Raw genomic sequence first — 125,443 nt, forward strand, 5'->3', positions numbered from 1 at the left:
ATGACAGAACCAGATTCTGAGTTAACTGCTTATATATCAGACTCCCTGCCCTTTGTGTAAAAACATTATTAATATCTGCCTTTACCTTGAATGAATAAAGAACTCTTCTCCAGATAAAATTGCTTTCTGGAACTGCTCTGAATGGGAAAGTAATGTTTCTAGTTAACAGATTTTATTTAAGTATTCTTTATTCATCTAAGATGAATAAGAAATTGCCTTGCTTTTTATAAAACCTTGAATTGAATCCCAAAGAATCCTTGTATCCTTTATTCCCTTTTTGGACTGAAAAGATTCATTTGTAAGTAACAGCAAACAGTGAAATTAGCTCTTACTTAATAATGTAAACAATGATGCAGTAACAGCAGAATAATGGCCAGGCAGTTGGAAAAATGGAACTTAGAATTTTCAGTGACATTCTTCTGTTCTCAGTCCTTCCTTAATCCTTAAACCTTGTTAATATGTCAGTGATTAAGTTCCCACTATAACCCATACCACACACTTTCAGCAGAATAGAAACTGACTTAACTTTGACTGAGACGCTGAGAAGCGCTTTCTGAGCTTGACTGATACGTAGTATTGAGGTTATGTAGTCTTTATGTGAAGTGATCGAGCAGGTCAGCCATAAGCACCGTATTGATAACCAGTGAAAACAAACTATGATACACATTGCATCTTGAATAATCGTCTTTGTTTTTACTTAATGATGATTTATGAAGAATTCATGTTGTATTTTGTGGGAGGATACTCTGCAGTACTTTAGAGGCAATCGTCATGGTTTTCCTTTTCACTCTCTTTCTCCCTGACTCACTGTCCCAGGAGATGTTTGTTAGCATATGAGCATGTCCACTATTAGTTTGTTTTGTGTGTGTGTGTGTGTGTGTGTGTGTGTGTGTGTGTGTGTGTGTGTGTGTGTGTGTGTGTGTGTGTGTGTGTGTGGTTCTGGACCAGTACCACTGTATTAGCTCATTTAAGCCACTCAGTCTGCCAGTTTAGGTTGGGCCAGACATTTTTCTAAGTCACACCCTGTGTTTTTTAACTACAGTACCAAAAATTTCCATCTGCCCTTAGAACATTTACATTTTAACCAATTAGCAGCCACCCTAATGTGGATTGACACAGTTTAAGTGCAGCTACAACCAACAAGTCTTAACCTTAATCTAAACAACCATAGGTTGTTTGTCCCACAAATCTCACATCTGTTGTGATTGGGCCAGCACAAAACTGAGGCACACAAGGCTCAGACAGTTAGTCCATGTTTATTTCTCACTTCCACACTTTCTACAACTAGTGCAAATGTAGTTTAAGAATATGTCTATTAAAGAAAACAAATCACAATCTATATCTGCGATTTAGGAGCTGATAGCAAATTCTCCGAACTCTGCAGCAACAACACACAACACTCTCTCCAGCAGTTAACGTCGCCACGACAACGATGTCAAAGATAGGGAAATAAGCCACATTAAAACCACATGAATCTGGGGACATCATTGCTGTGAGGAATCTCCAGCTACACTGTATATTCAAAATCACTAACAATTTATTGATCAATAGAAAATGTATTCAAAAATCGAGAACAGTACACTTCATAATGTATTGTATTCACAACATAAGATGTGGGCTGGGTCTGGATAGACTTGCCGTTTGGTCGGGATGCGGACCGAGATCTGCGGACCGAGGTCTCCTGACTTCCTCCTTTGCTCCTGCCATAATTACTATGGCCACTAGAGGGCTTTGTCACTTGAACAAAAACTTTTTTGCGTTTGGCTGAAAAGATACTGTCTCACACGAACACTAGGTGTTGTTTAAGAATAAAACATGCTGTCACTACGGATTGTAACAAGCTGCTTGCGCAAACAACCTACGGGGAGGAGCCTTGAAGCGATAACATTAAATATAAAACATACCTGAGTTCTTTCTATCTTTTAGCAGCGGCTGCGTTAATTGGCTTGTTTACCATGTAATCCGTTGATATACAGTGTATGTCAGTAGTATTTTGTTCATGTGTAAGGTGAAGCGGAAGTGTAATGTGTTTTTAAGTGGACCCAAATACTAATCCTAAATGGGATCCCAAACGTTATTAGGCGTCATTCTCATAAAGCCATGGATGTTTATCTAGCAGATGTTGAGATCTTTCACAGGATAAGTGAAAACTTTGACCTGCTGGTGGCACTGGGGAAAAAGTCAGGGGATCACCAAAGTAAGTAAGGTTAATCATCTGGGCACCATGAATGTCTACAGAAAATTTCATGACAATCTATCTAAACACTAGTTTAGATATTGAAAGTGTGGACCGACCAACAGACACATTCCCGTCATCATTATTGCTATCAAGACAAGGGGATCGTATCTCAGAAGAATTAGTGTGTTTGTTTATGAGCAATGCAGTGACAAAGTAAGAAACAGCTATTTAACCAGTTTGTTTAAAATGAATAATAGTACCATCACACACAGTTACAAAGGCTGTGAGTGTCTTTTGTTTGAATGGCAGAGCACTGTATCTTTTTTTACACCTTACTGTGGCTGTTTCAAACTGATTCCACATTCGTGCCTAGGGGCAAAGTCCCCCCCCATCTCCTCTTTCTCCATACAGGCTTTTACTAGTGACCAAAAAGCTTTGGTTTTGGCAGCAGAGAGCTGAATGACAGGATATGAGTCTGGCACATCAAGGAAACATATCTCTGGATGAATCTTGTGATCAATCTCTCTCCCTTCCAGTTCATTCACCAAGGTCCAGGGGAGCTAAACTCAGGTCCATTCTACTCAATTCGTGCAACTGCATATATGGCAATATCATGTCCAAAACATGCAATTGTTAGACATGCTGCTAAAGAATACTGGTTATTTTAGTGTTTTGACAAAATTGTTAAACACTGTTAACATTTTACTGTTGTAACTGGTGGAAGTGGAGCCAATATTAACAATCTGCTCATAACTATAGCTGTCACATAAATATCCAATATTTCCCTCTAAAATGTTGTAGAGTAAAAGTGTAACTTACTCAAATACAGTTTCAAGTAAATTTACGTAGTTGTTGTACATGCCACCACTGCATTGATTAGTTACAAACTAAACTTTCGTATAGTTCAAAAAATATTCAAAGATATATATTCAAAATTTTCATTTTGTTATTGAACATTTGTGGTAAAATATTTAAAAGAATTTTTGCTCTTTCGGCGTTTTGTCTTTGTCAACTAACCTGAGCTGCTCAACGCAGATCAAACTTTGTCATGACAACCTCACATTATTCGGAATGTTTTTTTTTAAAAGTAGTTATTTTTGTGTAGAATATTTGCTTTTATGATTTTGACAGAAATACCTGAATATTTGATTATATAAAATATTCTATAATAACAATATGATAAAATAATGACATTTTTCATAACATACATTGTGAACTTTGCAACGTTACTACTTCTCATTCCCATGCGTAAGCGTTTCTTCCTTTTTGCAACTATATCTGTAAACCTAGGTACTAGATTTACATAATATCTAACTTCAAATGAATAATGTTTATCCTTGTAACCACGTTTTCATCTATCAATGTTGCCTAATTCTACGATAAGAACTGACAGTAGGTTAGAAGAGTAGGATAAATGTTTAGTGGTCCAGACCTGTTGAGGCTGATACAGCGCTGTGAAAGTAGGTCTGGCTATGCAGGACTAATTTAGCCATGACTCAGCAGATGTAACAAAGACCCTCAAAGGTTAGCTCGCAGCACGGTGCCTCTGTCCTCCTGCTGCTGAGACACTGTAAGCGGTCTCAGGTCCCGCCTTCTCCACTACACCCCCTCACCACCCTCCTCTATTTCTGACCACCAGCCTCCACCCAGCACGCTGCCAGTCAGCGCAGCAGAGCCACTGGCCACGTCTCAAGACTCCGCTTCGCATACAGCCGGAGTGTGGAAGTAGCCGAGCCGCTGCTGGCCGAAGACAGAGTGGAAGAGAGGAGAGGACCGCGGGTCGTTGGGACATAGTGTACTGCGCAGCGGCTCCGTCGCCAGGCAGAACGACCGAGAACAAAGCGAAAGGTAAGATATTTCTGCTAAATGTTGGGAAAATAAATAAACAGACTATCTCGTCTCCTCTTCGTCCAGGACTGTTTCTTTCTGTTCACCTTGGGGATTTCATGCCGCCAGTTACCGTGGGACCGGTGTGAAGAAGCTAGCGGACGCACTATTTTGGGACAAAGCATCAATAAATCGTCCATTTCGTCCTCCAAATCAGACACATTCGGAAACTAGCGTTTGGTTTTGTGGCTAAACGCATAGAAAAAGTTATGTTTATTTAAAGTTTTCATGTCAACCCCCCCACACCCGTATAGAAGAAGGGTACTCCATAACTTCCCATTAATCCAATTTTGTCCGTGTCTTGCGTATCTAACACCTGATCCAGGCGGTTCTTAATTTTACCTGGTGGCCCACACGGCAATAATATGTCCTTGAGGTGTATACGAATACAACTTACATAACTTCAGCCATAAGATTTAAATGCAACATTCGCCGGAGACTGTTCCGATTCACCCTCGAGTGCTCCTGGGGCGTCCCAGTTCGAGACTAAGCAATTTGTAATAGTCCCTGGAGAGCAGAACACGGTCACGGAGGTAACGTGAGTAACCTGCAGTCTGTATAGGAGGAGCAACGGCCTACATGGCAGGGAAACGTGGTTGAATGAATAAATTATCATAATATTTACGGGATTATTTTTCTTACATTTATTATATATTTCGACATCAGGTAAAACTTATATATAATTACAAACTTTAATTGTATACTTTTTAAAAAAGTTTTTAAATACGTTTTGCCCAGAATTACTCATCTTGACAACAGAAGTAACGTAAAACAACAAGGGATCAGGATTTGATGCTTTTCTTTGTCATTCGTGAAAGTTTGGGTTTGGGACTGCTAGTCGGACAATTCAAGGCATCTCAAGATTTCACTTAGGCTGTGGGAAATTATAAGAGCCAGTTTTCACTATTTTCTGACATTTTATGGACAGAGAAAATTAGTGTAAGATTAATCAATAATGAAAATAATTGTTAGTGGCAGCCCTAATCATGTCATGATGACTCCAATCCACGAAAGTCAACAGCCAGTTGACAGTATTGAATTTCGGTGTAGTTCAGCCCTATTGCCCTGTTTTTATATTCGATGACACATACATTTGACCTCTGTTTGCCAGCATCTTTATTCAAACTTTTGCAAACTGTTTTGAATTGATAGCAAACAGATTTATTTTAAATGGTCAAAAAGTATGTATGCTGTATTATGATCAGTAGCCGGATGTCATATAGTTAGTTCATCTTTTAATTACCAAATACATCATTGTGCAATGTTTGTATAGTTTTTAGCACAATTAATTGAAGGAAGCCTTTAACCAAAAGTTTGACAAAATGAGCAGCTGTTTGAGGTTGATGTTGAAGACTGCCTGGCTGAGTAGTTTATTTATCATGTGAACACAGTGCTCTTTCTGCTGATGGTCATGGCTGCTCTATGCAGCTGCACAACATCCTGAAACAACCCTGAGAAGCTTGTTGGGTTAATGTTCTTTCATGCAGACAGCTGAGCACAGCAAGCAGATTACACAGCATGTTGTTGATCAACTGCATTTTCAGAAATAAGCAGAAAAGCAGAAGCTTGAGTACAAAACCTTGAAACTTGCTGTGTATGCTTTCTTGCAGATCAATATTTGTACCCCTACAATTTTACCGTCAAAAATGTTTTACCCCAAGTGAGCAAAATATATTTTAATATGAATTTTACTTAATGATTCAGCAAATATCTCCTAAATAAATCTTTCTGCCTGCACAGTGCATTAAACATGAAGCCGAAATCATTGTTGCACTGCTTCAAGTTACAGAATCTGCTGGGTCGCAGAAGACAGAGTAATGGCGGCAGGCTGAGTCAGAGCACTTGTCCTTCTCAAGTTATCAAAAATGCCACAAACTTGTCCTTTAACATGATTGAAAGAAAAAGTAAGTGAACTGTCTAATTCACATACTTTAATGCTCAGTGAGGGAAAAAAGAACCCCAGAGTAACAGCTAAAGGATTAAAGGAATCATTTGAGCTGGTTAACATCTCTGTTCATTGGAATTACCTGCATTTATCTATACATTTATCTTAAAATATGGTCAGATCTTCATCTAAGTTACAATTATGAACAAACACAATCTGTTTTCAGAAATAACACAGAAATCATTGTATTGTTGTTATCCATATTGAATACATCATTTAAACATTCAGTGTATGGATGGAAAAAGCATGTGAACCCCTTGGCTAATGACATCAATATAACCTACTTGGAGTCAGGAGTTAGTAAAACTGGAGTCGAGTCAATGAAACCAGTTTGGAGGTGTGTCGTAGAGCTACTTTGACTTATAACAAGCACTCAAACATTTTGAGTTTGCTATTCACAAGAGGCATCTGCTGATGTGAACCATGCCTTACAAAAAAGAGATCTCAGACAACTTACAATTACAATTGTTGATTTGCATGAAGCTGGAAAGGGTAACAGGGTAATCTGAAAGAGTTTAGATATTCATCTGTCCACAGTTGGACAAACTGTCTATAAAAAGAGACAATTTAGTTCTGCGGCTAGTCTGCGTAGCAGTGGTGTCCAGTTAAGATGACTACAAAGGTACAATACACCTTTGCTCAGTGAGGGAAAAAAGAACCCCAGAATAACAGCTAAGGGATTTATTGAATCATTGAGCTGGTTAACATCTCTTTTATTAGTCTATCATGGTGCATGGTTGCGTGGAGCATGGTGTCTGTGGCAGAACATCATGGGGGAAGCCGCTGTTCTCCCAAAAAACATCACAGCTTGCCTTAAGTTTGCCAAATAGCACCTTGACACTCCACAATGCTACTGGGAAAATGTTTTGTGGACTGATGAAACTAAGGTTGAATTGTTTGGAAAGAACATGCAGCACTGCATATGGCGTGAAAAGGGCACTGCATAAAGACATGAAATCATCATCCCAATGTTAAATTCTGGTGAAGGGAGTGTCATGATATGGGGCTTCTCTGCTGCCTCTGGGATTGGACAGCTCGCCATCATCGAGGGGGAAATGAATTCCCACGTTTATCATTGTATGCAATGATACAGCAGGACAATGACCCTAAACATGGATGTAAATCTACCACAGAATGACTGCAGACTTAAGAAAATCCACCTTTTGGAGTGGACCAGACAGAACCTTACTTTTCCTGTCAGCACTGGGAATGTTTAATGGGTGTGATAAGTAAAGAAAGAAAAGATTATAATTGTTTGTGTGTTATTAGCTTAAGCGCAATTCCCTTTTTTCATATTTTGATTTACATGAAGATCAGATCTCATTTCATGAACAATTAATACAGAAAACTAGGTAATTCCAAAGGGTTCACATACTTTTTCTTCCCGCTGTAAATATGTAAGAAAGGGACTCGTTGTTCTCCCCTTTGTCAGTACTCTTTGTGAGTACTCTCCTCCAAATATTGCCTGTAGTAGTTGTTTTGTTGACTTTAGTGAAATATATCAATACTTTTGGAAAGTTTAAGTTAAGGCAATCTGCCACGCTCACTTAATCTATGTTGGCAATGGTGTTGCTGATTTAGCAGGTGTTTGTATACATCACCAGTCGTTTTTCTTTGTAGATGCCAGTGAAGAAAAAGAGGCTATCTAAGAGAGATCATGAATGAGAGAATTTAAGAAATCTGGGTATTTTACCAACTTGGAACTGGATCCAAAATGAAACCAGCTATCAGAAGCCATCCCTAATGCAGACCCTCGAATTAGCAGATGACAATCTTTAATGAATTTGCAAAAATTTCTAACAACATGTTTTCACTTTGACATAATGGGTTATTGAGTGTAAAAATGACATCTAGAGATGTTTGAGTTTCAGTTAAATTCAGGACACTGGCTGGGCCACTCAAGGACATTCTCAGAATTGCCCCTAAGCAACTCCTCCATTTTCTTGACTGTGTGCTTACGGTCATTGTCCTTTTTGAAGGTGAACCTTTGTCCGAGTCTGAGGTTCTCAGCACTCTGGCTTTCACTCACTGCCAGGTTTTCATTAAGGATATCCCTGTACATTGCTCCTTTCAAGCTTTCCCTCATCCCGGACAACTCCCCATGTCCCTTTAGCTGAAAAACACCCCACAGCATGATGCTGCCACCACCAGTCTTTACCATTGGGATGGTATTGGGCAGGTGATGACTGGAGCATGGGTTCCTCCAGACATGACGCTTAGAATTTAGGCAAAAAAGTTCAATCTTGTTTTCTTCAGACGAGAGAATCTTGTTTCTCACAGTCTGAGAATCCTTTATGTGCTTTTTTGCAAACTCCAAGTGGGCTTTCATGTGTCCTTCACTGAGGAGAGGATCTCATCTGGCCACTCTGACAAAGAGCCCAGATCAGTGGAGTGCTGCAATAACGTTTGTGCTTCTGGAAGTTTCTCCCATCTCCACACAGGATCTCTGGAGCTCACACAGGGTGACCATCGGGGTCCTGGTCTTACCAAGGCCCTTCTCCACCAATTGCTCAGTTTGGCCAGGTGGTCAGCTCTAGGAAGAGTCGTGGTTGTTCCAAACTTCTTCCATAATTATGGAGGCTACTATCCTCTTGGGAACCTTCAATGGAGCAGAAATTTTCTTGTAGCCTTCCCTTGGTCTGTGCTTTGACACAATCCTGTCTCTGAGCTCTGCAGGCAGTTCCTTTGACCTCACAGCTACATTTTTGCTCTGATATGCATTGTCAGCTTTGAGACCTTATATAGACCTGGTGTGCTTTTCCAACACATGTTCAATCAATTGGATTTACCACAGGTGGACTCCAGTCAAGGTGTAAAAACATCTCAAAGATGATCAAGAAAAATGGGAGGCACTTGAGCTAAATTTCAAGTGTCATAGCAAAGGGTCTAAATACTTAGGTCAATCTGATATGTCTGTGTCTCATTTTAATAAATTTGCAAAAATTTCTAAAATTCTGTCATTATGGGGTATTGATGAGGGGGAAAAATGATTTAAGCATTTTAGCATAACCCTGCAAAATAGCAAAATGTGAAAAAAGTGAAGGCGTCTGAATACGTTCTGAATGCACTGTATGTACAGATGTCTGTTAAACTTAACAACAATGGTTCACATGGTTCATAAGAGGAGAAACTGGAGGTATTGTAACAGCATCTCATTAGTGAGAGTGGGAAACTCTTGTTGGAGTCTCAGATTTTTTAGGAGCTGGTTCAAAAGTTTAGTTCAGCAGTACTGTGTCGTTCAACATTACTCATGGATTTTATTTGATTTCTTGTTAAATTTTTCCTGCTGGGCAAACAGTTGAATAATCCAAGGTTGTCTAAATTTCAAGGAAAATACAAAGTTATCTGGATCCAGTCCCTTTGAGTCACAGCCGCACCCACTTATAGGAATTATAGTATGTGGCAACCCATAAGGAAACTGGCCAGTCTTAGATGGCTCATTGGGTTGCATTAGGTTTATATGAGAATTTTCATTCTCAACAACAATGAATTGAAAGCAAATGTCATAATTAATAACTCAAGGTGTGTTTTGACTTATTTTGACCTTATTTTGAGGTTGTTATATTTTGAGGTTATATAATTTATGAAAATAGTAAAAATCCTTGTTATAATTTCCTAAAGTCCAAGGTGACAAAAAAGGTCCACAATGAACAGTCTAAAATCAAGAAATGTTTATAATGTTACCCTTTTGCTAGTAAAAATTAAACGATTATAAAAATAGTTATGACTAATCTATTAATTGTTTCAACTCTAGTTACATTTGTTTGTGTTAAAGTATTGTGATTTGATTAACTAGACCACTCTGTCAGGCAAGTCAAGGATTTTAGAAAACATATGATAAAAAATAGCTTAGTATTACATTAGTAGTATAACAGTAAATTATTTTAAGTACAGATGGAAAAGTACAAAGGAAAAATCTGAAACATGAGTGGAGAACCACGATGACACTTCCACCATCTATAGGACACGAGGGGTCAACGAATGATTTGATGAGCATGAAAATGATGTGAATCATATGCTATGGCCTTCACAGTCACCAGATCTCAACCCCCTATAGGAGAATTAGAAGTGACGTGTTAGACAGTGCTCTCCACCACCATCATCAAAACACCAGATGAAGTAATATCTTTTGGAAGAACGGTGTTTTATCCCGTTCTTGGTAGTATGCATAGTGTGAATGATAGCTGCTATAGATGGGATCTAAGGCTAAGTGATAGGGAGAGAAGGAAGTAAAGAGAGAGGAAGAAGGATCTGTCATGATGCCTGGTGTTTACCTTTGTATCCTGAGGGTCTGAAGGTTAGTAGTTCATGTCTAGATTTGTTCAGTGAGCACAGCAGATTATGGTACGCTTGCATGGAGCACCTCAGTCAGCAGTGATCTTGATCTCCCACTGGAAACTTTGAAGGACAGTATTTGGTGTCTTTATCTTCTTTTCACAATTTTTTTGATTAATTCATTGAGAGGCTGGGATAGGCCGCTAAGTAGGTGTGGTTGGTCTCCTTGGCTCTAATCCAACCATAAAAGAATTCTTATTAACTGCAGTGTTTTATCCTCCCATTATGGTCTACATATTTTCCTACAGCTTTTCCATTTAGAAACTCTATGGAGAATCACTTATGACCTGTGGGGTTTTTTTTCAAAATGTTTTGCCAGGAACTTTAATTCCTAACTAATAGTTAGATAGTAGTTAAGAAAGCACATATAATGTAAAGCAACAATAACTTATCACTGCACGCTGAATATGGACAAAATCAAGGCATGAGAACATCAAGGTTTGATTATTATTGTAAAATTCCATATTCCCTCCTTTTGCACATATACTCAGTTACATCTACGCATAAAATGAATTATACAGTATACAATAAAACTGAGTACACCCCTGTGCAATATCACTAAAATGTTGAATGATTCAAAACTGTGTCATCTTACAATAATTGTAATATTTTTTAGTTGAAGTGTAGGGTATTTGATCTTATGTAGGATTAAAAACAAACAGGTTAGATAGACTATATTTAAAATACAGGCCCCAAAATACGACTTCAATACAACCTTAGTACTTTAAAATAAAATGTGACCACTGCAACAAAAGTGATTGTACCTGTGATTTCAAATTAAGTCTCATAGCATGAATAAGGTTATAAAATAACCTGTAAACACCACAGCTTCCTCAATTTTGGCCTGGGTTGTGTCTAATGCAACATGATTCTACGTGGTAAGGAACTGCCTGAACAATAAGAACCTAGACTGTGAGAGTTCATAAAGATGGGAGAGGGTAGAAGATCATCAGTAGGCTACTGAACATAAGTTTAAACAGAGCTTCAGCAATGGTTAGGTACAGGAAGAGCCATACTACAAATAACAGAAGGCACAGTGACAGTCCCTGAAAAACAACGCTATGCGCAATTCTATATTTACGCAACCTCACATTGAAAAACAGACAGGTTAGTTCTTCTGACTTGGTACAAGGATTATCCGTGAAAACTGGTGTTTTGGTGCCAGATCAGACTGTGTAAAGGACATTGATGAAGTTAACCTCTAAGAACTGCATCCAAGAAAAAAAAACACTGTTCACCAAACAGTACATAATTGCAAGATTAAACTTTGACAAAGAACATGAAAAGAAGCCCGATGAAGCATGTGTCATGTAAAATACTGTAGATGATGATGATGATGATTGTTCTCGGAACAGGATATTTCAAGTATACAGTTTAAGTTTACAGTAGTTACAATATATTGGAATTAATTAAAAATGTTGTCATGTAGGCAATTTGTTTTGCAAATTTGAAGTCAGGCCTAGAGTACTAATTTAAACATTGACTGCACAATTACACTACATGGCAGAAGAGCGATAAAATATATATTGTAACCTAGCCCAGATCAGATGACAGGGAGAGTCGTCATATAGGTTGCTTAGTCACCTGCCCCCTTGTCCAGCTTCTTCCTTCCTTCTCTTATATCGCCAGTGCGTCCTGCAAATAGAGCCGTTACTGACATTTATGCTTGAATACTTATTCAAACAATGTGGGGTGTCAAGAATTCATGTGTAGAGATAAACCAGGCTTACTGTAGAAAAATGTAGTTCCTTTTCTATGATGATTTTGTGTGTGGCTTTGGAATGTGTTGGTGTCTGCATTCATGGCCTCTTTACTACAGTCCACACACTTCATGTCCATTAAGAATCAAACCCACTCAACTTTTTTTCAAATTCCTTTGACTCCATTGGCCTGTATCTAGTGTCCGTTTTAAAGAGCTTGTTTATTTCAGGCTGTGTTCCAACTTATTTGAAACAGGCTACAGTTTTAACTTCTTAAAGTAAACCATCCCTCCCCATGAACTACATAATGATATTTAAGTTAATTGTCATCTAAAAAAAGATTGAAACTAACCAAAAATAACTGTTAAATATCTTGGAGGCCCATTATATTTTTGATAAAGTCTAGTCTGTTTTTCACCAGAAGCCCATCACAGAAATAGAGGTTATCTGGCTGTAACTTCAGTTCTATGAGTATGTCCATAACCCTCTGATAGGCTTAACCATTTGAGGCTCTGCCTTGGCACCCTGTGTCACCATCCAAGCCCTAAAAAGCACGAATCTGCTGTTAAGCTCCCTTCTGAGCACAGCAGCTAGAGATGGGCCAGCTGGGCATGTAGTAACAGATCGGTTGTCTGCAGACTGAACTGTTGCCAAATTGGCATAATCCCAAAACAAGGGAACTTGGACCTCATTCCCCCTGCCATTTTAGAGAGGCCACCACTGTGATGTTGTCTGTCCTCAGTAAATGTGTTTGTCACACACTTGAGGAGAAAAGTGGAGATGATCATTCTGTAGTGCAGTGAGCTCCAGAAAGTTGATGTGTTAAAACATCCACTTTCTGACATCTACATCTGGATGTCAGGGAAACATCCAGATGTAGTGGGGAACATCTCTGACAAGGTGAGCTCCAAAAGGCAATATTGCTCCAGGTGGGAATGTGGATCTTGCATTGTTTGTTGTAGGTTGGGTACAATGTGCAAGCCACTGCTGATGATTCCTTTTGCAGCAGCAGCAGCCCTAGGCAAATCACTGGTTGAGTGGCTGACATCTGTCAGATCTATGCCATCTTGGTTGGATACATTACAGCCAGTGTTATTTGGAGGTTAAGAATGCGTAGATACAATATCAGTATAAAATATACCACATGCCACATGACCAGAAAATAGGGGAAATAAAAACCTGTGGCACCTCTATCTGTGGAACCTTGATTATTGGTCCTTTCCCCAAAAGGCAAGATATTCCTTCTCCATCCCCACTGTCTACAGGACATAAAACACCCATGAAGAGAGGAGGTTGGATTGGAGTGAGTATCTGCTCCTCAGTATCCTGTCCAACTAGGGGGACAATGGATCCATGCCGGATAGTGATCTGTGACGGTTGAAATGGGCTGTTGCTTTCCTCCTGCTATGGGGGAGGAGCACATGGCTCCGTTCAAAAAAGGCTGCTGATGCCGACTCCACTGGTGGAGCTGAGTAATAAACTACTCTGTTCTTCTGTTTCTGCTGTCATTAAAACAAGCTCATTTGAATCTCGCCTGGTTGTCTCTCGCATTCTGTCAGAGCTGCTGCATAAACTCGAACATTTCTTAACTTTCACTTGCAATGTCGCTGGGTGCCTTTGGAGTCTCTGTAGTTCAGCGGGTGGTGCTCAGGTGCTGCCAAGTCCCATTCACAATAAACAGCCTATTGCTGTCCCAGCTTTTGAGTCTGTATGTGTGAATGGGTAACAGATATTTTGATTTTGTGGTACCTGGGCTCTGGAACAGCCTTCCTGTAGACATAAGAATGGCCTTTCCATTGATGTTGCATCTACTGTCTTAGTTTGTCAGTGGATCTTGCGCACTGTTTTTATCAACTTGTTAAGCAATTTGTGAAGCTTGCTATCAACAGGTGCTGTATAAATAAACTTTACTTACTAAAAGGGATTCTGAAACTGTCAAGAGATGATGTTGCTTTTGGTTCAACAACCTTTAGTCTTTGCATACATCAAAGACCAGTTTCATCAGGGGCTCTAATTATTTTCATATATTATTATAATAGTATTTTCAATACTATTTTAGGATGAAAGTTGCCTCACTTTTCATTATCTACTGTATTATACTTTTCATTATATACTGTATTATACCAACTGTAAGATTTCCTAAGTGGTGATTTTTCATTTCTATTGTGGAAAAACGCATTTCCTGTTCAACCCCCCCCCCCCCTTTCTCTCTCTGGCTCTTTCTCCTTCATTTCAGCTCTTGCATTCATCCTCAACTGTCTTTTCTGCAGAAGAGGCAACACACTGTTTCACAGAAGACGAAAAAAAGAAGATCCACATCAAACACCACACACTGACAGTGATCCACAGCCATCATGCCCCGCTGCAGAGTGAACCTCAGCACCATGATTTTCCTGCTGATCCTGCAGGGGTCAGCAGTAGTGCTGTTCTGCAGCTGGTACGTCCAGCTCAGTCCCTGCAGCTCTGCATCCTCCAACGACAAAGTTCACGTTCTGCTACTGTCGTCGTGGCGATCAGGCTCATCCTTCCTTGGTCAGGTGTTCAGTCAGCACCCATCTGTCTTCTATCTTATGGAGCCTGCTTGGCATGTGTGGACCAAACTGCAGAAACCTGGGGCGAGGGCGCTCCGAATGGCCGTGAGGGATCTATTACGGAGTGTATTCCAGTGTGATTTCTCTGTAATGGAGGCCTACCTTCCAGAGCAGTATAATGTTTCCTCCTTGTTTATGTGGAGTCACAGTCGAGCACTGTGCTCACCACCAGCCTGTCCTCTCACACCACGCAACCGCTTCAGCAACCAGACTCAGTGTTTTCAGACATGTGATGCTATGGGCCTGCAGAGGGTGGAGGAGGCCTGTGGCACTTACAGTCACGTGGTGTTAAAAGAAGTGCGATTTTTTGAGCTGGAATCCCTCTATCCACTTCTGCAGGACCCAAGTCTAGATCTCCGCATAATCCACCTGGTCCGAGACCCGCGGGCTGTGGTGCGGTCTAGAGAGGAGTCAGCCAAAGCCTTTGTCAGTGATAACGCCATTGTCTTGGAGCAAAGAAGCATAGCAGCAGGTGAGGTGCAGTATCAAGTCATGCAGGAGATCTGTCGTAGCCATGTGCGCATAAATGAGAGGGCCATCCTTAAGCCCCCTCCATTTTTAAAAGGCCGCTACAAAATGGTCCGCTATGAGGATTTGGCACGCAACCCTCTTGGGGAAATAACTGCCATGTATGACTTTGTAGGTCTGGAGATGACCAGACAGTTGGAGGAATGGATCTACAAAGTGACCCATGGAAAAGGCAAAGGCTCCAAGAAAGAGGCCTTTAAAATCACTTCACGAAATGCTGCTGATGTCTCCCAGGCTTGGCGTAACATGCTGCCACACAGCAAGGTCAAACGTATCCAGGAAGTGTGTAAAGGGGCCATGTCATTGCTCGGGTACAGGACAGTTAACAGTGAAAAAGAACAGAAGAGACTTGACATAGACCTGCTTGTGCCAAGAGAACCGTATCAGTTCAGCTGGTTACCAGCTAAAACAGAGCATCCAAGTAATAGTTAAAACAATTACCAAGAGACTACATGGGACTGAATATGTGCATGTGTGTGTGTGTGTGTGTGTGTGTGTGTGTGTGTGTGTGTGTGTGTGTGTGTGTGTGTATGTGTGTGTGTGTGTGTATATATACATATATATATGCATTATTGGCTGCATAAGTCTTTAGTGAGTCCTGCCACAGACTGATCAACTGGGAGAACACTGGTATGATGTTCAAGGTTAAAGCATTGATTTGCGATGGATCCACAACTCACTCTATCAGTGGAGTGGGAGGATTCAAATGTGAAACGACAGCACAGCAGTATTGTAAGACATTACATTTTGTTGCATTTCATAATGCAATAAAAACAGAGGGGGTGATGCAAGGGCTAGAAAATACTGTATCCCATAAATTTGAAACTAAACTGGAAAACACGTGTAAAAAACAAGATCAAAACCACTCAGACTGGCACAACCCAGTCTGCAGCACTGATAAATAGCTTTCCAGTTTGTCTCCACAGTTTGTGAATCATGTATGCTCATTTTGGCCAGCACTCTACCCTGCACAAAGTGAATATGGACCTGGGTTTTGCACATTGCAAGCATTCTGGTGGTGACACATTGTCAGAACATATTCAGAAATGCTGTGTTCATGCAACACAAGAATCACTGCTAATTTGTCATTCTGTGAAATCTGCATATTGAAGAGTTCTGATATTTTGTGGAGCTGCTGCTAGAAGTCAGTGTTTACCAGAGAACTAAGGTGAATTCACTGAAAATCACATTGTTTTAAGATGGGCATCATGCCAGTTTCCCCTGAAGGCCTTATCTGTCCCAACAGGAGACTGTTGATCAGTGATGACGCTCTACCAGAGGAGGATAGGCCAGTCAGAGGCCAGTGATGGCATTTAGACAGGATGTCTGTTAATGTTATGGATTTACATCTGGGGAGGTAAGGAAGCAAATTTACATTGTTAGCCAGAAAGTTTGCTTTTAGCTCGGTGTACTGTATTTGAATCAGAAAAGCCACACTTGAATATTAAAGCTGCTACACGCAAAGATACACTCTAATTTCAGCCCAATTCACAAAATTGGTCTACAGCTGTAACTATGTAGAAACCTAAGGTCAAGCTTAATGGTTAAACTTCCATCTCAGTACAGTTCAGGGAAATCTAGTTCCTTTTAAGTGTCTGAAAGTCTGAACAAATTCAAACATTTACTTTTTGCTGCCACTTGAAACTCCTCAAGTATAAAGTTGCCTAATATAGCTTATAGTGCAATAGTTTACTTAGTGTAGCTTAGTTATGAAATTAGTAATACATGATTGCTGACCATGTTCGGTAGTTTAGGAGTTGCACCAAGATGTTTACTTAAGCTGGCTACCTGTAACTCTTCTTCCTGGATTAGCCCATTTCTTTATTTATGTTTGTTTACAGTAATTGTTCTTTTTTAGTGATTGATTGATTAATAACTAATTAAACAGATACACTGAATAACTAGTGTTTTGAGTAGAGTTCATTTTACAGTGATTAAAGATCAAATCATTTAGTCCCTCGTAGACTGTTAAATCATGTTGGTTTACATCTTCTGAGCCAACTCAAAGATACTACTGCTGTTAGTAGTTAGTATTTAGATTCTCTGAGTTCTCTCTGTTAAGATATTTATCAGATCTAAGAATCAAGGCATAGTAGTTTCCTTTAAACATGAGTTTTAATTTTTATTTTGAATGTGTAGCAGGAGTGTTCTGATTGAAACAATAACTACTTTCTCCTTGTACATGTTGGCAAACCTGAGAAGTGTCCCAGTTGCACACTACTGTATGTACAACGTACAACATAGTACAAAATATTCTTGGCAGTTATTGTTCAAGACATCAATGTGGATTGTAGGTGTGCACTTTACAAACTCTTTAAATTTAGAAACTTAAGGCGGCACAAATCAGAATTTTCATATTAACAATGGCTCACATGAGTATCAGTAATGTGAAAGGGATTGCTTTTAGAGACAAACCCACAGAGAATTATGCAGTTCCCCTCAGCTTCACTGAGTGTTTTAGCATCCTTCAGCATCTTTCATTGTTTTAGTTTCCCAGCTTGCAACTTTAGTGCTTTGGTTCAGTCTCAATGCTCTCACCAACCTCATTCCTAGCAACAGCAGGCAGCTCTTTTTAGAAAAAAACGCTCTGATTAATCCATTGTACACTATATGCCCAACATCAAATGACAGACACTAAAAGTAAGTTACTAGCTGGTCAACATGGTAGAGCATTTAGCAGCTAAGTAACTGGAAATTCTACTCAGGAGTAGGTGGAGAAAAAAATGGAACTAAATGGAGAGTTAATATTGGATTTAAATTACCAGCTGGGCAGAAACCCAACTCCAAATAAATGCTAATGTTGCTCCACATTTGTTGTATGTGTAGCAACACATACAACAAATGAGAGAAGGCATAATGTTTTTCCAAGGATTTAATGCTCAATTTTTTTTTGGCACTTTTGGAGCTTCTCCACATTGTCCTGTGTTTATTTATTTCAGTTTTGAGTAGGTACTCTGTTTCCTAAGTGCATAACATTGTTATTGTTACAATCAATAATAGAGATAGTATGTAGTATGGAACTGGGACACAGGGCTGGTTTAGCACACTATGCACCTGAATTAGTGGAGCAGGGAATTCAAAACAGGTCCTCTCACAGATGGAGCCACTGAGCAGCTAGCATAAAGAAAACAGGACCTGACAGAGGCAGCATGCATAATGTGACTAGGATGTTTTCTCAAGGAATGTAAATTCAAATTGAGCATTCAAAGGAAAATTCCACCATAAATAAGTTTAATACAGCTCTAAAATAGCAGGTTATCAGGAAATATTAGCATAAGTGAACGTTAGTGTAGGGTGGATTATTCCTTTAACAAGTAACATTGACATTTTTAAGTCCAGGCTGTTATTTGGTCTCATCAGACACATTGTAGTGAAATCATTTCCACACCAGCTTTTGAGTTAGCTCAGTGGGTGGCCGCTCAGTTTGTAGCTGCTGACACGAACTGTATTCAATAAGAAATGCTTACTGTGATAACAGCAATCTGCTAAAGTTCAATAATAGATTAACATTCAACTATAATACAATACATCTACTGTGTAGAAAGAGTCAGTTAGAGTTAATATTGCTGAAGATGAATGTCTGTGTTGCATTTCTGTGTGTCTGCCTGGGACATGCAGCATGTGGAACAGAGTGCTCGTTGAGTACATTGTGTTCTGTCAGTGTGTGTGAAGAGAGAGGGAGAGTGTGAGTGTGTGTGCAGGAGTGTGTATTGATTTCCCAGTGGAGTGTTATGTTGAATGCTGGCTTGAACTGAACACTGCACTCTTCTAACAGTGTTTAACAGCAGTGTTATAGGTACTCAAGATATAAATCATCATAGAGAGAGTTTTCCCTTTTGCTCCTGTTACTCCCCCTGTTTTCCATGTTTACATCATCATCTATCAATATGTATCAATATTCCAAATCTGCATTGGCACCAAAGGTTGTCCATTCTCATTTATAAATTACTGGCACTCTGCAGTTCTTATCAGTCTTTATTGCCCGTGGTGCTAATAATAAGATAAGACACACTTGAGCATTTTTTAGAGTTAAAAATAGATTTCACTTCACTCTTTTTAAGGGTCATACTGGTATTTTTGCATATTTTGTCTCATTTACCACAAATCTCATTTTCGATGAATTTGATTTTGAATGTGGTTCCCTAACTTTAAGGCAATAATATTTTCTCATTTATTTCAGCATCAGAGAACATCATGTTTGCTTTAATTATTCTATTATTTTAAGTTATATTATCGTTGAATGTAGTATAGTCATTTCAAATCAGTCCGCTATTTGCATAATAATTCCATATGATGTAGCTTAAGCAAGTCAAGTCTGCAAGTTCATTTTGATGCTCAAGTGAAATTGAATGCGAAGCAGTGCCCAGCAGGTGTAAAATCCAAATCATACATAATCATATAAAAAATAAAAAAAAAACAAAACATTGTATACTTCAAAAACTGATTAACAGTAATATAAAAACTGTGATTTTAAGTAAAGTGGTTTAACGCAGTTCCCAACCAAGGTTTTGGGTCCGCTTCAAGGGGTCACAAGATGATTCGTGGAATGGGAAAGAAGAAAAACAAGTTCTGCGACAGAAATGTGTATTTTTGGGTTTGCTTTTTAGTAAAAAGCTGTTGAATAGTCTTGCCTCTTCTGAAACAATCCATTTTGAATGGAAAATACCTCTCTGGTGGAACCTTTCACAACTCATAGATATTATTCATGAAGTTTCAAGAAAACACTGACTCATTTTAAGTAGTCACAAGCCAAGTACATATTAACACCAATATGATCATTTCAATCACTCACTCTGATATTGCTGAGTGATGAAATAACCCGTGAATCACAACGACAAGTTTCCCAGCGGTCCCAACTCGTGTAGATAAACTGACAATATTTTAATGTCCTAAGTCAAGAGAACTAAAGAAGATCAAGAGAATGTGTTTTTCGCTATACAATTATTCAAATGTTTTGGAAGATGTTGACACTGATTTCATAAAGTGCCTGAACAGTTAACATGTGTCCCTATACAATGTGAAAAATATGAAACACTTTACTTTTGTTTAGCCACGTCTTGCCTTTCTATTAAGTTTTAGTTTGCATGAAAAGCCAGTTGACAATGTCAGTGCCTTGCAGATGTTTTAGCTGACAGACTTGTCAGTTTGTTCTTGTATTTATCTGAAGGAGATTTATGTAGCAGAAACTATATGGTACTAATGACTGCAATAAATATTTACATGTAATCTTTGATCATTTTTATTATGTTACTGTTAACTGAAAGCTGGTAAGAAACCTTGCTGGCTTCACATTGTTTGTGAGAACATGACAAGCTTTTCTTTGCAGTACATTATTTACATTTGGGCGCCATCTGTTGGCTGAGTAAATTGTATGAAATAGAATTTGAACATCTCTACTGACTGACTGACTGATTTTTATGGTATGCTTATTCTGAATAGAAAGAGCTATCAAACCAATAGTCATTGAGAAAGAACCTCTTAAAAAGAAAAAAAAAAGATTTTATATAGTAACCACAAAATGATTCTTTAGCTTACCATTCTATAACAGTGTTGACATATGCTTTACTGCTTATAATTAGTAAATATATCTTCTTGCACGGACTTTTCTTTTTTTTTTCTATTTAACTATTTTTTGCTACTACATTTCATACATTTACATAGTCAACCTATGGTCATTTTATAAAATATTATGCATTGTTAATGATTAAACTATCCAACAGTATATAAAGTAGTTCATGTGATCTCCACCACGACCAGTCACAACATTAAAATGCTTACACATTAATGCAACATTAATAATAATCAGTATAACAGAATAACTGATATGGGTCAATCTACTTAATGATTATTTTTTGAAACTTTAGGTACATTTTCCATTTTACTAAAGCAAGATTTTGAATGACTTTTACTCGTAGTAATTGTGGTATCACTACTTTTACTTACGTTAAGGATCAGAATAGCCACTCTACATATATATGTATGTATATACAGTGTCATAGCTATATGGGGCACCCCTGTTACTCAGGGGTTAAGATGCTGACCAAGAACTGCAGGCTGTTTGTTTTCGAATCCAGCCGGGGACCTTTGTTGCATCTCTTTATCCCCTACATAAACAGAGGTTTTCATAGTGACAAAGGGGGCCCCAGATCCTGGTCCAGCAGGATCCGGCACAAATTAAGCCCTGTTTTTATGATAAGAATTAGTATGCATATCCTGAAGTTATCTTCTATATGATACCTTAGTATTATTACAAAGTGGAGGAGGACCACTGAACCTGCAGAAGGCGACATTTGAAATCATTACTGGATAATATGAATAGACAGTGTTATGAAACCATGACCCTATATATTCTACTGTATTTTTTGATTTTTTAAGATTCAAGATTTTCAAGATTCAAGACTTAAGGATTTATTTGTATTTTTCAGCATGTGCAGTGAAATGCAGGGATGCATGCTCTAGAGGATTTGCTAAAAGGTAGGCATGTAATACAATAAACTATACACCTTCCAGCCAATCAGAATCCAGCCAATTCGGTGGCCTTGGTATATTATTTTCTGATATAATAAAGAAGAAAAAAATGTGGGGGTATTCAAAATATTATACCATTATTTTTGAATACCCCACATTTTTGCTTCTAAATTGCTTTTTCAGCATTAAAATACTCATTTAACACATAAAAGATTAAAACAAATAAACTAACAAACTGAAAAGAGGAGAGAAAAGGTTATAAATAAAAAAAATACATGCACATTCCTCAGTGTGCGACACAGGCTATAATACAATATCACACATCATAGTCAACCATCGAGCACTACAACATTAACAGGATACATGAATATCAGTTGTCAAGCCGATCATCTATATTGCTCCCAGATATGTACCCCATATTCATACATGTGCACTGTAAAAATAATTTACATGGTTCAACTGAAATAGTTCTATTGTGCCTTAAAAATGTGAGTAAACTCAACTTGAAGATAACTTTTATTTCAACTCAAAAAGTTATACAAGTACAACTAATCATCATTTGTTGTTTAAACTTGATACTCTGAGTTAAAACATCTATGTTACGTTATCCATTCAAGAAAACTTGCTTTATCTTGTCAAACAAACATACAATTCCACACTATTTCAACTCAAGATTTCAAGTTAAATTCACTCACGTTTCTGAGGCATTACTTGAACTTAGGTTTACAAATTAAGTGGACTAATGTTTTTAATTGTTATTCCTTATCTTGACTAATAATGGCAAGGTTGCCACTTTCCTTATTAACTTTATGGATAAGCTGCTCAAAAGAAGCCATCGTAGCCAGCTCTTTTCTCCATTCATTAAACAGGAACACTCTTTTGTCTTCCAATGTCTCAACACTATTCTGCTTCTCGTTATCAGGGCTAGCTTCATGCAGGAACAGGCCTGTGAGGACAGGTTTGCAAAATACCCGAATATGCATAATGCTGGGTTCAAATTACGATCTGATTTCAGTACATTGTTGTCATGTTTAGTGATTTCTGGACCCAAAGTAGACACACAACTAGGAAAAAAACAGATAATCCAATGAAGGTAGTAATCCACAGAGAAGCCCCAACCTAAACATTTTAATGGGGTCCAATAATTCCAATTCAGTATTCCAGAAGAGACTAGGCATGTCTGCATGTCCCAGCTATGGAGTACCACAATTTTTTTGCTTTCCTCCAAGTTTCCCTGTGAATAGATTTCCCAAGATCTTTATCCCAAGTGAGTTTAACACCCTCATAGTTTGGTGATTGATGCTTTGTAAGCAAATTATAAAACCTAGACGTACCCCCTCCAAGCCTCCAACTTGATTGCCATTACTCCTGAATGGAAGTAACGGGGGCAAGATTTTTCTTTCTATCTCCTGATATAATACAATTTCTTATTTCAATATACTTCTGAATTTTTTTCCAGGATAGATTTTGACACAAGCTGTTCAAAGAAGAGCAAATATTTCCCATCAAACAGTTCTTCCAATAGCATTATTTCTGCTCTTATCCAGTTTTCCCACATGATAGATTATTTTATTCATTTTCAATGATATATTGTAACATATTGATGACTCTCTGTTATGATAGGGATTAATGTTACAAATCTGATGGGCCTTCCTCCAGTTATCTGTAGCAAATGCCAGCACAAGGTTTCTTTTTGGTATATCCCCTCCTGTCTGAGTAAGAAAAGTCTGTGTTGAGAGGGTTTCCACCAGCTTTTTCTTCATTGCTACCTAAGCAGAGGGTCAGGTATCTGGATGGTCTGATTTAGATAATTGACTGAGTGAGAAGGCACAATGGTACCAGTCTTTTCTTGGGCATCAAAGGCCACCCTCCTACACTGTGTCATATAATTTCTTTTTATTTTACTTTAACATGGCTTCCTACCAACCCATAGAAAGCTACTCATGGCTCTGTAAAATCTAGCAAGAAGGGGAGGAGGAAAATCCAGACGTTGCATGTATGTTATATAATTAATCTGAGGTACTACAATCGCCTTTAGAATCTTTATCCTTCCTAACAATGAGAGGCCCAATTTTGACAAGTTTAGCAGATTACTTTCTGTTTTTTGGATAAGGGGTAGTAGATTATACATTATTTAATCCGGGTGTCATCATGATAACCAAATAAATCAGTTACTGCGAATACTCGGGGGGGATAATTTAGATAATGGCATTGCTTCGGACTTTGACCAATTAATTTTGTATCCTGATTTTTGTGAAAAGAACCAATTGGACATCAAATCTGTGGTACTGAAGTTTGTGGGTTGCTAGACACGGGTAAAATATCATCTGCATAAAGAGGTAATTATGTTCATTTTGCTCTGAGGCTATGCCTCAAATATTGATATGACCCCTAATTGCTGATGCTAGAAGTTCCAGTGCCACAGCAAACATCACAGGAGGGAGGGGGCAGCCCTGTCTGGTCCCTCGTAAAAGTTTAAAAGTGACAGAAATATTCCCTTAATGAATACCACTTGATCTGGATGAATCAGTGTAGGCAGGTACCTCTCTAATCTTGTTTACAGGACCTTAGCCAAGATTGTTTGCATCAATCTTAATCAAGGACACTGGTATGTACCTGGCGTAGTTACCCTTCTTATGAATTAATATTATTATCGTATCCTGCATACTTTCCAGTAGGCTTCCCCTCTGGAATGCATCTTGAAAAACAGTGAGAAGCCTTGGGGCCAACAAATCTGAGAATGCCTTATAAAAATGGGTTTCCCATTTAGAGAGTTGATCAGATGCCTTAATAAAAAATAATAAAAGGAATGCAGTATTAATCTACCCCTTAGATACACCTTAAATGCATCCAAGGCCACTCCTGGATTATTTACTGTCCCTTCATTAATTTCCCAATATTCTAATCATTTTTGCCGAATAAAATCACCAAATGCTTATTTGCTGCCGTGATGTATAATAAATCTCCAGCAAGTAGAGCGTTTTCCGTTCTCCGTCTGAAAATGCAATATCATTTCCACAGGACCATGGTCTGTAATCACAATATTGAGGCCTATAGATCCAATAGAGGTCTGTTCCACTACTGATACTAGCTGTTTTAATATCAGAAACTAATCACTTCTAGTATATGATATGTGGGGGTTAGAGAAGAAAGTATATTCCCTCTCTGGAGGATGTAAAAGCCTAAACAAATCTACCAGACCATGTTCCTCTGACATGGTATCAGTAGGTATCTGGGATTTCTGAATGAGTCGAGGTCCAACAGCTTTACCTGATCTATCTAATACAGTGTATCTTACTTGGTTAAAATCGTCAGTATAACCCATTTTCTGTATAGTTTTGTTTAAGTCGTAAAAAAAAATTCAGGAGAGTCTGTGTTGGGGGCATATATACATATATGCATATACATAAGTATTTACCCATGAACACCTTCTCCCCATTATGTCTGTGTCAAGAGCTACCTATCCTCTCTCCAAATCTGTTTTCTGATCATAGCCTTGGTGATTACATTTTTTGCCTATCAGGATGATACTCCCTCGTGCTGGAAGAGAATGTGCTGTAAAAAATCTGACCAACCCAATCCCTTTGTAGCTTTTTGACTCATCTGCATCCAAATATGTCTCTTGCTGGAGAGCTATGTCTGTTTTTTTTCTTTTCAATGGCTAGGTTAGCCCCCCTTCACATTCCAGATTAATATTTTAAGTGTTCCTGCCATAAAAATGGTTCATTTGAATACCCCACATGTAATTAATGTGACTCTCACTTCAAAGGACCAACTGTATGTTATGTGGAATTGATTGGACCCCAAAAAATTGTGTATGTGAGGGTTTAGAATAATTATTGCAAAGTATCCTTTGGAAAATGATGCTGTTTATAGATGTTTCTGGAACTTGGTACCCTTTTTGTTTCAGGTCCTGGGTTCCTTATTTGATTTTAACTTTACCTGCATGGGCACATACTGTGATTGAAAGTAAAATTGTTGCAAATGCATTTACATGTGAAACTAAGGCTTTTGGGCCACTAAGTTAAATGCTTTATCTCTTAAGATTGAATCCCTAACAGCTTTCTCCCCTTGAAATTATTGTTTTGTCAGACTTAGTGGAGAAGGAAAAAAATCCTTTCAATACACACATTTCATTTACCTCAATCTTAATTCTGTTCTTGTTGTTGTAGTTAATTTTCTCTGATCCTACAAAACAGTCATTGATACCAAACATCATGCACATGATTGTAGCAAGGGCAGAGCTCCCATGTGTGTTCTAAAATTATTTCATGAAATCTGCATACTCCCAAAGGATACGTTCACCTTTTAAAAAATCTATCTTATTACAATACTCGCATGGTCATATGTACTGAGACAGAGTTACAGGTCGCTGTAATCATCCCTCCTCTACATACACACCTCACTTTGAAGTGATCACTCTGCGTAAATCTGTGTTCTGAAGTTCAGTCAAAACTATGAGCTTCCAGCAGTCAGAGTTAGCCTAATTAAATGGGTCTCTTCCCAAAATACAGCCCTCTTAGTAGGAAATTCCCTCTTTGTGGTATTGTGCCTCCACTGCATCTCAGCAAGGACTTGCTGTCTAGATAATTACGAATTTCAAACATTCTAGCAAAAAAGATTTTGGTATTACACTTGCATCGGTAAATACCAATACCATGTGAATGTTGGAAAGCATGAACTTCTGAACAATTCCTGCTTCCTCTTTTCTCATGAAGAAGTGTTTAAGTGGAACTGGTGTACCTGCTAATGAGACTGGGTATAACACCACTGTGGGTTCTGATATGAAAAACAAATGAGCTTTAAAAGAAAACAGAAGTTTTGATGGAGTGGTAATTGGTTTCCATTCCATTTGTCATAAAAGGCCATGCAGTCAGTTTACGCTCAATCTTCTGACTGAAGCTCCTGCAGCTGGAGCTGAAATGGAACTGCAGACAAAGGATGCTGCATCAAGATAACACAAGAAGCCAGAGTAAAAGAGGAAACTAGGTGATTTTTCCTTCAAAATAAAAGATAGCTTTGACAATTGGGCCGTGAAGGATTAAAGATTCTTACATGATGTTAAACATCCTCTAATTCCTCTCCTGGACCTTCATGGAATTTTTACAGATGCACAAAGCTCTTACTAATTTGAAGCGTATAACATATCCTAATCCTAATCCTAATTATACTCAATTTTGAATATTAGCATGTAAAAGCATGTAAAAACTACCACATCATATTCGTTTATATGTATTTATTTATTTTTTGCTACAGTATAAGCATTGTGGCAATAGCTATTTGCATTCTGTAGGAGCATATGCTGGTGCCACCATAGCTGACCCATTATGCAGTTTGAATGCATGTACGTAAAATAATTTTGTTGAATTCAGGGGAGGACATCTGTGACTACTGGCTAACAAGCCAATGGAACAGACAAGATGGTGCCTTCTACAGGATTATCATTTAAAGAAAAAACTGCTGCACTCCCACTTCTAACTGTACAACTGACTCTAGAAAACATTGATGTAGCATCTGTGATGACACCAACATTGAAGATTGGAAGATTGGATTTGGATTTATTGACCATCGCCATTTTGGCAGTTAGGGTTAGGGAAGTTAGGGAAAATTCAAATCTGGTTAGAGGGGAAGAAGCCTGGGTGGAGCTAGGCTGAAACCAGCAAGTGGCATCCACCATAGCTAATTGTGATTGTTTGAGACAGCCTTCTCAAAAATAAAGTTTAACAAACATATGCCTTACTATCTTCATAACTGAACAGTGATTCTTAAAATCACTAAAATGCACACGAGAAGAAGTTAAATTAACCATTGAGCCCCTGAATTCTCTACTGATTTTGTATTTCTAGACAGTATTATAATTTTTTTAAGACAGTTGTCTTGGAGCCAGCAGTGGCTTCACCTCTCAGCTGTGGTGGTTGCTGCTTGGTTGGTTTGTTTCATACAAGATCAATGTAATTTCTTTTATATATACCATAAGCTTCCAGGAACTGGTTGCAGTTAATTTAGGAACGCAGTAAAAATCAATTTGTGGAGACTTAAAACTGTCTTGAGATAGGTAATCCGTCACAATTTGTCCACAATTTGTCAGCTCACAATGCAGTTTGTTGTTGAGATAACTATTAAAACTTCCCTTGGTGGTGCATTCAAAGACACTCCAAGATCCTGGCCTGGACACTGCTGCTGAAAAGCACTGCATTCATTACCTCTGTAAAAATATATTCATAAGACAAACAAAATTTATTTCAATAAAATCTTTGCTGAAAACTAACTTTTAAATCTCAGTTGTCAAAATGTCATCAAATTAATCAACAATGCTGTAAAGGGAAGCCAAAGGTTGCCATTTAAGAAGTCAATTTAGAAACATTTGTTGTAGTCTGAAAAATGGTAAGCAATACTTTAAAATGAATGCAAATTGATGTTAATAAGCTAAAACATATAAAACCATGGATTTGGTATCTTAATGCTGGGTTTATTTTATATTTGGTAGCCTAAAATGTCCATAATGCTGCAATTTAGAGCAATTTAAAACACAGTCCAATGCCAGTCTTGTCATAATTCAATATACAGAAAATAAAAAGCAAGTCGAAAAACACCAAAAATTGATTTGAAAACATGATCTAAATGTGATAATTTAGTTTTATCGATGCATACATGTGGTACCTATATAACCCAAATTATAACTACACAAATCAAAAATATGTTGTTTTTTTTTTTGCACGTATTGTTTGGGAAACATAAAATTACATCAGGTGTTTGATCTGTATTTAAATACATTCAGTAAATGAAATGTTGCAGTATGGTGGTTCAGGAATGAATGCTTTATTTTGAAAGATATGCTCGGAAGTTCCACTTTACTCTTTATAATTGACACTAGTGGAGCGAACTGAGAGGAGGAGAAAAGTGGGATACCTGCAGTCAAATACTCCTCTCCCACCTCCCATATTCCCTTAAAACTGTGATAATATAATATCACAGGATATTGGATATTAAAAACTGATTCATGAAGCTGAACTTTTCCAACAACCTTCTCTTAGTTGCAGGCGGGTTAGCGGGTGGACAATGGGACAGCCAGGCCAGGGAGGACGATTAGTGCCTCACCAGCCGTTGACTGATGTTTTCCCGCAGATCCCGTCGTCCTTCTCATTTGCTGACATGGCAACAAGCTTTAGTCAAGTGGGTGAACTAATAAAACCATGATCGGAAGTCAATGGATTTACTTTCAAAATTAAAGCAACAAGAAACACACTGCTTGTCATGCTAAATAAAACAGTAATTTGGTTTAGGGGTGTATAGAACATGAAAAACGTAAGATTTAAATACACAGTTGTCATTTAACTCGATACCTCACTGTGCCCAAAAACACTGCAACGTGTCGGTTATCAGGGGGGGTTATTTTTTAAAACTCGGACCGGACATGTGTGTTAACAGGGGGTGTTATTTTTTTATTTTTTTAACTCTGACCGGAAATTGTGCTTTTACTGTGACTAACTTGACACTATTGTGGTAGCGAGGTGTAGCTGCAGTAGTTGAATAGCAGTGAACGTTAAGAGACAGGACTCAGGATAGCATAAATGGCCCCGGTGCCTACGGAGTAAAGAATGGGCTCCACGGCATCGCAGCCATGGCCAGATCCACCAACAGAAGCGCCAAGGACGGGGACTCACGGGTAACCGCCCCTACGGACCGCGGAGAGGCGCGGGACTTAGCCGATCCACGGGAACTGTCTCTGGAGGAGGTGCTGAAGTCCTACGAGCAGCCCATTAATGAGGAGCAGGCATGGGCGGTGTGCTACCAGTGCTGCAGCGGGCTGAGGTTGCCCCGCCCGCCGGCCGAGAGAGTCAGCCAGGTGAAGGACCCGTCATCCATCCTCCTGCACAGGGACGGAACCGTGTCGTTACAGCAGGAGCTCCGACGCAATGGTAGGATAGCTGTCCGCTCCTGCGCCCAACTTCCTTCTGTCCTTCTTGTTTGTAATAGCTGTAACGCAAAACTCAAATATGAAGAATTAAATTCTAAAAATGTGTCCAAGCTGTGCAAAGTAAGTTAGCGCTTACAATTTGACGTACAATATATTCAAAATATTAAGAGCCGCTTTTCAATTCGGCACAAACTAATATCAACGAATCAAAACTTTCTTTTAGTAAAATTTCGACTTTTTTTTAACTGGTCCGCCTGTTTCCCACTATTTTCTTTCAGCAAACTGCTCCGCGGTAGGCGGCAGCGAGCAGTGCGAACCAATGTTAATGTTAAGAATTTGACTAAATTGCATCGTGCTTGGTTGACCATATCAGCGCGGAATTTAAGGAAGTGTACCAGTGTTTCGTAAAAGATCTTGAATCATATTTTATCAAGCAGGCCCCTTTAATGAAAAACAACGCCACTTTAATTTATTCAGATGTCATACGGAGTTTGGTACAGGGAACATCCTGTTCGGACGAATCGGTGCTATCCTGTCCCGTCCCAAACAATGTTATATTCCTACCAAATCGACCTTCAACTAGATTTTTTGACAATTTCAGTTAACCTTGAACTGCCCTTACACAAACATCGTATTTTGATCCGGTAGCTATGTCGGTATTTTGTTGCACTCCCGATGCCAACAAGGATGACTTGTATTATGCCAGCAAATGGTTAATTATTCATTAAGCACAGCTTCACCCTAGCATCCCCTCTTTGCAAAGACTGTTTTGGAGACTTCAAAGGGTGGCTTGAAGCCCAAAGGACTTTACGCAGTCTTCTAGTTTTTTCTCTGAATTTAGCCTATACCTGCATAATAACCTGTATGTGAAGTATTTATGCCCATACTGAGGGCTGGGCCCACGAAACCGGTTCCAGGAGTCTGGCACAGAGACAACTTCAGACCAGACTTTATTTAAAAAAAAAAAAAGGGTTTTAATTAGGCCTTTTTTGTTTTTTTACCTATACCTGCTTTGAGACCCTTGAGAGACACTTTACAATTGAGCGTAAATTCACTATACCACATAGCACGTTTTTAAATAAAGACTCATCTTTTTTCACATCTTATTGCCAAATTCTTGGGCAATAACTGCCATTGTTTCCAGAAACATATGTTATATTCAAATACTCCTCGTAGCCTATTGCACCAAATGTGCTGAAAGTCACAGAAAGCCTCTCAGAGGTCATGGACTATACTACTTTTGTTGTACATTTGCACTAAAGCAACATACAGCCAGATTATTTGAATTCCCTTGTGCTTTGTACCTGCCAAGAGGCCAGAGAAGGACATTAGTGAAAAATGTAGAGAAGAGCAGGAATGTGAGTTATCATACAAAAGGATAGTCCCGGCTCTTGCTGACTATATAACAAGTTGTCACAACTAGATGAACAAACACTTCTGTGCCGTTCTTCCGCGTAGTTACAGCTGTGTAGCACCTGTTAAGAAATTTTGAACAGGAAAAATTCACAGTTTATCTCCAGGTGACACTTGATGCATGTTGCATGGCAACAGAATGGCTTCAATCTTACAAACACGATTGGTTTGTTATTAAGCAATCGTTAAATTAATGCTTTGTTAAACTTTAGGTTTAGACTTAAACTTTAAAATTGTTCTTCAGGACCCGTATCCTAGTTGATTTTAATACTTTGTCATATACTGTCTACATAGTAAGGAGGTATTAGTAATTAGATTCTAATTCCCTTTGTAATTCCCTTTGTATTCTAATCAGTTGAACAAAAATGACTTTAAATTGTTCTTCATTTTGTTCGGGATCCATTGGGTCACCATTGGGAAACTGGAACTTAATAAGATCCTGGTTAAACTATGCTGTTAACAGTTGCAAACACCTGAATTTGATCATCAATTCTCAGCTCTCACTAAGGGGATGTTCAGCTCTTATTAACAGAGTTGTTGATCCTTGTAGCCCATATTGATTTATGCTCTGCTGATCCATAAGTAAACACAGTCGATATCAAAGCAGTGGTTCAAATCCCTTAACCAGCATGAAGTGAGTCTATTGTAGTAAGTCTACCTACATTATTAATGCAGCTAGTCAGCTAAAGGGCCATTTTCTTTTCTTTATGTGCCCAAATTCATCCCAAAACATCATGCCAGTTTTACATGGCTGAGCTGTAGAGGAAACAACTGATATTGAACAAAAATCTGAGTTCCAAAGTTCTTTATTAATGCAGACTATTTTATATATCTGTTTATATTGGCATTTGTACTGCTCGCAGACGCAAATGTAGGGTCACCTAAACGTATCGATGGGCCTAATTTCACAAAGATAAAGGTGTAGTTTAAAACCACTATGCCGGTGTCAGCATGTGTCAACCAACATACACCAGACTTCAGAGAAAAAAATTCAGATTCATAGTAAATGATCCAGATCTGCCCCAAAATTTAATGGGTTCTTCCCTGGTCCATGCTCCATCCCTCCACCACGTTCGGTGCAAATCGCGTCTGTATTTTTTGCGTAATCCTGCTGACAAATAAGCCAACAAACAAACCAACAAACAGACATGGGTGAAAACATAACCTCCTTGGTGGAGGTGATAATAATGAAGGTCATAGGTGTAGTGCCTGCCGGAGCACACTAAAATGACGCTCCGCCACTTTTTTTTTCCAAGTGAGGAAATAGTATATTCGCAGTTTGCATAATCCAGTTGAAATTCATATGCATTTTTTAAGCGCTTGAAGAGCCAATCCTCACTAAAGCATATGTCACACAAGAACACCAATCAAAAATCAAATGGAATGGTCATATTGACATTTAAGGTATTGATTGATTCACAACATCAACTGAGTCAACTGAGTTACATGCAAGAAAACATTTCACCTTAAAAGTTTCCGGTAGCCGCCAGTAGCCTTTGAGAGGCACAGTGAATTAAATAATTTTTTCTACCGGGCTAACGTTAACTAGTAAGGATAAAAAGGCAGCAAAACATCCTTTCATACATCATTCACTCTTCTGACTGTTATTTATTTATGATGCATTTGTAAAGAAACATTACAGAGCCAGCCTATTCAATTTGGACAGCTTGTGCTGCATCCACAATGCCTTCAGGAAACGAAAGCTTGCTTGGCTCACTTTTCATAGCCTAGCCTATTATGCTAGCCTATATGAGCTTGACCTCTGCCTGCACTGCAACTTTTCCTCAGAATGATTGGTTCAAATGCGGCTTCATTTGCTCGGCATGAGTAAATGAAATTAGCCAAAACATAAACTACTTGTGTTCATTCGGCTATGCTATGGCATTAACTACTACTACTACTACATCCATGATATTATCTAATACAACTTAGCTAGATGTTTGGCTGACCGCCGCAGAATATTCTCAACATGAGAAAACTATTCATAAATTCAGTTTAACATTTGATTGTGTGGTCAGTTTCAGTTGACCAATGTGGAGGAACAGTGGTTACATACACTTCGAAACGAGCCACAACCTAACCGTGCACATGCACACATGCAGGTGCGCTGCAGTACTTAAACAAATAGCACTACACCTCTGGTTAAGGTTATTTTTAAAATATTAAAATTGTGTTTTTTTATCATAACCTTATAAAAGTAGAAGATGTTGAAAACATCCTTTGGGGTCACAGCATTGTTTTTGTGACTAAAGCTCCTGTAATGTTACTCATATTTTTCCAGGTGATTGCTTTTTAAAAAAAAACAAAACTTTTTAAACAACTATATACATAAACACAAATAGGACACAAAAATTTGGGTATCGTAATGGTTAAGATGCACACCAAACATTGTGACTGCAACAGCCCCGGTTTGATTCTTTGTTGCATATCATTCTCCTACTCTCTCCTCCCTCCTTTACTGTCACCTCTCTACTGCTCTCCTCCAAATAAAGGCATAAAATGCCCCAAAAAATAGCAACCCACATTATGCAACACCCAGCCCACTGCATTCAGACCTATAAAGAAGCTAAAAAATTGAATTAAACTCTGTCAGAATAACAATGAGAAAGTAATGCCCGTGTGTGCCGAGATATTGAGATGTAGCATCAGCATTGCTCATAACCTCCATTTTGACCTTCACATAATTGCTGTAGGGGCACAAATTGTCCATTCATAGGCCCGGTCCGGTGATGTCCAACAAATGTGCTCAATAGAAATAAACTGACACTCAGTGGGGCACTTAAGTCAACATGCAGTCAATGAAGGAACCCCAAATCTTTCCAAATTTACAATAAGTGAAGGAGGAGCAGTACCCTATCAGAAAAACACATTAATAAGCCGCTTTTTTAAACAAGTAGGGGAGGTTAATTTCCATTCTCTAATAATAACTCTTTCATCTATAACCAAACCGAACATTAAAGGCCACTGGGTCTCATAAGGTAGTTAAAAGTACATCTCAGAGTGGAAAGAGCACTGTTGGTGATTATTAGTTTTCCCAAATATTAAACTAATGACTTGCTAAAAATATGTTTCCCTTCAAACTTTCTGCACTTAAGGACATGAACAGAAAATATTAAATAAGATAATATTAGAAATATATATATTAGATTATATTGGGTTAATCTTGCAAAAAGGCACCTGTAGTTGATATATTTGATTTCTGTCAATCACAAGAGAAACAAGTGAGCTACGGGGACGTGACAATTCAAAATAAGAGGAATAATACTTCTTTACATCCAAGTAGATTTGTCATGTTACTGTGTATGTTGGCATCAGCTGTTGCAGTGACTATCTGGCCCGTTCCTCCTTCAGAGAGAGCACAAATCTTACTAGGAACAGCTGTAATAAAAACTGAATCATGGTGCTGGAATATGCGCATATAAGGCAGAAAATGTTATTTTCCCTCTACATAAGAAGTGGCAGGAGCCGACTATGGTTTGGCACACATTACTTCCTCAGTTAACACTGAGTGATGCTCATTGTTGGGTGTAGTTTCCAAATCTGCTGGCAAATCTGTGTGGGGTAAAACATATTTGTGGTGGCAAATATTTTAGTTACATCTTGTAAAGCCTTTTTTGTGCCGCAAACACAGCTGAAATTATGAAGCACAGAGACAACTTTAGGTCAAAATAATTAAAAAAAAGATTTTATTTAGGATGTATATTCCCTAGCCTGAGGGGAACCAATACACCTCATTAAAGACAAAACTTTGCTACTCTATAAATCATTATGCCTCTGCGCCGTTGATAGCCATGACCAGAGGCATTATGTTTCCAGGTTGTCCGTCCGTCCATCCGATTTTCGTGAACGTGATATCTCAGGAGGTCCTTGAGAGAATTTTTCGAATTTGGCACAAACAATCACTTGGACTCAAGGATGAACTGATTAAATTTTGGTGGTCAAAGGTCAAAGTCACTGTGACCTCACAAAATAGGGTTTTGGCCATAACTCAAAAATGTATATGCTAATTATGACAAAATTCAACACAAATGTCTAATAGGATAAAATGAGGAAGTGATGATATTTTATATCCAAAAGGTCAAAGGTCAACTTCATTGTGATATCATAATGTTCTGCAAAAACATTTTTCTGGCCTCTATTCAACACCATAACTGCAGAACAGATGTGGAGATTGTGACCATATTTCCTGCAACTCGACTGGTTGGCAGAGGCATACAACCAATAGTTGGTATTTCTAATTCACTCTACACTTGTGAATGATGTGCTCATGCTGATTATTCCAGACCTGTAAAGGAAAATGTGATTTTTGTGAAATGTGAAATTTTCATGACCTTTACAATTGTCACAAATGTGAGTTTGGCATACTCTTAAATTCTTTTTTTAAAGCTGAATTTTTTTTCCCTACGTTTAGATGGAGAGTTGAACAAGCTGTAAATGCAACATTGACATTTTGAGACTGTCCTGTAAAAAAAAAAAAAAAAAAAAAAAGTAGTAATAGCTACGTTTTATTGTTAGGCGACCTCTAGCACATTTGTTTACGTACTAGTGTTTCCATACTAGCCTCGACTTTGTCAATCCAACTTCGGCTTTTGAGAAAACAGTCTCGCCACCAGGTCCACTTAGTTGATGTTTCAGTACTTTCATTCATATCTAGTTGATTCACATGACCTTTGAGCCGATCAAAAGCTGGTAAAATCTTGCAAAAAGGCACCTGTAGTTGATATATTTAATTTATGTCAATCACAAGAGAAACAAGTGAGCTACGGGGATGTGACAATTCAAAAATAAGAGGAATAATACTTCTTTACATCCAAGTGGATCTGTCATGTTACTGTGTGCATTACTAGCATGCCTTAATAACTTTTTTGATATTTAAATCTCAATTTGTTTTATTAACAAAGATCAATGAATGGAACTTCTCATCTCTAAACTGCTCTAAAATTTGTACTGAGTATTGGCAGTTTTACATGCCACTCCATCCTGGGAATGTAAATATACAGTATATTGTAACATTAGTATGCACAGCAGGTAGCCTGGAAAGCTTGAAATGAATTTCTGTTTCCTGGAAAACTACACCTCATCAAGTTGTCCAAGAGTCTGCAGAGGAGGAGGAAATTAATGGAAATCCAAGTATGAGCTTGAACCGAAGCTGCACTACACAGCATTTTAACTGAAACATACACCTGATGTATAAGACTGAGTCCATTAAGTGAGACCACTACAGAGAAGCATCCTCACTAACATAATCTAGATTCAATCTGTTTACACATTTAAATTTGGGTGTTTGGTATGAGAAGGAAGTGAAGAATTAAAACCTACAGTAACAGCAGCACCATGTCCAGAGAAAGCTGGACTCATCAACATTTCTGCCTTCATTTCCTATTCTTTACTCTCCTTTGGTATGAAACATGACAGACGGTACCTGTTGGTAAACATGAGAGTATCTGTGCAGGTTACTGACACCACTGGCATCAGCTGTTGCGGTGACTATCTGGCCCATTCGCCCTTCAGAGAGAACATAAATGTGACTAGGAACAGCCGTAATACAAACTGAATCACGGTGATGGAATATGCTCATGTAAGGCAGAAAATGTTATTTTCCCTCTACATAAGAAGTGGCAGAAGCCGGCTGTGGTTTGGCACACATTACTTCCTCAGTTAACACTGAGTGATGCTCATTGCTGGGTTCAGTTTCCTAATTTGGTAGCAAATCTGTGTGGGGCAAAATACATTTTTGCTGGAAAATATTTTAGTTACAGCCTTTAAAGCCTTTTTTGTGCAGCAGACACAGTTGGATTTATGACGCACAGAGACAACTGTAGGCCAAACTTAATTTAAAAAAAAAGATTTTACTTTTAGGCTTTATATTCCTTAGCCTATGGTGACCTTACGCACCTCATTAAAGACAAAAATTTGCTCCTCTACACATCATCCACTCTACACTGGTGAATGATGTGCTCATGCTGATTATTCCAGACCTGTAAAGCATGGTTTTATTTTTCTGTATATAAACTTGTTTCCATATGGATAACTAGAACAAACATTTCTGGTCTTAAAACTAATTTTTCGGTTACAAAATTGTCATGACCTTTAAAATTGTCACAAATGTGAGTATGGCATACTTTTAAATTCTTTTTTAAAGCAAAATTTTTTTCTCACTTTGAACAAGCTCTAAATGCAACATTGACATATTACCATACGAGACTGTCCTCCTATTGAAAAAAAAAACAATGGGTCGTCGATGCAAGCAGATTATTACAACCCATAGTTACATTTTATTGTTAGGTGTCCTCTAGTGGCCAGGATGGGAGCAAAGGAGGAAGTCTGGTGATATAGTATAAAAAAGCAAAAAAGTCCACGCTAGGAGGAGGAGGGTTGGGGCAGATGGATGGGTCCACAGAAAACAGGGGTGTTACATGGGAGACTGCTGTTCGTTTCTCATTTGAAACCAATAGTCATCGTTGTTTCTTTTAACCATGACCATTCCACGCCGTCTTTATTATTGTAACCATGATGACTAAAGTCCTCTAACCTTAAGGAAGTACTTATTTTAACCCAAACCATGATCTTTTCCCAAATGTGACCAAACAATAACAGTTCCACAACATTAACCACGTGTATGCCACCACTATTATACTCCATGTGTTTATTATGGACAAAGGTTTATTATGGAGGAAGGTCCAGTACGCCTGCTGCCATAGGGGCGCTATTCAAGCGCTATTGGTTTGTATCAGAGGGTAGGGAGGAGCAACCTATATGGTCGTTCAGGTTGCAGGAGTTGTTGTACCTTTACAAAGTTCTTGTGGCGAATATTTAAGCAATCAAGTTTTCCTATTTACACATCCAGCTGACACAGAGCAACATTAGCACTGATATGGAAAATGAATTAAATCAAGTTCAGTATTCACTCTCCTTTGGCCCGGTTTTAGTTACTACAAACCCCTGAGAAAAAACTAGCTCTTTAGCTGCTAATTGCTCCATTATTCTAGGCACTAACTGTGTCTGTCTGCTGTTTGGTGCTGTGCAGGTAGTGTATGGAGGGTTTATTAGAACTTTTTCATGGAAAACAGCTGCCTGGTAAAAACAACACTGATGAGAGTGGTCAGATTGAACCATACAGTAAAAGTAGTCGACTTTAACACCAAAATGATGAGTTAAAAGAAGATAAAAAGCTCGGAGAACTGTAGAATCAGATGATAGTGATCAGTTTTCATGTTACCCATGCTAATTTTATCAATTGTTAATATAAGAATACTGATGAACACAGTATACTCAATGGTTAATATAAGAATACTGATGAGCACAGCTTGAAGCGTCAGAAAGAACCAACAAATTAATTAGATAGGTTGATAAAATATTTAAACCTGTCACCCTGAGAATTAGCCTGACAACCCATCTGTTTATCAAGCAACCACTGATGTTGGCAAACTGTAAAACTTTGTCTTCCTCCTGCTTTCATTGAGCCTTGATTCTTTTTGTCAATGTTGGTGACAAAATGATTCAATAACATGCTGGTAATGCTAACAAGGCCTGGGTGTTGTTCAAAAATTTTCTATTTTTCACAATACCCAAGTTTCAGTACTGATAACTAAATGATACGGTTTTCAATACTTTGCTTTGAGAAAGGTAAGCTTTTTTTTTTCATCTATAAAAGAAGCCAAATTTCTCATTGAATTCATGTCTAAGCTAAAATCATCTGTGAAAGGACTACTCCTGAATAAAATAGTTTAGTATTGTGGTCACTTTTAATGTCAAATCAACAGAGGCCTACCAACTGACCATCCTGGATTTACTTTATACTTCATGTATATAATGTCATTGTATCCAAATACTAGTGTGTAAAATTTTTGACTTGTATCTTCTTTGGTTTCTGAGATATGGAGGCTTTACAAAAGGGGTTGTGGCCCTAATAAACCATAAGTCATTACTTTTGAACTATTCATGGTACATGCTTGAAATTTTCAGGGATTGTTCTACAAGATTAGATGTCTTTAACTCTAAAATTTTTGGCCTACAGTTGCATATTCGCCAAGTTATGGCTTGCTGAAAATTATATTTAAAAAATTATTTCGTGCCCTTTGGAGACCACTATATCATCACACTGAATCACTTCAGATCTTTTAAATTTTTATATATAACACTCATGTTATAGTACTTTCTTATCAACTAGGTGCATGTCTGAAAAAATTAATGAAGCATGAAAAAAAGCAAAAGAAAAAGCTCCTGGATTCTGTGCTTGGCATGTGCAACGTACCTGAGAAGAGGGAAAATTGAAGAGGGCCATCTCTGGGGGTCAGTTTTTGACTGCCCACATTCCTTAAGGTAATCTCTTACAGTAGCATTATGATAACCTTAATTGGCTTATATGAAAATATGTCACGGTTGTGACTGTTAATTAGCCTGATAAGGTTCCGTTGTTTTGATTTTGCAAATGCTAGCCATCACAATATCGATGTAACGTTAGGTGTTAATGTTATGTCTGTGGAGTCAAACGTTCGCTAACGTACTTCATATTCCAAATTCCACTTGTATAACGTTACTGACCTTAGGGCTCTGGGACTACTGGTTTAATGTTACTAACGTTAGAATTTTGCCAACGATTACAACACAAGTTGAGCTCCTCAGCCAAAGTTCCAACTTAACGTCAACATTAGCCCCTGATCAGTCCATTTTCTTCATGCTAAGATAATATTAGCAAGGCTAATACTGTCATAACCACACACATAATTAAACATTTTGCTTTTGGATTTGTTTTGGAACATGAGACTAATTCATGAGACAGTGGTGTAGGCATTCAATTCAATTCCATTCAATTCAATTGTATTTATATAGCACCAAATCATAATAGAGGTTATCTCGGGGCACTTTTCATGTAGAGCAGGTCTAGACTGTACTCTTTAGAATTCACAAAACTGCAGGAGAGAGAAGAAGTCAAGTTAGTAACGAGCATTGATGTCATATGACTATAGGGGATGGTTCAAGACAAGCCTGAGCCAGCCATAACTCTAAGCTTTATCAAAAAGGAAGGTTTTAAGCCTACTCTTAAATGTGGAGAGGGTGTCTGCCTCCTGGACCCAAACTGTAAGATGGTTCCACAGTAGAGGAGCCTGATAACTGAAGGCTCTGCCTCCTATTCTACTTTTAGAGATTCTAGGAACCACAAGTAAGCCTGCATTCTGGGAGCGCAGTGTTCTACTGGCGTAATAGGGTACTATGAGCTCTTTCAGATATGATGGTGCCTGACCGTTAAGGGCTTTGTAGGTGAGGAGGAAGATTTAAAATTCTATTCTGAATATTACAGGGAGCCAAAGCAGAGAAGCTAACACAGGAGAAATGTGATCTCTTTTCCTAGTTCCTGTCAGTACTCACACTGCAGCATTCTGGATCAGCTGAAGAGTATTTAAAGATTTGTTGGGACAGCCTGCTAATAAGGAATTACAATAATCCAGCCTAGAGGTTACAAAAGCATTGACTATTTTTAATGCATCTTTTTGAGAAAGGATGTGCCTGATTTTTGCAATGTTACGTAGGTGAAAAAAGGCAGTCCTTGAAGTTTGTTTTATGCTAGAGTTAAAAGACATATCCTGATCAAAGAGAACTCAGAGATTCCTAACGGTGGTGCTGGAGGCCAGGGCAAAGCCATCCAGAGTAATTTTATCATTAGATAAGGTGTTTCTGAGGTGTTCGGAGCCAAGCAGAATAACTTCAGTTTTGTCTGAGTTTAACAGCAGAAAGCTGCTGGTCATCCAGATCTTTATGGCCTTAAGGCAAGCTTGAAGTTTAGCTAACTGATTGGTTTCACCAGGCTTCATTGACAAATACAATTGGTATCATCAGTATAGCAATGGAAGTTTATATAATATTGCCTAAAGGCAGCATATATAAGGTGAATAGAACTGGCCCAAGCACAGAATCTTGTTGGACTCCGTAACTAACTTTTGAGTATATGGAGGATTTATCATTAACTTGCACAAACTGAAATCGCTCCGATAAATAGGACCTAAACCAGCTTAGAGCAGTTGCTGGTGGCCATAATACATACCAGAGCCAGGATAAAAAGTTGTGACCTGTGGGGTGTGAAGGGAGGGTGAGTTGTCAAGACATATCATTAAGTCAGTCAGACAGTTCACAAAACATGATCACATATTTGCCTGCTTTTAGTTGGCTTGGAGACATCCATGACAATGTTAGTTTGTCCAGACTGAAATGACTGGTACTATTAAATAAATTGCCATGAAATTTGGTGCCTCAGTATGAATTATAATACCGTTGGTGATCCATTGCCATCATCAGGTCAGATTTTTTATTTTCATTTATTCATTTTAATTTAATAAACACAATATTATTCTCTATAGTGAACAGTAAATTGAAATGTTGGACACTTTTTGAATCCTCTTCATTTTGCTTTATCACTGAGAAGCAAAAGGTCAAAAAGCGACAGTGCATTGTGAAGCTGCTAGCATGGTTGAAAAACTCTTAGTCTTGTTTTCACTAACTGCTAGTGGTATCTAGCCATGCAGATTATTAGTAGTGAGCATGTTAGCATGACAACCACTATTATTTTTTTACATTTCACCACTAAATGCTAAAGATAAAGAGCAAACTTTGGACCTCAATTTAACAATGAGCATTACAGCTTCACAGAGCAGTTGGCGTAGATGTACATTCTTTGTCTTTTTGTCCCCTGTTGTTATGACGGACTAGCATTCCCAGAAGTGTCCAATTAACATTTCCATAAGCTCATAACCTAAACCATTAAAACTGTTTACAGCTCTGAAAATTAAAACGGTTTGTCTTTATTGTAAAGACTGTGGTTTAAAATGCTGCACACTGCAAACTCAATGGAGAAAAACTGTAATGTCAAACTGGATGGTTGTGTTTTCCGAGATCTAAGTTTAGGGTCTCTTGAAAGTGTTTCCCGTGCAGATTCCTGTCCTCTTCTGTGTTTACTGACCTGTAACTGTGGGAACTGGCAAAAGTATCATTGGTTACACTACATAACCCTGGCGCTGCATCATTTGAACCTGTCTGACGGGTTTGCAGGGGTTTGTGGTATCAGCTTAGTCCTGTGGGGACGTTATTATAATAGAGAGTTTCTTCACCCTCCTTCAGTGTCAGTTTTTTGTTTTTGTCAGTTTATTTGATTTTTATTTGTATATTATGTAATACATTGACTTTTTTTTACTTCTTTCTTTCTAGGATTTGGAGTAGTTCCCATTTAGGTTATTGGTAACTTTTTTCATTCAGTGTATTGTATATCATTTCATTTTATGCAGTCCTCAGGTATTGACTTTTCTCTGTATATGTGTATGCTTTGGCTTCATAATTTTTTGGGGGGGGGGGTTGTTTTTTTTTTGTGGTTTTTTTAATTAAAATGTCATGTCAAAAAGCGTCATTGGATTGAATTGTACTTAACGCATTAAGTTAAAGTTTATAAACTTAAACATTTTCAGAGTTGATTTCTGTGCTGTTCAGCAATGGATAAAGGTGAATTAATTCTAGAGTTTTATCAGAAATATCATTTAGAAACTGTCATAATAAACATCTGAATGGAAAAGTAAAAAAACTTCCAGAGTTGTCCTTTAAGTAAAATTCTGTAAGTCTAAGGTCCTAATTGGTTGTATGTCTCTCTTCAGATGACACTGATGGGCCTTCTCTTCCACCTACTGCAGAGCGTCAGGTGAGTAAAGAAGAAGAGAGAAACAAAGTGCTTAATTATTTAAATGGTGATAGCAAAAAAATGAATTTCATTGTAGAATTTACTTAAGGTGTCAGCTGTTATAAGACCTGTATTTGCCATTTGTGTTTTAGAACAATATACTTGACCTTTCTAAACTTTTCTCTGCCATCATCTTCTTTCTCTTGTCATATTGTAAATTTATCGTCATATTGTTAATGCTTATTCAAAAGCTTTTGTCTTAGCTATCTCTCATTTGATTCTTACTGTTGAGGGTGAGAGCTGATTGCTTAGAGAGCAAATTACTGAGAACTGCTGCCAGTACTCAGAAATTTGCCATACTGTATATGTATACACATCACTTTAATGCCTTTAACCCAATCCCACACGACCTGCTGACTTGGATCAATCAGATACACCACAAAGAGTATTATATGTGAGGCGCGTCTTAATGTTTTGTCTGAGAGGACTAGTTTGCATTTTGGTGTTTGGCCGGATTTTGACCAACTTAGTATGGGAAATGTTGGTAACAGGCAGTTGTGTACTACTGTCTTGTTTTATTTCTTCTCCTCCTTATCCATTCCTCCAGCTGGTCCAGTCATTGGGTGTGGCCATCTACCGAGCTCTGGACTGGGGGCTGGATGACACTGAGGAGCGGGAGCTGAGCCCACAGCTGGAGAGCCTCATCGACCGCATGGCTGGGGGGGACCAAAGCGGAGAGGGTGACAGCACTGCTGGTAATGGCACAACAGATGAGGGGTACAGCGGGCAGGAAGAGGAGGAGGAGGAAGAGGAGGAGCAGGTGGGAGTGATAAGGCTGGTGTGTACGTTCCGCCAGGTGATGGCAATGTGTGCATCTCGGCTGGCCAACCCAAGCTTGGCTCCAGAGCACTACCAGGCCGTTTGCAGGGCTCTGTTTTTAGAGACTCTGGAGCTGCGGACCTTCCTCATCAAGATTAGAGATGCTAAGGAGGTATGTTAGATTGTCATGTCAATGTTAACCTGACCCTTAAAAAAAAAAAAATTGCACACTTACTTTAAAAGCAATATAACTGGGAATAAATGTAGGAAAATATGCATATGGCCTGCTTTTTATTTACTTCAGTGGCCTTTCCCTGCTGCTGCCTCCAGTGGCCTGCACCTTGCTGTTTGTGCGCTCTCTAAATTTTAAATTCTCTCTGCTACGGAGCACAGACTGATAAATGACTGAAGAAAGCACCTCCACAGTTTCCTTCTAGTACTCAACCTCAAATCTTGACTGTTGTTGTGTCACTGCAGTGGCCTACCCGTGTTGAACTGTTCATGTACATGTAGCTCAGAAACTGTGCAGGAAGCTGTTCTTTTTACATGATAATACGCGGATGGTAGACATTTACCAGATGGATTTCCAGATTTGACACAAAAAGTTCATTAGAGAATCATATTTTTATTAAAATGTATGAATGCTCTACAGTTATTCTGTTTAGTAATCATTTGTATTATTCCCATGTATTACAACTTCGGTCTTATTTTTATAGTTTTTTAGCACTTTCATCAGTACTAATTATTCTGTATTCATCAAGTTAAAGGTACCCTGAGTTTTCTTCTACCCGGATCAATCAATTTTCCTCACCAAAACACTTTGTGTGTCTCCTTCACGCCTAACAAATGTGTTGAATAAATTCCCTTCCTCATAAAACATTTGCAAATCCAATTATATGACTTTTTTAAATTCTACATTATTTTACAACAGTCTTTGCTAGCTAGCAGTCTTCTTCTTCCGTGCCTTTACTGGTGCATTGCTACGTTTCTTCACACATTACATTACATTTCACACATCAACAACTGTAGTTGTGAAATAGTATGAAACTCTCAGCTGGAATCCGTATTGCGTTGCCCCAAACAATATGTGTCCATCCATGTGCATGTGACACAAACAAAAAAGTGAACCCACTAGTAAAAACAATGATCCATCGTACTTTAATAGCTCTATTTGCTGAACTCTAGAAACACAGCAACGTAGCTAAAAAGAAATCCAATGGGGATCAGAAAGGTCATCAACAAAACTCCTAGTTTAGTTTAATTCATTTGGAAATGAAAATAAAAGTATATGTAAAATTATGACACAACTATGTGCTGTAAATATCCATCACATTTTGCAACCCGATCTCTCAATTTTGACCTACAGTACTTGTCTAAGTTGTGTGCGCTCATTGTTTGTCTGTGCAATAAGGGATTATTAATGACGTTACATTTGTAAGGTTTTTTAGAGGTTTTACCTCTAAATTAAGTTTCAGCTAATCAATCTAAACCTGTTGGCTTGTTTAGAAACTGTCTGATCATCTGACTGCTTGCTGTTGCCCCGGGATTTTTAGTAATGTCACCACATCAAAAGATCTCAGCAATACTTGCAGATTCAGGGACACGGAGTGAAACCAACACATAGACAAGACATGAACAAATAGTTATGCCGTCAGAATAATTTGAAATAATCAAATAAAAATTCTACACATTGGGGCTTTAACATGATAATATTGCAGTCTATTTAAAGTTATTGAATATAACCCTGTCGGTTTTTGCACTATGTAGCAGGAGTGTTTGCATCGACTGTTGTCACTGTTTAAGCTTGTGATTTTAATAAAAATACAAAATGTGTTTCTTGCCATTTGTTGCACAGATGTTGAAGAAGATCACAACAGAGGAAGTTCTGGAAGACAAGTCTACAGCTGAACTGGATGCACTGAAACACAGAGACTGGGTGAGAAGAAACAACAAGGGCACAGCGTGACAGGGAGCACAATACATCAGTGTGTTTGACTGAAGAAGCCGATGTTGTTATGTTGACGCATGCAGATGTGTGTGTTGATGTTGTTTCCATGCCAGGCACGTCTTTGGGTGCAGCTGATGAAGGAGCTCAGACAGGGAGTGAAGCTGAAGAAGGTGCAGGAGCAGCCGTTCAACCCGCTGCCCACCGAGTTTAGCCTCACGCCCTTTGAGATGCTGATGCAGGACATACGAGCGCGCAAGTTCCAGCTACGTAAAATCATGGTGAGAGATAAGCCCTAGTTTTAAAAAATCAAGCCAATTATTAGATACGATATGAATAAGAAAGATATGAAAGCAGTTCAAATGTCAGTTGAGCAATAATTAAATGTTAAGAAACTTTCCAAATAACACACGGATTCTCCGAAGTCAAAGCAATTGGTTTATTTTTGGAGCAAAGAGACAAGTCATAGAGCAGCACATTACGGTACAGCAGCAATGAGTTGTCTGCCTACTAGTTCTTCTGCTATCCTTTTTATGAGCCAGATGGGTAGAGGCTTATCATACCGGAATAGACAAGTGAGATGGCCTTGAGGAGAGGAACAAGAGTGCCCTGTTCCTCTCTGGTATTCACCTCCTCCCCTGGGCGCAGCATCTGTCGTCATGAGAGAGTTGTACAGATTCTCACACAAGTAATAATAAGAAAGGTCAATAAGAGGTGATTACACAGTCATGAGCATAAAGGATAAAAAAATTTCAAACATTAAAGCAATTTAAATCTCAGTTGTAGATGAAGCAATGGAGATAGAGGAAATCTGAGCACTCTAAATTAGTCAGATCAAAAGTCATATGAAGTGTCAGTTTACCTGCAGATGCTGAGAACAGATGAAATGTCAGTTGCAGAGTAAGTGCTTCTTGAGGAAGAAATATCATGAAATCTTTCTTTCTCCTCAGAAATCTTAACCCTGCTATGTTATCATCAACAACTGACCTTGTTCAAATGGGGCATGTGGACTTTGAGGGCAGACACGAGTGAGACTGTGACTCCAAGACCTTTAAACCACCACCATCTTATTCAGGCAGTCCACTGCACCATGTACTCTGTAGGCTTTGTTACAGAAAGAAAGTGTTATATAGCAGGCATACATGTGGCATAGTCACCTTGAGGCGTTGTCCATGGGCAGATACATAATTCAGGCTGGGACACAAATATTAATGAGGGCTTCTCTCTGCCCTCTGTTGGTCTGGTAGCTGTTGCAGTTCTATTCCAGAAAGCACCAGTGGATCACAAAGATGGTATATATAGTGTGTAATTGGTTATTAATATTGCTATGCAGTGGTTATACAATAAAATAATTTCATACAGTCAGATGCAACATTTCTAATGCTCTGTAACAGGCACAATTACATATTATTGTGTATTGTATGAGAATGGTATACAATTTTGCAGTTGCCTTTATTAGTGTGGTTTTATTGCATGTTTTATGTTATTTAAAGTTGCACTAATCAATATTTTTATCTTGACAATGGAAGAAAATTACTATGCATAATGTGAAAGACATTGCTCATTGTGACGAAAATTATCACCCAACTCTGCAGTGCCCCCAAATTCTACAGAGTATTTCAGCTTTTTTCAGCCCTTTGTTTTTAGTTCATACTCACAGCTGACAGACCCACTGTCCACTATCTGCCCAGTGACAAACAGTAGACAGACAAAGTTAGCAACTAGCTGGTGAACATAGTGGAGCATTTCGCAGCTGAAGAGCCAGTTATTTTTCAAGGGCTGGTGGCGCCCAAAACTAAAGGAGCTAAAAGGAGAGTGAATATAGGACTGAAATTTTTGCGTTGGCCAGAAACACCACTCCAAGTGTATGCCAATTCTGCTGCTGGATGTAGAAACAGGTAAATAGGCATATTTGCCATATCAACTTTATCAGGTGATAAAATATCAGTGTTGGGCATTGTCCCCAAGTGGCCAAAAAAATCAGTTAATGCAGCTTTAATATTCTCACTATAGTAAACTTCTGATGTGCTTATTTTGCTCTAAAACCTTTCAAGAGCCAAGAGTGGCTACGTCTTACAGTACAACAGACCCAGAGTTACCTTAAGGCCCTCACTCAGGCCGTACTCAGGACAGAGTGTATGATTAAAAGACAAAGTGCGTACAGTTGGTGTTGTGTTTTATTGTTTTACACAGGTGGACGGTGACATTCCTACCAGGGTGAAAAGAAATGCCCATGAATTGATACTGGATTTCATCAGATCAAGACCTCCGCTTAAACCGGTGAGTGGGTTTAGCCTTAATAGAGTTCACTATAGCATTTGTCATTTATAGTATATCCTGAAAACCACTCGGTGTGTATCATACCATAGCAATAGAGAATGCTGTATGTAATAACGAGGCTTAGAAATAAATGCATAAACTAGACTGGCGCATACCTCCATCAAGGCGAAAAATGCCCTATTTTGCAATGCTAAGGAAAGTGATAAAAAAAATTCCTGGATCCTCCCCCTTTAACTGGATCCACACCAAAAATTTAATGGGTTCTTCCCTGGCCCCTGCCCCATCCCTCCACCAAGTTTGGTGCAAATCGGTTCAGTACATCTGTGTACTCCTGCTGACAAATAAACTAGGGGGCCGCCGGGCCGATGTCAAACAACATACACCAAACTTCAGAGAAAAAAATTCAAATTCATACTAAATGATCTGGATCTGCCTCAAATTTAATGGGTTCTTCCAAGGCCCATGACCTGTCCCTCCACCAAGTTGGGTGCAAATCGGTTTAATGCTTTTTGCCTAATCCTGCTGACAAATAAACCAATGGGTGACATGGGTGAAAACATAACTTCCTTGGCAGAGGTAATAATAAGCGAATAGTCTCTACAAGGTAGCTTTCTCTATGAATGTAGTTTAATGAGGTTAATGCGACAGTTGCTATCATTAGCTTCTCTCTGATATATTTATCCATTACTAATAGACATGTATATATTACTAGCCAGCTAGGTTTTTTTTACCCTTTTAAATCTCTCTTAAAAATGCACTATTTTAGTAGTGCATTGTCTTGAACTGTTATTATTATGTTATAATAATCATACTATAATTATTCTATAATTGATAATTGATACTGTACTAATACCACTACCCTTAAGACATTCTAATATTAGCTTCTGATACTTTCAGTTATATTATACATTTGTTAAATACCCAGAGATTTGTTTTAAACAATTTGTTAACATTTTAACTCTTGTGTGTTTTTGTTGTGTTATTTGATATAGCTCTATATGTACTTCACAGGTATTTTTATTAGGGCTACCCCAGTTTTTCAGGCCTTTTGTTTTGTGAATCAGTCATTCAGCAGTATTCACCACTGATATCAAGACTTCAATACATCATAGTGAATTATCCTCAAAAAAACTCAATATTACTAGTACTACATGTTATTCTGATTTTCATTGGAGAGTTTTTGAATGGACAGTTTTATTATATATGTTTAAATCTTGGCACAGCATTGCACCTTTTTCATCCATACATGTATGTACATATTTTTTCCTTGACAGCACCAAGAGGAGCAAAATCAATTTATTTTTTTTAGTCATCTCTTCTAGATTTCTCAGAGGTATGGGTGTGTTTTAATTATTTCTCCTTATTAGGTTACAGAGCGCAACCTCCCCCCTCCTCCCCCGCAACAGCAGTCCCTCCATGACCAGGTCCTGGCTGAGATCAAGCAGGAGAGAAGGCTCAGGCCTGTGGTCCTGGCTAGCTCCAGACGTAAGGGGACTATCATTCACCACTTTTTCTTTTACCCAAAGGAAAAAATGACAAATTTAAGAACTAAATGTAAAACATCATAATTTTTCTAATTTTAATTTAATTTAAGTTAATTTTAAGGTTCTCAACAAGATCCATCACAAGAAATGTTTATATCTGTCTTTATAAACACAAAATTTTATTTGATTAGGATAAAAGTTAATTTTTTCACTTCACCTGTGGTGCTTTTCAAAATCAAAGCAGACTTTGTTTTGTTTCCATCTGACAGACACAAAAGAATTTATATAAATTAGGGGAGAAGCATTACGGTGATATTAAATGATGTAAAAGACAAGGTCTGGCGGCTGCTCTTGACATCGTACTTTATGTGTCTGTATGTTTTTATTTGTCTCTCAGCTGCCTATGTAAAGTCCCTGCATGACATTCAGGGTGACCCTTGTTGTGCTCTCGCTGTGCCATCCAGAAAGCAAATGTTACAGTAAAGTAAAATGGATCACAAACTCCGCTAAATAAAGACTTCATGGCTGAATCTCTAGTCTGCACACGCTGTACAGTAGCCTTTGAGGGTCATAACACAGTCATGTACTGCATACAAGTTTGTAAGCTGCAATGTGTAACAAGAGTATTTTTCAATTTAGAGATACAGCAAATGTGGAGATGGTATTGCATTTCATGAATATTGACCCGTTATTTACAGATCAAGGTCAGTGTAATTCAGTGTTTAGGCTGTTGATAAAGGAGCCATATTTTGCAGAGAGTGAAAACTGGACTTAACAAATGTCTCTGTTTAACGCTGCTTTGGGTAATTTATGAAAACGAGGAATCAGATTTCTGAAAATTAATTATAAGCAATATTATCATTGCAACATGTATAGTAGAGTGACCTAACGGTTAGAGGGACTGTGTCTTAACTAAAGGGACCTGAGTTCAACCCATCATTCTGAGAAGTCTCATACTTGCTGATATGTCCCACTATATATGAATCTGTTTTGTACTTTGGGTGGTTAAAAAAAAACAATCAACAATTACACAGTGAATTAAAATATTTGCACTTAAAACCATTATTGAACTAATTGTTAGAAATCAGACACAGGCTGGTTATGTCGTCAAACCAAGCCATTCTCAAAACTGAAACCACAATTCCTATAAAACCTTTGGCTCACTGTCTCTATTTCGTTTTATTTCGTTACGTTTTGTCCATTTATTTTCCTTATTCCCCTTTCTGTCTTTGTCATTTTTTGCCACTTGGGGGCAGCAGATTAAGCTGAAAACAAACAGTGATGTAAGCTTATAAAGTTGTTATGGCTGACTTGCTAGCACATTCTAGCATTCGGCTAACATGCTAGTAAACAATTGCATTGCATTAGCATTTATTTGGATTTGTGTTTCTGGCCACCAGTGTACACTGTGTTTTTCAGAGCTTTTTTGCTTAAAACAGCTGCTGGAACTGATGTGGATGAATGAGGTGAGACTAAACCAAAGCAGTACATTTGTGGAGCGTCCTCTGTTGGTCTTGTTGGTTTACACTAATTACACCCATATCTAAAAATGAGTGTAATAAAAAGTTATTGATGCTAGAATGCTGCACACAGTACATCTTACATGTTGAATCACTGCCTTCTGATCTTACTTATTTGTGCCCTGACAGTGTTTTGGTTTCTCTCCCCTCAGCATTTGGCTCTCTGCCCTGCCTGGCTCAGACTTGTCCTTGTAATGTCAAATCTACTTCGTGCATCGACCTGTCCATGTCAGAGCCCGGGCCCCGGCTGCCATCCCGCCCTCGCATCCTGCTCAAGGCCCCGACTCTGGCAGAGATGGAGGAGATGAACATATCTGAGGTGAGCCCAGGCAAGAGCTCTAACACTGAAATCTTAGAGGGGAACAGAAAAGGAATCATTTGAATCATCCTTGCTTTCTCTAAGGGCTGACTGGTGTTTTAAACAGGAGCGCATGCCTTATTTCCCAACCTAAGTAGGTAAAAATACCAGGATAGTAGAGAGAGTGGAAAGTGAAACAATGATGGGGAAGAATTCGCTTTTCTTTAGTACAAAGACTCAACAACTGTGGAAATTGTCTGGGTTTTTTTTGTTGTTGTTTTTTTTTCCTTGTCTGGTTGCTGTGCATTTAGTCGAACATCAAGACTTGACTATGTGTTTCTCCCTTATACTTCAGCATTTTAAAAAGTGTCCTCACTGGACCAGGGGGGAGACTAGCGTCAGGTCAAATCTAACTTCTGCTTCATCCAGGGGGAATGGCATGTTTACGGTTTTACCTTTTCAGTGCCTTCCGTTTTCTTTTTCACCTCTGTTTCACATATATATTGTTCTTCTCATTTCTATGTACTGTAAGCCAAATTTAGGTTAGAAAATGTGGCATGACTATAGTTCTATCTTCTTCTTGTCTTCTGCTTTGTTGTTCCTTTGAAGCAAATATTTTATGGAGGTCACATAAAACAGTCTCTCAGAGGAGTTTAAGCCTCCTCTGTGGTCAGAAAAGTATAAAGGTTCAGTATCAGAAGTATCTGCACAGTATTCCAGTCAACATGTTTTTAAATGCAGTCCAATTTTAAATAAAGCCAATAAACAAATATGACCCATGGCTCTGGTGTCTTAGTGAGAAATACTTTCACTATTTGATCTCTTTAAATTTTACTTTAATAAAAATTAAAGAAATAGACACCTAGAAATCCAACCCTTAACATATTTAAAAAGGGTAGACATTTTTCTGGCAGAAAATCCGTTCTTCACTTGTACAACCAAATAACATAATCCAATTGATAAAGAACTTTAGTGCCTAGAAAATGAAAATTATTTTAGTTTTATTGCAATAAAAAAAAACTTTTCTGGGCTCCTATTTGATACTTGAGTGTTATTTAATGTCATGTTGTATCTTGTACACTGATTCCCAGTACTTACGATACAAAATAAATCACATTACTCAAATAGGAATTCAACCCACAATGTCATGATTTATTCCTTATATGTTTAAAATGTGCTGCTCTGTGCCTGCAAACATCACAGTTTTGTCTTCAAAAGTTCATTTTTGATGTGAACTGTGTTGGATTCCTCAGGTCCGTGTACAAAGTCATCAAAAAACAGGATTGACTTAGATTGATTGATCACACCAGCTCTGATTTGTCTCTGTAAAACAGTTTAATTCTGGTTCAGTTTGCAGATTTCACCTATTGTACCTTTCAAGCTTAGTCTAACCATTCTGTACATTAGCTAGATTACATTTCTTTAAATACACATTCTTATCCTGTGTCATCTTTTGTCTAGCAATTCACCTTTTCTTTATTCTCCTCCTCCACCTCCAACCCCTCATAATATTGCCCCTTCACTTCCCTTTTCCACTTCCTCTTTCTCCTCCACCCTCAACCCTTCCTCTCCCTCTCCAACCTCCATCCCCAACACAGGAAGAGGAGTCCCCAGACAATGGGGAGCTGAAGAGAGCAGAGAGCTCCGCCACGCCTCTGAAAAGGGATCGCTCCTTCTCAGAACATGACCTGGCCTTGCTCCGTGGAGAGATGCTTCCTTCGCTCTCTGAGTCGGTCCAGCTGGCCGGGGCTCTCATGCTGAGGGGTGAGAGGCCACGGTCCCGGACATTGACCAGCGTCGGGCCGCCTCCTTGTCACAGAGGTCAGTATGTAAATGTAGGCTGATTATCCTGGGGACTGATCTAAATATCACAGAATTTAGAGAAATGTATTTCAAATCGGGAATGTCTGCAAAATTGTAAATTGAGTATAACTGCCTTACACATTCATTAAATGGTGGTTTTTGACTAATCAATAGTGGAAACCTTTTACAAAAACTACAGTATGTACCTCTAATGACTGAATGAGTCACTCTAATGACCACTGGCTTGCCACTGCATTGAACGGGAGTGAAACAAAATTTCAACATTTTGCACACTAGACATTTTGACTCAAACACAGGTGTCACTAATAATATTATAAATTCCTTCTTTTCAATAATAGCTGGAACTGACAGATCATTTATGTTATTAGACTTACCTGTGCTTTTCCTGCCATGTCAAATCAAAACATCTTCTGTGAAGAAAACCTATGAGTAGTTCATTTGGGAACAATAAAGAGTGCTCTAATTTTAGCAAGGCTGAGATTCAGTTCAGAAACATTTATTCAGAAAGCAAAATATATAAAGTACAAGATGGCGATATTTTTTACAGGGAAAAAAAGAAAAACTGGTGATGCTCATCAAGCAAACATATCTGTCAAATCCCAGAAATAATGAAGCTTATCTTGTGCTTGAATTAACTGTCAGTATAGCAGGAGACGTTTGTGTCTTTTGTGTGCAAGCCTTTGGCAGTTTTGGGAATAGTTTAATTTCAGAAACCAGTGATAAACGTTTGAAAAGAAAATGGAGTTCATGTTCCGGTTAAGGTTATTTGAATAAAATCCTGCTTGCCTCCTGTTGTTTCTAGTTTCCCCACTATTGTTGACGTAGATAAAAAATACATCAATTCATGCCATGAGGAGGTGCTTGATGGTTTTTCAGCTCCCAAAGGGTGGGGATTGTAAAAACATTTTGGAGCCATGGACCCAAGGATTTCTAGAAGCAGAATTTTACTTTAAGAGTGCATTATTAATGAACACATGGTGGCACTACTGACACTAAAAAAACATCAGTTATTTGAACTGAGTACTGGCCTAATTTTCCATCAAATGTTATAGAAATCAGTTGACCAGTTTTTGGTCAGATGGGACTGAAAATAAACTGTAATCAGAGTAGTTTTTTCAGTGCAGGAGGGCAGCATGCTGGATTGCAGCATGTTGTGTGTGTGCGTGCGTGTGTGTGTGTGTGTGTGTGTGTGTGTGTGTGTGTGTGTGTGTGTGTGTGTGTGTGTGTGTGTGTGCGCGCACGTGTTTTTGTTTTGTTTTTTTTTTCTTACCATTTTTCTTTTTATTTCTTCCCAAACAGTTGAGCAAGAGTTAGACATGAATGTTTTGACATTGCTTCTCAACCAGACTTCATTGACAATCAGCAGTATCCAGTTTCATTAATCCGATTAATCCCAACAAAACACTCCTGCAGCTCAACCCATTGGTTAGAGTCTCATATTTGGCTGAAAGAAAGATAATAAATGACATCAGCTGCTGTAGTGTTTGCTTGAAATGAAAACCTGCAGACTCTTAGACCTCTGTTGCAGATGATTCACACTGGCTGCAGTTTTAATTATCATCCCACAGAGGGAGACACAGTTCCAGTTATACTGCAGTACAGTCTGTGGTTTCCACAGTCTGTATATTTATCCTCATTTATGGATCAATGAACCGAAGATTTCGATCATTTTATATATAATTTGGCCGTTAACTGATACCCGCCCCAGGTCCCAAAAGACCGAGGTCACTTAGATCATCGTAATGGTGGCTACCAGAAGTCGAAACACCCTTTTAAGGCTCTTCTGCCTTGAGGCCTGGAAGAAAAGCAGTATTGTAGAAACTAGAAGATCATGACAAAACCCAACAACTACTTACTTCTATTGCTAAAAATGAAACACAAGCCCTTTCCCTTGTAATTACAGAATGTCTGTTAAATTGAAAGTAAAATTTTTTTTGAGGGTTTCATTTCAACCTTCAAAGCCATAAAATGAGTCAGTGGTTGTGGAGAAATTATGTCCTCACTGCTTCCAATCTATCCTCAGTTATACCTCTAGCAGTAATCTCATTAAATTACTATTACCTCACTGAAGTATGAGCTGAGCAACATGTTAGTTCACCATGGTGAAATCCTTACAGTCCTTGCTGACAGAGGGTTGAAAGGGATAACATCTGCTATGAAGCTATTGGGAAAGTTGGGATGGATTCTAATCAAATATAAAGATGTGCTGATAAAGTCAAACGAATGGAAGGAAGGTAGAAGCTAATGGGTTTGAATTGTGTACTGAACGTATGCCACAGGGAGGATGTAATGTTTGATGGCCATGATTCATGCATTAGCAGCCTCATTGTCCTTATCCAGAGGTAATTGTTTGAAAAACGATCTTGACTTCAATCCATTCTCAGTCTCTAGTTGGCTGCAAGCTGATCCATACTGCTTCATGCCACAGCACCTAGACAAGCCCGAATAATAGCTGGATGGAGATTTATTATGTAGTACATGCATGACTCCGCCAACAGGAGACTCTCCAGTCTTAACTGCGTGAGTGTCAGGATGCAAGCCTGTAAGCTCCAGCTGTCATCGGCAGCTGATCCAAATTAAATGTACCAGTGATGTTTTCCGGCCAGCTCCGGCCTTCCTCTCAGCCTGTTTACTTTCCATTAGAGCCAAATTGACACCTTCCATTTTCAGGATCAACAAGGCACCAAGTTACAGCTCTGTTAGGTCTGTTTAACCCCTCCCGCCATTGGTTAACTGAGCCTCCATTAGAGCCAAATTGACACCTTCCATTTTCAGGATCAACGAGGCACCAAGTTACCGCTCTGTTAGGTCTGTTTAACCCCTCCCGCCATTGGTTAACTGAGCCTCTTTGAGAGGTAGTCTACTGGGCAGACTTCTTAGTATGACCTAAGTTACAGATGTAGCAGCATGGGTTGAATCACTCTGCTGAAATGAGATTAATAATACATAAGAGTGTACAAGTCGATAGACAAAGACTCTGAGGGGCTGAGATCTGAGATGGGGCTGAATGAAAGAGGCGGATGTGTAATTCATGGACTTCTTAGAGTGGGATTTGTGGCTTTCTCTCATTCACTCACTGACGCTGTCCTCATTTGATTCAGTTCTATTTAGTTCCCCTGATAAACTCTCCTTATTTCCCCTCTGTCTTTTTCACTTCCCATCCATTTCCCCACCCCAGCCTCCTTCCCAGTTCACGGCTGGGTGCCATCCTCTCCGGCCTGCCTGTCTCGGACTTCAGTTAACGAGAAGACAGAGGGCTCAGAAACAACGTCAGTCTGCAAAGCTGGAGATGAGCACCAATGGATGGTGAGTTAGAGTCACAACAGAATGAGAGATGGTGCTTTGCTTCCTGTGAAGTCACAGGTTTCCCACTGGTAAGGAAAATGCACTGCAAAAAATATTCATCTCGTCAAGTCAGTGTCATCTACTCCTAATTGTCTAAATTTCTTAAAACGAGAAAAAAAAATCTTCTAGTGTAGTAAGATTATTTCAGCCTGTTTGAAATATTTTCTGGAAATGCAAGTCAGTATCTTTACAAAGGACAGAAAATGACAGATTGATGCACAACAATCCAGAAAAGATGACTCTTGATTTTAGAAAATCCTTGTCAATATTCAAAATAAGCGAGTTGAGATTAAATTTTTAATCTCACCACAAGGTCCATTTAAAGTAGTAGCTGTTCTAGAGTTTGCCACCAAATTACACGATCTTTATCAGCAAATGGAGTTTGCCCAGTTTTCATGGAATTGTAGATATTAAAATTTCCATTTTCTTAGCATTTCAAGGAGTTTTTGGCCACATTGGCTTAAAAACAGCAGTCGTAAAATATCTCAGTAACTGTTCTAGAGCTTTCAGTCATATCACATGATCGTCGTCACCTCATCGCAGAATGGACGAAATGTCCTCGAAGCACTGAAGGAAGAAAATTTGAACAACTACAATTCCATGACTATTGGGCAAGACTCCATCTTGTGATATGATCAAAAGCTCCAGACTAGCTACTCAATGGACCTTGTGTTGAGATTGTTTTCTCAACTGCTGCTTCTAAGGTCAAAAATCAACTTTGAACATCAGCTCTATATCCTTGTTATAAAGGAGCTCAGAGCTGTGGAGTTTTTGCACTGCATTTCCCAGAAACCACTTGTCCGTCAAACAGTGTGACCCATACTGTGATATCTTCTCATCACAGGATCACCACATCTACTTAATGGCGCCTGCAGTGAGCTTGTTTTGGGTAATTGCTATTTCCGAAGTCCCGAATGAACATTTAAGGAAAGTTTTTAAAAAATTGTTTTTCAGTTGCGTGACAGAAATATAATGGAGATTTACGGGTCACTTCCTTTTGAAAGACAGGCAGCAAAAGTAAAGTGAAGAAAAACTATTAAAATCTTGACACTACTAAACGTTGACAAATATTTCGACCTTAAATCAGCATTAATTTATTTTTTTGCCCACTTTTGTGCAGCAGAACAAGCTGCACAATACTGACATATTATCACTTTATAAAGTTGTTATAGCTAATATTAGGAAACAGTTGCCTGATTACATGTCCGACACTGAGCAACATTAGCATTCATTTGAAGTTGTGTACAAGTCCACCTGGTGAATGTGAGTTATTCGCTCTCCTTTTAGCTGTGTTTTGATCCCCACCGACTCCTGAGGGACATATGTGGCTCTTTAGCTGCTAATTGTTCTCTAGCTTTTTCACTAGCTAGTCTCTAACTTTGTCTGTGTGCTGTATGGTACTGGGCAGGTAGCATGGAGTGGGTTTATTGAAACTTTTTTACCGAGAACAGGTGGAAACACTGATGAGAGTTTTGAGATTCAAACAGTAAAGTTTCAGGCTGTAGAACCAAACGATGAGCGGAAAAATACTAAAACTGCCCGTGCCAGGTGGGGCCTGTTCCAATAAGCAAGTTCAACTTAGTCTGGCTGTCTTGGTGTTTTCTGACTATACTGAGCTTAACAGCACGTCCTGGATAACTTGGCTCATGAAGCTGGTTATCAGCTGGCCAACTCTGGATTTACCTATCTGGCTATGAGTGTGTTTGTTTGAATTAAGTATTTAATATAATGTGAGATGAAATGGTGATACCAACTAAATTTGATTATTGTGACAGCAGAAAGTGTTATTCTAACATGAAATGTAAACAATATGATCACATAACTACAACATAATAAAAAGGTGTAAACACTAGAGATAATTTCAAAATATTAAGGTATGGGTAAGGATATAGTGTAAATTACTGTAAAGATTATTAAAGGGGACTAGTTAAAGTAATGTCAGACTGTTTCTGCTACCAAAGCGGAAAGGAAAGTAGAGAGGAGGAGAAAAGTAGTTCATGCCTGAAAAGGTCAATCTGACTGAAATGTTGCATTTATAATCATGGGAAATATTTAAGTGTGGATAATTTTTCTAATAAAAAACAACAGAGGGTTGAGTTTTTGATTTCCATTTATCATCAAAAAGTCCCTTCGTGTTATTCTGAGCTGCAGTGATGGTATATCAATGTGAAAGTATCAACATTGTTAGAAATACTGCTGATAATTTTTCCATTGTATGTCAGATACCGGGAGTATTTTCAATTAATAATTTTATACAAGATTTTAAATTCCCCCTTAAATTCACTACGTGAAGAATCGTATGTCTGAAATCTCAATCTGCTGCTCACTATACAGTAAACTACTGAGTGTTTCATTATGTAAAAAATAGTGGATGAGGTGACAGGCTGATGAATCTCTGCTTCTTGTGCTTTTGGCTGTATTCAGGAGGAGTTCAGCCACCCTGTGGAGAGTCTCGCTTTAACTGTGGATGAGGTCATCAATGTGCGCCGAGTGCTTGTCAAAGCAGAGATGGAGAAGTTTCTTCAGAGCAAAGAGCTCTACAATAACATGAAGAGAGGCAAGGTAATGGAGTGGAACTTCTCTGGTTGCTTTTTCTCACTGTGTTTACAGTAAATTGACTCTGTAACTCTGTGTGTGTGTGTGTGTGTGTGTGTGTGTGTGTGTGTGTGTGTGTGTGTGTGTGTGTGTGTGTGTGTGTGTGTGTGTGTGTGTGTGAATGTGTGTGTGTGTGTGTGTGTGAATGTGTGTGTGTTCCAGGTTTGCTGCTGCTGCAGAGTCAAGTTCCCTCTTTTCTCATGGCCATCTACCTGCTTACTGTGTAAAAGGTATCAAAGAAAACTTTAATCTCACCTGTTAGGAATTTCTGAAATTGCTTCTAGGTAATACTGAGGTCATGAGTCTCTCCAAAGCACCCCACCTACACCATTCATATTTTTCATATTTTATTTATTTATTTAACTGTTCATGAATATGTTTTACTTAAATTTGATTTCGTAACATAAAGGTCTACAGGCTGTTTCAAAGCCTCTATACTGCCAAAAATTAGGATTTGTTGCTGTAAAAGTCTCTATGAACATTTTTAAATTTCTACACACATTTCCTAATAGAGCACATAGTATGAAAATGAAGCTTAATGTGCAGTAGACAGTCTACAGTTCGTAGCTTTCTGCCCTTTATAATTCATGTCACTAATTGGAAGTTTGATTGATTTTAGCTGCTCCTTGAGGCAGACGTCACTCTCAAGCTCACATTAAACCTAAAATGAAGTAGTGGTGGTTCAAATAAGCTTCATGAATATGCATGTCATCTATTATGATGTCATTCTGTTATTTCAGTAGTCGACCGGCTGTATAAAAATAAATAAATTAGAAAAGAGAAAATACGTAACCTGAAAATACACCATCAGGAAAGTGGCGTTTCAGCCAGAAGAGATGAAGATGCAAGACAAGAAGAGGGAGATGTGGATAATGACGACAGAGACCGACAGGTCAATTTTTGAATTAATTTGAGAGGTTTTTTTTCTTATTTTCTAATTCAAACACCATCTCTCATTTTACATCAAACATCCTATAACTAAAAACATCAGTTTTCATGATAAAAGTATGGAGTTAAAAAAACAAAAACAATAAAAGGAGAAAAAACACTTTCTCCTGCAGGTTGGGAAACACCTCTTAAGTTTAAGAAGGTTGATAAGATGGATTTTACAATCATTTTAGCCTTAAGATGCTTTTGGGAAATAGGGCGTAGGTTTGTTGTTCAGACACAAACACTAGAAAATTGTGTTAAAATATGAAATAATTTGAATGACGATTTGTCTCTCTATTTGTTATTGAGCAAGTTTAAAGAGTCATATTTTCATACGTGGTAACTAAAGGGGCATTAAAGTGTAATTACAATTTATTACAACTTGGGTCTTATTTTCATTGTTTTTTTCCATCATTTCTATTAGTTTTGATCATGTTTTACTCGCCTAGTAATTGCTGGAATCCGCTCCAACAGAGACCAATAGGGCACAAAATATAAGCAACAAAATATGTTAGCAAGCCAACAAATTCGCCAAATTATCTAAACCACTTTTGGAGGTAGAACTGAATTTTCTGGTGCAACCACTAATAATTTTACTGTTTGCCTTCATTTTCTCTTTAATGTAAATTTATGACCTATAATTTGACTTTTTTCATTGATTTTACCACGTTGTCAAATCTCAGCTATTAACTTGTGAGTGCAATGTAATAACTGCCGATAGGAATGAAGGCCAGAACTGTGAAAATAGAACCCAAATTGTAATAAACCAAAATTTCCCTTTAAGCAAGCTATGACTTTAATTATCTCTTAGCAGCAGCCGTAAAAATTGCAAGAACAGTAACAAGTCTCCAGCGCACCCCTCTCCTTTTTTTCTCCCTAAGCAGTGGTAGCCTAAAATTGACGCAGGGCATATTTTAACAACTTAAATAATGGAGTACCCAAACTAACTATAGTTGGTGGTTCTGATCAACAGCCCAATTAACCCCAACAGATCTGTTGTGGTATTTTTTTGTTAAAGGCTAGAACATATCTTACTTTCTACCCATTTGACATTCAGGAATGCAGTTGTATTGATTAATTTTTTGTTTCACTTACAGATCTGTCTGTGTCTCCTGCAGTGCAAAGGTAAAGGTAGTGATGGCAATTCATCTTTATTTTTAGAAGTATGATTCTGTGCTCGCACATCAAATCTTGAGTATACCCATAAGTAATATCACTAAAATGTTGAATGATTCAAAACTGTGTCATCTTACAATAATTGTATTATTTTTTTAGTTGAAGTGTAGGATATTTGATCTTATGTAGAATTAAAAACAAACAGGTTAGATAGACTACATTTAAAATACAGGCCCCAAAATACAACCTTGGTGAGACAAAAGTACATCTTTAACCACTGCAACAAAAGTCAGTTTACATGTGATCATTGCAATAAAAGTGATTTCACCTGTGATTTCCAAATAAGTCGCATTGCATGAATAAAGTACAAAATAACCTGTGAACACCACAGCTTTCTCAGTTTGGCATGGGTTGTGTCTAATGCAACATGATTCTATGTGGTAAGGAACTGCCTGAACAATAAGAACCTAGACTGTGAGAGTTCATAAAGATGGGAGAGGGTAGAAGATCATCAGCAGGCTACTGAACATAAGGTGAAACACAGCTTCAGCAGTGGTTAGGAGGTACAGGAAGAGCCATACTACCAATAACAGAAGGTGCAATGGCAGTCCCTGAAAAACAGCGCTATGCGCAATTCTATATTTACGCAACCTCAAATTGAAAAACAGACAGGTTAGTTCTTCTGACCTTGCATGAGGATTATCTGTGAAAACTGGTGTTTTAGTGACAGATCAGACTGTGTGAAGGACGTTGATGAGGTCAACCTCTACAGACATCCAAGAAAAAAGCCATTGCTCACAAAATGACACAAAACTGCAAGATTAAACTTTGCCAAAGAATATGAAAAGTTGCCTGATGAACATTAGTAGCACATTCTTTGGTCAGATGAAACCAAAATAAATTTGAATGGATCAGATGGAGTCCAGCATGTTTGGTGTGGACCTGGCCAGGACTACCACACTGACTTAACAGTGCTGACCATGAAACATGGAGGTGGCAGTGTGCTGATATGGGGCTTCATGACAGCAAAAGGTGTGGGGGAGATGACATTTATAGATGGCACTATGGATGCAAGTTTGTATACCAGAGTACTATATTAAAAGATGACTCCCAGTCTCAAGGAGCTTGACTGGAGACGAAATTTCCAACATGAGAATGACCCTAAACACACTGCAAAAATCACAAAAGATTTTTTAAAGAAGAAAAAAAGAAAACTATGACCTTACCAAGTATTTGTCCCCTGACTTGAATTCAATTAAAACACCTTAGGAGTATTTTAAAGCAGAAGGTAGAGCAACAAAACCCCTCTAGGAAAGAGCAGTTGAAAAGAATCATCTGTGAAGAGCAGCAGAACATCTCTCCACAGATTTGTGTAAGATTGGTATCATCGATGCCCAGGAAGATCAAGTCCGTCATCAAAAATAAAGGTTGACATACAAAATACTAAAAGAAATCAAAGAATGGAATCTCACTAATAAAGGATGAGCTGATTTTTTCAGTTGCCTCTTAAATATGGACCTTTCATTGTAGTTTAATTAGTCAAACATTTATGTTTTTCAAATTAATTGGCTCATTCTTCTTGGGCTTTGACTAGAAAAAAATAAAATTGTATTCAAAGGACATGATTTGTAATAGCTTAACATTTTAGTGATATTGATCAGGGGTGTACTCAGTTTTGTTGTATACTGTATATATTGCTTGGTAGATCAATACAAAGAGTTGATTTAAATGGGATATTTTACCACTTGTTCGCATATTATTTCAGTTTGTCAAGTTTAGTAAAGTGGCTGGTATTTCTGTTGACTCAGTTCTTCTGTTGTTCCTTTGATGGTTTTGATTAGTTGCCTCAGTCCCAGGCCATGTCGGATGTGTGGTTCTGTGCTCTGTAGGTTTGACATTTAAGCAGGCTGTTTGGATTTTATGTGTTGTGATTCTAAGTTATGCGTGTAGTGCGGATGTTTGTTGGGTCGCTCTTACTCATTTGTGCTAATTAACATTATTTTGGTCTGTTTTTATTGAAATATATGTGCAATTGTTGAGGTTACATGTTCATTTGTGACTGTGTGATTTGTGTGACAGTGCCGATGCCTTATTCTTTGTGCATTTGAATCTATTGCTTGTACTTGGAGACTCTATAAATAATTGTATGAAAGTATTTTGCCAACAAGTGTGCTGTGCCCAGTCACAATACACTTTCTTTCTCTTCTCTTATCTCTGTCTCATTGTTTTCCTCTTGTTGTGCCTCTTCCTGCGCTCCAGATGAAGATTCCCTCAAAGAAGATGGCCCATATTCCTGTGTACACTGTGGGCTTCCACAGCACTCCAAAGAGCCATGGACACAAAAGCCAGGTCTATAAGTGAGTCTGCGTTTGTCTATAAAGCCACCAGAGAGACTGTCAGATCTGTTATCTGTGATTAGCAGTTTAGAAAATTATAAAATCTGACTTAAAATTAGATATTTGTACATAAATACCCCCTGAACCAACAAAGTTTTGATGTCACTAGTTAAAAGGTAGTCATAAAAATATGAAAGATTTTTGCCTAGCTAGCAGAATGGGTTGAAGATATTTTTATCGCTCAGTCGATGCATCAAACCCTACCATGCCCCATAGGGGTGCAAGATGAATCTGAGTGGTTGCAAGTAAACAAAATTGGAAAGTGGAAAAAATTTTATTTTTCTGACTTTTTTGTAATTGATGCTTTTGCTTGTGAAAAAAAAGCATCAATTACTGGGTAGTTTTACATCTCAAGGGCCACCAAAAAAATGTTTAAATTTAGCAATCTGAGAAGGAAAAATCCATCTGGGTCATTCCATGCCAACTCGCCCAGAATTCAGAACTTTTCCCAGTTCACGTCATGGATTTTCTCGAGAAAAAAAAAACAAAAAACATTTAAAAACTTCTATTAAATTTATGGGAACTTGCAAAATCCTATAGCTCTACACCAAATACTTTTTGACTTATGAATTTTTGAGTTCGGCCCTTGGAGCAGAATTTCATCATTTTTGCGATTCTCTGTATGTGTATTCTAAGCCTCACCAATTGCTTATTTTTCACCGAATTGGGTTGAAATTTGTATTGAACATCCGAAAAAGCCTAGGATAATTTGCAGCTTTCTTCATTTAAATGGTAGTTGCTGAATTTTTTACAGTAATCACATTAATAGAAATAAATAACTTTTTATCCAAAAGAAGAATCTTTCATTTTCAAAAATTAATATCTCCACTAGTATTCAATTTCTTGGAATCAAGTTTTGATTCTGCTTAGTATTAATATAGTTCTATCACATCTAGAAGTTATTTGGATTTGTATAAAAATTCAAAATAACTTTGGATTTTTACACAGACCTTGCTAAACATCGCTTTTTAGCCAAAAAAAACCCTCTTTTTAACATATTTTTACTGTATATTTTCCCAAGAAGGATTATTTCAATTTCCTTTAAACTTTTTATGGGAATGTGTTAATATTCATTACAGATGTATAAAAAAATGAAAGATGTTATATTGCTCCCCTATCATTTAATAATTTTTTGAAAATACTGTAGTTAATTTTTTTGTACTTCTCACTGGCTGTAATAGTTTTATATCATAGATAGATATTTGTACTATTTTGACCTTAAGGTTTTCTATCCGAGTGATACCTATTAAGCCTGTTTTTAATTGGGTTCCTGACATTTGAAAATTACAGCTTCCAATGGATTCTTGCATACTAGATGTCCTCTTGTTCCATGTGTCTGGACAAAATATTGATGTTATTTCGCAATTTCAAACTTTTCTGAACTAAATTCTGACATCATCAGCTAGTAGAGTTAGAAAACAAGAAAGCAAGTCTGGGGCCTGGGCTAATCCTGCCTGAAAAAGGTTTGGGCAGATTGTTGTAAAATGGATTGCAACATACCTAGAAGTAAAATGTGGTCCAACAGTCCAAGCCCACTTTCCAATTCACTTGAATCCTGCACTACACTGTATATAAAAGAGTGCAATTGTAATAAATTTAATCATTTAGCAGTTATAGTGAGATCATGGAGCCCTGCTCTATTGGAAAAGGCTAGAAGAAGAAGCCAAACTGTGCAAAATCCTTCCACTGGCCTGCAAGACAGGATACATGTTGGGTACCTCTTCAGGAAGTGCTGTGAATCATTGATTTCCCAACTACAACAGATGGAAAACAATACTACCAGTCCAGGAATGATGAAGGAAAACTGGACCATCCCAAAAAATGAATTTCTTGAACCCCGTTGATATGTGATTGATTTTTGTTCAGGCTATTACTGACAGTATTTTTGTCATACAGTGTGAATATGTTGCTAACTATCTCATAATATACTGTAAGACTAGATAAATTAGCATGGAATTTGTACATTCATGCTCCTAAAGGGAAAGATCTTTCTAATTCCCATGACCTTCCCTCCAGTCCCACCATCATGACAGACCTTATATTTTTAACCCCACTACTGGTAAGATATTAACAAGACTTAAGAGTCCAGAGCCTGCTAGCAGCTCTGTGAGGCTATACTAAGCCTTAAGCTCAAACCACTGCTGTGCCTAATGTCAGCATGGTAGCAGGCATACAGTGACAATGCTAACATGCTGATTTTGTTAAGCAGGTGTAATTAGTACAGTATTAATTTTGTGTGTTAGCATGCTAACGTTTGCTAATTAGCCCTAAACACAATGAAAAGCTCAGAAAGATGGGAATTTCAACAGTTTTGCAGATATTCGGTTATGAACCAAAGTACTGGATAATTTCAATTTTTGACCGATGATAAAAATCATAGGGTCAGCGAAGTTAGTACAGTTCATCCTGAGTTGGAACATGAATGTCTGTATTGAATTTCATGTCAAACCATCCAACAGTTGTCAAGATATTTCACAATAAACGGACCATGCGCATGTACAAAATTACATGGCAATCTATCCAGTAGTTGCTGAGATATTTCAGTCTGGGCCAAAGTGGTAGATTGATGGACCGACATTGTCATTCCTAGAACCGTGACCCAAAATCTACAACAAATAAATAATAATAAATAATAGCCAATAATCTAAATGCTGTGTTAATATTTGAATATGCTAAGGTTTAATGAACAGTGCAGCCTTCAGGGCCCTCTAATAGGGCTCTGTCTCTATACACTTACCCAATATGAGACTATTTACTAATGCTAAGGAGGCTATTTATTAGGCTATTTATTAGGCAAATTAGTTGTTACCCAGACATGGGGAGAACCATTTAAGAGCAACAACTAATTTGCCTTTTTGTGTGTTATTTCCAAAGTTCACGCAAAGTAAAGTTGTCTTGACCTTTCAACCAATTACTACACTTGTTCAATCCAAGGACAAATGCACCCCTCAGGTTAAGAACAGGTTAAATCTATCTAAATCTGCCCTTCCCTCGAGCCACTGATTGCTAACCTTCTCCAACCTAAGCAGAAACAGCCTCTGTGCTTATCTCAACCAATCGCAGATTGCCTGCTCAATCCAATCACTAGTGTCCACCTCCCACCCACCCCTCTTGTGTTATATAATCAGTGCAGTGCGGAGGCCCCTAAGCAGCCATTATGTAATAATTATCCAGCTGTCATTAATATCCTCACTCCTTGTACCTGTGTGAAGACAGATGTGGAAGAGAGAGTGAGAAATGGATGGAAAGAAGGATGGAGCAAGAGAGCTAGACAGTGAGTTGGGGGGGGGGCATGGTGTTGTGCTGATCCGCTCTCTAAAACCTGTCACTAATACTACATATTACTAACTGCAGCTGTAAGGACAGACAAAGCTGATTTTATGACAGCAAATGTAGTGTTATTTTAATGGCTCTGATCTTCCCACCCTACCACAAGTCTTTTTTTTTTGTTACACAATTTATCATGCTGTCTTCATATTTCTTTCACTGTAAATAAGCTTAAAAAGGCAAATGAGATCAAGTCTAGTGTGGCTGTTTTTGACATGGCATTATTACCAGGTGTGACAGTGGGGCTGATATTGTTTTCACCTTGTGAGTGTGTGTGTTGGTTGTTGGTGTGTGTCATCATGGCAAAATGTGGTCTTGGAGACACTTACTTTAGCAGGAACTACCACAGAGGTGGTTTTGAGTACCTTGGCAGGTGTTTATATGTCTGTCTGTGTATCTGTCTGTGGACGGATTTTGTCACAACGATAGCATCACAAACGTGAAAGATGCCTTCATGAAACTTTACAGGTGTGTAGTTGAGATCAAAATGAAGGCCAAGTTTGAAGACAGGTTTGGGCGGTGGAAGTAAATGTGTTGGAAGCAGGAAAGGGGCTATTGGCCCCCCCTTTTATGCCCCTGTCCCACTTTTGTTTTAAGTCACAGATTTCTGATATCCCAGTTTCAATCATTCCTGTCCACTCTAAGACATCTTGAAATGGGATCACACCAGCTGCGACACCTGTCAGTAATGTAGTAATGGCTACTGAGTACTAATGGGTCGGAACGTAAACATGTTGGTGGGCGTCACGGCTGGTGTGATCCCATCGCATGATGGTCTCTAGTTTTATTTTTCTTATAAGTTTTATGAAAATAAAACTAATAAGACTACTCCAGCAATTTGACATTAGTATTAGTACATTTGTAAAGTTGAGGAATCACAAGAGACGGATTTAACAATAAAATGACCAAATTCAAATGAGCAATGACCAAGATATCGTGGCTTTTAGTCCCTTAGTTGGACTTCTAAAATGCTGGATCCTACATTTTCCATCTAACCCAATAGAATATTTTTATCAAGGCCTGGTCACAGCAAAAATTGGCAAGGCAGAGTTCAGCACCCATACTTGGGGCATGGGTGGTGTTGGAAGCACAGGTACTTTGAGGTTACTCTGCGAACTATTGTGGCTGGCAAGATAACCGCTAACAGGTTTGCCAGCTAGGGAACATAGATCACTACAGATCTTCTAGCTAACCTTGCTTCCAACTGTTTCTTTTTTGAAGGCACCTATGAGATGGCCATAGAGCTTCCCTTTTTGATTAACATGTCTTTCGAACTTTACACATCCCAGTTAAAAATGATTGGTCTGTAAACCCAAGCCAAGGTAACTCTACTGAGATCACAAGGGTTATTTTCACAGACAAAGACTACTGAGTGAGCTTATGAATTTGTTCAATACCTTGATCACCTGGTAGGTTTACCTTCTTCCATACACCTGTATTCTTCATATAAAATATAAAAACTCTCCAATCCTCCTTGTACCTCTGCAGGTCCCTGCGCAGTTTATCCCGCCACTCAGTGGAGGAGGAGTTCCCCCACCTCTACGCTAACGGCTGCACGCTGCGGGACATTTGCGCTGAATGCACCAAATTCGTCGCCGATGTCATCTTCTCCAGTCGCCGGAGCCTGGACATTCTCAACAACACTCCCAAGAGGGAGGCCAAAGCTGCTGCCACTGCTCAGAGAACACAGCTGCAACGTCAATCCCACCTCGAGATTTGCCCTCAACCAAACCCTCCCCAACCTCACCTTCAGCGTCACCCTCCACCTTACCCACAGTTACCTGCCCAGTCCCATCATCAACAACAGCGACATCATGCGTCACTGCCACCTTCTTCTCTGCAGCTCCACACCAAGACGATCAACAATGTGAATGAGCAGATTGACACTTTATGCCTTTCTGCCTACACACACACTCCTGAATGAGTTTTGCTACTGCACTACACTGCGCGTGCACACACAAACACACACACGCACAGAAAAAAGTAGGGTTCTTTAAGGGTTCTAGTGGGTACATGCATAGCAGTAATGACCTCAATGACCAGTCTCAATAGTTCAAATAAATGAACATAGTGAATGAGAATACATAATCCTGTGAGGACCCTTCAGCGTTCTTAAAATATTGCTGGGTTAAAGTATTAAATGCATTATTTAATGGTTATGCTATGATATACAATATAAAACTAAAATACATTTTCTGGAGCTGTATAGAACTCTTTTTAGTAAGAATATAGCAACTCTACCCCACCATCACATCCTCCATCATCCAGTTCCCACCAACATTATCTTCCATATCTCACCATCTCACCCAGCCAGTGTGCTCACTCACACAAACACACACAGAGCCCCCTCTTCACTTTATAGGGTTTAAGTAAGAAGCAGTTTTGTCTGTATCTGCCTTGTCTACCGCACCATGACTTAACTGCCTGACGCTTATAGCTGTTGGGAGGAAAGCATATGGAAGGAGAGGGCAGATGAGGAAAATACTGATGGGTAGGGGGTTATCCACTGTGAGAGAGAAGATGGTGGTGGATTTGGCTGGTGGTAGTTTGATGGAGATAAAAGCTGACCAGAATTTAGTCAACATGTAACCGTACCATTTTAGCTCTCTGTGGTTGCCTTGTTTTTGTCATGAATGTAACTTAGAGAAACACAAAACAGAATTGTAAAATTATAAGCTCACACCCAGCATAATAACTTTTATTTTTAATCATTCAAAAAGGGAATTGTAACGAATGGCTGCTGCATAAATTTTGCATTTTAGACATGCTTTTAAAGTCCCAGGTATAGCTGAGGTATGATAGTGATGACACTGTGAATGTAATGGGGTGAAGCTGCAGACTGCATCTTGAGCTGATGCAGCTTGATGATGCTGATGTGAAGCGAGAAGATGAAACTCCCATCTCTCTCACTCCCCAAGGACGCCTGCAATCTGCTCTGGTTTTGTAAACACTAAGTAAACTTCAACTGCAATAAAATCTAATGACAAACACGACCAGTTTTACTGTTCACTTCTGCATGCTGTGTTCAGCTGTTCTGTGCCACAAAACAGCTTCAGTGGTCATAGAGCTGCACCTCACAAATAATTGGAAAATCATGTTGTTTCAGTGATGGATGAAAAAGAAAGAAAAAAAAATATTTTTTGTAAGATATAATAATTTAAAAATGCTAAACTAATAGCAGATGACTATACTCTTTAAAGCTGATTAAAAGCAGTTTTCCTTTATCACAGAAAATACTTATGATCAGAAAGCCCTGAATAAGAGAATACAGTTTAAAAGTAACCGATTTCAGGTTGCTGCTGAGCGGGGAAGTTCTTGATTACAAATTAGGTTGAAGCTATCAGCTTTGGCAAGATTTATGAATGTCAATGTGCTAATATCTGTATGATACACTTCTTGGAAGGGGCATAGCTAGAAACATCTGGGCACCCTGACAACAGTCCATACCGGGAGCCTCTGCCCCCAACAATCTAAAATTTAAGTCATGTTCCAGGACCTCTTTCCAGACCTCTACAATCATTCAGATCCCGGCTTTCTGGTTCTGTACGTTACATGGCTGTACTTATTCAGACAGGTGGAGGTTTCCACCTCAAATGCAAAGCAGTTTCAGAGTGGTTACTATGGGATCAAAGAAATAGTTCAACAGTTTGGGAAATATGTTTCTTTCTGAGAGTTTGATGAGAGGGTAAATGCCATTTTCATGTCTGTGTGTTAGAGAGCCAGGAGGCAATTACCTTGGCTCAGCACAAGCCTGTCAGCCTTCAAAGTTCAAAAATCTGCCCTGGAAGACGCAAATGTAGGCCTGTTCTGCAGCTAAGTTTAGTTTTATATCACGGCACAGTCTCATTCAAGACTACAGTTTTAACCACAACATGTAAAGTACAATATATTGTTTATAGTTATTTTATTTTTATTTTATGTTATTTTTGCCAATCTTACTTTACTTACTTTATGGTAGCTAGTGTATCATATCTAATCATTTCTTTTGCCATCAATGTTAGGGTGGCTAGATGTCTCATATTTGTTCCCAGTGTCTCACATTTATTATATTACTACTTTTGGTTGATCTGGACTGGTTTGTAATGTATTCTGTTCCTGTTTTTTCTGTATGAGCTACTGCCGGCCTGCCTATTGTGACATTATTAAAATAAGGTCACTACAGTTTCCAACTGATCTTTTGACAGCGGCCATGTTGGATATCTAACCGTGGAACAACTCCTCAAACCAAAATTTCTGACCTGCAAGAAATCCATCCAATTGTCCAACAGGCAGATCACCGATAGTTGCCCCCCCCCCCCAACAACAACTAATCTGTCAGACATTCTGCCGGACTCTAAAACTACACAGCAATGACTAATTCTGGGTTAAAATTAAGCTTAATCCACAGTGTCTGCCCAGTTTAAAGCTCCCCGATTAACACCTTGTCTATTGTTTGTTTAATCCCTACACAAACAGAAATATAAAAAAGACAGTTTGTGGTTTTATGAGGAGTTACGTTCTGGAACTATGTCACTGGCAAACAAAAGTCTAGTGCAGTGACTTCCGAGCCATGTTAATTAGTGAACTTTAAAGGTTTTGGAAGAAGTGTTTTTGAACTTTGGAGAGAGCCGGGCTAGCTGTTTCTCCCTCCTTTGAGTATTTATGCTAAGGTAAGCTAACTGCGTCTTGGCTCTACTTCCATACTTAACATATAGGCATGAGAGTGGTATTGATCTTCTCTTAATTTGGCTTCTCTGCTCTCCTGTAGTTTTGTGCTTTCTCGTCTCTCTCCTCTCTCTTCCTGTCACTTTCTGCAGGTATTTCTGCCCCTGGTGCTGCAGAGTCTGGATCTGTGACTGCAAACCACCTACTCTCCCCATGATCCTGCACAACACCCACTGATACAAATATTAGTATTTGTTTTATAATAATAATAACTAATATTATTATTAGTATCATTATTATTATTATTAGTAGTAGTATAATTATTATACACCTTTATGTGGAACCTATGTTGTGCTATGTTCTCTTTCCTCCTGCAATCTAATACAACAGTCCAGCAATAAATCCTACCTTTGTAAAGGCTCCAATGTTCCGTTTTGATTCGAATTTATGATTATTTTGGAGGCTGTTGTGGTGCTGTTGAATTGTATAGATTTATACTGATACTTTAGATGTTTCACATATTTTGTCTGCCCTCAATGGAAATTGCTGCTAGTCTCATGGAGCACTTTATCTCTTTATATGTAGAAAGCGCTAGTCCAACATGCAGCTTGCAGATGTGATTCTGCCACACCTCTGCTAGAGGTGAAGAACAAAGGCACATGAGGCAAGAACCCATGTCGTGACTCCATTGGAGGGCAAACCTGTTGGTGTGCAAAATTGTGTATCCCTGCATTGCAGCTACTGTTTAAATTTACTCAGTTAAAATCCATGGAAGATATGCTTATTATGTCCAGGATTTTCAACACCTGGTCACCATGTGATTATCTACATTAGGCTACATTAAAAAATCTGAATAGAGAAATGTATTAAATACAAGAACTTTCCCATAATGTATTCGCATTCAGAACCAGGATATGCTGTCCAGCCATATTTTTTCTTAGTTTTCTTGTGTAAATGTTTTGTCATCTCAACATCACGGCTCATTTTTCTTGTGATGATTACATCATTGTTTTTTGAAACACTAAAATTGTTTTGACAATTATAAATGAAAACTGTTTTCTAATGTGGACACCAATTTGTTTCAGTTTAGAGGTAACAACAGCAGATACAACGGAGCACTTCCATTTGCCTTTTTACTTATGTGAATGACAATGAAATCCTCCAGAATATGAAATTAAAGTTCATAGTAGGTAGCTGTGTCCATTAACAAAGACACCACAGTGAATGAACTTAGGCAGGCTTTTCCCCCCAGTTGGAGCTCTAAAGCTCTAATGCGTCCACGGACGGCCCGCCTGTATCATCATGAATAAATAACCTACAGGTCTACATGTCTATTGGCTGTCGACTGTCTGTCATCCGGCACCGAGTCCACTCTTCAGACAAGCTGCACGAAGCCACCCTTAATTACACAGACTGTCAGGGGGAGTTGGGTGATTTTGCTTTCAAAATAAAAGTGCAAAACTAACAAACTATTGTAATGGTGCATTCATTACCTCTCTGTGTGTACTACAAGGTACACCCGTGATCAATGCATCACACTGTGTCGATTTCTTTATTGCTCCAGGTTCCAACACACCCTTCACTTACCTTACCTCAATAAGGCTTTCGGAGGTGCATTAAAGTGGACTGGCAAATATTTTCACAGATATTTGAAGCCTGATATTGTAATCTATAGTGTATAGAGCTTTTAAATGTCGCTTATTTAACCTCCTGTTTTGTTCTACACATGTAATTAACGAAAATAGTTCTTCATCTGTTTTCTTTCCTCGTGGCCTGTGTTTTGAGCTGCCAAAACACATGAATTCCCTCCCCTGGACACCAATGAAATCTTATCTTATCTCTTGTCAAAACCTGGCGGACTGATGCATCTAAACCCTGTTTTTCACTGTTTCCAATGAGCCCAAGTAGCGTGCTGCAATGACAGGTAAAATAGATAATAACATTGATCAACAGTCAGATCCCACTCTTAGCAGTTTAAGGGAAATGACATTAATTGGTATCCCTCACAAACCACCAATTTGCCTCTAAGACTATCGGTTTAAACTGCAGGGGATTTTTTTCATCCGTTGTTTGAAAACCAGGGAGAGAATTAATTTCACATTTGGTGACTGGCTAAAGGAAAACCGCTTTGGACAACAAGCCGGTCGAATTAGATAATTAAAGTGAAGACAAAAAAAATGCTTTTCCATAAGTGTCTGACATCATACGATGTTTGCGGTTGTTTACGTTTGGGTCGTTTTTATTAGCCACACTAAAATTTGGCCAAATACAGATTTAGTAGTACTATGCTTTTATTTTATTTTGAAAGATTTGAACAGCTATTCTCTTGTTTTGTTCTTGCTAACTTTACAGTGGAAGTCGGGCAGCTATAGATCCTGAACTCAACAACAAGCCCTCTCAGGCTGGCCCATTACAGCCAGTTGTTCTTTTCTTTTTCCTTTCCCTCTTTTTTGAGAGTCCTGTTTTTTCTCTCCCTGTCCCTGCCAGTCACAGCGTGAGTGGGTGTGTCGACGCGGGCCAGTGTAGCCTAGTTGCTGCTTGTGCGCACTCTGAAAACGAGGAAAAAGTTGATGATGAGTTTAGTGTGATAGCGGCCCGCCTCTGAGCAGGCTAACCGTCCAGGAATGGCAGTTTGGACCAGAGCGGACAAAAACGGTCAATTGGACCTTCTGCTCCGCGACCGCTGGATTCGAGTGGCCGCCGAACTCACTCGTGAAACGCTGACTTTAACGGCCGAAACGGACGTAACCGGACAGGGGAGCAATCATTGGGACTACAACAACTCTTCGGCGGGCCTGCGAAATGGCATGTCGAACGGAAATGACCCGGGATCGAGTCCGGGGATCCCTAGCCGCGGTCCCTCCGCGGGTCAAGACCAACTCCAGAGCCAGAACCACGCGGGTCGGGGGCACAGAGCCAGTCCGGGGCGCGGTGTTGTCAGCCGGGGTCAATATGACGGCAACTATGGTCTAAACAGCTCTGGGAAGTACCCGAATAACGGCACAAACTCCGACTTTGGAAGTCCCAGCTCGAGCTACGGCAGTCCCGGGTCCAGCTTCGGGTCGAGACAGGGCGACTTCCCCGTTAGCCTTGACGGTTCTTCGGAAGCTGTGCGGAAAGTCCGAGTTGTCAAACAGGAGTCTGGCGGGCTGGGGATAAGTATAAAGGGGGGGCGCGAGAACCGGATGCCCATCCTCATCTCCAAGATCTTCCCGGGGCTCGCTGCCGACCAGAGTCGGGCTCTCCGAGTGGGTGACGCGATCCTGTCGGTGAACGGGAACGACCTCCGGGAGGCAACGCACGACCTTGCGGTCCAGGCGCTGAAGAAGGCAGGGAAAGAAGTGACGCTGGAGGGTAAGTTGGCCAACGCGAGAGCGGGGATTTTCAAAGGCCAAGATTAGACTCCTGTGGTCTGGGTACACACCTCTGTGCACGAGACCTTTTCGCATGGGTGTCAATTTGGTGAGAGAAGGTATGGCGCTTATTATACCACCATATATCCTAAAAGTGTAAATGTAGTAAAATATATCTCGAAATATGTCACGGTACTTTGTCCCCATAAGTGTAAGTGACAAAATACATTAAATGCAAGCATATCTTAAGGTGTATTCCGAGTGACTGAGTAAGAAGACAATACATTCACCAGCAAAAAATACCTTTGGCCCCATTTTAAATAACGGACAGCAGGATGCACACTATTATCGCCAAAGTTTGGCGAACTTTTGAACGCATTCTGTGGTCTGTACCTTTCACCACACACCCCCTTATTTCTATAACACGTTATGATACAACTGCAGACACGCTGACATAAACAAAAAGACCTTCAGTCACAGTTGATCTATGGCCAGGAGGAGGAGGAGCGGGGCTTACATATTATCAACAGAAAATGAAGGCCTCTGATTAGTGTAAACAGGAAAGTAACCACAGTTGTGGTCACAGTTAGAGTTAGGTACATTGTATTGTAAATATTTGTATCACTGTGAGCTGCTAAAGGGGTCACGATAAACACGAAAAGATGAGATTTGTATCTGCGTGGCTACGGTGATACTGTCTGGGAGAGAGACAGAGAGAGAGAGAGAGAGGAAAATATGTTAATGATCTGTTTGGAAGTTAGCGTGGTTGCTTCTGCACAAAATAGAATGTAACCAATTAGATCTAATGAGAAAGTTTACCAAAGTGTATCAAAGTACTGTATAAATGTCCAAAAGAACAGCAGTGGGACGTACTGAACAATGTGAAGGATATGAAACGAGACACCATATAATACACGAACGTTGTCAGTTACTGTATGTAAAAAGACAAAAGTTAGGCTATAGTCATAAAATGTGTACTCACTGCATTTAAAGGATTACATGTACATATGAGATTTATGTACCAGTATGTCAGCATTTTATTCAGTATGGCAATATCTGAAGCAATATCTTTATGTAAACGCAGTAGCCTATAATTTTTTACTGCTGCTAAAGGGCAGACTGAAATTTGAGTTTTCAAGATTGTTGAGTTTGTTGTCTAATACAAATGAAAAAACAGTATAGATTGTAAGTATCGCTTACTTTTAAATAAACCACTTATTGATCTTAAATTTAACCTGTTTCATTGATCAATAATTATTACAGTATTATAACACTGAATCAAATGACAGTGTGTAATGTGAAAGTGGTCGTTCACAGTGCCAGAATCGGATAGAGTTGTTAGCTAACACTGCAGCTCTGCAGAGCTTTTTAGCTTTTTTAGCCTTATCCTGTTCTACTTAATTGCTTTAAGTCAACGGCACATTGACTGTATAGTTCGGTCTCTGAGTTCTCATCAACCCTTGTAGGCAGCTGTTTCTGGCAAAAAGTGTCTCACTAACCTACACTATGTGACATGTGCCTGCCCAGCACTAAATGGCAGACAGACAAAGATAGCAACTACCTTTAGCAGCTACAGAGCCCAATATTGGTGGAGTTGGTGCAGACCAAAGTGGAGCTAAAAGGAGAGTGAATATTGACATTTGTTTCCAGAAACACAACTTAAAATGTGAGATATTGTAAGTTAATAAGTTAATGCTTTAGTCATAACTATGAGCTGGAATGGTGGCTATGATTTGTTAGCTGGTTAATGTTTTTCTGTCCCCTAGTGGCCAAAAATTATTAATGCAGCTCAATAAACTGCATTTATACACTAAAAAAACACCAGCTCCTATTGGAAGTTGGTATTGGAAGTAGGTTACTGACATGGGTTTTTTTCTACAAGAATGCTTATCAGTAGATCACACATGCATAGTATTCACGTTAGTAGCTCCACATACATGGCCTGCGGAAGGTTTTTAGGTGTGCATGCATAACACAGAACTATCCACACATCTAAAATCCTTCAAGTCTACTAAACTTCAGATGGAAGAACCATACCACATAAAAAGTAAAACATACATATTGTAGATGGAGGTAGCATACTATAAGTAGGGAAATGTGTTAGTTAGGAGATACTTACTGCCTCATTATGGGACTCAGCAGAGCTCCATGGAGATGAGCTCTGATACTAAACTGCACTGATGTAGAACTGTTCAATTTTTGGCAAAGTGGAAAAGAGTGAATTGGGGGAGGAAGCCACAGAGCCTTTGGGGTTTGGAAACTTCAGGCCAGGAACAGCTAAATGCAGTGTTTAATGGTTTGGAATGAACACTGAATGAATACTGACAAGCACGAATTGTAGGACATAATCAAAGTGAAACACATTTCCTCTCAAGTCAAAATGAGACTTTTTTGTACCTCACAAAATAAGCAAACGTAGAATGTGATAGACTCATTAAGAAATCCATTATGCTGATTTAAATAAAACCATTACGCTCTGTGTAAAAATGCTATCAACATTTTCAACAGTTTTCTCTAATAAAACATGATCCAAAATATTGTGTTGTTACAGTCAGTTACTGTTTTTTCCGCTGGCTAATGGAGATCTCTAAATAGACAAATGAAACATGCAAATGTTGCACAGAATGTAACACAGTAGAAATGCTTTTGTCCAACAGGGGAATAAGTATCATTACAAAACCGCTGGTTGAATTTGGCCTATTGCAAGTGATATCAGTATAAAAAAACTTTTCCAGTAACCCTCAGGCATAGACAAGAGGATGTGCTGCCTCCTGCCACAGTTCAGACTTAGGCCCCCGTTTGGAAGAATGTATCACCTGCTTGTCACTGTTTGTCAGTTTGACAGGCAGTGAGCTGCATTGTTTGTGGACTGGCTCTTTCTCCCTGTTTCCCTCTGTCTCTGTTGGCTCCCACCACTCTGAGAAAGAAACAGCAGTCAGTCAGAACGAGGCTTGAGTTTCCAGACCACTTTGCTGTGTACACAATACATAAACTCCCAGATATTCTCACAATTAGCTTAGGTGCCCCACATTCCCGACATCCGTTTGCATGTGCATATTTAGGGCAAAGGTCAACACTGGCAGCTCCATGATTCGTGCTGCTCCATAGTTGTAGCAAACTTTTAGTGATTTGTTGTTTTTTTTTTTATTGCTGGTGCTGCATGAGGGAGGAGAGCGTAAAGAAACACATCTTAGAATGTGATGGATCTAATACAGGGGCAGAGTCTTGTTTTTTAATAAAGCTTGAGTCCAAACCATTAAATTATTAGAAGCATATTGCCTGATTGGGTTGGCAATCTTAGATTTGGCCCACGCATTCTGTACATGGCTATTAATACCCAGCATAAGCACTTTATTGAAACATCTGCCTGTGGCCTGAGATCATTTATCTTTTTTAAACTGCAAATCAACTTACTGCTCTCAATCATGTGTTCTTTTCTCAATTACAATTAAACACAAATGTCAATTCTAGGAAGCCACACTATCTTATTTTAGGATGATTCAATCTGTTTTTATCCAAGATAGATAATCTTCTCAAGCACCATTTGCACTAGATTATTAAACTTGTTTCAAGATATTCTGTGTATACTAACAAGTTAGAAAAGTGGCTTGTTGGTTGACACACTAATATCTGATGTATCTGTAAAGAGAAACTTGATAATTCGACTAATTTATTAATGTTGTGTTTACAGCTTGTTCTACTGTCCCCAAGTAGCCAAAACTCAACTCTTAAATTGAGCTGGTCTAAAAGATAATAATGTTATTTCAAGAACATTTACCTGTATCTTGATTTTCTTAAGTTTTATTTACTTTAGATTTTCTGTTTGTTACAAGCTAATTTCGCTGTCTTACACAATATTTTGTTTGTTTGTAATTTTGTGCCTTTTTCAGCCTTACTTTACCAAACAAGTAAAACTGTGAAGGAAACAAGTGGGATCTTCTCTCCCATTATTGTTGTAGTCTGCAAAAATCTCCATATTAGTCAGTCAGGTCTAGGGGTCGACAGCTATGTTTTTTTCAGAGCCGATACCGATTATTAGTAATCAAGGAGATCGATTTGATTTTTGCAGTAAAAATGAAAATCTTGGTGTCAAAATTAAGAATAATACAAACTCCAACACAAACGTACTGCTACATAAAGTCCTGGTGTCTAGGTGTTTCTATTATTTTATCCACCCCATTTGTATTAATGAAGATAGGCTAAATAACAGAAACACTGCCTTATGATGCAATACAGCTCAACAGCACCACACACTACATCCTCCAAAAAGATTGAATCGACAACATCTCTAAAACAATTTTAATAAAAACTGAACATTATAACCTTCATGAAGGAGGATTTATTGCAGGACTGTTTTATTAGACTGCCTTAGTTTTAGCTGAATGTACCTAATAAACTGACAGCTGGGGTTATATTTGTAATTATCAGTTGTATGCACAGGCTGCAAAGTTCCTGACTGAAATGTATTGATTTCTTTCTGTGTAGTTCTCACCTGGGAGCGGCAAATATGCATTGAAATACCAATTCATATACACCTGGTAGCCTTAAAATGTTCTTTAATTTATTTAATAGTTTGTTCATATATTATTATTATCACCATATAACATTTTTTACCCCTCTCCAACCCACTTTTAAAAATGTAACGCAGTAAAGTTTACTCAGAGTGCATTTTAATTGACTTATTTTGTATTTTTTCTGAGTAAATTTTGACACAGTTTAGTTTTCTTCCACTTGAGTAAAATTTCTTTTGAGTAACATTAGCGAGTGGACATTTATGTGCTGACCTGCTGTGGTAAGCATATTGTCTCATCTCTGGTTGCCAGTGTTTCTTTGTTATTGGTAAGGTATTTTGCTGCTCTCTCTCAGACGTTAGGCCAAACAATTTAATCTTGGTTTCATCAGACAAGAGAATGGTTTTTCTCACATTTAGAGAGTCCTTTATGTGCTTTTTTGCAAACCCCAAGTGGGCTTTCATGTGTCTTTCACTGAGGAGAGGCTTCCATCTGGCCATTCTGCCATAAAGCCCAGATTGGTGGAGTGTTGCAATGCTGGTTTTCCTTCTGGAAGTTTCTCCCTTCTCAATACAGGATCTCTGGAGTTCAGCCAGAATGAACATCGGATTCTTGGTCACCTGTCTTACCAAGGCCCTTCTCCCCAATTGCTCCGTTTGGCCAGGCAGCCAACTCTAGGAAGAGTCCTGGATGTTCCAAACTTCTTCCATTTAAGAATTATGGAGGCCACTTTGCCTTGGTTTTTGCTCTGATATGCATTGTCAGCTGTGAGACCTTATAGAGACAGGTGTGTGCCTTTCCAAATCATGTCCAATCAATTGAATTTACCACAGGTGGACTCCAATTAAGATGTAGAAACATCTCAAAGATGATCAAGAGAAATGGGAGGCACTTGAGCTAAATTTCAAGTGTCATATTAATGAGTCTTAATACTGGTTTCACTCTTGAAGGCAATAGGAATGAATGACTGAGCTCCTCTTAAACTGCCCCATTAACACATGCCATACATGTCCCAGACATGACACTCCCCCTCCCATCACCAGCTGACTGACAGACATAATATCCCATATTTCCAAATGATTAGTTGAAGTTTCCTGCAGCAGTCCCTTGTGTCCTTTTGGGTTAGCCTGCTAGTCAGTGGTGCAGGAGAAGTGGAGAAGATGCAGGATTAGCCCTTTGTTTGAGTAATTGGAGGAATAAAAACAGCACATACCAGACACAGAGGCTATTGATGAAACGGGGACAGCCCTGATGAAGAACAGTTCTTTTCTTTTGTTCCGGGGCCAAAACTAACCGACTGTCCGTTTACTGTGTTGGTTGCTGTCCTCAAAGGCTGAGATCTGCCACGCAGCATAAGTCTGCACAGCCTGAATTAGGCCATGCCAGTTTGTCTCTGTCTCAGTATGAACTCCACTACCTTTGATATCCATCTGCAGATATGTCTCTGGTATCCATTCATATGACTAGAAGCCTCATAAAGGCCTCATAAAAATGATTAATGCCAGACAAGTTATTATTTCTTGAAGTTAGCTAACATTGAAGTTAGTAAATGCTCTCTGAATAAGGAAATAAAATAAGCACTTTTTTAACAATGCTAATGGTCATACAACCACAGTACAGATACAGATTAGAAAAGTAACAAATTTGATATTTCCAGTAAAAGTCCAAGTTGTTTTGTCAAATTCAGGAAGTTTTATAGAAATGTACAAAAATTTTAATAATTTTAAATAACCATTTGTTTAAAGTACATTTCTTATATGGTCAGCTAACCCAATTTAAAAAAGATATATGTTTCCTCTTAGCAATTCTGGTGCCTACCAATGTACATAGTTTTTGTTTTATGTATCAAAGTTTTGAGATATTTGTCTCTGAGACATGTGAGATTTTGTGGCATCCAAAACAATTAAAATATCTGACTATTTAGAGAGTAGTTTTAATGTAAACTGTACACACTGGCTTCCACAGTAACTAATCATTGTTTCTGTAAAGAGATGTTGCTGTTTAATTTCTCAGGTGTCATTTTTCATTGCTTTTGGAAGCATTGACCTCAGTTGTGTTGGGAATGGATGGAGAAGCAAATATCTAAAATCTCAAAAATATCTGCATAGCTGGATACCACTTTAGACAATATATTTGTTTGTAATTTAGATTAACTGACCGTTTAAAGCTGCACTAATCAATATTCTCAATGACTGTGTAATTTGAAAGAAGTCACTTGCAGTGACAAACCCACAGAGAATATCTTCAAATCTGCAGTTTCCTTCATCTCTATATAGCATTCTAGCACCTTTCAGCTCATTGTTTTATGACGCACAACTTCGCTGTTTTGTTTCACCCCTCATCAACCGTATTTCCAGATGCAACAGGAAGCTATTTTTAATCTCTGATAAACTCAATGTTCTATATTTTCCCAGAACTAAACTGAAGTTTCAAATATGTTTGTAATGTTAATCTTTTGGTGATATACTCCCAAGTAGACAGAAAAATGTATTAATTCTGCTTTGAAATAAACAGAAAATTGTTTGATAGAGTATATTTGTTCCTGGGATAAACACTTACGTACAGTCCAAAATCTAGCAAATGCATGAATTTAGCATAAGTACATCATTGACCATTTTTATGTGACTTAAATATTTCATATGATGTAGATGCTAATGCATTTGGATGTTTATCACTCAACAAACAGTATGAATCATTATAATAGTTGCATCAGGTAATATTGACAACACCCTCTTCTGTAATGAAAATGTATAATTTCTGATTTGATAATTGCAGTATATTAAGATGGTATTTACACTAGTGATAAGATTTCATTGACAAAAGTACGAATCAATAAAATAATCAACAGATTAATCAATGAAAAATAACAGTTAGTTGCAGCCCTAATTCGCACCCTTAACTTGTAAAATAAGAGAGGAAATAGGTTAATTGGTGCAACCTGCACTGCCTTCTCTGCTGCTGCGTTGCGTTTCCCTTACATCATCATGAAACAGCCTCCAAGCTGTAATTGGCCTGTTGCCTTTTGCCTCTGTTGACCTTAGTCATAGCATCCTGTCACATAGGAAGGTTTGTCTATTTATTTGTGTAAGTAACTCACAGGCCACAGATGGTTTGTAAATATCCACCACATCAGAAATCATTTAGCTTTTCCTCTCAACCAGGACCAACTGTAGCTAAACCAATCGGTGCCGTCAGAGCCAACATGATGGGTTGACATTTGTAATATTTAACAGTCACTACAGTAGTTTTGTTTATAATCTGCTTTATCCTATGTAAAAAAGTTGGCTCACATATTCAAATATTCTTTTAGGCCATACACTGACCTTTAGAAAAATGACGTGTAATTTCATGAATGTTACAGTTTGGTGTTGCAGATGAGTACACTCGTGTTTACACCTCAACTGCATGATTTCCCAAAGGTTTTTTCTCTGAACCAGGTTAGAGGACAACAAATAGGAGGGCACAGGTGTTACTCTGTGTTTGAGGGATCAAGGGAATAGCTTTTCTTGTTATGATTTTTGTGTGAGAGACAGTTTGTCCACTATAGTATGTGATTATACTGCCATGCCGTCTTGTGTATTCAGTGTCCAATGTAACATTTTGTCCTCACTGGCCCGGCAGCCAGAAACAAAAATATATATATATTTTTTTTCTCCAAAATTTAATGATTAAATAATTATAGGGGCCCTATATTGCAACACTTAGAATAAAAACAAATTTCAATCATTCACTTACACTACAAGATATTAGGTAAATATTTACATAATTGAAGAGTACAGTAAATAATAGGGATGCCATTAACATTATCATTATTATTGTTGTTGTTGTTGTTATTGTTATTATTATTATTGTTGTTGTAGTAGTTGTTGCTGATGTTATCCATCCTTGCCTGATGCAAACGCATCTTGAACAGTGAGGCAGTCCACAAATGTGGCAAGGATGGGAACAATAAATCAAAAGCACCATTCCAGACCCTCTGTGTTTAGGAAGTAGATAACAACGACATCATCTGATACCAGTCACAGCACATGGAAGTCACATCACTTGTTTAGACTGCTCACGTGATGTTTGAATAAAGTCTAACACTATGAAACATCATGATTTATTACTTAGTTTCTCTGTGCATGGGAGATTTGTGCAAGAAACGACTCCCTGCTAAGAACCCAGAGCACTCGACACTAGACGGTCTGCTACATTAAAAGTTGATGTTAGCTAGCGTTAGGCTAGCGTTATACTTTGCTGATCCGCAAGTACGTGAGGGGCCGCTCAGGTCTGAGTGGTGTAAATTTCGTCATCAGAGTACGCAAGGCTTTGTGTTCTGTAATTTATTTTGGCGAAATTTATTATTTTGCATTGAGCAGTTTGGCAAAATTAAATCAATTTTGTAAAATGGGGGTTAAAGGAAACACATAGTCCAGCTGCACAGGATTTCACTTGTTTTCACTGATTAGAGCTCTTCTCAGAGGCCTGCACTACTAAGCAGGAATTGTGGTTAGCGAGGTAACTTCAGGTTTAACCCTGGATTTTCTGGGTTATGACGGTGGTTCACTTCTTACGTAAATCACCATGATAACTTATGTTGCACACCAAACCTGCTCCAGAGCAGGGTAACTTCAGAGGATCAGATCAAAACCTGTCAACACCCCAAATACTGGCCAATCAGATCACTGGAAAACTAGAGTCATCATTCCTACAAGATCCCAACATGGACAAAAGAGTTTACAATAAAGTGACAAATAATAAAGAGCAATAGATATTTGTATAATTCTGTAGAATTGTTCTGCTGTTTGAGGCTTTCCATGTGTCACTCTGGTTTTAAAATAGAGCTTCTAACAAAAGGAGGGAGAGTTTATCACACTAAATGACGACATAATAACTATTATAGCTTAATTTTCATTGCACAAAGATTCTTTGATTCTAACAGTGTCAATGATTTTACACTCTTATCATATCACTGCAGCTCAGTATTACACGAAGAGACGCTGCAACCATAATTGGACATATATATTTTATTAGGAATATTATCCGTACAATGTTAAATATGTCCCTTGTTTATAAATGAACATGCCAGTCAGATTGACCTGATCAGACATGAACTACCTCACTTCTCTCCTCTCTGGTTTTGCTGCAGAAATAGTTTGACATTACTTTTATCTTTCATTTTTTTATTCATATTTATTCATAATAGTTTGTTCATCATCAGACCAAATATCACTTTTGGCTGTTGCTATAACCAAATTTTTACCTCTAGGTATCAACGTTTCTTCTCTTATCATATTAACTAATTGGTCACCTCTCTTATCAAGCCCCTTCTTGGTCATTACAAGACTTATAATGCCGAACTCTGCCTCTTTCAGATGAACATGCTCAGAGCCCGATAGGAAAACCCAGAGTTAACTGAGCCAGTTGATAACCGGCTTCATGATACAGGTTATCTGGCTTCACCGGAAAACGAAAAGGTATCCTGGGTATGCTGAACTTGCTTCATAGTAAAGGCCCCAGGACTCTATGGGTGTGTACAGGCTGCTTTACTGACATCTACCTCACTCCCCAGTTAGCTATTGTGCACCCATTTGGATGGAGCAAATGATACTTTCATCATTTTTGTATGTCCACTGAGTTAATCACCTCATATTATTTCCTCCTTCAACCTGAGTAGACATTCAATCAGCCATAATGAATGAAAGCACCTGTTGCGGTGCACAGGGCTTTAAAAACGTGTTTATATTCCCAAAAATAAGGTTTGGTTTCATGTTATGTATTGTATTGGCGCCAATACGAAAAAAGGTTTAAACTTTGCCCATTTCTTGTTTGAATACGGTACGTTTAGACAGCACTCAAACACAGGGTGCAGGAGGCCTTTTTCATGGAAGAGATTTTGACATGTCAATGTAGGAAAAACACAGGTGTGAAATCATTTTAAAATAAATGATCGCTGAATTCCACTTAGCCCCTTCAGTTCGGTCCTGGTCCTGATGTTGTGTGTGCTGGATCACTGTCACAGTGTCATGTTTCACTGGGACACTTGAATAGAACAGAGCCATCATTAATGTTAGTAACGTGAGCTTTTCCTACTATGACAAGCCAAAAATGTCAGTACTGATCATTCTGATATTGATGCTGATCGGTTAAAAAATGCCTTTATTGGTCATACCGATCATGTAGGTTGGCTTTGAACATTTCTGTTAAAGTAATTTTTACAAGCCAACTTTTCTGTCTATACTAGTAACAGTTCAATTTGTCCAACACTTAGGAGTAAAACAGAAAAAAAAATTTATATTTATTTTTAGTTATTTACTAGGGCTGCAACTAATTATATTTTCCGTATTGATTAATATGACTCTTATTTTCTCAGTTCATCGATTAATTGTTCTGCTCTGTAAAATTTCTGCTCTGTAATTAAAAAAAATGCCAAAACTGAGATATTCTGGTTGCCTTATGTTGTCCAACCAACAGTCCAAAACATAAAAATTATTCAGTTTACTACCACAGGAGACTAAAAATAACAGCAAATATTTAAATTTGAGAAGCTGTTACCAGAGAATGTCATTTTCAGTTAAAAAAGGAACGTCATCTCAAAATAGTTGCCATTTAATTTTCTGCGGATCATTTGAGCTCTATTACTAACTATAAAGTTAAGTTTTAGAGCTCAGAAGGCCAGACCTATAAACGCAAATGTCTGTTACTGACTGACTGACTGAGTGATGAAGTTACACCATTGGTCAGCTGGCTTATTGTCGGAGTTTCCCCGTTGGCCATTCCAAACATAGCCCCTTTCTGGCTAGATTTACCGACTAATCAGACCCCTTTAAGGACTTTTTTCCAAAAAAGAACCTAGCGAAAAATCTAGCAAATTTTTGGACAAGCCTTATCTTCTTTCTGTAAAAGAGAGTTGCCAGTATTGCCCAACGAGCGCTAGGGTGGCCTTTACCTCTGCGGGCACACTTCAACATGTAGTCATAATTGGCCGCATTTCACTTACTATTTCTTAATTGTTCTATTGTGACAATAGAAGCAGAAAAAAATGTACAGTGAGACTTTTGGACCCCACTGTAAATCAGCACAACTCTATTGGGAATTTGGCTGTAGTAAAATACTGTATATAAGAGTACAGAGAATAGGAGAGAATCAAACAGAAAAAAGGCTGAAACCAGCCGACAACAGGCAGAATGCAAGTACAAATTGATGATGTCATGGATATGCTCATCAGCATATTACGACATCTAGCGACATTTAGTGACTTTTTGAGCAGGCTTAAGCTACTTTCCACTGCAAGTAGTTATTTACAGCGGTTCCACAACAGTTTCAACTATGTCCTCAATTTTGCACATTGAGCATACGCAATCTAGCCATTTACTAGTTTTTGACTTAGTCTTGTTTAAACTAGAGAAGTGAATAGCAAAATCCCCATTAAATAAGAACTGGTTTGGATTATAACACAACTTAAATCGCAATGTCATCCCATAAGTAATTAGAAATGATTTGTAAAAACTGTACTATATGTCACAGTGACCCGCTATAGAAATTTTCATACATGCTAATGTGAATGTGTTTGCACGTGTGTACTAGAGGGGCAACCCACTAGTAAACGCATCTAGCCCTCCACATACACACGCACACACACACAAACAAACACACATGCTTTCTCTATTGGAGCTGAATTCTAACACATTGTTCTCATTATGTTTTTGGCAGAAACAGATTTTGAGGGAAGGGGGAGAGCGAGAGGGAGAAAAAGGGAGCGGACAATATTTAGAAAGAAAGAACAGAGGTGGGGTGGTAGAACTTTATGAGAGGTATGGGAACAGAGAAAAGAGAAGGATGGAAAAAGGAGAGGGAGTGGGGGAACAGTAAGAAAGGGCTAGAGAGATAGAGAGATAAAAGAGGGATGAAGGAGAGAAGAGTGTGAAGAAGGGTAGAAAGAAAAGAAAGGAGTTAGGAGAGTAAGAGAGGAATGAGAGGGAAGCGAGTGAGGAGAAAGGAGCGGGCCAAACCACAGGGGAATTTCTGGGCACTTTTAGGGGAAAAATACAGAGGCCAGGGTGTGACTGCCTGACTTGCTGCTCTGTTAGCTATTATTTTGTTATTTTGGCCTTGCTATAAGATGATTACTTATATGTGTGTGTGTGTGTGTGTGTGTGTGTGTGTGTGTGTGTGTGTGTGTGTGTGTGTGTGTGTGTGTGTGTGTGTGTGTGTGTGTGTGTGTGTGTTTGGTGAGAAAGAAGAGAGGAGGGGGGTTTGAAGGCGAGTAGTATTACGGGTAGCTTTGCGGCACAACTAAGGCCACAACCAAATATGTGTCAAGTCAGACTCTTCTGCCATTTGCACTCCTCCTCCTCTAAATATTGTCTACTTTTTCTTCTGGTCATCCTCCTCCCTCTTTTCCTTTTCCCTCTGTTGCTGCAGCCAGCAAGTTATGAAGGGAAACAGATGAACTGGCCTCACGGGATGTTGTTGGCATCTCCGTGGAATCTCCCTTACACAAATTAATGCAGATGCTTACACAGACGCAAAAATGTGTGAGCACGTATACACACGCACAGAGCTTGGTAGTCCTCTGTGGACAGGCCTAATTAGAAACAGAAGTGGAGCTGAGTGACAGGCTTGACAGAGCTAATGAGTTCTTTTAACAGCACCAAATGAACAGACAGAATGGACAGACAGAAAAACCGACATGTGATGCAAGCAGAAAGCACTTAATCTGTCTGTAAAGGAAAGGGGAAAGGGGTTTTATCTGAGAGAGACAGACTGTGAAGAGGAAGAGTTATTGGTTCTGACAGGAAAAACTGAGAAAAAAGTGTAACAGAAAAAAAAGGAAAGTCCTAATGCCCTTGTAAACCAATGAAGATGAAAAAATGAAAATGAAAAAAAACTGTATTTTTGCAAGCTCGGGGTTGCTTCATAGTTTCATTGATTTTTTTTTTTTTTTTTTTTTTTTTTTGGTTTTATTTTGTTATTTTTTTTTCTTTAAAATGCAGGATTGAAACAGGATATCATGTACAAGACAGCTGAGCAAGAATAAGACAAGACCTGCAAAACCTGCCTGCTCAAAAAACACTGATTATCCCACACAATTATTTACTGTCAGTATCAAATGCTTCAACTTAGGAGAGCACAGGCATCCAGTTAAATAATCAGCTTCCACACAGAGAGAGCAGAAGAATCTGCACACTAATTCATTGGCCCTGTATTTGTTGACATCAGCCTGATATCTGCAGCCAGCAGTTTAACCAGTGTTAGCTACTTGGCAGGTAGAGTCATGAAGAACAAAGTAAATTCAGCACACTGTTCAGTCAACTCCTAGCGCTTCAATTCTTGTAATCACAATACATCATCAACAAACAAAGACCGAGAGCTAAGATACTGATCTGAGCTCGAAAATTAATTAATTCAGAATTCAGAATCTTTTTTCAGTCTGTCGCTGTTTGTAGGTTGTTATAGGTCCCTGTTGTAGATGCAACCAAGTGACCTACGAGATAGTCGGAGCCAGCTGCCCACCTGGAGTTGCAGGTGTGCATGTCACAGTTCAAAATGTACCTTTTTGTGCACTTTGTAATAACTTGGTTTTCACAATTTAGACATTTTACACCCTGTGCAAAAACACACATTGGAATTAATCAAATTAATATTATATATTGCCCACCCTTAGGGCTGAGTATCAAACCTCATCACTTTTTGTGTTTATTAGCCAAATATGGAGGACCACAAGTGTCACAGAAATAGTAATAACACATTTAAAAATCTATTTGAAAATGCGGTTTAAAAGGGGAAATAAATAACTGAATTCACAAACTAACCTAAGAATACAGATTTTTATCGGGCATTGAAAAGGGCAATTTCCTGTCCATTTGCATTTCCATTTCCCTGCTGCTTCACTGGCAAAGTCCCTTAAAATCCTTGATATATCAGTGTAGGACATTTTAAGAGAGTGAAAGCTTAGGCCAAATGCCCTGGCTCAAGCTTATACACTTATGTTCCTAAAAGGATCTTCTTGGCACCTAAACAGTGTTGGAAAAGATAGCGAGGGTATGAGGCTGGTGGGGCTCTCTAACCAGTAACATAGTTTGTTACATGGCTAATTTGCATTGTTTTGCCCCATTTTAGCAGCACAGCCAGGCTATATAGAGAGGCTATAAGGAGAAACTAAATGGCAATGATAATTGAATATCTAATAGGAAAAGGAAAAGCAGCAGGGAGATGGATATGAAAATGGCAAAGGAAATTGTCCATATATTTTTAAATTGTAATTTTCATTTATGAATTAATCAATGTATTTTTAAAAGATTTACTTATTGACTGTTTTATGTTGTTTTTGTAAATTCGTTTTTTAACTATTATTGATGGATTAATATTTCATTTATAAATTATTTTATAATTCCTCTTTTTATTTCCCATTAAAATATCAAATAATGAATGACTTTGTAATTTAGTGTATTTATTCATAGATTACTAAAATTAATTTGTAATCAAATTTATTAATGCATGTTTTTATTGTAATATTAGTTATTAATTCATGAAATTCTTTATTACTGTTTCAAAGAAATTTATGGTCCTCCATAGAAAAATTGTGTCTGTAGCACTGAGTATCAAGAATACATATAGCTGGCATTGACTGTCTGGTCACATTTGTGCTGTCTCAGTATAGTCTTTATATCTTCCTATGTGGTGTCATTTAACTGGACCGCATATCCTTTATAAAGTTTGCTATTTTATCAGTGATGGCCTTTTTAGTAGCTTCTGGCGAGGGTCCTGAGGATGAGTGTGGCTAAAAGTAGGCAGACAGAAGAGGCTGTACAGTTGCTTAACATTGCTCCATTCATTTATCCATTTGTTGCCTACGCTAGCTGCCACTAGCAAATATTTTGAATAAAATGTGATAGCCCTACCCCCTAGGATGAATTCTAATCACTTTGATTATCCTCTGACTTTTCTTCTAGCACCATCATAAGGTCAGAATTTCTGACCAAATACCAGATAAATACTGAAATTCCCATCAGCCTCAGTTGTACTTTTTTGTACTAATTATTAGCATACCAACACACTAGAATAAGTTGGTGAACATGGTAAATATTATCCTTTCTAAACATCAGAATGTTAGCATTGTCATTGCGAGCATGTTAGCATACTGATATTAGCATTTAGCTCAAAGCACTGCTGTGAATAAGTAAAGCCTCACAGAGCCACTTGTATGGCTGTAGAGTAAGTCTTGTTATAAAATAATTACAAAATATTGTCCCGAAAATATGCAATTACATATGTTCTTCAAATCTTTCAGCCCTACATGCTGCTATCATTCAGAACCAAAACTCAGGTATAGAGGCAGCGCCAGTATCACAAAACTTTAAACGATGTCCGACATTATTGTTCCATATCATCTTCATATATAAGTTAGTTATTCCTAAACAATTATAAGTCGTACATAAATGCCAATGGGATTCATACAGTATGATGCATGAGTCACTGTATCGCAGCCAAATTGTTGACTATAGTAATGATGAGGTGGATAAAAGTGGATAAAACTGGCTGTAGTGTTTGTAGCATTTCAGCTGTTAAAAGAGGCTACATCCCATGACGATGGATTTGATTTCTGTGGCTACATCAAAGACTGCATTTGCTCCCAGCCCTTCCATTTAGACCCAAACAGGAAAATAGAATAGAATAGAAGCAGATGTACAGTGGTCCACACTGCCAACAAATTACACAGAACAGCATTCATATGCTTCACTGCAGCAGAGTTTTTTCACAATCCAACATTCAAGAAATTTTGGTTGTGAAGATACTTGACATCAAAATCTGAAAGATATGACAAGAATATAATTATACCCAATAAAAAAAATATAGAACCAGAGAAATAGAGAATAGGATTTATCATAATATTATTTATTTCTATTTTAACATGTTTTCGAGTTACGACTCCACTCCATTGTCATACATTCTTCTCTCAGTCTATGCTAAAGATGCTTTTGTTACTTTCAGAAGTAAATAGAGATTTCAGTTTGAAGCTTTGGCCCTTTGGTAATGTCTACTACAGTTACAGAACACAAAAATATCTACTTGTCAGATCTCTGTTGTTAATTGACTCGTGTAGTGCTAAGAGTGTAGCAGCATTTAGCTATTAGCTATAGTAATTCCTCTGAAATTAATGAGAGACTGAAATCTAGCCATCCACAATCAGGGAGCTGTTTTGTCTCTTTGTCATCAACCTATCAGACACAAGAAAAACAGTCGAGTGACCTGTCCTCCGTCCAACATAGTTACAAAACAAGATGATGCAATGATGCAATGCGCAGTCCTCTACATGTTTGATACTAGAAGGATAGGTTTTTGATTTTTACAGGGTTATACACATATGAAATATAAAATAGCAGTCTGTAGGTTTTAATAAATGATTCTGTTATTTAACATTGTCATTGCATAATCACTCATACTTCTTTCCCATTTCTGGCAAAAACTGGACAAGCTTGTCCAAAGAAAATGCCTCTAAAACTATTGTTGATATTGGAGGACCTTTGTCTTTTAGTGATCATCACCTGGAAATCATAGGTAGCCAGAAAAAAATGCGTGCAGACCTCTCACATGAAACTTGTCATTGCTCACTCAGAATGGCGATAACCTGCTAATAAAGTAGTACTTTAACTTTCCTCTTTACAGAAAACAACCATCATCGTAAAACTCCCTGACACTGCTGGAAAATAAATTGCTTCCGTATCTTTTCCTGTTCTGCATATTAAAAGACTTGTTCTTAAAACATTAATATGTATGTATATACAGCATTTAATCTTACTGCATTTTTCAAAGCAGAGTGGGAGGATTTATGATATTTAAGTATATAAATAGTCTGTGACTCTTGCCTCTTCCACCGATTGTAGGGTAACGTGATTTAACTGATTTACCAGTCACAAATGTTAGAAATGTGAAGGCGAGAACTATCACATTTAAACATTTTGTTTTGAAAATGTTTTTTCTTTTTTCATTTTTATACAGGGACTTGTAGAGCCGCAAGCCCACTTTTGATTTCATGTATAGTCATACCCACCATTGCCATCTTTACAATTATCAAGCAATGTGGAGAGTGAATTTTACTGCACTGGTTATCCTCAGGGCACCACACTGGGCCCTTTAATTTTTTTCTCTGTACAATAGATTCTTTCAGTATCACCAGTCCCTATGACTTTTTCTTTGCTGTGACGATGACATTGAACTTCGTTCTCATCTTTTACACTCAGGTTCAGGTAAATCTGTCTTCCTTACATCTCCAGTGATTTGTGCCCACTATGTCCAACTCGGTTACAACAAGACCCAGGTGTTGTTTACCTGGAAAATCTAAACGTCTGAAATAGCTAATAATGCAAAGACCACATTGCCTGCTGCCTGGCCCACCAGAAAACATCAGCACAATGCTAGACACCACTCTGTCCTGCAAGGCCAACATTTACCTTATAACCTGATGCCATACCTTTTCTGTAATCTACTATCCATCATTATCCATTGTCAACTGTGGACAGTGGATAATGGAGGATAATGGATTACACAAATGTATAGCATTGGGTTATAAGGTTATAAGGCTTTTCCCAATTCCTATTAGGACTGTGACTAAAACTGTAAGGCAGCTTAATTTTCGGCAAACTGCTTTATCTGTTCAGCACAGCTCACAAATTGTCTCCATTTTATGTTAGCAAAGAGTAATACTAACCTAGTTTATGGACAGGGCAATGGTGGCATGCAATGAGTCAGATGGAAACTCCCTCTTCTCGAGTACAAGACATGATACACAATCAGATCAAATACTAGCCTACATTTTTTCTACATTTCAATGGTAAATTGAATTTTGAATAAAAAGTGACAGCCCTAGTTCCTATAGATTACTGGGCTGTAGTGCATATTCTCTAGTGTCTCTGTAGAGGGAGAGAATAAAGCAAGACTTACACAAAATATCCCTGTAGTTACGCCATTATTCATTAAAACTAACTTATTTGTATGACTTCTAGAAGTTTACTAGTTTACTGTAGGTAGTTACAGCCATACAGAGAATATTGGTATATATTGTGAATATGTTAGACAAAAAAATAAGAAGGAAAAAACACCTTAAATTGCATAAACATGGATTATCAAAAAAGGTGATCTCTCACTCATAATTTCAATTATATGTATTATCAGCATTCAACAACTAAAGCTGCCAGTTGTATCCCTTCTGTACCTCTTTATGTTAAGATATACCATCCGTGTGACTAATAAACAGAAATAAGTGGAACATGGAACATTCTAAAAATAATTTCCAAAATGGAATTACAAAACTACAAAAAATTATATGTAATTGTGTTTCAGTGCTGGTTTTAGGAATTAAAATGTTATTCTGTGGTGAAGAAAATTATTTGCCAAAACTGAGGTTTTGGGCAGTAGTATTCAGTACCAACTTTGACATGCTTTGCCATCACAATTATTATGATTATTTCTTCATTCCCTGTAAACTACATCCCATTTTTACATATTATGGTCACGGTTGTGATAGTATTATTAGTAGTTTTGTCATTAGCTGTATTATAAGTATTAGTGATAATAACTGTAGAGCTGCTAACAGAGGACTAAATCATTGATAATAACAGCACAGTGATAGTGAGTTGTTTGTCTACCATTGAAGATATAAGAATGTGAAACCACAGAGAGCCCCAAGTCTGGGGACGGAAAGTATCTCAGCTGAACATCTCTGTGCCAAATCTGATTATTGGTCCAAAAGTAGGGCTTTGCAGCAGAGACGTCCTCTTCCATATGACCCTCAGACATATACATGACACTCACACTCACTGAGTTTTGCAGAAATTATCCCAGACCATGTTGGTATGGGCAGTAAAATTTGGTTACAACAGTTTGGAGGACCGGTGAAATCCGGCTTGATTTTCTTGGCTTGTTGCCTCGGCCTTACTACCAGCCCTGCCCTTTACTCTGAGTCATACATAGCGTAATGTACATACAAGCATGCAGGGACTCATGCACTGTGCAGCTCTCTCTGCATCTATGGCTCAGTCATTAATTCTGCATCTCTTACTGAGATAATTTTAGAATCATACACAAGTAGACTTTAGACTTGATCATATTTTTCTCTAACTCTCATGTACACACACACACACACACACCTTCACAAAACGAATATCTCAGTCTACACTCAAGAATGACCTCACCTCTTGAGTGCCTCATCTCAGGTTTCATAAAGAGCAGACCAACCCAAAGGTCCAAGACACACATATACCCAGACACTTCATTTCTCATATTCAGACACATTTACTGTGCACACAAAGAGACTAAGAGAGCATGCATTGAAGGAAACACTGAGGAGATAAAAATGGTCATGTCATGTACAAGGGAAGATAAAAGAGTAAGTGAGGGCACATGGATGTGTGCCAGCGGAGGAGGAGTACGAGGCCGCGGGACCAAATTTGGAAAGTGGATCCATGAAAGAGGCCAAGTCAACTCTTATTTTTCTAAGATAGTTTTACGCAGGGGACCATTATGTTCTTTTAAGACATCCTGGAAAATAGCCAGATGTGTTCACGTTCAAAGTTCTCGGCTAGAATGATTAGTGTCCTTTTCATTTGGAAATTATACTGTATTAGTAATTAGGTATGCTTAAACTTCAGGTTGGACAAACATTCAGTCTCTTTCCGAAACCACAGCTCTCTCCAATCATTTTTAAAAACCCTTACCCTAAGTGGGCCCACAAGTGTATTTAAAGGCAGATTAAATGCTGACTTCTTCCAGAAAACATCCCAGAGTGTTTTACTTATGGCCTGGTTTATGACTGGCCACACCATATACCCTGAATGACTCAGTGTTATTGGGTGGACTCCCACAGATGGTCAGACTATAAACACACTATTTGCTTGAGGTCTGTAGATATTCAAAAGCTATCTTGCTTTGGTTCAGCCTAATGGATTGCTTCAGCCTAACAAACTACAACAAACTGATGTGTTCATCCTATTATGATAAGAAAGATTATCTGTGGATCTCACATATTCGTAGAAGCTTTTACTTAATTTGTCTATAAAATTGTCTATAAAAATGGTGTGTTCAAGGTAGAAAAAGGTCCATCACAATTTCCTGGATTATTAGGTGACATCTTCAAATTGACAGTTTTCTTCAAGAAACAGTCTTTACAAGATATTACGCTTACAAATATACAATAAATGAGAAAAGTAACAAATCTCCACATTTGATAATCTGGAACTGGAGAATTTTGACATTTTTCCATGATGATCAATAAGCAAAATTGTTGTTAACTAATTTTATTTTTATTTTTTTAAATTAATTAATTGATTTTATTTATTAGTCTTCTGTCTAACGCTATTGCTTTTAGCAACACCAATTCCTGTATAACTATTAACCACACAAGCAGGGTTCAGGATATGGGTTTTTTAAAAGACAGAATTTTTATTTTAAAGCTGCAGTAATCAACATTCTTGAAATTAACAATGGACCAGATTATTCTGTATAACGTCACTTATAGTGTCAAAACCACAGAGAATTATACGAATCTGGTATTATAGTGTCATTCAGCTCATTGTTTACACCTCCCAATTGTTTTCAACAAAAAAAAACTGAAAAGATGAATATAGATGGGCTGCTAGATTTGAGCTCTGTACTGATAAACCCACTGTACGCTATGTGCCCCGCACCAAGCAGCAGATGGACAAAGTGTGCGACTAGCTAGTAAACAACATTGCAGCTCGTCTTTTAGCTTTAGCCCCTTTCAGGTAATTGTTTTGGTTTTACAGCACATTTGCTGTATGGTTCAGTCTCAGAGCTATCGTCCACCTCTGTAGGCAGCTGTTTCTAGCAAAACATGTCTCATTAACCAACAGTATGCTAACTGTACCTGCCCAGCACTAAATCGTAGACAGGCAAAGTTAGAAACTAGTTTATGAAGCAAATCAAATAACTAGCAGATTAAAAGCCAGATATTTCCCTCAGGAGTTGGTGAAGACCAAAACAAGGCTAAAAGGAGAGTAAATATTGGACCTACATTTATCAGATGGACATAAATAAAATTCTTAATGAACGCTAATGTTGCTCAGTGTTTCCTGGATGTGTAAATAAACATCTTCTCTCTAACGCAATAGCTGCATCAGTTTAAGATGATAACAAGTCAATGTTGTATTTTAAGTTTGTTCTGATGTCCCAACAGGGCTCGACAGTGCAACTGTTTCACTCGCATTTGCTAATAAAAAAAGAGATGTGTTTGAACTGTAACATGTATTTAGGAGCACGTGTGTGAATAAAAAGTATTACAAATTCAGCAGCCTCTATTTTTTTTTCTTTTAACACAAAGGTTGATAACACAACAACAATGACGATGACGTGGTCACTGCGCTGAATCAGTGTTCAGGTGATCAGATCATCAGCACAACGGGCCCTGTTTTCTGTGGACCGCTGGCTGAGCTCAAAGCGGGCCAGACAAAAGTTGCAGGACCGTGATATCCTTTGTGTCTAAACAGACTGAGCAGACTTTTTTGGCATTTAAGAATAAGAGGAACTACTTTATTATAGAGGTGTTCATACCATTCATAGTGTTTATACTGTTTATACAGTTTAAAGCAGTTTAAACAGCGTTTCCCATACATAGACTCTATTGGGATGACCTGCCCAGGTAGATTAAGACCCATCCAGGTAGATAAAATCACTTGTTTGCACCTAACTAATTTTTGGCCACACACCTGTCTGAGCTTGTGCTACAGTAACTGCTACGGCTTCTCTGTGTACAGCTGCCTAGCTAGCATCTACCAATAGCCTGTTAATTGTGGCTACAAAAAATAACCTGGATTACACTCTCCCCCTATAAACTGCATGGATCTCTGCATGCACATCGGTCACCTGCCACACCTCCCACCAACACAAGTAAATTCTCAATCTAGGGGAATGCTGATAAAGTATAAATGATCATATAATTATTAAGTAAATAATAAAGTAATTAATTTCACAACTTGCAAAAAAAATTGAATTGAATAAAACATTGTAGGTATTAAATACCTATCCCTGAGATTCTATGTAATATAAGGTAAAAAAGTCTCTAAAATCACACTTAGACCATGGACACTGTAAATGTAAATTATATCAGCCAACCTGGGAGTTATTCAGTCATGCCACCTTGTACTGGATGTACATTGGTTGGTATTTATGCTCTCCTCTTTTCCTCCACAGTAAAGTATATCCGTGAGGTTTCTCCGCTCTTCAAGAAGCCGTCCCTGGTGGCTGACTTGCCGTGGGACGGTGTCCGCCCGCAGTCACCCAGCTACAGTGGCAGTGAGGATTCGGGGTCGCCCAAACACAGCAGCTCCTCCTCGTCCAAAGACAGAAAGGTCATCAGCCTGAGGATGTGCTTCATCAGCAGGAACCTTACCATGCCAGATCTGGAGAACAGGTCTGATATAAGGCTCCTCAATGTTTGTGTGTATGTCTGAGAGAAATTGCTGAGTATGTGGGAGTTTAGGTGTGGTTGTGTGTGTGTTTTACCGCTGGGTGTGTGAGTGTGGTTTTTTCCTGTGTCCAACTTCTGTTCATTAGAATGGAATGTTTGCTCTGGGAGAGATAATAAGCGATAAAAATGCTCTTTGTGGTTGGGTACAGTAAATAGATGAGCATCCAAAGATTAAGGAATAAATATGAAAAACACCCAGCAACATGTATAACTGTTAACAAAGCAATACCAGGACTTAATGATAGGATATTAGCTTTGAAGTAAATCTCCACTTCAAACATTGCTGCAACAAGTGGGTGATACTAAATTGCCAGGTAGCAGTATGTCAACCTCATATATTGTGCATCTGTCATATCGCTGTTGCTTAGTTTAAGATTAACTCAGTCAAATCAGAAAAAGCAAAGTCATGCACATACTTTTGGAATCAGCACGACTAATTCTTTCCATTGAGAGTAGTATCGCTGATGTTCATTGGATTATAGAACATCAGATGCTCCTTGTAACTTAGCATCTTTTCTAGCAATGGTCATGTTTAGGTTTCTCAGAATCAAAACTGATCCAGTGATAGTAGTGTGTAAACAGGAACTTCTAGTAGCTAATGCAGCATGTCTTTTCATAGAGAAGATTTTCCAAAATGTAAACAAATTTTGGCTTTAAAAAACACAGGGCTAAGATAAATGTGCTCACCATCTCCGTGTCAACATAATATTTCACACAAAGCATAACTGGAACACTGGTGGTAAAATCTTAATATATATTCATTCCAAAGAAAAGGAAAAACAATAGCATTGACAAAATCCATGGAGATAAACCTTTTTGTTACACTGTTATTGCTTTTTTGACAGAAAATTCATATACCTCTCACACAACATGTACAGTGCCACTCACATGCCAAACGATGGTATTTCTGAGTAACCTCTGAAAACAAAATCTGACATGCCTATTATGTTTTTAGACCTCAACTAACTTGCCAAGTTATCACTTGAATTTGCTATATAATTCATTTGTCAAGGACATGGACAAAGCTCGAGGGAGATTGCACAGAAAAAATTATATATTTTATAGCTTGTTACAATTATATTTCAAATATGTGAAATGCATCTTCAATTAAATATATATCCAAAATGAAATCTCAGTCTTACACATCTCCCACAACCTGTTTGTAAGGGAACCACAGGTGGGGTCCCAAACCCAAAGCTCAGATATTCTGACCTTAATACAGTCATTCACTCACTTTTGTGATTGTTTATTTATATTTGGTGTTTACATTATTTTGTCTCGTCCCTGGTCTTCTGATAAAACTGACAAATCTCCTCACTTCCCTTCAGACTGCTGGAGCTCCATTCCCCAGATGGCCAGCACACAGTTGTTCTGCGCTGTAAAGACGGCCCTACTGCCAACTCCTGGTTCACTGCCATCCACACCAACATTGCCGCCCTGCTGCCACAGACCCTGGCTCACATCAACGCCTACCTAGGGGCCTCACCCTTGACCTCCACACATCCCCACCTCAAACACATCGGGTGGTTGGCTGAACAGGTGTTTTTAGCTTTGTTTAACAGCTGCATCCTATGTTATACATGTGATTAGGGATGTCACAATAGCAGAAATTTGGTGGCTACCATTGACATTCCACGGTTCTCAATACCAAATTAAATTCTATTGAAAAAAAAAAAGAAAACAACAGAGGCTGCTGCAAACACAGTGTGCTAACTTGCATGCACACACACACACACACACACACACACACACACACACACACACACACACACACACACACACACACACACACACCTCCATATAGTCAGTGTGCAGGCAGTATTTTAAAGTAACATGGTTACAGACCAGTAGTACATTTTATAGTATTCCTGATGAATAGACAAAATACTAATGTCCCATTTAAATGGTGAGCACACTCCAGAACACGGTAACCCATTTTAGAATGACTTTGAACCACTGGGTCACATGACATGAAAGGTGGTGTTGAAAAAAAATGACTCTCTTAAAATATTCCTTTTACATAGACAAAATACTAACATACCATTAATCATGTATTGACAAAAAACTGTAACTGTCCTGATTAATATTTATGTAAATTAACAAAAAGACAAATTCAAAATGAAAATGAGTTTGCAACATGGTTTTATCTGTTATTTATTTATTAATTGTTATATGACTCCTCATGCAAGTCGGCATATAAAGTGGTATCGAAAAATAGCCTATGTAACATTTCCAGCATACAGTAATTTACAGATGGTCCCCAAGTCAATGTGATGTGCAGAGTAGGTGAGGGCCTGTTACTGTATTAATAGAGTAAACACCGACATTGGTCGGTCGCTCACAGGTCCTTTGAACTGAACATCCATTTAATATCCAACTTCAAACTAATTTCACCATGATGAGGTGTTTCCTCATTTCGCTTGAAATGCTGTGACACCATTTGCATGCTAGCTTTTGGTTGTCTATAACTTGTCCCTCATGATCCTCTTCAAAAGCAGAATATTTCTATACACGAGTCTTGGCCTGTTGTTTTGGCAGACATGTTGCTGCACCTGCTCCTGTTGGTAGTATGGGAATACAGTACATTATCGGTTCTGATAAATATACCGGATAATTGAAAAACATGTTGCTCCCAGAAGGAAGTGGCATCAGTGTGTTTTCAGTTTAGTTTGCTAGAGTTCTGTACCTGTTTCACTACTCCCACGTTACAGCACATACCCAGACCTCAAACATATAGGCTTCTCGTAACTGCAGCAGCACAGAGGAAGAGTGTGTTTTCTAGAAGTAGTTTTAGTCTTAAATTGAAACATGTCCATTGAAAAATGAACCAAGGCTAGTCTCAATTCACAGGAACAAGACTCTTACTCTGAATAGTATCTTTTCACTTTGATTAAGTGTTCATTCAAGGCCAAGTTTAATGTATGGTGTGTGGCTCCATTTATCTTGAGTGGGCTCGAACAGGAAACAAGAGTACAAGTTTCCATTGCATTACATTATTTCCTGTAGAGCCCACCTACTCACCAGTTGCACTCAAAAAACATAAAAACATACTGACTGTCTGGTTTAATGTCATTGCTTTTCATTTGAATTGCACCAATACCACAGTCACTCAGCTATGACTCATACAAACATACGCTGCCTTATTTTTACCACAATGCTTTCACAAATACGGGTCTGATTGTCAGTATAACGCCTCTCCAGCTGCACGCTATCAAACTACACCAATATCCCTGTTTGCTGTCAAACTACATCACTATACCTATACCTCATCAAACTACATTAATATACCATTACCTACCAAAAAAATCACTATACCTTTAACCTGCCAAACTGTATAACAACACCTGTATCCATACCCTGTAGTAGTTTCTGCTTTGTCAAACTACATCACTATGCCAGTAACTTTCCAACTACATCAATATATCTGTACTTTTACCTATTAAAACAATCACAATACCTGGACTCTGTCCAACTACATCAATATAACCTGTAAGGTGTAGTAGTTATAACCATTTCAAACTATAGTACTGTGCAAAAGTTTTAGGCACTTTAGATGTTTAGATTCTTATCCATCATGCAGTACCACCAAGGAGGTGTCCAGTCAGTCCCAAATTCATTCTGAAGCAAGACAACAACCCTAAACATACAGCCTGAGTCATAAAGCACTATCTTCCGTGACAAGAAGAACAAAGAGTCCTGCAATAGATGGTATGGCCCCCACAGCCCCAACATCATCAAGTCAGCCTGGGATTACATGTAGAAGCACAAACCATAGGGACCGCCTAAACCCACACAAGAAGTGCGGAAGCCCAAGATGCTTGGAACAACCTACCTGCCAAGTACCTTGAAAGTGAGTGCAAGTGTACTGATGAGAATTAGTGATGTTTTGAAGGCAAAGTGTGGTCCCACCAAATATTGATTCGATTTAGGTTTTTTCTGGTCACTGCACTTGGTATGAATTTACCTGATAAATTAAAACTGTACATCACTGTACCTGTACTACGTTAAAAAACTATATCATTACAACTGTGCTCCATACCCAGTGGTAGTTTAGACTACATTAAACTATTTTGAAATATATTATGCACTTTGAAAAAGTAAATAAATAGGTTTATACGTCATCAGCTCAAGTGAACTATGGAACTGGAGAACCCATCTGCTTAATTTTCTAGCGTACATAGGCTTACCTATAATAAAAATACACCATTTTTGTAGGGTAGGAGAAACTGGATATACTGTATTGCTGCCTTTGACATCATGCATTTCCTCCTGACTTTCTTTTTCAGGTCCAGCTGGAAGGTGGACGACAGCAGTACAGGCCACTGGTCATGGCGCTGACGGAGAAGGATATCCTGCTGTTTGAATCAGTACCGTGGAACAGAGAGTCCTGGTCCATGCCTCTGCTTACACACCCATTGCTAGCTACCAGGTAAAGACAACAGAAAAAATGTGTGAATCAGCGGAAGCCTCACACTGCCAGAATGTTCAAATGTCTTGCTGGTCTGCTTTCCATAATTGTTGGTTTTATTATTCCTTGCTTTTCAGTACAAATGTTTATGTTTACATTTAAATGCAACTGGATGGGATTTTTTGGAACTTTCTTTATATTGGTGTTTTCAGGTTAAAAAGAAAACAAAAAAAAAGGGTTGGTATGGGCCACATATTAGTACGCAACAGGGTTTTTCAATCGTACAGAGAGTAGGTTACATCCCATAGAGTATCTAGTCAGTTTTATTCCAGAACTTAATAAATTGTTCAGATCGTAGTCATAAGGAAAAGATCATTGACAATTGCGATCTAGTCATCCTTTGATGGCAGGTCTGCCTGCAGCCACTTCCGTGTTATAGCTTTCTTGCTTGCAACCAAAAGTACTTTATAAAGATATTCATCCTGGGCCATGAGTTTGATAAGGATTTTGCTTAGGCATAATGTTAGACAAGAGCAATCACCTTCTATTCCAGAAATATTCCTTATTTCTTGCCAAAATGAATGGATTAGAGGGCAGCCCCAAAATACATCCTGTCCCTGAGTACAACACTGTATAAATTTCAAATTTAGAGTTATAAAATATCATATTATGTTCTTTTAGCAGAATTTTCGCTAGGGTCTTGAAAGGGTAGTCCTAGCCTGATGCTCCCAGATATCATTCCAATCATCCTCAGATATATCCAGGCCCAATTCCGTCTCCCATTTTTGTTTGACCTGGACAGTAGAATTATTTTTGGAGATTTGTAGTCTATTATATATTTCTTATCTTTATGTTTCTTATCTTTAGTCTTATATGCATCAGTGAATATATTTATCAAATTGGGTCTAGTATCCGCAATTTTTTAAATTTCATTACTAAAATAGTCTCTGACCTGGAGATATCTGAAGAAATTATTTATTCCAAGGTTGTATGCATTTGAAAGGTGGTTAAAAGACTCCAAGCCATCACCACTAGCTATAGTGCAGTAAACTGTTATACCATTTTGTGCCCACTGCCTAAATCACATATCTAGAGCAGAAGGTTTGAACTCTGAATCGTATTCTACGCATTTTACTATTCTGGTATGCTTCTCAAGTTGTTACCTTTTGCAGGTCTCAAACCACACCCTAAGGGCTACCTTACTTCATTGGTTTGGTTTATCTAGATAAGAATCCTGATGTTGGTAATTACCTAATATAGACTGTAATTTGAATTGCATTAATTCTAAATCTTTCCATTTAGCTGAATAGTCCGGATTGTGCCATTATACCAGTGATCTTAGCTGGGCGGCAATGAAATAGTCCTCAATGCTTGGAAGTAAGAGTCCACACTTATCTTTAAGTAATTGTAGGATCCTATACTGTTCCACATAAATCTTGAGATTATTTTATTCAATTCACTGAAATCTTTAATGGAGGCTACAACAGGATGTGACTGAAATTGGTACAGAAACTGGGGTAGTACGATCATTATTATTGTTTCAATTTGGTTTGACATATCTAGTGGTAACTAGTGGTTTCACCTCCTCTGCAAGTTTGTATACTCAAGTTTAGGTTGTATTTGAATATTCTAATTCCAAGAGATTTGTCTCTTGCCAAAAAAAAAACACTTGTACTGTATGTTTTCAGTTTTCCTTTTAGCAGTAACTTTGCTTCTTTTCACTGGCTTATGTAACCCATTCACATGGAATTAACATGTTATTACTCTGTATTCCTGATAGGACATTTACTTTGTATCTTTTTGTCTTTGTTGGCCCTTTGCAACCTGAAACATATTACCCTTGAATTTGGATATAAACAGCTACAAAGATTTGAACAAAACAGAACACAATGAATGTACAACAAATGGACTTCCACCACTGGAGAACAAGTGTCTCTCCTTGAATCTGAGGGGAAGACCTGGTTTAAAGTAAGGGCCCCTATGTGGAGCAAGTAGTAGGATTGCTCCTAAAACTGCAGCAGATAGCATTCTGCTCTACTAAAGCAGTTATTACAACAGTTCTACTCTCCTGTTTTCATGATCTTAACTTGTACTAAAAAGGTCGTCAATATATCCATTCAAAAAAAAGGAAGGAGAGTATATATGCTACCCCAGCACATTTCCAGATTATCACACCACCTGTTGTAGCTGAAGGGAGTCAGCCCCACTCCATCACTGCTGTTGAGATTAGGTCTCCAGGGGGCTGCGGCAGAAAGCACGCAGCTTCTGTCGTATCTGCTCCAGACGGGATGCTTGCTGATAGCACTTGTCTCCTACTTTCTCCCACGCCATCTTATGTGGTTTTGGAGTTGGGCTGGGTTTTCTGTCTTGGGCGATTGGGAACCCTTTCTTCCGCAAGTCATCTGCAGCCTCTTTTGTGTCGTTGTAGATCAGAGGACCACTATCCAGGAACACCTTAAACTAGGCGGGTCTGAAACCGCACACCTCTCTCCTCAAGTACTCTGCTTATTCCGGCATACTCGCTTCTTATCCTCACTATTAATGTCAGGTAGTCGTGGTTAAAGTAGACCCTTTTGTCTTTGTAACAATTACTTCTTTTTCCATGCGCTAAACAGACTCTTGAGTTTGTTTTTGTGCTCTAGGTTTCGTGCTTTTTCACTGTGGATCTCAAGGGAGCATCCTGGGGTAGCTGCGGGCCCAGAGCTCTGTGGCACCGCTGCATTTTCAGTTCAGTCTTATCCAGCATAGTCAGCTATGACTCCAGAAATGTTGCCACAAATGTGATCATGTTGTTATCTTCCTCACTTTTTGGGATTTCTTAAATGCGGAGGTTTTTGTTTGCCGAAATTGTAGTTCCAAGTCTGTCACTTTTGTTTGCAAATTTGTGCCGGTTTCATTTATCAGAGTGGCTCTTCTAGTTCGAGGTTGCACTCCTCTAATTTGGTAACATGCTGCTCTGCTTCATCGACTCGTGTTGTTGTGGTTTTTTAGTCTTCTCTGATATTTCCCAGGGCTTGATTAATCTCGCCTCTGAATTCATTCAACTCCTTCTTCATGTCCTATCTCAGTGTATAACGAAAAGAACTCAGCCTACTCTTAACATCACAATGTAATCTCGGTGTGTATACAGGCTAGTAAGCTAGCCCCCTTTTTTTGTGGTCACTTTACCTTTGGCTTTTCTGAGTTGGGGGGGGGGGTTTCTTTAGAAAAGCTGAAGAAGAACAACACAACTGTCAACACTCAGTTTTAGACTAGTTAATGTTGGGGGTCACCTCAGAGACCAGGACCCCTCACCAACTTTAATAAGCATCTTAAGAGGACTTGAGCAAATTTAGGCCTTTAGGTGAGGAACAAAGAACAACAATAAGTCTATGAAGATTCAAATGATTTATTACAGAATATCAAGTCAAATTAAAGAGAACAACCATCAGTATTCAGCCATGATCATCAGACAGAGACAAGAGTCTATCTATTTGGCCGAATAGGGTGCAGCACTCTATCCACCACAGAGGTTGCAGAGTCTGCACACGTGCCAACTATAAGACAATCCTTATATACAGTGATGGTCACGTAGCCGTTGTCGTCAGCAGGAATAAACAGGTTAACTTCCACACTCTGTCCTCAGTTCAGACCAGCATTTATTTGTTATAATCAGTCCATACGGTTCATTCAAACAATCCTAAATTCAGAGAACATAGCATCCCTTTAGATTACAAGAACATAGTTCAACAGGTTTAATCAGTGATAAGGGGCAAAGAATAAAAAGAAATAAAACATTTCCCATTACACTATGTGAGATGACTTTGAGAATGTTAAGTGTGCCACTTTTTTTGTGTGTGTCTTTCTCTCCAGACTGGTTCATTCTGGCAGTGCGAAGGGATCTCCCTCCCAGGGGTCAGACCTCGTGTTTGCCACTCGGACGGGCACAGGGCGGGGTATCGAGTCCCACGTCTTTCGAGTGGAGACCCACTGGGATCTGTCTTCATGGACACGAGCTCTTGTGCAAGGGGCACACGCTGCTGCTGAACTCATCAAAGAAGTCTCTATTGGTGAGTGTGGTGTTTGTGGTGAAACTGATAAGTCTGTAGTAAGAGTTTGAAGTCAGTACCAAAATTCCCTATGGGGACTGGTCTTCCCAAGTTTTGTGAAGAGCTGATTTATACAGACTATATTATTCATTCTATAGACAGTACTGGAGTCTGTTACACTATTGTTATACTTAGCTCTCATTCAACTCTTTGTTCATTTTTAAGCTGTTTGTAGTGTTGTTACACTGAAGTACAATATGGTTTAATATTGTAGATGTTGATTACAGCTGAACAACAAACCAAATTTATCAACATTATGAATCTCTTATTGATGTACATTTACTCATCACAATTTTCAATAAATCTAAATATAGTGACAAAAGCTCAAAAAACTAGTGGCATCCAGAAGTAGAAAGTAACAAATTACATTTACTCAAGTACTGTACGAAAATGCAATTTGGCAATATTTGTACTTTACTTGAGCATTTCCATTTGATGTCACTTAATACCTCTTATCCACTACATTTCTTAGGGAAATATTGTACTCTCTATTTATCCCCTCTATTTATCTGAGATTTGTAGTTACTATTTACTTTGCAGATTAACATTTTTCATACCAAATATATAATCAATTTAATTAAAAAATATGATACATTGCATTTCAGAATAATTTGTCCACACTTTATGATATAGTGCAAGCCAACTTTCAAGAAGCCAGTCTCAAGAAATACCACAATGTTGAATAAGCACCTTGATCATGTATGGCTTTGGATGGATTTGGATAAATACATGTGTTCTTGTTTTGTTCTTGTTTTGTTCTTGTTTTATACACTGTGGGTATGGTTTGTGTCCATAAACAGAGGGTAGCAGCAGTGTGGTAGAGTGTGTGAGCAAACCATCGACCAGTGGATTTGGGTTCACCTTGTCCATGAAATTACCAGGCTTACAAATGTCATGTACAAGTTAATTTTCTTGAGAAACTATTTGTCCACAAACTAAATGCTGTACACTGTATATAGGCCTTTAAATGCCACAGTACTTTGACTATGACAGGAAGCCCCTGACAGTAACTTGCTCACTAGCAGTGTGCAACAGCTCAGAAATAGCAGCTCTGTATAGGAAAAGCAGAAGTGGGAGCCAGCAGAGGGGAATGTTTACACTCTGTGCAGAACAATAGCTGGCTGCTGGAACAGCACTGGAAAGCATCGGCCTTTTTTTCTTCCTTCCCTGTTCTACTGCTACACAAACACACAATTGTTCAGGAACATTCAGGCCATTCAAGTTACAGTAATACACATGGAAATGCTTTTGGATCAAATGAACTCTCAGTAAAAAGCTACAGCAGACTTTTTTTATAAGATACACTTGTCTTTGGACTGCAGCAGAGAGAAACAACCCATCCAGTTTAATTTAGATGCTGTAGATGAACTTTTTCTGAGGAAGTTATTATTAAGAGACAGATATTGTCAATGTTTGGATTTGTGTTAATATAGGAAGTTAACAACATTCCTCTCAGACATTAAGAGGAACAATTTTAGGCTTATTAAAGTTTGTCTTATGCTGATATGTATATGAGCAGCACACATTATACTCATTCTCCACACGCACACTTGCACTCACCCACTCGGACATTTCTCACCCCTGCTTACCCGTACACCTGGTATTGTTAACGCTTTTCTCTCAACCCCTCTTCCAGGTTGCACGTTGAATAGGCAGGATGTTCGACTGACACTGCACTACGAGAAGGGCTTCACTGTGACGAGAGAGCCAGCCGACCCAGCCGGTGGCGCCGTGCTATACAGATACCCCTACGAGAAGCTCAAAATGTCCGCTGACGATGGAATACGCAACCTTTACCTTGACTTTGGGGGTCCAGAGGGAGAAATGGTAAGTTATAACTATGGAAAAAAGACATACTGTAATATTTTATGCTCCTGCCAGAAAGCAAATGCAAAGTATGTGACCCAAAGTCATTATAGCTTTTCATTATCAATAATTATTATGCTTTGATTTTTTAGTCTAAAAATTACCAATCACAATTCTGAATTCTTTCATCCAAAGGTGATGTCATCAAATTGTTTAGAGAGCAAGCTGGAACCAGAAAATGTTTGTTATTTTAACTTGATAAATAGCTGAAATTAATAATCACAATTTTTTGCTTTCAATTTATGAATTAATCAACTACTACTTTTATAATAAGTGTAACAGAGAAGCTAAGTTATCTCAACTATTAAGGTACACAGGATTCCTTAATCTCAGTTGTATCTCAAAAGTTTATGTTGGCCTTATGTTGAAACAAAAAGCTAACATCAGCAGAGCATTCAGGAAAAATGTGCCTTGTTACCTTATACTTTGGTGATGTAAACTGATCATGTTTACACCATATGTGAAAGAAGTTGTATAAAGCCTTTTGTGGCCCCAGAAGGTTCTGCTTGAAGACCAATAAACTGACTCAAGTGATGTCACTTGAGTCGATGTCAATTTGGGCTGAAAACTAAAAGTTTGAAAATTTAAAAAAAAAGAAAAAAAAAATCTGGGGCTTTGGAGTTAGAAACAAGTGAGTTTACCAGACCTCTGTAACCTGCTGTTCATCTTTACTTGAGGCAGGAGGACTCCAGGCTACATTAGCAGCTACTACACCAGAATCAAGTCGAGTTGCATTATGGGTAATATAAGCCCCGCGTTTTGACAAGGAAGAAGAATGTGTGGAAAAAAAGACTATATTTCAGGTTCTACTTCATCCGTTTTGATCCTTTTTTTTTAACTGTCTAACATGAGTCTGGCAATGTTAAAGGAGTGCAATGCGAAATCAGTGAAGTATTTTTGTGAAAACAGTGGCTTTAAAGAGCAACATAACACCCTGTTTTAGCTTGAGCACACCGCTTTTACACATTAAAAAAATGCATTAAAATTCACAGCCCTCCTCTCTTTTGAAATACAATGCCTAATCCGAGTCTGTACATATGTATCTACTGTCCTATGAGTCTTATGTATTTCTTCTTTCTTCTGTATCGCAGCGCATTGTCTAGTAGTAGATGATCTGCATGCTTGTGAATGCCATATACAGATTTATTTACACATTTATAAATCTCACTTCACATTTACAAATATGTGTACAAATTACAATTGGTTTAACATATTCATAAAATCTCAGTACATATTTACAAATTCTTGACACATTCACAAATCTGAGTAAACACACATAGAGACTGTGAGTTTCACAACTCTCCACATAAATTAGCAAGTAATATTGCTACAGTAGTACCCCCATAGAAGCAAAGCCACCCAGAGTTGATTACTGTTTTCCTGTATTTTGATTGGAGGGATTTTCTCAAATTGAGGTGATGTGACAAAAAAGGCTAAAATTTGTGGTGTTGCCTTGTACTCCACACAGTTGAAGTACAAGGCAACACCATATATAGGACAGAATTATTCAGTTTCCTCTGGAAATGGCAAAGAACTGCTCTTGCAATGAACAAGACAGACTGGGACCTGAACCAATTCATAGTATAATGAAGTGACCATAGATATAATTTACTAACTCAAAAAACTGGATCATGTGTTAATTTAATGTTAGGAGCAGATGAAAGGAATCTAATTACAGATAAATTAAAATTGAACAGATTTCAAATGTAAGCCAGTATACTGTAAATAAAGGCAGTCATCTTAGATTATTACAACTAGATCTTACCTTTTTTTTAAATATATATGTCTTTACTTCTCTTTTTTCCTGTCCTATCTACCCTTGGTGTTTTCCTCCTTCACCCTTTCCTCCCTCACTTTTTCCCTCCTTTCATCCTCCAGGTATTTGACCTCCACTCTGGTCCAAAGCCAGTGGTGTTTGTCCTCCACTCCTTTTTGTCAGCCAAGCTCACTCGCATGGGCCTGTTGACGTGAAGCAACCAACAACAGCAGTCTGGATCAGGGGGCGGGCCCAGGCACAGTGGGGAGGGGAGAGAGATGCCCCTAAATTGCTGATAATGGGGGTAAAAGGACCAGTGTGTAGGATTTAGGGGGATCTATTGGCAGAAATGGAATATAATATTCATAATTATGTTTTCATTAGTGTATAATGACCTGAAACTAAGAATTGTTGTGTTTTCGTTAGCTTAGAATGAGCCCTTCATATCTACATAGGGAGCGGGTCCTCTTCCATAGAGCCCGCCATATTTCTACATTAGACCAGAACGGACAAACCAAAAACTGGTCTAGAGAGTGCCCTTGGCATTTTTACGTTACCTGAAGGCCACCGTAGCTTCTCCTACATGCTCGGAAAGGGAGGGGTGAGGGGCGGGGTATGCAGTTGGTTGCAATCTGCAACCTCACCGCTAGATGCCACTAAATTGTACACACTGGTCCTTCAGCTTTTTATTTTAATTTTATTTTTTTCCAGTTTCTCCATTTTAGAGCTGAAGTTAGGCCTGAGATGGCACTGCAGGGAAGATTTAACCCAAGAGTTGTATTGTTGATTGTCTCAAAAATGTGCCATCTCTTCCAGCCTCTCCTTGGCCTCTTGCAGTCATTTGTATTGCAAGAGTAGGTAAGAGGAGTTGGCACTTTGCTTGAAGTCAGTTATAATATATATGGAAAAAATAGCTATTAACAATCTCATAACATTCCATGTGATAGCATATTAAATTTCATTATAATTATCTTTTCTTTTTTTTTTTGGATTAAAAAAAAGACACTAAAATGCTGTGATGTGCTTATGAGATTACATCACTAGTGCACTTCAAGCAAAGTGTTACTAGAAGGATAGGAAGGATTTTTTAGACAATTAACACACAGCCAAGCACAGATTGGTAAATGCTTCCTGTCTTTACTCTTTGCCTATCATTCCACGACAGCCTTCTAATGTACTTTGGGCTATTTTTAATGTATTTTTGTTTGTATTTGTGTTGACATGTGGGTGCTGTTTTAGAGTCAAAATGCAGTTAATTTAGCAGAGATTGTGTGAATGAAGAAAGATGTGTCTCTGTGTCTACTACGTGTTGCTGTTGGCTTGATAGTGTGCCTGCTGTCTGACAGACTCACCTTTTAGCACATTATCCCAAACTACTGTTGTAATCAGGATTGCCAACTGTGCCTTTTTACATGTAGTCAAAGACACTCTTTGTAATTTTTCCTTTTATTTCACACAATGAGAGAATTTAAAGCTTTTGACATGCACAAGCAATAGTATTACTCTTAGAGTGTAAACAATATTACTTTGTTTTTATGTTATTTGTTTTTTTTAACTGTATCTCTTGATAGCATGACTTCCTGACATTGAACTCTGTATGAGAAGATGATATATGACATGACCGTGTGTTACCTCCTTCACCTACACTACCATGTTGTCTCCGTCTCAATGTCGCTATCATCTCATTCCACTTTTCTTGAGATTACTCATCTCTTGTCACCAATCTATAGCATGACTTCTCTGGCCAAGGAATGTTTAACAGGTTTGTTTCAAGGTGGGCCATCACATGACAGTGGTACCAGTGTATTTTAATAATCTAAACTGTAACAGTCAATGTATTTATAATATGTAAAAAGAGATAAAATAATAGAAAATAGGCTGAAATGGAAACAAAAGAAAACCAAACTTTAGCAGGAAAGAAATTCTGCTGCATGTAGACAAGGTACGTCAAAGAAAACATAAGAAAAATGTAATGCTAGTCATATTCTTGCTGTTTAAGTCCCTGAGAAAAGCAAAAAAAAGACAAAAATGTTGTCAAATGTTCAAATAGAATGCACATAGTAGGCTAAAAGTGCACTATTTTGAATTATATCTGTTGCTTACATATTATTTATTATGACCAATGATGTAACTCATTCCAGTTGTCTCAAAAGGTGTTTGCTAAGAGCTGTCTCTGTAATGAAACCATCTATGGACCAACTTAAGAGACCCTCGGAGCCGTCTTAGATTTAAGAGTATTTTAAATCTGCTAAGTTTGAAACGTGAGGGATTTTTGGTTTTATCTGTCACTTAAGCCCAAAATTTCCCATTCAGCAGTTTGATATGGACCTTGGTGTACACCGATGTTGTCTGTTTCCAGTGAGACAGTGAGATGCAGTTGAAAATAGTTGAAAACTCTAAAAAAAAAAAAAGTAAATGGACCAAGAGTTAAGGTTATTTAGCAAACTGCTATCCTCAAGGTCAAGAATGAACTTTTACACTCCTATAAAACATGATTTGAACTAAAATCCCATAGTAGACCTTATGATTTCTGTCAATAGTGATTACCATCAAAGCAGCCATTGTTTTTTTTCCCTAAAATCAAGGAGGGTTAAAGTTAATTAAACTAACTACGATCCTCCTCCCTTCAAATCATCTGTTCAGTCCAGTGCCTGTATTGAGATTTGACTTATTAATGATTTCAGTGTGACTGTATGGTACATGTTGCTAAAGTTACCCTTCAGTAGATACTCTGTTCCTCAAACAATGTACAATTGTGTCCAGTGACCTTGTAAAATCGGAAAAGCCCTTCTATCCTCAGATAAGGAAAACAATCGCCTGTCTGACGGACCTCTATTCTATTTTGAACTCTGATTTCCTTGTGATAGTTTGAACAACTTGTTTAAGCTTGTTTATGAAAGCAAAAATGTGGAACTATATAGCTCCTAGAGCTATATAGCTTTTTCAGGCTATTTTAAGTGAGTGGCTGTGTTGAAGGAGAGGCAAACTTTGCTTCCCTTCAAACATAATATGTATGTGGGAAGTTTGAGTTATATTTGGCCTGAAATGAAGTCTTCTTCCTGCAGCATTTGAAGCAATAGTAAATGTTGCATTTAATCATCCTCCTTTTTCACAACACTTTTCATATGTTTCTCTAACCTGCTGCACAGATTTAATTGTCTGAAGTTAGTCAGCCTTCAGCAAGCTACAGGCCGTCCCTCTGAGCTTGATGCACTAATTTATCAAACCCCTTTAAACCTGTGAATGTACACCTCTTCTCCTCTTCCAAGTGATATTTTAATCTCATTTCTCTTAATTTCTGAAATTGTGGCTATCCTGTCTATGCAAAGCAGTGATTCAAAGAAGGGGTTTTTCAACCAAAGGTAACATCTGTGGCAGCTTGCGTCCAACACAATCATTAAACTGAAAAGTCATGAGGATAAAGTGCTGCTGCAACAATCTGTCATATGCAAAGTATTTTAGACTTCCTTCCAAGATACAGTATACAATGTATGATAGCAATGTAATAATCTCAAATGTAAATACCCACCAATAAAACTGTTACAAATTACAACTTCGTGTATGGTTTGTTGTGAAGCTCAGGAAAGATTTAGGTGTTACATTCTCTAATGTAGACAATAATGTACTAGATTTCATTCATTGAGGGTGTACTACTGATAGAGAACCATTATGGCCGCTAGGTGGAGCAAGCTGCTGTCCCTTGAAGCATCTGTCGCTGTTGTTACCATTCGTCAAGTTGCTAGTTTTAGCCACACGACCGGAAAATAACAATTTATATGTTAAAATATGGTATGTATATAATTTGATGTTATGTCAATTAAAAATAAACAGAAATTTAATCTAGCGAAGATTCAATTCATCATATATTTGGTGAATATGTGTATTCTGTCATTTTTAGGGCATATGGTTGTCACTTGTTAGATTTTGAAAATTTAAACCGGAAGTTATCTTTGTACCAGCTAGCTTGTTGGTAGACGCAGTGTTGCTGAGGTTTTGTTGGGTCAATGCAGAGCTGTCATTTTTGTTAGCTAATGTATTAGCCGCTGTTTTGTCATGTCAGCCTGTCACCCCACAACACAGGGCTGTTAACGAGTGCACCTTTTCACATATCCACATTTGGGGAGGCTAGAAATCTGGGCGGATAGTAGAAGAGTGAGATGAAATGACAACGTCAACATTACAGGTACGTTAGGGTATTAGCTAGCTAAGGTTAGCTTGCTTCAACTGGACGTTACTTGGTTTAGCCCATACAGCAGCTTGAATGCAAGCTAACTTGCTAGCAAAACAGCTGACGCCAAAGTCCGCTAATATTGTTGCCAAGGTAGTTTAGTTTAGCTGAGCCTGCGAACAGTGCTACCATTGTCTTGAAAATAACATTACCCTAAACATATACATTTAAACTTACTGTATTTGCTAACTACATAATGTAGTAATTCTGGTTGTGGGTCATGAGCTTGTGGATTGCTATCTAACCATCTTCCTGCTGGAGGATGTTTACAACGGTAGCAGCCCGTTAGCTAGGCTGTGGCTCCTGCCTACAGACAATTAACATTAAAAAAAAAAAAAGATTTACGTTATGAAACATCTCATTCTGGCGATTGGATGAAACAACACAGTAAATTTTGTTATAGAAGCACATAAACCAATAGGATCCTGTCGTATGACATGTTAGCTGTACAACTTTGTTTTGGTTGAAGCTCCATTGTCGACATGTGCAGATTGATATGAGGATGACGAACACATGTACATTCTGTGCCTCTAATCCTGTCTCCCCACCCCCAATCCATCTAACATCTGTCCTCTGACATTATTTCTCTGCATTAATGCAGAAAGCGATTGATCTTGTGACCAAAGCCACAGAAGAAGACAAAGCAAAGAATTATGAGGAGGCCTTGCGCCTGTATCAGCATGCTGTGGAATATTTCCTACATGCCATCAAATGTGAGTACTGCAGCCTGACAGGAAGTTAAAGTACCTGTCCTACCTGAACTTTTACACCCTTCTGGTGGTACAAAAAATGATGGGTTTTATTCACATTGCTGCTTGGAATTTAATACTTCCTTCAGATGAGGCCCACAGCGACAAGGCAAAGGAAAGCATACGAGCAAAATGCATGCAGTACCTGGACCGAGCGGAGAAACTTAAAGACTACCTGAAGAATAAAGACAAACAGGGCAAGAAGCCTGTCAAAGAGGCACAGAGCAATGACAAGTATGCTGTCATATTCCTGTTCTCGCAGTGAACACATTTAAGTGTCCAACTCTGTACTGGGCTTTACTGTATTTTCATGTTCTTTTTCATGTGTCTTTTTGCATTCTAGGAGTGATAGTGACAGCGAGGGTGAAAACCCAGAGAAGAAGAAACTGCAGGAGCAACTTATGGGTGAGTGGGAGTACATGGATTCAATCATTCCTCATGGCTGCGAAAGTAATCCAGTTGATGTTTGTGCGATAGTCATTATTTTGTGAAAAATACTGCACTGCTTATCTGTGGAAAGACATAAGACTTAAATCCCTTTTGTTTTTATTACAAGTAGTAGTGTTGGAATCAGCAAAGTTATGAGGTCCAGGTCTACAGGTGTATGGTTGCCATCAAGTGTTTCTTCGGTCTGCAATTCAAGGGTATCAAGATCTTAATCATGTTTTGCCTATGTGCCCAGGTGCTATTGTAATGGAAAAGCCCAATGTCAGGTGGAACGATGTGGCTGGGCTGGAAGGAGCCAAGGAAGCTCTGAAGGAAGCTGTCATCCTGCCCATCAAATTCCCTCATCTCTTTACAGGTACTGTTGTATCTTCCCCCTCTAATTCTGTTTACACCCACTAATTATCATACTGTCAAGTCAAAAGTTTAAAACACTTGGCAGAGGTAAATATATTTTTGCTAAAAGACAGTATATTATTATTATTATTATTATTATTGTTAGGTGTATGTTATCCATTGTTAATAATGAGATAACGGAAGGTAAATTTAAAGCTGAAATTGATTGATCTATAGAATATTATTTTGCAAGTTTATGTATTCAGTTAATCATTTTTAAAGCAAAAATGCCAAACATTCTCAGATTTTAGCTTCTCAGATGTGAGGATTTGCTACTTTTCTTTGTTACTTTAATGTGATACTTTTTTAGTTTTTGGACTGTGATTGATGAATCAACATTGAAAATTAGTTAGTTGCAGTCCTAGTTCAGTCTCACTGCATAATAGTCGAAAAGTTACTTTAGATGTTTAGAAATATAATTCTAGCATTCTTTCTATAATGGATGTTGTACTGCTACTCATTTAGTAAAATCTTTCCATCCGTCTTGTTTGACTGATAGTTCGTACAGCCATAATGTTATGTAAGTCTCCATGTCTGATTTAGTCATTGTTTGCTCTGGACTGCTGGAATGGGCTATTGGACGCTACCCTAGTAATTTGTACTCTAGTATGACAAACATTACTTCTCGGTCTCTCTTTTCTTAGGCAAGAGGACTCCGTGGAGAGGCATCCTGCTGTTCGGTCCTCCGGGGACAGGGAAGTCATACCTGGCCAAAGCTGTGGCCACAGAGGCCAACAACTCCACCTTCTTCTCTGTCTCCTCCTCAGACCTCATGTCCAAGTGGCTGGGAGAGAGTGAGAAGTACGTCTCCTTCTCACGGGTGGCTGTCTGAAGTGACTGGATTATAAACAAGGGAATTCAGGACATGTGATCTATTCTCTGCAGAAGTCAGACTATGTTCTAGTAAAGGAATATAGTAGAATATATATTTTTTTCTCACGTTCATTTTATTAGAATTTGTCAGCCTAGCTAGAGTGGAAATCTGACTCTTCAACCTTTTAAATAAACAACATCAGAAATCTGTGAAAGAATGTTGGGATATAGAAACACTCTGACTTAGTTATGAACATTTATGGAAACATACCTTTTGCAGTAATTACACTTTTGTGAGGCTAGAGGTTCTAACCTATTTTTGAAGCTGATCAGTCGGAGTAAACTATAAGAAATCTACACTTCCCAGGAAACCAATATCTATTCCAGACCAGCAGTACTCGCAGTCTTTCTCAGGGTCACTCGGCAACTCTCTTCATCACAGTCACCAATGTAGACTGCACCTCCTTTAAAATTGCTGTCACTGTCTCTCTCAGTCTCATTTTCTCCTTCTCTCCCTGTCTCCCCCAGACTGGTGAAGAATCTGTTTGACCTGGCTCGCCAACACAAACCTTCAATCATCTTCATTGACGAGGTGGACTCACTGTGTGGCTCCAGGAATGAGAATGAGAGTGAGGCTGCTCGCCGCATAAAGACAGAGTTCCTGGTCCAGATGCAGGGTGAGCCAATGATGAGATGAGTAAAGAGAACAATCAGCAGTATTGACAATATGCAGTATTGACTAACATTTATTGTGTACTGCATAAGTGACAATAGAAAAGTTATCTGAAATATGAAAATAACCTGCATGGACACTGAGGGAAGCAGTAAGTGCTCATGTTGACTGGAGATCTCTGGTTTTCTAGGTGTGGGAAACAACAACGATGGAATCTTGGTGCTGGGAGCCACCAACATCCCCTGGGTGCTAGATGCTGCCATTCGCAGAAGGTCAGAGGTCACTGCAATACTCCATGGTTCCAAATGTGTTTGTCTCAAAATTGAGTTTGTTTTACAGGGTTTTTTGGGGGTCATTCAAATAACCCTTCTTTTTATTAAATAGGAGAGTTAAATTCATCTTAGTCAAAGGACACATTTCTCTGTAACTGTACATTATGATTCAGGATAACTGGAGAAGGAACTTTGTTGCTTAAGTTAAAAAAGTTGTTTAAATAGCCTGTTGTTAATCTTAAGTCTTCACATCTCGGCGGCAGTTACTTTACACCATTTCCCCAGTAGTACCTGGAGAGGAGTTAAAGCTGGGAAGAAAATAAGCAACTGAACTCTTTTAGCACAAGTGGTTTTCATTGTTGGATGGATGGAGATATTGTCAGATTGCACACTGTCTCAGTTGGTTGAGGAAGATGAAATGCAAGGTGCATTTAATAAGCCAAATATGATAAATTCTGTAGTTTCACTAAAACATGTATTGAACCTACACTAGAGTAGGAACCAAACTACTTTGGAAAACAGCCTCAGATCTTTAAAAACCAACCTCTCTTACACTATGATTTAATACACTACAGGGTTCATCCAATATATGATAGTTAAAATAATGATAAAATTGTTTGTATCATATATTGTTGCTAAGCACAATTGTTAAATACTATCCCTCGTTTTTATATTCTTTCCACTTTTATAGTTTCAGAGTTTATCTGTAGCTACCTTATGTTAAGACACAAATGGGCTCTCTGTGAAAGATGTCTGTGTCACAGAGTGTAAAATTCAGCTCCAGGCCGCTTTCATGAGCTCTATAAAGTCTTAAATGTGTCAGAAACCTGCAAGCACGCAGTTTATGTTATTTGTGATTTGAACAGCTGGTGAATGTGTGATTGGTGAATTGAACCTGTCCTCTGTCGTGTGGCAGGTTTGAGAAGCGTATCTACATCCCTCTGCCGGAGGAGCCAGCTCGGGCTCAGATGTTTCGTCTTCATCTGGGCAACACGCCACACAGCCTGAGCGAGGCCGACCTGCGGCAGCTCGCCCGCAAAACCGAAGGCTTCTCTGGAGCTGACATCAGCATCATTGTCAGAGACGCTCTCATGCAGCCAGTTAGGAAGGTCCAGTCTGCCACACACTTCAAAAAGGTCAGCTCACTACAAACTAAAGAAAAAAAACATCGTAAATCTTCAAACCCCATGTCTGTCAAATTCTTGGGGTATTCTTGGTATGGTTAATTATGTTACATGACTTTTGTACATTTTGCATTACTGTTGTACCTTTTTTTTCTTGTTACAGGTTCGCGGTCCATCTCGAAGTAACAACCAGGTGATGGTGGATGACCTCTTGACTCCTTGTTCCCCTGGTGACCCCGCAGCCATAGAGATGACCTGGATGGATGTGCCTGGTGATAAACTACTAGAGCCCATAGTCTGCATGGTGAGATACACATATATTTTTTTAACTGCAATGCTGCAGCTCTTCATTCCAGACCTCCATTCTTCCACTACCTCTGTAGTAACAACTAGACATGAAAATTCCAATGTTGAATGCATCATGTCTGTAAACCTGATCCTATGACTTTAATATGGGATTTGTGTATGTTTGATGACAGATTGAGATATAGTGAAAATACAGACGTGATTGTGAACTTTAACTTTTTCAGTTATTTGATGGCTTACTTCCCTTCATCGGAGGGAAATGAATGGATTGCAAGATGTTGTTAACCTCAGCTCTAAAATTGTTGGCAAAACACAAGATCCCTAGCACAGCTTAATACTGACCAAGTCCTCAGAAAGGCATATATCAATAGCCCGACACGTGACCTCTATGACTACTTTAAGCTAATGCCATCTAGAATGTGTTTTAGATTTCCTGCATGTAAAACAAATAGAAAGAAGTCTGCTTTTATTCTAGAAGCGATTAGATTTATGAACAGCCATAGTAAGAAATGGTCGGTTTACATTCGACTGATACAGACTGATATCTGATAGCATAGACTGATAAATGCATTGCACTTTTGACTTCTGCTTTTGAACATAATATGAGCCTTTGTGGTGTTGGATAATGTTGGCCAGATACGGACTGGCCACTGTTATAAATCCTTGTATATTTCAAATCTCTCTATTTCAAACCATACCTGGTTTAAGTGCTACTTCAGCCATAGAATTGTGTACTATGTTAAAGATACACTGTAGAGTGTAAACATTAACAGATCGAGGGTAGAGTATTTGCTGATAAATATTCATGAGGTAAAACCAAACAATTGATTTCTGTGAGGAAATCAGGTTATGCAGATGGAGATGTAGTATTCTGCAAGGTAAAAGATATGTAAACGCACAAGCAGAAGAGAATAAAGAACAGAAGTAGAAACGATAATGATTGAATGGCCTTTAAGTAAGTGTGGGATTTACTGTATATCCTATCATAGATATGTGCTCTGCATTTTCAACATGTTGCATAGTCTAGGATAAGAATGGGAAACAAATTGTTCTTTTTTTTTTTTTTAAGAGTAAATCCAAGTAAGACACAACATTATATAAAAGTTTAAAGCAAAGCTGTTTTTGCTGCTTAAGCTGTAGAGGAAGCTACAGACAGTGTACTTCTTTGAATAAAACAGCTTTAGAAAAAGAAAATAATGGTTAAATGGAAGAGAGAGGGCGACTACATGGAACAAAGGTCCCCAGCTGGAATGGAAAAAGGTGTGTGCGAGATTCTGTTAATATCTGCCATGTTGTTCTGTTGTGGTTATTACATGCCAGTCATCAAAACAGTGTTCCACAGTGCCACTATCAGTGTAGCCCTAACTGTTACTCAGCTAAAATGCATCAAAAATGATTTGTATCTCTTTGCAGTCGGACATGCTGCGCTCTTTGTCCACCACCCGTCCCACAGTCAACACTGAAGACTTGCTGAAGGTCAAGAAGTTCACAGAGGACTTTGGGATGGAGGGCTGAGAGACGGAGCTCCATCCCATCCTGCCCCACCCTCTCTGCAAGTCCAACAGAAGGACCAACAGCTCATCTCCCCCTCTAATGCTGTACCATCCTGTAGACTTTCATCTCTCAGCTGAGCGCTTGGTTCACTGCCTCTCATGGATTTAAAATAGATGACTGGTCTGGTTGAACTAAAAGGACAAGAAATCCTGTATTTCTTACTTCTCATCATCCAGTCCAGTATTTTTTAATCCTTGGAGGGCGTTGATCAAATGCAACAATAGAAAATCTTGGTGTGAGTTGATACTTGGACAATAGAGGCCATGTCTTTACCCCATTTAAGACTATGTTTCGTTCCAAAGCACCCACTACACCACATTCAAAGAACTTTTCTTCTAGTCTGCATTGACGCGAAGAAAGCTGCATTTGAATCTAAATGCATAAGGTCCCTTGTCCCTTACTAAGCCGATTCTCTCTCTGACTGAAGGACTGTACATTTTGTTGCCATCGTGCACATGGCTTTGGATTGCAATGCTGGACAGTGACGTTTGAAGAGGAAACAAAAGAGTTAGTTATCTTGCCAGGCATGTGAGTGTGTGAATGCATATATGTGTTTTTATTAAACTTGTGTGTCTTAATGTATATGTCTATATGTTAAAGAGCCCTGTTATTTTAAGAGTTAAATTAATTGATCATTGCTGCCTCCATGTCCTTCTACAGCTCCCTGTGTGTCTTTATCAGGTCTGTACCTCTGTGCTAGCAGCTTTCAGAGCTCGGCATTCATATTCAGTATCTGCAATACAAGAGATGTGCTTGACTGAGAGCCAAACATCATATTTTCTCAATCCAAAAACTTGAAAAAGACTCAGAAATAAACTCAGTGGTAATCCTCTAATTGCTGTTGAGATAACCTTCTCACCTCCATGGCCATTAAGCAGCTGTTCTTGAGCTGTAAATTAAATCACAGGATCTTCATCTGCAGCTTAAATTCTCCCATTTGTCAAGGAATTGTAGATTCTCAGACTTATTTTTTTCTGTAAGGTCGTCTCATCCATTATCCTAGTGGTTTATTGGTTCAAATTTCATTCTTGACCTTGGAAACAGAAGTTGTATAAAAATTAAAAATAAAAATCTCATATCAAGGTCCTTTTGGTAGCTTCTGGGGCTTTTGACCATATCACATGATCAAAAATGACAAAAAGCCTTAAAGCGCTCAAACAAAAAGTTGAAGATCTGCATTTGAAAGCTCCAGAACAGCTAGTAGAGCTTGTGGTGAGATTCTTTTCTCAACTGCTATTTCCAATTACAAGGATGAACTTTGAACCTTGGTTCCAATTGCTGTTTTCAAATGAGCTCAAATGAATCTCTGCACTCCATTTCCCAGAATACACTCTTCTGTCTGAATGTGAGCCATACCTCGATACCATGGAGGTTCCTTTATTGAATTTTTGTAGCAGTCTGCGCAGCACTGACTGCAACAGTTCTTAAATCTCTCATCTTTTAAACATTTTGATGGACATTTTGATTTTGTTTTGCTTTACTCTGGCATACATTGTTCAGCAATGTTACAAAACACTATATATACTACTTGTTGGATCACACCTGACATTCTGTTTACACTTGAAGTATTTCTCTCATTGATGTTTCATGATGGAGCGCCAGTGAAAGTATTTTATTTTTTTCCTTTTGGGAGGTAAATATACACACCAAGTTCCACTCTGAGGCAGACACTGTCATACTGTTTCATCACTGTGTTCAGTGCAGGCTTTCCTTCTCAAGCTTCTACAGCATTTGTCCTGTTGTCAGCTAACAGACAGAAAGGAAGGCTAGGCCGGCTGGCTGTCATGAAGCAGGATCACACAATTAGTCAGATTTAAATAAATAAAAATCAAATCCAATATATCCAATATATAAATTCAAATCCAACTGCTATTTGATGTTTATTCTGTACCAACTCTCTGACCTATCACTGTCACATCAGGATTACAGGCTTGTGGGGCTAATTCCCTGATGGCACTTCTTGTGATAGCTCAGTGCTAGTATTGCTGTGTGTTTGTGGAGGTACATACTGGTCAGTTATTAACAGTCCTGTAAGGGGACCTAATCTGCCACTTGCCATGTAACCATTACTACTAATTTAACCTGAATTAATAAAAAACGGACATTTTAAATGAAAAAAGGCACAGTTGCTGGTTTGACTTTTTTATTATGTTAACAGCTGATGGTTTAAAGGTACACCAATTAGCCACAACATTAAAACCATTTACTCTTTTTAATGTTTTGAAAGAGACCACTTTCCCATTAACTTGAATGGGAAAGTTTGTGTGTACATATATTTATACATACATAAAATTATATATATTATTTTATATGAGTTAGGACCATAAGTATTTGGATAGTAACACAATTTTCTTAATTTTGCCTCTGTACACCACCACAATGGATTTGAAACAAAGCCATTAACATGTGATTGAGGTGTAGACTTTTACCAAAAAATTACCAAAATTGTTGATTTGGCCACTCCTAAAGTTTCTACCATCTGTCTGTTAGGTTTATTTTTTCAGCCTAATGACAACCTCCTTCATTTGTGTCAACACCTCTTTTGACACATATTTAAAGTTCCCATGAACAGCTACCAAATGCAAATTCAACACTTGTCATCAGTTCCAGACCTTTTTTTTGCTTAATATGTCATGAAATAATGAGGGAACAGGCCACATCTGGCCATGAAACTGATCAATTCTCAATTGTCCAATTACTTTTGAGCCTCTGAAAATGAGGGACTACATATAAAAATGGCTGTAGTTCCTAAATGGTTAATGCAATGTTTTTGTGAAACCCCTTGAATTAAACACGCACGCACGCACACACACACTTCCTACTTATCATGCCTTTTCACAGTTTTATTGTTAGGGATCTAAACTAATCATAGGATAGCTGTAAGTTGTAATGGCAATTCTAAAAATGTGCAACAAATGCTCGCCACACCAGAATAAAGTACTTCAGTATATTTGTCAAGGCAACCTCATTACTTAGGACTTATTTAGTTTAATAGATATTTTAAGAAATAATCCAGAGGCAAACAGAGGACATTTCTAATGTGCCTATAAGCAGTCCACAGTGCTGCAAACACCTGTAACTACATTTCAGAATGTGTGTTTGAATGGTCAAATGATTGCATTATAGTCCTGTGTAACATTATAGTCCTGTGTAACTAGTATTGTTATGATCTGTAACAAAACTTGTTTGGCTTAAAACGATTTCAATCTGAAACCTACTGGAACTAGTTTTCACGCTCAAAATTCCACAGTACAACTCATTAACATCCTTAAGAGCGAAACCCGCGCATGCAGTGGAAACAGAACCTAGCGTCCAACATTTGAGTGAGAATCTCATCATCATCATCACCATCCTGATCATACTTTGGCCCGTTTCGTGTGGCCCTCTGCCGGAGGAGCAGCCCGTTTATTCCGATGGTGGGGGAAGGTTGGCATAAGCTCCGGTTCACAGGCTGCAAAGAGGAGCAGAGAAACAATTAATGACAGACACCAGAGGGCAAAGATAACAGCTGATGCACATCCAAAATCCTTTTACTCACGTAGAGGTTTCTCTTTGAAGTAGGAACTCTCCAAACAATCTTTTGCAGTAGCTCTGGATCAGAAAAACAGAATAGAATCAGGTATTGATGGCTCTTAAGAAAATTTACATATGACAAAATTTTAATGTCCTGTAGGCCAGGAGTAGCCAGAAACATAAAAGCGGCAACACTGTGTTTAAATCAACATGGTGTTATGAATTTGTGGTAATATAACAATACTGTTAAAGTCTACAGGGATGCAACCCAGGAAAATGATGCACTCTCCGTTAATAATAGATTAAAAAATTCATAGCTTTCAAGTTGACATGATGACTTAAGCGAAAACATGCGCAAGCACCCTATGGCAAGGACGTGGTTTCAGAGGAAAGGAGACAGACACACATATAGATGCACATGTGAAATAGCCTGAATCAACTTCCATAGTGTGTGTGTAAGTTAGTAAGTGAAGTTTGTTTAGTATAGCACTTTTCAGAGAGAGAATTAATTAGTAAAGTGATTGTGGTGCTGTACCTGCGCTGTGGGTTATACATGAAGAGCAGGTTGAGTAGTCTGTGTCCAGCATCGGACAGCCAGGTGAATTTATTCTTCAGGTTGTTGTACGGTTGCTTCCTCAGACTGTACTGACCAATGAGAGGCAGCTGAGAGAAACCCTAAGAGGCGCGCGCACACACACACACACACACACACACACACACTTGAATTAAATTTTGCACATTCCTTTATCATCATCAGACATCACAGACACAGAGTTCAGTTAATGCTGAAGTTGTATTCACAGCTGAGGTCTCACCGGCCAGATGTTTTCATTGGGTGTTCCCAGCAGCTGAACTATCAGGTCGACCTGCTGGATCTCAGAGTTTCCAGGCAGCAGAGGTTTGTGAGCCAGCAGCTCAGCCAGGATACAGCCTACTGCCCTGCAAAGCAAAACATCATGACAATCTTAACATTATCAACAATTCCTGCCATCATTTCCTGTTGGATCTTAATGGGGTTTGGGTTGATTTTAAAGTATAAGCCTGTAAAATGTCTCACAGATACAGGATAATAAAATATTGAAATTGGATTGGTCAAATGCAGATTATCAAATTATTATTCTCCCCCTAAAAGCATTTTTCCCTCTAGGTGGAGCTCCCTATGTTCTAAAATGTAGTAAGTAAAAAGGGAGGAATTCAACTTATGGTTAGTATTTGTATGCTTATCATTATGGATAGAGACTTACCACATGTCTAAAGCTGTAGTTTGGGTCTTGGTCCCAAGGAGGAGCTCTGGACTTCTGTACCTGCAGACAGAAAACAGGAGGAAGGAGTACATATCCTGACAGGGACGTGGCCAACCTGAGTTAATGGAACTAATAAGGGAGGATTACTGAGAGGTATTAAAAGGAAGAGTTTCCACTGAGGCTGCTCAAGCACAACGTAAGCAAGGGTTATCTGCAGAGGACGCTATACACACACAAACAGAATAAGGCTAAAGGAACATTTAGGGTAAAGTGGCTGAGAAGGCAAATAAACACTCACCACAGTGTAACCACTCTGGGGGTCATGGCCTGCTGGGGGATACCGTACATCCTGGCCAACCCAAAATCAGCTGTATACAGGGGGAACAAAGGGACAAAAAACACATCCATAAAAACCCTACCACAACTAATTATGTATGTATGTGTACATATATATGAACTATGGCTGCAACAAAGTTATATAATTGTCAATTAATCATTGTCAAGAGCCCAAGGTGACATATTAAAATTGCTTA

At 38.5% G+C, this 125,443-nt stretch overlaps 5 protein-coding genes across 7 annotated transcripts in view; 4 read left to right on the plus strand and 1 right to left on the minus strand.

Moving 5' to 3' along the window:
• Positions 1-3,852: 3,852 nt before the first annotated feature.
• chst6 (carbohydrate sulfotransferase 6) lies at positions 3,853-15,644 on the plus strand. Of its 2 annotated transcripts, none has more exons than XM_040133552.1 (2): positions 3,853-4,027; positions 14,283-15,644. In XM_040133552.1, exon 2 carries the CDS (start codon positions 14,401-14,403, stop codon positions 15,595-15,597), a length of 1,197 nt encoding a protein of 398 aa, XP_039989486.1. In that variant the 5' UTR covers positions 3,853-4,027; positions 14,283-14,400; the 3' UTR covers positions 15,598-15,644. The 2 variants fall into 2 exon arrangements, with proteins under 2 accessions (XP_039989486.1, XP_039989487.1); XM_040133553.1 differs by having other exon boundaries at positions 14,317-15,644.
• A 13,502-nt stretch (positions 15,645-29,146) lies between these two features.
• On the plus strand, positions 29,147-69,483 carry spire2 (spire-type actin nucleation factor 2). Of its 2 annotated transcripts, none has more exons than XM_040134243.1 (15): positions 29,147-29,552; positions 42,601-42,644; positions 43,231-43,614; positions 45,298-45,378; positions 45,504-45,668; positions 47,581-47,667; positions 49,035-49,152; positions 50,824-50,990; positions 52,568-52,790; positions 55,972-56,099; positions 58,563-58,700; positions 58,896-58,963; positions 60,761-60,794; positions 63,039-63,136; positions 67,991-69,483. In XM_040134243.1, exons 1-15 carry the CDS (start codon positions 29,255-29,257, stop codon positions 68,424-68,426), a joined length of 2,469 nt encoding a protein of 822 aa, XP_039990177.1. In that variant the 5' UTR covers positions 29,147-29,254; the 3' UTR covers positions 68,427-69,483. The 2 variants fall into 2 exon arrangements, with proteins under 2 accessions (XP_039990177.1, XP_039990178.1); XM_040134244.1 differs by having other exon boundaries at positions 60,761-60,788.
• Positions 69,484-73,520: 4,037 nt separating this feature from the next.
• sntb2 (syntrophin, beta 2) lies at positions 73,521-112,052 on the plus strand. The gene is made up of 7 exons (XM_040132539.1): positions 73,521-74,500; positions 97,200-97,419; positions 98,805-99,015; positions 101,763-101,905; positions 105,737-105,933; positions 107,609-107,799; positions 109,717-112,052. Exons 1-7 carry the CDS (start codon positions 73,771-73,773, stop codon positions 109,807-109,809), a joined length of 1,785 nt encoding a protein of 594 aa, XP_039988473.1. The 5' UTR covers positions 73,521-73,770; the 3' UTR covers positions 109,810-112,052.
• Positions 112,053-113,538: 1,486 nt separating this feature from the next.
• On the plus strand, positions 113,539-120,735 carry vps4a (vacuolar protein sorting 4 homolog A). Its single transcript, XM_040133916.1, has 11 exons — positions 113,539-113,777; positions 114,424-114,535; positions 114,661-114,805; positions 114,915-114,976; positions 115,254-115,373; positions 116,056-116,212; positions 116,753-116,901; positions 117,088-117,169; positions 118,086-118,305; positions 118,457-118,597; positions 120,013-120,735. Exons 1-11 carry the CDS (start codon positions 113,757-113,759, stop codon positions 120,112-120,114), a joined length of 1,311 nt encoding a protein of 436 aa, XP_039989850.1. The 5' UTR covers positions 113,539-113,756; the 3' UTR covers positions 120,115-120,735.
• A 2,183-nt stretch (positions 120,736-122,918) lies between these two features.
• cdk10 (cyclin-dependent kinase 10) overlaps positions 122,919-125,443 on the minus strand; it is a 9,958-nt gene continuing 7,433 nt past the window's right edge. Inside the window, exons 8-13 of the mRNA XM_040131920.1 lie at positions 125,209-125,325; positions 124,911-124,970; positions 124,482-124,605; positions 124,202-124,341; positions 123,692-123,744; positions 122,919-123,604 (exon numbers count right to left, since the gene is read on the minus strand). Of these exons, the coding sequence (XP_039987854.1) occupies positions 123,510-123,604; positions 123,692-123,744; positions 124,202-124,341; positions 124,482-124,605; positions 124,911-124,970; positions 125,209-125,325 (589 nt within the window). The 3' untranslated portion in view covers positions 122,919-123,509. The remainder of the gene's footprint in view (positions 123,605-123,691; positions 123,745-124,201; positions 124,342-124,481; positions 124,606-124,910; positions 124,971-125,208; positions 125,326-125,443) is intronic.

Source organism: Xiphias gladius, chromosome 8 (assembly GCF_016859285.1).
Source record: "Xiphias gladius isolate SHS-SW01 ecotype Sanya breed wild chromosome 8, ASM1685928v1, whole genome shotgun sequence".
In the NCBI taxonomy this organism is placed as follows: Eukaryota; Metazoa; Chordata; class Actinopteri; order Istiophoriformes; family Xiphiidae; genus Xiphias; species Xiphias gladius.

Bases quoted from the DNA above. Each gene is read 5' to 3' on its own strand.
- chst6 (XM_040133552.1), top strand. From the start codon at position 14,401: ATGCCCCGCTGCAGAGTGAACCTCAGCACCATGATTTTCCTGCTGATC.
- spire2 (XM_040134243.1), top strand. From the start codon at position 29,255: ATGGCCAGATCCACCAACAGAAGCGCCAAGGACGGGGACTCACGGGTA. The intron at 29,553-42,600 runs GTAGGATAGCTG...GTCTCTCTTCAG, and splicing joins GCAGGAGCTCCGACGCAATG to ATGACACTGATGGGCCTTCT. The intron at 60,795-63,038 runs GTAGTGATGGCA...CCTGCGCTCCAG, and splicing joins CCTGCAGTGCAAAGGTAAAG to ATGAAGATTCCCTCAAAGAA.
- sntb2 (XM_040132539.1), top strand. From the start codon at position 73,771: ATGGCAGTTTGGACCAGAGCGGACAAAAACGGTCAATTGGACCTTCTG. The intron at 99,016-101,762 runs GTGTTTTTAGCT...TTTCTTTTTCAG, and splicing joins TCGGGTGGTTGGCTGAACAG to GTCCAGCTGGAAGGTGGACG. The intron at 101,906-105,736 runs GTAAAGACAACA...CTTTCTCTCCAG, and splicing joins CACCCATTGCTAGCTACCAG to ACTGGTTCATTCTGGCAGTG.
- vps4a (XM_040133916.1), top strand. From the start codon at position 113,757: ATGACAACGTCAACATTACAG. The intron at 116,213-116,752 runs GTACGTCTCCTT...TGTCTCCCCCAG, and splicing joins TGGCTGGGAGAGAGTGAGAA to ACTGGTGAAGAATCTGTTTG. The intron at 117,170-118,085 runs GTCAGAGGTCAC...GTCGTGTGGCAG, and splicing joins GATGCTGCCATTCGCAGAAG to GTTTGAGAAGCGTATCTACA.